Source organism: Pipistrellus kuhlii, unplaced genomic scaffold (assembly GCF_014108245.1).
Source record: "Pipistrellus kuhlii isolate mPipKuh1 unplaced genomic scaffold, mPipKuh1.p scaffold_m20_p_5, whole genome shotgun sequence".
NCBI classification, from domain to species: domain Eukaryota; kingdom Metazoa; phylum Chordata; class Mammalia; order Chiroptera; family Vespertilionidae; genus Pipistrellus; species Pipistrellus kuhlii.
Genome location: NW_023425551.1, coordinates 10460035 through 10604213, shown reverse-complemented (window position 1 = coordinate 10604213; position 144179 = coordinate 10460035). Strand labels below are relative to the sequence as shown.

The 144179-nt window shown below is 35.4% G+C and overlaps 1 protein-coding gene and 2 long non-coding RNA genes across 3 annotated transcripts in view; 2 read left to right on the top strand and 1 right to left on the bottom strand.

The window, feature by feature from the left end:
- LOC123651353 overlaps positions 1-739 on the bottom strand; it is a 19434-nt gene extending 18695 nt beyond the window's left edge. Inside the window, exon 1 of the long non-coding RNA XR_006740002.1 lies at positions 676-739. This is a non-coding gene — a long non-coding RNA (uncharacterized LOC123651353). The remainder of the gene's footprint in view (positions 1-675) is intronic.
- A 35508-nt stretch (positions 740-36247) lies between these two features.
- Positions 36248-45145, top strand: LOC118705792. The gene is made up of 3 exons (XR_004983815.1): positions 36248-36304; positions 38506-38535; positions 45079-45145. It is a non-coding gene; the product is annotated as an uncharacterized LOC118705792 (long non-coding RNA).
- Positions 45146-45807: 662 nt separating this feature from the next.
- Positions 45808-127576, top strand: LOC118705472 (triadin-like). The gene is made up of 22 exons (XM_036414272.1): positions 45808-45843; positions 48171-48198; positions 48322-48348; positions 50593-50619; positions 53505-53552; positions 59525-59572; positions 72406-72456; positions 78436-78486; positions 87173-87211; positions 95773-95799; positions 96608-96637; positions 99763-99792; positions 101478-101525; positions 103481-103528; positions 104718-104735; positions 106724-106768; positions 108689-108709; positions 111693-111719; positions 114074-114097; positions 119927-119962; positions 122282-122320; positions 125171-127576. Exons 1-22 carry the CDS (start codon positions 45808-45810, stop codon positions 125308-125310), a joined length of 888 nt encoding a protein of 295 aa, XP_036270165.1. The 3' UTR covers positions 125311-127576.
- Positions 127577-144179: the final 16603 nt, after the last annotated feature.

Below are 144179 nucleotides of genomic sequence, written 5' to 3'. Positions count from 1 at the left end.
ATAACCTTTTTCCCAGAGAAGCTGAAAGCAATACTGCTTAAATCAAGAGAATCTTTATTCAGGATTTTAAACACCATTTCCATATTTCATATGTATGAAGCTCTAAGGAATGGCAGTACATTTTAATTGGTTTATTTCTAACTCTGGAACTACCCGAATTTGACTTCTTGGCTTTCGCCTTCTGATCGGATGCCCTGACGACTTGGACAGAGTGTGAACATGTGTCTGTAGGAGTCAAGAAACGTTCTTTATAAATTATACTTCTCCACTGAAAGAAAGTGTTGTCTTTGATCTTTTCAGTTAAAAAAAAAAGCGGGGGGAGGGGGAGAGACACCAAAGGGAATGAATTAAAATTCCAGTGTTTAATAAGATGCAGTCATTAGTAGGCAGCTTAAGCATTCGCGTCAGAACTGCTCCTGAAATTTCTTCAGCATAGCAATAATCTCACACTAGTTCTGGGTAACGGAAATCTAGGGATGCTTAGCATCTGTACTTGAGAGGCAAATGCCAAAAGAGAAAAATATTTCAACTGTAAGGTGAATCATGCTACTAATTGAAGATAAAAATCAATTTCTTGCCGACATGCACCACCTCCAACCTAAGAGAACTGAGTATTCCGTTTTCTCAACTCTGACACTGCGGCAGAGCTTTGTTATTTGAAATGAGTGCACTTACCAGGAAAACGTCCAGGGATGTCCAGTTGTCCCATGGCTGTGGCTGGGCATTTGAAGTTTCATCGGCCCCCCAGAACAAGGCTACCTCAGATCTCTGAGACGGAAATCTTTCTTGAAGTCTGCAGGGATCACATACTGCTCTATGCAGTGTCTACACTCACTGCAACCTCTGGGTGCAGAAAAGGGCCTGAGCACCCTTGCTGATGCAACCACCCAGCGAGGGCAGAGGAAGTTATGTCCCCAGCACGCTGCCAGCTAAGTGTCACCGGCTCCAAATGCCTCTGACAAGAGGCAGATCTGGAAAACAGTTAACCCAAACGAGGCATCGCTAATGGCTTGGTTTATTTTTCCTAATGAAACTGGACATAGGAAAGGCAGCAAAAGTGATTCCTCAGAAAAATGTGTTGTAATTTCATGTATTACTATTTCACTTTAGACCCTCGACAATTGTTTAGCTCGGGAAGCTCAAGGTATCTTGTTATTAGCTAGCTGTAAGCAGTATTAGCGGCCTGCAGATTTATGCATTTGCTATGAACCAGGCCCTGCGCCTAGTGCTTTGTAAACATTACCTAACTTTGAGCAAGGTGTTGTTATCTTACAAATGAGGAAAACAAGGCTCAGTGAGATTAAATCACTTGCTCTAAGTCACAAAGCTATCTGGAGGCAGAATTGACGGAACAGTAATCCTTCATTCCAATCTCAGCTCTTCTCTCGCACTAAATTGTAAAGAAACTATTTTTATTTTATTTTTTATTTTTATTTTTTTAATATATTTTATTGATTTTTCCCCTCTCCTTCCCTCCCACACATCCCCTCCCTCCCCAGAGTTTTGTGTCCATTGGTTGTACTTAAATGCATGTATAAAAGTCCTTCGGTTGATCTATTATCTCTCCCAGATCTTCCTCCCCTCCCCGCTGTAATTTGACAATCTACTTGTTGATATACTGTCTCTATATCTATCTTTTGGTTCATCAGTTTATAATGTTCTTTATCATCCACAAATGAGTGAGGTCATGTGGTGTTTCTCTTTCATTGATTGGCTTATTTCACTCAGCATGATGTTCTCCAATTCCATCCAGGTTGCTGCAAATGATGAGAATTCCTTCTTTTGTATGGCAGCATAGTATTCCATTGTGTAGATAGACCATAGTTTTTGGATCCAATCATCTGCTGACGGGCACCTAGGCTCTTTCCAAATTCTGGCTATTGTAGATTGTGCTGCTATGAACATAGGGGTGCATATATCCTTTCTGATTGGTGTTTCTACTTTCTTGGGATATATTCCTAGAAGTGGGATTAGTGGGTCAAATGGGAGTTCCATTTTCAGTTTTTTGAGGAAACTCCACACTGTTCTCCACAGTGGTTGCAATAGTCTGCATTCCCACCAGCAGTGCACGAGGGTTCCTTTTTCTCCGCAACCTCGCCAATACTTGTCATTTGTTGACTTGTTGATGTTGACCATTCTGACAGGTGTGAGATGGTACCACATTGTTGTTTTGATTTGCATCTATCGGACAATTAGTGACTTTGAGCATGTTTTCATGTGCCTTTTGGCCTTCCTTCTGTCTTCTTTTGAAAATGTTCTATTTAGGTCCATTGCCCATTTTTTAATTGGATTATTCATTTTCCTTTTATTTAGTTGTATAAGCTGTTTGTAGATGTTAGAGATTAAACCTTTATCAGTGCTATCATTTGCAAATATGTTCTCCCACACAGTGGGCTTTCTTGTTGTTTTGTTGATGGTTTCTTTTGCTGTAAAAAAGCTTTTTATTTTGATGTAGTCCCATTTGTTTATTTTCTCTTTAGCTTCCATTGCCCTAGGGGTAGTATCAGTGAAGAAGTTCTTTTGGCATACGTCTGAGATTTTGCTGCCTGTGGATGCTTCTAGTATTTTTATGGTTTCCCGTCTGATGTTTAAGTCCTGTATCCATTTTGAGTTTATTTTTGTGAATGGTGTAAGTTGGTAATCTAGTTTCATTCTTTTGCAAGTGTCTGTCCAATTTTCCCAACACCATTTATTGAAGAAACTGTCTTGACTCCATTGTATATTCGTGCCTTCTTTGTCAAATATTAATTGAGCATAGTGATTTGGGTTGATATCTGGGTTCTCGATTCGATTCCATTGATCTATATGTCTGTTCTTGTGCCAGTACCAGGCTGTTTTGAGAACAGTGGCTTTGTAACATAGTTTGAAGTCTGGTATTGAGATCCCTCCTACTTTACTCTTCTTTCTCAGGATTGCTGTGGCTATTCGAGGTCTTTTATTGTTCCAAATGAACTTTTGTAGAGTTCTTTCTAGGTCAGTGAAATATGTCGTTGGTATTTTAATGGGGAGTGCATTGAACCTATAGATTGCTTTAGGAAGTATGGACATTTTGATGATGTTGATTCTACCATTCCATGAACATGGTATGTTCTTCCATCTCCTTACATCTTCCTCTATCTCTTTTAAGAAACTATTGTATTTTTAATTTCTTCTCTAGAAAAAGAAGGGGAAAAGAAGAAAGCTGAGAAGAAAGTGACTTCTGAAACAAAAAAGAAAGGTAAGAAATTTAAAAACAGTCCAATACATAAATCGATTAGTATTCATTTATAATGCTGACAAAGCTATTGTTTTTTTTTTAGGAAACAAATTCCTTAATATTTCATTTTTGTTATCAACAAACACACTTGAGACTTCTAAATATTCCAAATATAGTTGAAATTGATAAACCTTTTTAAAAGAAAATTTAAACTTAAACACATTTTTAAAACTCTTACTGATCTCCCCCACCTTCTGTTTTAGGAATAACAATTCAATTCTAATTCAGTTTTTTTACCTGATACTTTATGTAAATATGACTACTATTTAATCCATTCTGTTTAATAGAAACTGACTTTCAAAGGAGCACATTATTGACCATGTAGGGAGGATGCTGGTTGATTAGTTTGCTATGTTTTGTTCTTTTTAGATTGCTTCGGTTTGTTTTCATATAGTGCGTCTGAGGTCCCAAGTGAGCCTCAGCCATTTCTGACTTTCTGGCCTGTTTCCAGGGGCCTGGTAGCCCGGGGAACATTCAGTATATTCCTTTTTAAATTCTTTGGGGAAACTATCGAAGCATACCATATTTTTAATTAGTAATGCTTTTTAATATTTCTACTGTCATGACAGATTTTGTTGACCTTAGCAAAAATGTGCTCCCTTCCTGAAGAGAAAGCACACCAAAGACACTATTCTGTTATGAGAATGCCAGTTCATTCATATTTGACATGACTTATGGCTCTGACTTACAAGATGAATGAGATGTACCTTATCGGTAGTCATATGTGCCCCCATACATAAAAATTATACAAGAAGAGGCTTTTAATTTTCTCATTTTACTACCAGACAAAGAAGATGGCAAAAAGAAAACTGACATGAAAAAAAAAGGTATTGTACTTCCTCTGTTTCCTTCCTCATATTATGTTCAGGGATGTTTGCTTCATGATATTTGAATCTTTGGGCAAAGTAAGCAAATTGGATATAGATTCTTAAATTTATCCATGTACAGATAAAAATTACACTATACAAAGTTATACAGGCAAGGAAGACTTTATTCAAAACTATTGCCAATAGGGGCAAGAGACCAAATCTTATGCTGAACTCAATTTCACTGAAACAAAAAACAGGCGAGGTTTTGAGAGCTGAAATGGGATGGGGGTCATTGAAGGCCATCTGAGTTTGCTAATTGGCTTTGCTCAAAGTAAAAGTAAACTTCCCCTTATCTTCATGAGAGGAATGTAGTGTTACAACTAGGAGCAAAGCACCCAAAAGAGTTAGGTTCTTACCCTCCCGCAAAAACTGGGAAATAGAGGTGCTATCTTTCTTCATGATTACACTTCAGGGGAATGACTTCAGGTCCCTGAGAAACTCATTCCTGGGTGGTAAAACTGGAAAGGTGATTTTTAGGAAAGATTTATATCTCAAAGGAACAAATAAAGAATTTAAAAGTATAACTTCCCTTCATTAAGTGCTCCAACACAAGGGAGGTCAGCGGTCTAAGGTCAGGACCAAGCCTGTCTTCGGGATCGAGCTGAGGGGAACCGTAGGCCACCTCGGTGAAGACATAATGAAATTGAGAAGAGCTGCATAGAATAATGATGCCACTTAGAAAAAAATAATAAACTGAACGATAATAATGCATCCCATTAAAAAATAGGGCCATTCAACAGCTTCAGATTTTTGCTTTAAATTTAGTTCTACTTTGATTATTGTTAAAACATGAATATTTCTTCTATCCAGGTTCAATTTAAGTCTAGATAGTAAAAAAAAATAAAATAAAAAAAATAAAATGTAGTTATCTCAAGTATTATGGTTTGATGATAAGTGTTCTTACCCCAAATATTACTTCCACTAGTGTCAGTGATGCTTGAAATTCCACCATTAGAGATCTTCCATTCCTTTGAGTAATGAAGAAATTGTCCTCTATTAAAATGCAAATATCTTAGGGGGACAACAGACTAATTCCTCTCCCCGCTATTAACACTTAAAGTGAATGAGATTTCCAGATCTTCCCTGTATATTAATAAGCGGAAAACAATGCCCTAGAAAATGAGTCAGTAGGTAAGTTTTTATGAGGGTGCTGTTGAGGGAAAATTTCAAGAGAAGGCATTGTCTGGGGAGAGCAGCCAGGCTGCTGGCACTAGTGAAAAACCTTCACTTCTTAGATTGCAGTGGCATAGGTGAAGGAAAAAGCCAGGGGGAAAGGACCTTGAAAGAGGAGATTTATAAGATGCCAAACTGGACATTGGCCAGTCTATTAGTACCAAATAGGAATTTCAAAAAATCTCTGACATCATGCTAGCAGTGGGATTAAAAAACAAAACAAAACAAAATAAAAAAACACCATAAAACAATGAGTTGCATGATTGTGTGCCTCATGAAAAGCCCAGTGAGAGACAGGCAGGTGTTTTGCAGATCTGGGAGTTGATTGACATTTGCTTTGCATTTGAATTTTTATTATCAAAGATGTTATTGTAGAATCTATTGCATTCTTGAACATTTACTCATTTTGTTTTATCAAAAACGTAATTTCCCTGAAGAAAGGGAAACACAGTTCTGATTATAGGATGATGTTATAGTGGGGAGCTTTCCTCACTCCCACCGGTGCTGGTGGAAGTGTGTTTCTTGTGATGTCACGAGAAAATGTATTTTCTGAGACTCGCACAGGAGGGTGAGATATTGTAGAAAGTTTTGTTTCTGTGGAGTTTCCCAGGTCCCATTTCCCTTCATCCTGTTGGGGAAGAAGTCCAGCTGGGTCTTCACTAGGGCTGGAATGAAGCCTGTTGCCCAGAGTTGCCTTTCCATCTTGGAGCAGTGTCCAGTCCAGCATTAAGCTAGCTTGGTTTGTGTTCCCTGCTGCAGTTCATCAGTCCATTGCCTGTGGGGTCCACAAGGCCACATGGCTATGGAGAGAACACAGGTGAATGCTAGAGAGCCACAAGAGCACAAAGAGCCAAGAATTCTAAGGGCCAAAGAGTAACCCCTTTGTCTTGGGATTGTGTATTCCCAAAATTTTATGGGCTGGTAGTGGTCCCACCCTCTCTGGCCAATGATCTCTGTTCCATACTTGACTGACAGGCACCTTTCCTACCTCGTCCTAACTTACTGTGCATGTACTCATCTTCCCCTTCTCCCAGTGGTGAGCAGGGAATGGACCGGTGGTTCCCTGGGGAGTGTAAAGTTGCAGCTTCTTAGTGAAGCTGCCCAAAAGACCATGCTTATAATGTCTGGCCTCCCTTTTGCTCCTTTCCTATAATTAATAACTAGAGGCCTGTTGCACAAGATTCGTGCACTCAGGGGGTTCCCTCAGCCTGACCTGTACCCTTTCACAGTCTGGAAACCCTCAGGGGATGTCCAACTGCCGCTTAGGCCCATTCCCCGTGGTCAGAGTGTGTCATAGCGACTGGTCATTCTGCCTTTCAGTCAATTTGCATATTACCCTTTTATTATATAGGACTAGCTAATTACAACAGCACCAATGACACTGAGAGACTCATTGTTGCTTGAGTTAGTGATTCTTTGACAGTTACATGATTGAGTGCTAAGGAGAAACACAATATTTTTCTGAGACTATCATTTTTACTAAAATATTTTCACAAGAAAGTTTTAAATTGTGTGTAATATTTCAGGTATTTGTCATATGTATACACAATCTGAAAAAAAAAAACTTTTGGCAAAACTCAATGGTGTGTGTGTGGAGGGGGCTGTTGTTTTGGTTTTAGCTTTTGAGGGAAAAGGGAAAACATGTTCATATTTTGAGTGATGGGAAAATATGATATTTCTATACCCCTGTGTTATTAGCCTAGCAGTCAGGATAAAGTGAAATTGCCACTCTCCAGAGAACTGAGTATATCAGTATCACTTCCTACAAGACTAGTACACAGAGCCCTAACTGAGTGATTGTTTAACACACATGGGGAAGGGCTGCTCAGGTAGTCTTGTCCTTTTAATAGCTGGTTTTGTTTCCTTAACATTTTTACTTTTGAATACACAAAACACCAGCTCTTACAAATCAGTTCAGCTTCCTAATGGAAATATGCATAAATCATTTGTTTACAAAATCTTAGCCCCTAAATACTTAAAATTGTGAGTGTGATAGACATTTAATTAGTGCGAATTTTTAAGTTGATCTATTTTTAGGGTTTAATAATTCTACCTATATATTTTTAGTGAGAGCAATATGGTTTAAAAGAAGCCAGTTCAAAATTTGTTATGAAATTAGTAAAAATTTCTTGAAATGATGACCTGAAATCTTGTAGAGCTGGGGAACCATATATCATTTCTTTCTAAAACAGAGAAATATGGCAGAGCTTATGATGTTACTACTCTAGCCCCAAATAGTAGCAAATTTATAAGGCATACGATATGCCAGATGCTTATTTAATGTATCAATTTTATCATGATATATTAGAATAATTATATTCATATTTTATTTTATGTTCAAAAAACAAATGCATTTACTTGTTATATTATATTATTATTTTTATTACATTTATTTTTGTTATTATATAGATGTAAAGCAATCTTATATTTACATTCTATTGTCAATTTAATGAGCCTCTACTTCATGAAACTGGTAAATCACATTTTGCTAATAATGGCCTATGTTAGGGAGGGTTGGATAGTGTTTTACGAGATGTAAAATTGCCAGCCCATCAATTAATAATGGTTGAAACTGGGTAATTGGTGCATCAGGGTTTATTATAATAATCTCTTACTTTGTATATTTTTTAAATCATATGTGGTGGAAAAAGCTAACAAATAACTCTGCCACTTAAAAAACATTCTATGAAAAGAAAAAAAATGGTTATTTTACAGTGTTATGAGATGTATTTCAGCCTGAAAAGTACCATTTAAAAAAAAGCAATCAAGAAAGGAAATAAAAACTTTAAAAATACACCTCCCTCTGTGAGTAGAAGGCTTCAGTGCTAGACATACAAACCACTCTACTTAGGACAAGCATGAGGGCTTCTCTAAGGGGAACTGTTGGAAGGACTGGAATAATTAAAATGCAGGGACCGCTATATATTATTGAGCGCATGGCACTTCAATGGTCAGGAAGCTGCTTCAGTCATCAAAACTGCCAACACAGCCTCCTTTCAGCACCCACAATTTAGACACCAGAAATGTTGAGGCCAGTCTCAGAAACTTACACCAAAGTGACCTTGTTTGCCAAAGCATTTCTGTTTTTCAGTCTCCTGTAGGTGTATTTATTTGGTGAAATTAAATATGCTACAGGTGAGTTGGGAAGATGCTGGTTTTGGGCATTCCAATGTTTCCTATTAGGAGGGTAGATAGAAGTTGATAGGAGCTATCCAGGTATCTACAATAAAGATACTTTCAGAATTGTTTTAGAATATAAGCTTCATATAATAAGAGCTGGTTTTGGAAGGCCTGAATTGTAGGATAACTAAACCTGTCTTTGAGCCCCCTTCCCATCCCAAAGTTGAAAAAGATGGTGTAATAAAGCAACAGGTTAAAATTTGGCAATCAATAGCACTTTCAAGTCACACTTTGATGTAGTTTATGTTGTCCTTTAGCTGAACTATAGATAGAGGAGGCATAGATATTCTTCCTCTCTTCATTCCACTAGATGATATTGATGAATAAATATTTTTCTTAATGCTTGATGAGATTATAATAGTTAAAGATTAATAAGTTGTGTTTTCTTATAATAAATAGTTATTACCTGTGGAAATAAGGCCATATAGGCCAGCATAAGAAATAAGGCCAAAACTAAGATGATTTATTATTCTTAGACTGGGCTATTTGAGTAATAAGTCTAATGTTTTGCACTAAAATTTATTACCAACCTATATGTTTATAAGCCTATTCATTATAAAGATAACTTTAACATAGTAACTGATAGATAATGGTGTAAAATGATAATTTCATTATCACAATTTACAACATGAGTTGTAAAAATAATTATTTGAATAGAAGCATAAATTTCAAAAAGGATCCTGACAAAGCAGGCTAACTTTTCTGAGATAAACTGTTAGAAAAGGACAAGTTCACTCATTCATTTAGTCTTGCATACATTCTTGTGGAAAATATTCACTGCCTACTGTCCACCAAGCTGCTGAGTCCACAGAGGTGGATAAATGGGCAAAAGTCTTTCCTTAATGGAGCTTACGGTTACTAAGGGAGGCACTCAGTGAGGAAGTGGGCATAATGTCTGTAGATACAACTTAGGGTAAGGGCCATACAGGAAACAAATTTGGGGCAACTGTAGCAAACAATGGGCAAGTGTAGGGAACTATATAGGTAGATAAGCTTTTAGAGCAGGCATCGCTCCCTCTCATAGGCATTTAAATTAGAATGTGATGTGTCAGAGGGATGCATCCATATATGTCTGCCTCTTTGTGTGATGTGTGAATATGGTGTGTGGGTTTGTAATGTGTATAAGTGCAATTTGTATGACAGCAAGAACAAAGGATCAGGATATAGAATATGCAGGGTCATGTGCAGGTGTTTAGATTTATTAGAAGTACAATGGGAAATTCTTGAAGGATGTTAGCAGTGGATAAAAATATTCAGGTATTTGTTCAATACAAGTAATTCTCATTTGGGTTTTGGGTTAGGGCAGAAGAGAAGAGGCAAGCCAATTATAACTAAGGTACTTTATTGAGATGGGGAAGAGTTCTGGTGGAAACAATTGAGAGTTTACTTTTGAGTATGTTAAGTTTCAGGTATATGTGGTGTTTCATCTAAATTTTGTATCAGGTACTATTTTAGGTGCTTTGCAAATACACATTTATTCTATATAATAAATAGATCTATTCCTTATAATAGATCAGGAAATGAACTATTATAATCCTCACATAAAGTTGAGGGGCCTAAAATACAAAGAGTTTAAGTAACTTGCCTAAGGTCACACAGTTAGTAGCTGTTAGTCAGGGCCAGACTTTTAACCAAGACAGTGTGGCTCCACAGCCCATGCACTCTGAACAGCTAGATATATGGGTCTGGAACTCATAGGAGATTCTGAAGTAGAACTATAAATACAGTAATCCATATAGATCACAGTTAATGCCCTGAGGATGGATGCGATTACCCAGCGAGATTGTGTCAAAAGGAAAAGAGAGTAGAATTGAGTCAAGGCCTGAAGGATTTCAACATCTAGAGATTAGATATTTGGAAATAAAGCAAGACAGGCTGAAGCAATTGCCAGAGAAGTTAAAGGAAAAGCAAAAGGGTTTGGTATTAGAGACATTTCAGAAATGGATGTTTCAAGAATCAAAAAGCTATCAACTTTGTGAATGTTATCTAGAAGTTATGACATGAGGGCAAAAAAGACAAGAGCAGTTACTCTGAGGTGGCAGGTTAAAGCCAGATTGGATTGGAGATACAGAATTGGAGAGGGAAGACTGCCATTTCAGCATTCAAGCAGAAAAAGAGTTAGTATCTCTCTGGGATTTGTAGAAGTAAATCCTATAAGAAGAATGAGTATATTCAAGTTAAGGAGACTTACAAGACTATATTTTTACAAAACTAAATATCAGGCTAAATTAAACGAATGTCTGGATTTTTTTAGCTTTTTAAATTAAACATTTTATTATCATGATTTCAAATTTGTCCATTCACCAAATTAACCTGGCTGATTAGTTATTAAAAAGAAAACAAAACAATCCATCAAGAGTTGATTCCAGAAAGTGAGGTCATAGTTTATGTTCAGTGTATAGAACCTGTCTCTCCTGTCTGACTACTATAGCATAAAACATTGTTCTGACTCTAATCAGAGTGTGTTTTATTAAGGTCTGCATAAATCCAGAACCCTATATAAAGAGGAAATAAGATATATAACATACTGTATGTAGAATAATGACTAATTGCCCTCAGGATAAAGAAATATTTTGAGATATCTCATTAGAAATACTCCAATGATAATAAGCTTAAGGTAAGAAAGACAATATAATAATTAGTTATGATGCAAAAGATAGGGTAAAAAAAACTTTCAGGCAACTCAAGTGCCCAGGCTGGAAAAGAATTATGATTATGTTTTAAGAAGTTTGTCTGTTAAAAGTATTTGAAGAAGGTATGGAGGATCATACATAATGCTTACATAATTAAAATAAACTTTTTTCCCCCCCAAAAAAAGTAATTTCACTCAGGAAAAAAAAATGTAGTAATTATGTCAGTCACTGCCTCTATCTTGTTAGCTATGATTACCTCAAAATGTAAGGTCAAAAAGATGAACACATGAAAAGGCTTATGTTAAAATACAGCAGAAGCAGAGGCAGATAAAACAATTGTCCTGAAAGGCATTGTGCTGATGTAGAGGTAGCTGCATACTCAAGTTATAACACATCAGATGACAAAGAAAAAATAACACCTTGGTCCTCTGCATGTGAAACAGGTCTCTCAATAGAATCTGATGAAATTTGGGGCTGGCCCTCCCTAAAAATACGTATATTCACTAAAGTTCTATGAATGTTTACTGTTTCTTATTGTTGTTGTTCTATGCCTCCATGCAGCATGGGCTCAGTGGACATTTGTCCGTAAAATGCGGAGGCTTTTGAAATGGTGCTGCCTCGTGATACCATGACCTTTTAGGAATAGAATCCTAATCGTTTACTTTCCCCTTTCTGAGGCTACTGCCTCAAACTGTTCCCCCTTTTCAATCCTCCTTCATTCACCTTTCCGCCCTTCTTCTCATCAGCTGAATACCTTGCTTCTTAGTTCCCTTAGAAAATAAAAAGTTAGAAGACAGCTCTCAGGAGCTCTGACCACCGACTCCACTAACATTCTTCAATTGTTTCTATATCCTCTGCCTTCATGGCTGAAAACAATACAATACAATACAATACAATACAATACAATACAATACAATACAATACACTGTTTATACTTACCTAGTACACTTGTGCAAATATGCTATTCCTATCTTCTACCCAGGACTGTTTCTCCAGCAATACTGTCCTCTGCAAATTTATTTCACTTCTAGTAGTATTCCCAGCAGCATACAGTGTGCTATAATAAATTTTCTATATTTAAAAACAAAGTCCTGCTGCAAGAGTGCATCCCTCACAGGTGACTGATTCATTTCTCAGATGCGTTTTAGAGCTCAGCTCTTCATTAGCTGTGTAATCTCTTCTTCCAGCCTTTCATATGTCTGCTGTACCAGGCCTTCACCCCACACAACTCTTGTCAAGGTCACTACTGACTGCCACATTAGCAAATCCAAACGTGAATTCTTAATTCTTAAGAGCATTTGACAGCCAATCCCTTTTTTTCACTCAGACTCTTGGACAACATTTTCTGTTTTACCTCTCTATTCACTCTCTATTGGACATTTTTGCTGGTTTCCTCCATTTCATTCTGGTATTTAACAGTGTAAACACCCAGGGTTTGAGTCTATGTCTCTTTCTCTTTACTCATTTTTATATTTAAATATATTTTAGGCATTACCAAATTAATATTGTTTACAAACACACACACACACACACACACACACACACACACGCACACATCATATACCCCAGAATATATTTTCCATATTCAACTTTTTCTTCCTATCATTAAATTATCACACTTTTTTTTTAATTAGAGACAAATCTTCATAGTCAATCTTTGCTTCTTTATTTCCTCACATCATCTTCACCTTTGAAGTATGTTTAGTAGTTGATGCTTTCTTACTATCTTCAAGAACCACCCCAGATTGGGCTCTATTACCTCTTGTGTCCACAAGTAAGGTCATAATATAACTGTGATAATGACAATAGGCAAAACCCTAAAATCCCCGAAACTTTGACAAAGCTTAATTCTTGTTCATGCTACACACTGGGAAAGGGGCTCTACTCATCAATCTACTCTATTGGCTCAGGTATTCAGGCCAATAGAGACCCTACCAACCACCATCTGGTTCCACCTTTCCAGGGGCTTCCATATCACTCAGAGTAAAATCTAAGGTCTCCACGATTAAGTGAGGCTCTTAAAGAACCAATAGGAGAAGATAACCCTGTGACAGCATTTCTTGTGTGGCAAGGTCTTTAACTGAGGTTCTAACCCCATGTCCCTGACACTTCTAATTTCCATTTCCAATAGGACCTATAGTTTCAGCATTTGCGTTTTGCAAGTAAATGCAATTTTTAATTTGTGTTTCAACTAAATTTGAGCTTCACTCAAGTTTTATTGAAATGACAACTATAATCTGAGTGTGAGGTCTTTAGGTAGCAAGTGGTTTCAATAAAATCACAGACAGAAAGCTATTGTAATTAATGTATGAGTTATTCTTTCTTGTGTGTAGAGAGCCTGTAAAAAATATAATGCATATATTTAAAAAGACATACTTCAGATTTGTTATAAAATGGTTCCTATGAAAGGATCTAGCCTTGGTAAGAAGGCATGACTGTGTGGACATCAGCAGGAAAAAAATAGGCCACAATAACTATTTAGGAATGGAAAGGGAAAATAAGGCAGGAAAGAGTTAAAGACTAACTTGAAAAACAAGTTTCATTCAGTTTTATATTTTGGTAGTACTAAGAATATAGTATCCTTGTGTTCTTTTTAATCAAGTTAAGTAGATTATATAAATGTGATGAATTAAAAACTTAGATATTTTTGCCTGATGAACAATTGTAATGGCCATAGGCAGTACAAAACTTTTCCTCTGGTGCTTCTCTTTTCTTCCCATCCTGTTCATTTGGTGAACGGCTTTCCCCTTTAATTCTAATCACATGGTCAAATGAAGGTTCAAATCATCATCACTTTTGCACCCACCACTTCACTCATGAGTATGGTCACATGATCAGAGTTGGGCTGAAGCCTTGGGCTGTTTTTTTTTTTCTTTTTTTCATAAGGATCACTTTAATTCTTGATCATCTTTTATGACCAATAGGAATGCTATAAAAATCAGTTGACAAAAAAATTATCCCAAAATACATATCTTGAGTTACATCTCACATGTAGTCATTATCAATTTTCTGTTATACTTTCTCATTTCTTGAAGGCTGTACTTATTCCCTGTCCATATTTGATAGTTTTCCTTCCCTATTACCATCTACATATGGTAAATTACATGTATTTTGGAATAAAAGAGAGAAAAAGAGTGATAGTGTTGCAAAGCATATTGAGATCTTAATTTATAAAAATATATAAATATTAGAAATAATTCTTTTCATCATTAAATGTTTTTAATTAAATTTCTTGGGGTGACATTGACCAAATATATGATGATTTGCCTTTGGGTGGTGAACACACAATGCAAAATACAGATTTTATATCATAGACGTCTACACCTAAAACCTATATGATCCTATTAACCAATGTCACCCCATAGACTTTTTAAAAAGGAAAATTATCTCTTTTTCTTCTTAAGTGGTAAATTAGATATTGTGAGTCCAGGAATGCTATTGGTTATATTTACACTCTTCTTGTGACCACCAATCTTTCAATACTTGACACATGGAGGTAGGTAAAAGGATGAAGGTAGAGTATTTCAAGCCTAGGATCCAGATACCCTTGGAACCACCATCCCTCCTACCTCTTGCCATTAGGTGCATCATTTAGTTAATTCCCCTGTTTGACAAAATTAATTCATGCTTCTTGGATTATGTCATTTGTAACCTAAATGTTCATCACCAAATGAAACTGCCACACAGGTTTAGAATAGTTATAGCAATTTAAAAACAATTAAATCATGGAGGTAGATAAATCATCAAGAATTTTGTGTTTGATGAATCTCATCTAGCTGCATGAATTCTTCTAAGAAGATAATTTTTATCTCATATTTGTTCATAAATGCTTGTTATATGGTAGCCTGCTTTTGAGAGAGAAATATATACACACTTACACACAAACACACACACACACACACACACACACACGTGGGCGCACAACCCACACATGCACATGCATGCACATATTCATACTCAGAAAGGAAAGTATCTTTGTCAATTCAGTACTTACTTGCCAGAAAGAAAGAAAAAATGTTTATGTACTTTTTTGAAGTTATGACTAAATGCACGGTTGAATGTCATTTGTTTTATTTTATAAGTAAAATAAAAAACAAAACCCAAATCACCCTTTTAATTTATTCAAAGTTTAAACTTTCCTTTTTTTTAATTTTCAATTTGAAAAGATGGCATTTTATAGCTGGAATATAAATTAACAACATGCTTATCTCTCCAAACTATTAATAAACACAGTGAGTCAGCCCAAGACAAATTAGAGATAACACAACTTCCTATAATGCGGTTGCATTTATTAGCTTCTCCAGTAATTGTAGTTAGGAAAAGAAAAAGCCCAGTATCCTTTGTTACATGCTAATCTATAATTTATTCCAGTTATACCTTTTTGCTTTATTTTTCTTAACAGCCCCTTGCAATCATATATCTTCTCTATTATAATCTGCAGTATCTGTTAGAGATTTAAAACCTATAATAAGGTCATTATTAAGATAAACAGAGGATAAATTAGACGAGTTTGTAATCTAGAATTTAGCTTTAGTAGTAAGTACTTAAGACATCAAATGCTTCTTTTTTTAGGTTTAAATCTTATTACATAAACTTGCACAATTTTGTTCAAGTATGTTACTTTAAATCACTACTTGTATATATTGTGAGCAATAGGGATTTGCCCATACAATCCTCATGTAAAGATCATAGGGATTTTGTGGATTATTTTGTAAATATTCGGAGAGCCCAGTAATATGTGAGGAACATTTTAGGCCTTTGATTTATCATAATGAATTCATTAAAACTAGTAAAAAAAAAATGTAGATTTAATACTGGATTGCTTTCCCTGGGAGTTCAAGGGGTGAAATAAAAGATGTTATCATGGCTTTCTTAATTTCTATTTTTCTATCTCTCATCAGCTCACTGCTTGTTTTTAATCTTGTGTAATCTTTCTATACCTTGTAGCAAGATAACTTTTATAAGCCTCAATCTTACATTGTCTTTGCATACTGAATCCTAAGAAATAATATGTAACTCAAAATTCCTAGGGAATATTCTAATAGGTCATCATAGGTCAAACTGAGTAAGTTGTTCACTCCTATGGCTTAGTTCCTGAACCTAGAAGAACAATATATTTTAGGTGAAAAGAAAAACCTGATCAGGGGCATGAGGAATAATAAGGGGGGAAATGGGGAAGCTAGGTCTTGATTAGAAAGGCAGCTGATCATGATTGGCCTTGAGGGCACAACTAGGTAATTTACACTTAATTCCATAGTGGACAACCATGGAAGGTATAAAAGCAATGGGTTGACATGATTATGTATTTACTAGAGGCCCAATGCATGAAATTCATGAAAGAGCAGGGGAAATTAACCTGTCCATATTTTTGTCAGCAGAGAAACACAAAGAGAAATACTGATTAGCAAGCTATTTTAATAAATATTATAGAGTTTAAATCTATTAAAATAGTTCTGGTGAGAGGTTATCTAGCACCTGAAATAATGCCAGCATAAAGCAGATGCTGATTATATTCATTTAATAGAGGAAGTATTTTCAGTCAAAAGAGAAGTGTTTTCAGTTTTGTTTCCTTTAAAAAGGGCTTGCCTCCCGTCAGTGAGTTCTCCAGCACCAGGATGCCTTTCTCTTTCCACTTTCGCTCACTGTGGTCACGCTGAGAAAAACGAAATATTGTATTCCCAGTCCACTCTGCTGTATGTGGAGTCTTAATTAGCTTTTCAAACACATTGCAGATAAAACCTATTAATCCTCTGACCTTCGCTGAATTCAGAAGTTTCTGTGTTAATTGTTTTGAGAAAATAATAGACAGTTTTGCTATTAGAAAATTCCTGGCATCTCTTCCAAAAACAGTAGAACCAGGAAAAGGACTTGAGTGGATGCTTGTTCTGAGCTGTCATCCTTTACCATGATTACACGACAGGAGAGTCACCTCCATGCTTTATGAAATCATTTGTTTTATTGTAACCATAATGCTATTCTTTTTTTAAATATATTTTATTGATTTTTTTAAAGAGAGGAAGGGAGAGAGATAGAGAGCTAGGAACATCGATGAGAGAGAGACATCGACCAGCCGCCCTTGACCAGAATCGAACTCGGGACCCTTCAGTCTGCAGGCCGACGCTCTATCCACTGAGCCAAACCGGCTTCGGCACCATAATGCTATTCTTTAAAACAAACAAACACACTTCTAAGCAAAATCATCACAGGTGAAATTAAGTCATTTGAGATAGTTGTAATTTTACACATTAAAAGCACAGTGGTAAGGAACTAACATGAATAATCTACCTATCATATGCCAACCACTTTGCTTTGATATTAAATTCTTAAAACTTCAGGATTCCCCTTTAAATGAGATTTGACCATTCATGTTCATATTCATTTCTGCTTACAATGTTTCTTCACTCACTTATGTACCAAAGATAAACCCATGAAAATTACTACCCACATTTTACAAAGGAGCAAACAGGTTCACATAGTCATTTATTTTCAAGAGGAAAAGTCCCTACATTTATACAAGAAGGAATCCTTACTTGAAATCTGTTATCTCTGATTCCAAAAGCAGGGTCAGAGCTCTAGTGGTTATTAGCAACTGAGAGGTGGGGCTGCTTCATGATCACCCAAGGTCAAGATGATATGTATATCAGTTTGCTTCGGTTGTGTTGGTATAATTATTGATTGCACTTCCATCATTCTCTAAAGTAGCCAGTACAGACAATTGCACCCCATCTAGGCAGCTTTTAGAAGTATGCTTTTTCGGATATTTAGATTCTATCACTACTCAGAGATTATGATTCATTTGGCTTGGCATGTGTGTGACCCACAGAACTGCGTTTTTATTTTATTTTTTAAAAATATATTTTATTGATTTTTCACAGAGCGAAAGGGAGAGAGAGATAGAGAGTTAGAAACATCGATGAGAGAGAGTCATCGATCAGCTGCCTCTTGCCATGCCCGCAACTGAGGTACATGCCCTTAACCGGAATCGAACCCGGGACCCTTCAGTCCCCAAGCCGATGCTCTATCCATTGAGCCAAACTGGTTTCGGCTCTGGTTTACATTTTTTAAAAGAAAACGCAGTTCTGTAGCCCAAACCGGTTTCGGCTTCAGAACTGCATTTTTAAAATGATCTTGGGTGATCGCGAGGCCAGCATAGCTCAGTGGTTGAGTGTCCATCTATGAACCAGGAAGTCACGGTTCGATTCCCAGTCAAGGCCCAGGTTGCAGGCTTGATCCCAAGTGTAGGGTGTGCAGGAGGCAGCTGATCAATGGTTCTTTTTCATCATTGATGTTCCTCTCTCTCTCTCCCTCTCCCTTCTTCTCTGAAATCATTTTTTTTTTTTTAATTTAATGGTCCTTGGGTGGTTCTGTGCTGCCAGGTATATTACTCAAATTGCACTGCCTTCACAAAATACCAAAGCATGGGTGGTTTAACAACAGAAAGTTATTTCTCCCAATTCTGTTGGCTATGGGATGCAATACCAAGGCGCCCAGCACAGAGGTGTCATTCACTCTGAGGCCTTGCCTCCTGGCTTGTTGGTGGCCATCGTCTTACCATGTGCACACATGGCCTGTCCTTAGTGTGTACACACGGAGAAAGAACGCTCTCTGTACTTCATCTTACAAAAGCACTAATGCCGCAGACCAGGCTTCCACCTCCATGCCTCATCAAACCCTCATTACCTCCCAAAGGCCCATCTCCAAGGACCAACACATTGCGTGTTGGGCCTTCAAACTATGAACTGGGGTAGGGGGGGCAAGACACACACTTTCAGTGCATGGAAGGCACTCCAAAAGGCTAATAAGGGAAGTGGCCTTGAACAGTGAAAGGATTTCTCTGCGGGGAATGAGAGTGAGGTCTAATCCTGCCACTGGCGACATGACTGAGCGAGTCCCTCATGCTCCAGGCTCCTGCTTTCCCTTTACAAACCGGGGAGTTCAGTAGCCTCAGTGGTCTCTGTTGAAGCCAGTTCAGGCCTGGGGAGAGGAGACTGTGTCAGACTACATGAGAGTCCATTGACATCTCCGTGGAAATGGACGTGGATGAAGAGGTGTTCTCTTTGTTGAGCTCTGCTGTTAGAGCCGCAGTGTCGGTGACGGGAGAATGTCGGCACCATCCCTTAGGGTGGAGCAGGGAAAAAGAGAGGTTGAAAACTTGGTAGATGATCCTTCATTTCTCTCTCTAAATCTCAAAAATAAAAAAATAAAAAACTTTATAGCTGCATTTAGCAACTTTTTGATTAAATAATGTGTCTGTCAGCTGCTTAGTTTAACTATTTCCCTCCCTTCCCCCCACCCCTCCCCACACAAACACACTCAATATGTAGAACAACAGCTGAAGGCACATTGGATGATGGGAGCACAAACTGATGTTTCTGGTCTCCTTCCTACTGAGTTGCTGGGGAACAATAGTGTGAGCCTTCACCCTTCCCTGCCAGCTGGCTGGTATTCCTAAGCCAGGGAAAGGGCTGTCACACTCCCCCTCCCCATTGTGACGAGCTGTGTCTGGTAGGAATTATTACAGCATGTCCTTATTAGTGTCTGAATCCCCCCGCCGTTGTGTGCTGCACCTACCCAGTCCTGGATGAGTAATTTTACTTGTGAGAGCTAAATAAGCAAAGTGTTGAATTAGTCCTGGACAGAAATAGCCACTCTCAGAAACGTGCTTTCAGGGCTGAAGTGGTTCAGATCATCATGCCCGGTGTCTTTGCTTAACAAAGGCAGCGAGGCGGGTTATGGGTCTCCGAGGTGAACCAGAGCTATTGCTCTGAAGGAAGGAAAGTGACCCTCTGGTTAGTGCTCCTTTGTGCAGAGGGCAAAAGCTGTAATGTGAGAAACTGGAGAGGTGCAAGAGGCAGCTTGGCATGGAAAGCAGGAGGGCAGTATTTTTTCTCTGTGCCCCTTGCCAGCTGTCTTTTAGCATAGGTTGAATGCCAAGTGCTTTCATTGCCTTTGACATTGTGCATTTAAATGCCATCCCATGCAATTTACAGTATAAAAGGGCAAAGATACATGGGGGAACGAGAGAAAAAAACCTCCTTTCTTCTCATTGGTTGACCTTTCTGCTTCTGCTTTATATAGACATTAAAGGAGCCCCTATGACCATATTCCTGATCTTCAAAACAATCACAAAAATAACTTCTCATACAATGTTATTTATATACACTGTTCCTAGCCTGCATGCATTAAAATACAAAGAATAATTTGCATCCCTGGGCCTGAACTTCAAAAGTCATTCCTATCTCAGCTGAAAGTAAAATCAAATTGCATTCTGTGAGTTTGATGTTAGGTGTCAGAAGAATTAATATCAGTGAAATGTGTAAAAATAAAATGATAATTTCACATATAGAAGTTTAATCCAGTAACACTTGAATCTGAAAGATATGCTTAACATGCTTACCTCCAGTTAATTTAGGGAGTTTCAAATTTTATTACAAATTATAATGTAATAAATTTATGAAACAGGTCCAAAAGGAAATGCAAAACAGAAATAAAATGACATTGGTGCTCCTCTAGTTCTCGATGCCTGTTCATATATTCATTCATTTATTTTTAGTTCACTTATTGAGATCTAAGAGTTAGTTACTGTAAGACTAACTCTTCTAAGTGCTAAGGCATAATTGCAAAAACACCAAGTCCTGGCCTTTAAGGAACTTCACAGTCTAGTGAAAACAGACAAACAAAGAGTATGTAATATGCTATCTGGGAGTTAAAAGTGCTGCTAGGAAGAATTATGAGGATGAGGGAGTTACTATTTTATGTATGGGGGCCTGGGAAGGCCTCTGCAGAGTATCTATCTGAGGAGAGATTTGAATGAAGTGAGGGAGGGAGCTGTGCACACACCAGTGGAAAGAGTTCCATTCACAGGAAAGAGGAAATGAGAATACCCCAAAGGCCCAGGGACAGTAAAAGAAGCAGTGTGGCTGGAATGGCGTGATGGAGAAGGGAGTGGTAAGAAGTGAGGTCCCTGTGGTAAAGGGTTTTGTCCCCAGTTAGGTGGGAAGCTTTCAAGAGGTCTGAGGAAGATCAGTTTAAGACATTGCTAAGTGAAGTGATAAAAACATGTCCATGCCCTCTATTGGCTAGAAAAGTTGTTTGATTTGCCTCTTGCTCTGTCCCTTTGCCTTTAGTGGCACTGTAGTCATTGAATTTTGCATATAAAAGTCTTCTCTTCAGAAAAGGAAAAGACTACTGCCATCTGCTGGCCACACTTATGAACACCATTTTATATCTGAGCGTTATTTCCAAAACTGAAAGCATGTAGGCTTAAAGGTAATGGACCTTTCAGTAACACGCATCGTCCGGGGTAAATGTATCTATTGAGTACATATACAACCTAGAATATATTGAGAAAATTTGCTAAAATACTGACTGGTTCTCTTCTGTGTTCTGTACAATCTTTTTGTTTTAGTCCAATAAATAGTTATTTTATCCAAGTACATAATTCCATTTATATAGTGGGTATTAGATAAATTATTCAATTGAAGTAAATCTAATGTAGACTCATCAGTGAGGTACCATCTACATTTCTTAAGTGCCTGACTTCAGTCTCCTTAAATCCAGAAAAGGACCTCATTCTATTCTATTTATTGTAACAGTTATTGTGGAAATGTGGTTGTTTGACCAGCACATAGTGCTCAGCTAACAAATAAAACTGCTTGCTAATATTTAATATATGCCCCCTGGAAGTCCTCCCTCAATGATTCAGTGATGCTCAGGAAAACCATGGCAATATAGAAATTCTTACTGTCCAATCATATTTTTTCCAAGTAGTCCTAGTAATCCTATATGATAATTTCTTATGTACTTATTCTGAGTTTTAATTATGTTTAATAGGTTTCTAAAATGTTTTTAACATTCTGAATACAAAGTACCTAGAAATCTTAATACTAACTTAGTCAATATTTCAGAGAGAGTATTAGTGAAGGATTATTTATGGGTCTGGGGGGAAGTGCCAATCACAAAGACCCAGCGTGAGTTCACCCAAATTAAATCAGGTATGTGACATTAACCTGAATTCTTCATCAGATAGTAAATGGGGAGACTAGTGAATTTTGTACACTTGGTGCGTGTGTAATAAAGCATTTTTAAAGCTGTGCTGTGATACGTGATTCAAGGGGAGGGAATGGGCTGAAGACTGAGGACAAGTAGTTCACCCCTTGCACCTATATTTACGAACACTTAGTAAAGGGCAACTCTCAACTGGGCAGAGATGTCTAATGACGTGAAGAGAGCTGAGCCATTTCCTGAGAATCTCTAGATTAAGTCCTCCTTGAAGAAAATGATTGAATTGTGGGACTGTTGAGTATTTCTTTATCTTTAGAAAGCCCCTTCATGATTTATCAACGGTTTGCGACACATTTACTATCATAATAAACCAGTGCATCTTCAAAGACAGTAATATTTATAGCTATTTTACATAGAAACACATTTAAGAATGCTTGCCGGGATCTCTGTTTCCTTGCCAGCTGGCTATATCAAGCACCACTCTGGGGTTGAGTGCTTTCCTTCCAATGACCTCTTTATTCTCGCAGATTTTACTTTATTCTTTAGGCTGTGAGTCATCAATTTAATCCCACCAAAAAGAACTATAGTTACACCTAAGTCATTTGGATCAGGTACTATACTCAAAAAGTAAGTTCTCTTGATGATTTTATAATCAATATTGTCTGGTTCTTCAACAAGTTATTACTCCAGACATGATATGATGACAGAAAGTACAGGTACAGACAGGTCTCTGCACTTGAAACATTTTTGAAAAACCTTTTGTGAACAAATATAGGATGCTGTGTCTAAGCTTCAGCTCAGACGCTGCTTCCCGCCTCAGCCGGTCTGACTCTATGACCTCTGCCACAGCAGCCTGGGATGCTTATCGGATCGCCATTACCTCCACCATTGTCCTCAGCACTGAAGATGTGCTGAGCACTGTCAGACAGACTCTCATTACTCGGGTTCTAAACTTTCTAAAAAGTTTTATTCTTTAAATCAAATTCTACCATGAAATACTATTTATTATCTCTTGATTTTATATTGTTTTTATAAACCCTTTTTTCCTATGCTATTTACTATGTAATGCGATTTTTCATTCCCCAACTTCCCTCATATTTTTATATATTACTTATATATCAAGTGAATTGATATCGTGCTATGTTCGAACTCAATGATTGAACATTTTAGATTTTTTTGCATTCCAACCCACTGGAATCTGTCAAATTTTAAATGAGCTAGTTACTAATATCCCAATTATATTGTTTCTTTATTTTTTTCTTATGGTTTTTCTACATTATGAAAATAGTTTTCTTATTTTTTCTTTTTATTATTTTTTTTAATTACTGATATTATTCAACTTAAAATTCTAAAATTCTTACTACAAAATACCCATTCATGAAAGTTATTAAAGGCTACATGCCAGAATTTTGTAAGACAATGGCTACACCCTTCTAAAAACTGTTCAATTTGTTGGTAAGGGATATAGTTGATAATAAGCAGATATAAATATTAAGAGATGAAGAAAAGTATTAACAACCAAACCAGGCAACTACCCCACAATAAGTGGGGGGTTCTGAAATCTAGAAAGATTGCCCAGGTGCTAGGTGCTTGATGAGGAGGGAATGTGTAGTGTTCTCCTTTACTGCATAATGTGGGCATAGAGGCTTGTTTTAGCAAGTCTATACCTCACCCCTGTCCATTACTCTTGGTCTGCACCACCTCTGTTCTAGTTCAGGCTAATACTGAACCCAGGTTTTCATTCATATAAAGTATCAAGTTATCATTTCCATAAAAACCTCACCCATCCCTGTCTCTCTGGATAAATAGGTGTTCTGTTCCATGAGCTCCAATAACAAAGCTTGCATCCCCTGTAATGGAATATAACACACAATACTGGGTATTTCATTGTCTCTCACCAGATCTCAATTTTGTTTTCTTTTGTTTGTTTAATTATTTTTTTCTGTTTTAATTGACAGCACTAGGTACAATGCAAACAGAATATTGCCTCTGTTCAAATTAAGGTGAATTAATAAATGCTGACTCTAGCTCGAATAATTTGTTTCTCTGCTAGCATTCAAAAGTGACTAGGAAGAAAATGTACATTTGCAAGTGCCTATTATGTTCAAAGAATTGTACTCGGTACTTTACATATGTCACCTCATTTAATCCTCACAGCAATGTGAGTCTTTGTAAACCTGAGCATGCTCAAGGATATAAAACAGTAAATGACAAAACTGGGATTGAGAGCTTAACCTTTTTGAGTACAATATTTATGGTTTTTTCACCAGTACACATTGCTTTTGAGGCTCTGTGAAAACTGAATTGCTGACTACTCTCCATCTTACTGGTTAAATTAAAGAATATATAGTAGAGAGACTTGTGAACTATAAATATTCTATAAAGCTACAGTGAGCTATAGGTATTCAATACATCTATTGAATGAATAACACATGACTGTAGTATTGTTATTGTAATCAGTGTTAGAAAAAAAGCAAGAAATATTTATTCTTTCCATTCCCAAGAATAATAGTATCACCCAATATATGTTCCTCATTAATGGATGTTATATTAAATAAGAATTCTATCATCAAATATGTTTAGAAAAAATGAGCTAGCTTAGATCAGTTTTCTTAATATTGAATTTTAGTCTGGAACATGTTAAGTCATTGTAAAATCCTAGAAAAATAATATTTTGTATATACTGTTTCTCAGAATTCTTTGAACCTAAAACTCTTTTTGTGGAGAAGAGCATATTTCAAGGCTAATATACTATGGATCCCATTTTAAACTGTGATAAATCACTTGAAAAATTATTTTTCTCATCAGAGTATATTACTCTTAAAAACGCATTCTACCATGTAAATTCAAATAAGAAGTGTGGTTGGCTACTTCTGAGATTATAAAGTATGGAAATTAATTTATATAATTGGTTACAAAATAACTTATTAATATTATGTTACTTCTCTAAGACATAGATTTTTGCATTATCCTATATAATAAAAGAGTAATATACAAATCGACCATCACTCCAACACACAAGATGGCTGCCCACATGTGGTCAAAGATAACTGGCCCCCTCAAGATGGCCAGCAGGGGAGGGCAGTTAGATGGACCAGGCCAGCAGGGGAGGGCAATTAGGGGCAATTGGGTTGGCAGGGGAGCAGTTAGGCATCAATCAGGCTGGCAGGGGAATGGTTAGGAGGTGACCAGTATGGCAGGCAGAAGCAGTTAGAAGCAATAAGGAAGGCAGGCAAATGAGCAGTTGGGAGCCTGCAGTCCTGGATTGTGAGAGGGATGTCCCATATTGGAGAGGGTGCAGGCGGGGCTGAGGAGCACCACCCCTCCCTCTCGTGCCATAGTTGAAAATTTAATAGTTCTGAGGGTACATTTCAATTACTCCATTTGTTAGAAGACTAGCACCTTGCCTTTTACCAAAGTATTTGGAAAATTGTTTTCATGTATTAGCATTTACTCACTCATTCAGTAATGCTTCTGTGCCCATTACTCCAGTAATTGGATATTAACTCTCTTGTTTGCGCACATCAGTGCCGATTTTGAATATTCACGTTGAGGGGCCATCTGCTAAAGTAACCCATTATGCTTCATTGGATGGTCCTCTAAGGAAAGGGGTACATTTGCTGCAATATTTGAAAATGTGGGCTCCAAAAGCAGTGTCAACTCTCAACAACCTCACTTTGTAATTTTACTATTAAGAGAGCATCTAAGCTTCCTGTTAAATGCAAATTTGTTTAAATCTGCATGCCTGACATTGGAGACTTTTCCTAAAATGTGTACATAAGTTCCTTTAATATTGATGGAAAGGAGAAAACGAAGAAGTGAAATACGGTTATTGGGAAGTCAACCTTGTGAAGCAAATTTATTTATTCAGATCATTAGTGTGTGTGCTAATCATTAAATCATTTTGAATCATTTAAGAGCTAAGACTCAAATATGTGTTAAAGAATAGCTCATCAGTTTCTGAAATTAGGAATAAATATGGACCATCACCTATAACTCAGTCATTCAGTGACATTTTATCTTAAATGTGTAGTACATAATTCCCCACACATCCTAGGGGAAATAAATAGCAAATAAAATCCCCAATATTCTTAGAAAATTAGTGACTTGCATATGTTGGGTCACAGTTTTCCAGGGAGCTTCCGGATGTAATCTGAAACAGACCTCCATAGGAGGAAGGCAGAGAGAGACCAAGGAAAAAGATTGTGAAGATTGGTAGAGGGCAGGTTTAATGAGCAAAGGACTTTACATATGAGTCTTCTCTGGGGCAACTTGCGGGATGATTCATTTTGCATAACCACCCTCACCAAATCTCAAAAGTTTAAACAGAGGCTCTAAATGGGATTGTTCTTATACCTATTAATATTTTTCTCCATAGGATGGCAACCTGAGGCCTTCTGTTGGTCCCTTGGGGGAAATATGTTACCTCTCACATGCTCAAATTTTAATTTACACCTCCATGTGGATGACTTGAGCATCTGCATATATTTTTCCCAATATCTATTCAATATTTTATTTGAGTTTCCACCATTGTCTCAAACTCAATGTACGTTATAAACTTTAGTTAAGTTATATTAAAACAAATTTTGCTTATTAGGTCGTTAGCCTGTCCTAGTTGAATAAACACCTTTTCTTCCCTCTTTTGCACATGTCACACAAATCTAAAACTAGAGTATTTCAGTGATAATTTGTCTGGCTTCTGTGATACCAAGATAAATGCTTTCTCCTGACAATCATGGACAATTTTATCTCTTCAAAACATTGCTGTGTATCCTCCTGCTCAAAAATGCAGTGGCTTTCAATGTTCTATGAAAAAAAAAAAGCACATTTCATTTGCTCAGATTTCAAGGTTAATTATTTTGACCTTTAATTACTCTAAAAAAGTTTTTAAATGTTATTCATATTTCTCATTGGCATCAGTGAGACTCCTCTACTCCAGTCTTTTTTGAAATTGTTTTCACTGATTATTGTGATAAATCTGCATTTAATAAACATTGCTATTTTTATAAGAAATTTGTATTCTCTTTGAGGTTGACTATAACAACTTTCAGTTTTAACATCTGCAGTATAATGCAGCAAAAAAAGTATTAGTGAGTCTGAACAATTTCATGAGACTTACTACCTACTTGGTTTCAGGAATATAGCAGTGATATTTCAATCACCATTTCTCCTAATTATTATTCATTATTCATGCAAAAAAACATTCATTGGACACCTTAGAGCCAAGAACTGTATCAGAGAATAAGGATATACATATGAATATCTAGTCTCTGCTCTCAATTTTTCCTTCCATTATTCTTATTATTTTCTACTTACACTTACGCTTTGCTTATAACATGTCCAAATTGGATAATGAGATACAAAGGGGATGTGTCTTTCTTATTGTCTAGAAAAGTGTAAAACAGAATGGTAATATTCACAGACAGTGTTCTAATTGCTAGAAGAGTCCTAGCCGATTTGGCTCAGTGGATAGAGTGCTGGGCTGTGAGTTGAAGAGTCCCAGGTTTGATTTAGGTCAAGGGCATGTGCTTTGGTTTCAGGTTCTTGGGCCCTGGTCAGGGTGCATACAGAAGGCAACCAATTGATGTGTCTTTCTCAATTGATGTTGCTCTCTCTCTCTTCCTCTCCCAGGGAGAAATATCCTCAGGTGAGGATTAACAACAACAATAACAACAAAATTGTTAGAAGGTTTGGGCTGGTGTTTTTGAGGTCCAGTTTTAGGTGATGATGTTCCAACTTTAATGAGGAAACGACTCCATGTGTAAGGTGTGAGTTAAGGGGCCTACCAATAATACCTCAATTTTTAAGACTAAAATTTTAACTAGGAAATAAGGCTAATTAGTCAGATTCTGTTTTCTTATTTAAAAAAAGAAGAAGAAGAAGAAATAGCTTATTTTCTCAAATAATCTCTTGTTTCTTTATAAAACTTCTTTAAATTTTGCTTTAAGAGTCCAAATCACTTCTAACTAATAAATCACCCATATTGGGAAGTCAGTAACTTTTTCCAAATTATAACATTTATTTCATTGAAAGTGTCATTTCTCTACTTAAGTCCTAGTTGGTCTAAGGAAACATATTCTTCTATGAGAATCAGTCTAGTTTGGTGGTCAGAATGCTTGCTTCAAAAATATTATCAAATAAAAGGGAGTGGTTGTTTTATGCTATGGGAATACTATCAAGGTAAGCTACCAAAATTATAAGAAAGAAATATAGAGTGAAAGGCCAAATTATTTGTGTCTCATTCATTACTTTCCTTTTTCTTAAAGTTTCCTTCTTTTAATCATTCAAACTTTCAAGTTTAAATAACTGAAATACATTAATCTTTGGTTTTCATCTAAATTTTAAGTTGCTAAATGGTTTCATGGCATTGTTTCACTTTCTATCCAGACAGCTAGATGAGGCCATGAAGGGGAAATGCACTTCAATGTAATTTGAATATTCTCACTGAGCTTTCCCAGTCAGATTTTTTTCTTATGCTTAATTCTCTCTGAATAATATTTAAAAAGCCAACTTCATGTAGAAGCTGTAATAGTTTTTTAGATTTAATTAAAATATCAATTTTTTTCAAATTTAAAAAAATGCTTGGAATTGTTTGAATGGAAAGAAAAATCTATGTTATTAAAGATTAAGAAAAAATCAAGAGACTATTTTAACAAACATTAAAGAATATTTTTTTCCTGAATGAAACTCTAGGATGATAAAATATTAATTAAGTTAAAGGCTACTTAGATTTCAAAACAAATACATTTTTTAAGAGATGAAGATTTTGTGTGAGAGTGTGGGCGGTGGGATTCCAGCTATATTATGCTACCTATTGTAAATGATGCTTCTGGTTTATTTAGATTTTTTAACCTCAAGCAATAACAGATTATTTTGATAAATTATTCATATTTCTGCATTGTGCACCTTAGGCAATTTGCATATCTGGCAGCAAATAAGCCCTCCTTTCAAGCTCAGTCCCCTTGGTCAGACAGGATGGCCCAAGGCTGCTTCATGATTAATTTCATCTCAATAGGGTAATTATCATACTGAAATGAAGCAATGCCCCTGAGATACGCTTTCCTGGAACTACAAGTACAAGAGGCTTAGCTTAAGAGCGCTTAAGCATATAGTAACTCTTAGCTTAAATGCTAACCTCTCTCTGTTTTTGGAGTATCTACATCTAAAAATAATATTGGATTTTGTAAAACTAGAAAACAATAATTTAGAGCTTGATTTAGCAGCTCTTTGGATGGCAAGGTTGTATACATTTTGAGGGTTCAAGGAGGTTTTGTATTGCTGGCTGAACTATGGCAAGTTTAGCTGCTGAACCAATAAATATTAATTTCTCTTCTAGATTTTAAAAACTCATTCATCTTTTCTATGTTTAGATTTCTGACCTAAGAACAGTCTAACTGCCTTGTACTGTTGCAGAATTAGTAAGAGATGGCTTTTAAAAAATGTTTCTATTTTTTTAATTGGAAAATGATTATAAACTAGATTAGTCCACATCCCACCCTTAAATAGAACTTCTATATTTCCTAATCAATGCAAATTAGTTGGAAATGTGTTTGAAATACAAAATTCTTCAAAAATTCTCAAATGCAATTAGGGTTCCATGGCATTCTAGTGAAAATCAAGTTCTGAAATTCAAGATTAAAACTCTGCATAATACATGATCAGTGATCAAAGAGAAAAGGAGAGTTTGAATTAGTTTTGTATTATCTTAAAAATGAAAGAAAAATTTCTAAATTTAATGTCTCATTTCAAACTGGCCATTTGAATTTATTATCACTTTATAATTAGGTTTTTATGGCATAAGTTTCTCACATGTTTATCAAAGAGAATTTCCCGAGCATTTTGCTAGATGTTAGTGTTGTAAATTTGAATAAATAACAGTAATGAACCCAGGGAGTTTATGAATTAGTAGAAGTTATAGTAGCATAAGTAAATAATTAAAATATGATTTTACATTGAAATAGAAATCAGTACTGCAGAGTCCAGTGGGCTTGGTATTGTGAAATGATAATGGATATTGTTTCATTAGAAGCCATCACCTACTTGACCACCTGCTAGTTTTCATTCACCTACCTCTGTCAGATTTTTCTCTCTAATGGACTCCTTTAGCTGCGGGGCATCATTCTTATTTATTTTTCTGTTATTTGCTGAAGGAAAGATACAAATGTTATTCAAGGATTGTTCATTGTTACTTTTGCAAATGATCTCTCCAAACTTACTAAAAAAATAAAAATAAATAAGTGCAGTAATTTACTTTTGGGAGAAGTAGGAGATTACTTAGAAAATATTGAAAATGTAAGTATGATTCTGTACAATACTATTATTCATCTGCTATCCATTTTCCCAAAACCAATACTGTGCTCCCAGTGTAGCAGTCCATTTGCTGTTGAAGTTATGTGAAATCTACATTTGAAAACTCAAACAATTTAGACTTCACATGAAAAGTATAAACAGAGTCTAATAAATGAAAAGTTAAGATAGCAAATGAATATTTAAAGCTCTATGCAGAAAAATTGATTCTGGAACAAAATATTTGCAGGCTCGATTTTGTAAATGAAACTGTTCCATGCCTATGAAATCAAGAGACTGAACCATTTGGTTTATATGATTCACCACAGTTTGTTTATATTATATAAATACAACATAGTTCAAGAAACTAGAAATACTAACTTCTCTGATAGTTTCCTGACTACATGAATTATGCTGACATTTTAATCTAGGTCCAACCTGTTTCTAATTTTGCAGGTGAAAATATATATCAACTTTAGAATTATTATAGTTTTGTTGAATTTATTTGGCACCCTATGTTTTTATTTAAATCACTGCATTTTATTTAAAATATAACTATAAAAATTAGCAAATGAAAACTTGGACAAAAGATAAAAATCATTTGATATAATAACATTTTCATTTGGGATACATGCAGTGCAGGTTGTGAGTAATGCAGAGTAAGTAAGACTAGACATCACTTGACACATGTTGAATGGGTATTGATAGCATGTAGCTTATTATTACTTTCTTCTTTATTTATATATTAGGGGCTCTGTGCACAAATTCGTGCACCTTGAAAGGAACTGTAGGCCAGGAGACTGCGGTAGGCACAGGGGCAGGTCTCAGCCCATCCTCTGAGTTCCTGCCCGGCTTCTCCTGCCACGTCCTGGTCCCCTCTCTGCTGGTAGCCCTGCTCCCACTACCACTGCTCCCACATACTAATGGCATCAGCCCCTCTTGCACCTACTGATGGCATGGAGCAGTTGGGGCCGGTGCCAGCAGCAGTTGCAAGCAGGACTGGTGCGATCAGAGGGTATGAGTAACGGCTCCAGTGCCAGCTGTGGGTGCAAGCAGGGCCATCACTGGCAGTGGGTGTGAGAGGCAGCTGCTGGCCCCAATTGCCGCTCAGGAGCAGAGGAGGTGGAGAAACCCTGAGGGGTGATTGAGGCTGGCAGCCGCCACTTGCACCACTGGTGGCGCAAAGTGATCTGGGCCAGTACTGGCAGTGGGTACAAGCAGGGCGGGTGTGACAGCAGGTGCAAGCCCTAGAGGGACTGTGGCATGTAGGAGCAAAGAATTTTCAGAAACTACCCAGAGGCTCATTCTGATTACAGTGACTGGCACCTCACCTGCTCCACCATCCCGTTTATCATTGCAAAAAAAAAAAATTAAGATACTTAAGAGTAAACTTAATTAAGGAGGTAAAAGACTTGTACTCAAAAAACTATAGAACATTTTAAAAAGAAATAGAGGAAGACATAAACAAATGGAAGAATATATCTTGTTCATGGATTGGTAAAATCAACTTCATTTAAATGTCTATTCTACCCAAGACAACATATAGATTTAATGCAATTACCATTAAAATACCAATGGCATATTTCACAGACCTAGAACAAACTCTCCAAAAAATTCATATGGAATCAAAAAAATATCCCAAATAGCTATAGCAATCTTGAGAAAGAAGAACAAAGTTGGAGGGATCACAATACCAGATATCAAGCTATATTACAGACACTCTTCTCAAAACTGCCTGGTACTGGCACAAGAACAGACATGTAGACCAATGGAACAAAACAGAGAACCCAGAAATTGACCCAAGCCCTTATGCTCAATTAATATCTGACCAACAGACAGGAGCATACAATGGAATCAAGACAGTCTCTTCAATAAATGATGTTGGGAAAATTGGACATATATATGCAAAAAAATAAAACTAGACCACAAACTTATACCATACACAAAAATAAACTCAAGATGGATAAAGGACTTACATGTAAGATGGGAAACCATGAAATTTTTAGATGAATACATAGGCAGCAAAATATCATACATAAGTTGTAGCAATATCTACAAATATAGCTTCTAGGGCAATGGAAACTAAGGAGAAAATAAGCAAATGGTGCTACATCAAAATAAAAAGTTTCTGCACAGCAAAAGAAACCATCAACAAAACAAGAAATTTCAAGGCATGGGAGAACATATTTGCCAATGTTATGTCCGATAAGGGCCTAATCTCCAAAATTTATAGGGAACTCATACATCTTAACAAAAGAAAGATAAACAATCCAATCAAAAAATGGGCAAAGGACTTAAACAGACACTTTTTGAAAGTGGACATACAGAAGGCCAAGAGGCATATGAAAACATGCTCAAAGTCACTAATCAAGAGATGCAAATCAAAATGACAATGAGATACCTTCTCACACCTGTCAGAATGGCTATCATCAACAAATTGACAAAGGACAAGTACTGGCGAGGATGTGGACAAAAAGGAACCCTCATACACTGCTGGTGGGAATGCAGACTGGTGCAGCCACTGTGGAGAATAGTATGGAGTTTCCTCAAAAAACTAAAGATGGAACTCCCATTTGACCCAGTGATCCCACTTCTAGGAATATATCCCAAGAAATTAGAAACACCAATCAGAAAGGATATATGCAACCCTATGTCCATAGCAGCACAATTTACACTAGCTAAGATTTGGAAACAAACTAAGTGCCCATCAGCAGATGAATGAATTAAAAAAACTGAGTTATATCTACACAATGGAATATTATGCTGCTGTAAAAAAGAACTCTTACCATTCACAACAGCATGGATGGAATTGGAGAGCATTATGCTAAGTGAAATAAGCTAGTCAGAGAAAGATAAACATCTCATGATCTCACTCATTTGTGGAATATAATGAACAACATAAACTGAACAAAAATAGATCCAGAGACAGAGAAGCATTGAAAAATCCATCAAACTTCAGAGGGAAGGCAGGAGAGGGTGTGGGGATTGGGGGAGTGGGGTGTAGGAGATCAACCAAAGGACTTGTATGTATGCATATAAGCATAACCAATGGACACAGACACTAGGGGAATGAGGGCATGTTCTGGGGAGTGGGGGGTAGGGGTGGTCAGGGAGAGGTCAATGGGGGCGGGGGAAAGGAGAAGATATATGTAATACTATATGTAATACTCTAAACAATAAAGAATCATTTTTAAAAAATCATTTGGTTTTAAATTGTTCATTTCTATTAAGAAATGTAATAGGCCATGTAAAATGCCATTGTGAATTAATATAAATTGACTTAAAAGCTTCAGATCAGAGAAAGGATAAATGAAATTTTGAGGGACAAATAACATCTTACTGCTATGATCCTGAGATTTATCTCCATTAAATTCATTCCTTTGTATGGACATTATCTATAGAATCAACCCTTTAAAATAGCACCATTTACCTGGAACAGTGTGCATTAGTGGATTGGTGGGGTGTTTTTGTTTTGTTTTATTTTTGTTTTTGTCAGTTTGTTTTTGTTTGGAGAACTGGAATCTAAGCCATAGCAGATAGAATAATAGAATAGTCCACATACTCACTCAATGTGCACACAGCTAAAGGGATACAGATGAGAATAGTGAAGTTCTGACTCTGCTGAGAGATGACTCATCTGTCATCTGTCCAGATACTAAAATAGGGAATGCTGATCAGTCAAGGGCATGATCTGAATCCTGATCACTGAGGGAGAAAGCAACTGACAGAGAAACCAAATGATTAATGTAAGATGACCTTAAAAAAAGCTTTCTATAATTCACAATTGTGTGTACTGGGAGGTCCAATAGAATCTTAGGTGTGGAGGAATCAGTTAGGATGAGTGATCTAAAAAGACATTAAAGAAAAATAAAAGATAGGAGGAAAACAAAGTGTAAAAATTCTATGGCACTTTATTGATTTTTAATTATAAAATATTTTTTTAAATAAAGAAGTACCCTACATTTTTCTGATATATTGAGATATTAAGGAGTAAAACACCTGAATAGTTTAGGGCAGTATTGATGATATTTTAGATCTATACTTTACTCCACTTTTTTATTCACCAATTATTTATTAAGTGCCTACTAAGTGCTAGCTATGTACCTGTAAGGTTAAAGCAATGCTTAGATTAATTGTGAAATTAATATCTATAGGTAAATATTGACTAATTATTGAGACCATCTATTAGGTGTGACAAATGAAACACTAGAATGATAGTTGACATGGAATTTTCCTCCAGAAAAAAATTAATAATAAAGAGATCATAGATAAAATGGATTCTAAAAACAATTTTGGCAAAATACATTTTTTCTGGGAAATAAACATAGTTATAGTAGAAATCATATATGTGAATCTAATAATATTTTTATATAAAAACTAAATAAAAATTAGCATTTTCATAATCATAGTTGACACAAACAAAGAATTCTCTCACCAACAACAATAAAGAATGATTCCAAATTGAAACTCTTAGGCCAAAAAGAACATAGAATCTTTTCTTATGATTTTTTGCAAAATTATTTTGATGAGATCTTGTTATTTTATAACTTTAATTAGATTGTAATACAGGGTTTGGCAAGAGCATGTTTACAGTGTGAGTATGTGAAACACAGACTTTATTCTTGTATTATTATTTACTAGAGGCCCAATGCACAAAATGTGTGCATGGCTAGGGTCCCTAGGCCTAGCCAGCAATCAGGGCCAGCCAGGGCCTTCCTTCCCCAGCTGCTAGCTACCAGTTACCAGCTGCCAGTCAGGACCTTCCTCCATTCCACACCACCCCCTGGTGGTCAGTGCATGTTATAGTGAGCAATGGAACTCCTGATCTCCTGGTCAAACTCCTGAAGGGACACTTTGCATATTAGCCTTTTATATAGAGAGATTATTGTTTTGTTTTTTCCATACAAACAACTATAAACCTATTTTGCTCCACCTTGTATTAAACTAAATAAAATCAATATTTGATGACAAATAAGATTGAATATATGTGTATCAACTGCTACATTTATACCTAGCCAGAACATACACATAATAGCTCCTCAATAAGTATGTGATGAATGAATAAGTCAAGGTCAATATCTAAGACAAATGACCAAATGTTCCTTCTCTATTAAATATTAATTCAATTATTGAAAACATAAGAAAGACAATCAGGAATCACTACTTAATGAAGTGTGAAATAAGCCATTGCTTTTTGAAGTCTTTATTTCCCATTTTCTTGTTTATGAAAATTAAGTGCTTGTCAACTGTTGTTTGTATTCTGTTTCTTTAAAGAGAAAATTTTGAACAAAAGGGGGAGAAATGAAAAAGCTAAGACAAGAGGGAAGAAAGATATAAAAATGAATTTGCCCATTCTCTTACAATACATTGTTGCCCCAGGCCACATAGTAGTAGAGGGGATGGCATCTTAAGTCAAAGACTCAAGCTGGAAATTGGTTTAAGTGCTTTATTTTCTTATTAGTCTCTCAGGAGCCTTCATGAAGCCACTTGATGCCTAAATGTTTCATGCATCTCAAAGGGTTTATAATACAAAAATAATTTACAAAGAAGTGATTTTTGAATTTAGATGCTAAACAAATGCAAGGTGTTCCATGGTCAGTTAACAGGGAAGTGAAAAACTTTGAGGAAGCTTTATTTTATGCTTTTCTTTGGTTCAGTAATTTTATTTTTGCCTCAGTAAACTTAAGAATCAGTGATCCTACTAATAATTGTGTCCAGTTCTTAACAATTCTGAGTGCTAAGGGAGATATTTTCAATTTTTTATTTTGTAATTTTCCCTCTATAAAATTTTGTTATATTTATTTCTGACAGTACTTCCTGTTAACTAATCTACCCCTTCTCTTTCTAAGACCCTGGGAAAGCCCCTGAAACCAAACAAGGGACTATAAAAGTTGCAGCACAAGGTAAGCAATAAAGCACTTTAAAGTAAAGTGCTTTTTTTTTTTTTCCACTCACATACCATTTTATTGACAGAAGCAAAACCTGTTTATTGCCAAACAGCACCATCTGCTGGGTTCTTATAGAAAACATTGCATTGTTACATGAAGGCACACTCTTCAAGTATTTATTTAGTAACTGGAGAAAGCATGACTAAGACAAACGCCAAATTTGCAGAGGAACCACTGAAGGGCCCAGGAATTGATATCTTGGCTCCAAGTTTCAGTCATTGAGCTTTTACTTATATTTTCAAAAATGAACCATAGGTAGATGATAGATAGATAGATAGATAGATAGATAGATAGATAGATAGATAGATGGATGATAGATAGATAGATGATATATAGAGATTTATAAATGATATACAGTGTCCAGTGTTTTCAAATATACTTTCTAATTTGTGTCATATTAGAAAAATCTGTCAGAATTTTTTTTTAAAATTAATATTACTTCATCTATATTCCAAGACTGCAAAATCAGATTCTAGATATGATTACAAAAAATCATCCTAGTTTTTATGAGCCACCTGAGAAAATCCATTTACAAGTATATTTGAGGTATAAGAGTGGTGTTTTTAAAGAGACCTTCAGGAAAATATTGATTCTTCAATTCAGCAGTTTTGTTTGGGAAAAGTACTTCTTTAAAATAATTTTGTTATATTTTTTAGCTATCATCTACAGTCACATTCTTTGAAAAAGCTATTCTAACTCCAGGGTCCCAACTCAAGAGAATGGAATACAATGAATTGCTCAAACCAAGAATAGTAATATTATGCAAGTACAAGGATGGGTACAAATGTCAACCTTTGTCATCTTTGAAAACTACAGAACACACCTAGGGAAAATAGGGAAAATGTTTACTGGAGAAAAATCTTTATTTTTCTCTCCTTTGCTGCATTACACAATGTCGAACATTTAAGGAAATACATTTAGGTGATGGCACATTCGTTTCTGGGCAGAAGACCCTCGTAACAGACTGCTGACCAGATGACGTGATTGCGTCTGGCCAAAATTTTACTGTTATGTTTAATCCTGGGCCCAACTATATACAAAACCACCCCAGTAAATATTGGCAAAATGAGCTGGCTAATTGCCACTTGATACAACATGTTTTTATAAGCAATCTATAATAATAAAATCATGATATGCTAATTAGACCAGACATCATTCTGGATGAAGCTAGGGCTGAGAGGAAAGCCCTGGTCCTGGGTGCCAAAGTGAAGCTGATGCTGGCAGGCATGAGAAGGAAGGCTTACTCTTGCACAAATTTGTTCATTGGGCCTCTAGTATGTGATAAAAAGGTTGAGAGCAAAGGTGTCGGATTTGTGTCCTTTTGGTGATCAGGTTGTTCAAGAATCAGGTTGTCCTGATTCTTCTTTACAGGAGTTCTGATAGAGAGTGTAGCAAATGTTATGAAAGGTAGAAAGGCAGGGCAAATATTATCACTGTTGTGTTTTATATTCATGAAAATGCAGCTCAGAGTGCATTCCTCAAGCAAGTGACCACTAGTTCAAGGGAGCATTGCAGTTAAGGTGTATAGTTCTTATAAAAAGCACAACCACCTGTCTGCACTGAGGCTTCCGAGGGTCACAGTGGAAATGGAACTATAGCTTGAGGCAGGAAGTTAGTGTTATTTCAGTCTCATCATAGAGGAGCTCAAGGGGGAGAAATTGAAGAGATAATCTGGAAACTGATTTCAGATTTGAGTTTGGACCCTAGGCTCTTCACTTTTATATTTCAACTACATCGGGGACAAGGCAGGATCAACTTATTTTTTTCAGAATAAATAATTTATTATCGAATGAATAGTAACTTAGAGTTTCAAAAGCTTATTACATTAGTCCCTTTTAAGAAAATTAGATGAAAGTGTTGATTAAGCACAGTGTAGAGGCAAGGGGTAGGGTTAAACACCTACTTATTAATTTGACTTGACTTCTTACCTATGTGACAATATATTTTATATTAATTTTTGCTTTATGTTTTTGTCTCAATTAAAAAAAACCACCACCATATAACATAAAATGTTAAGGTTATTTTCTTATTTCAGATCTGTATGGGTTAAATCCATTGAATTTATGAATATGTGGAATACATTCTCTTATTCCCAGGAATATTCTGAGGAATGGTCATTTAATATGTTTAACATTATTTTCTTTCTATTATTTCAGCAGCAGCTAAAAAGGATGAAAAGAAGGAAGGTATGTTTTATGAAAAGTTCCACTCTGCCTTTTGTGTGAACAGTTTAACAGTTTAGGCTCTGGGGTGAGCTAGTATAAAGATACTATAAGGAGGATGTTGGTGAGGTAGGGGGTAGGTGGCCAATGTGATTCAACAGCCTGTGTCTGCTGATGGTTGCTTATTGAAGTTAAGTTTCTTACCCTCCCACAGAGATGGGGATAGAGGAGCACTAACTCCTTTGATTATTACATTTCAAGGGGATGTGTCATAGGTCTTGAGCAAGATATTTCTGGTTGTAGAAGATTTATATTTCAAAGGGACGGAGAAAGAATTTATAATGCAAGCTTTCTAAAGTAAATGCGCTAACAAAAGGGAGGTCTGGGGCCTATAGTCAAGAAGAAGCCCATTTTAGTTTAGTCAAGCTAATGGAAATGTTAAGGTCATCTCAGCCACTGGGATTCTATTTAGAGAGATGTTTCTAATGCACCCCGACAGCACTTAGACAAGGTCTCTGGTTATCACCACTGTTTATAAATCTAAGCTTATTTTCTCAGTAAAAATAACCTGTAGATATAAGCAATCATTTTTAACTTTGAAAATGACAACTATATTCTAGCTAGAGGCCCAGGGCACAAAAATTTGTGCACTTGGGGGAGGGGAGTGTCCCTCAGCCTGCATCCTCTTGTAGTCTGGGAACCCTGGGGGAATGTCTACATGCCCACTTACGCCTGCTCCCCAGGGGATCGGGCCCAAGTTGGCAGTCAGACATCCCTTTGGAGCCCAGGAGCCCTTGGGGGATATCTAACTGTGACTTAGGCCCACTCCCCATCAGTTAGACATCCTTAGCCATCAGCCCAGCTTGTGGCTAAACGATGCTACCCCTATGGGAGTGCACTGACCACCAGGGGGAAGCTCCTTCCTTGAGCATCTGCCCCCTGGTGGTCAGTGCATATCATAACAACCAGTTGTTCCACCCTTAGGGTAAATTTGCATATTACCCTTTTATTATACAGAATTAGTGTTTAGATAATCTGAGAAAAATAAGAAAGCAAGTATTATATTTATATTTAGTGACATTAGAGTTTTATAAAATCATAATGGCTTAGGAGTCACATTCTATTTCTGTTAAACATGGATCTAAGAGTCAATAGTCATGGGAGGGAGAAAATATTTTAGTTGATCATCATTTGTTTAAAGAGAACAAAACCATCTAGAAAATATTTTAGTTGATCATCATTTGTTTAAAGAGAACAAAACCTAATAAAAGGGTAATATGCTAATTAGACTGGGAGACTTCCAGGAGACCTTCCGGATGTCTTTCTGGACAAAGCCATGGTTGCAGGGCCAAGGCAGAGGCTGTTAGGGACATTCAGGCCAAGAGGGGAGGGCAGTTGGGAGTGATCAGGCCAGCAGTGGCGGAAGGGGGGGATGTTGGGATTGCCACAGGCAGTGGGGAAGGACAGTTGGGGTGAGCAGGCTGGCAGGTGGGGTGTTTATGGGTGATCAGGCCACAAGGGAGTCACAGTTGGGGGTGGTCAGGCTATCAGGCAGAGTGGTTAGGGGAGATCAAGCAGGCAGGCAGGTGAGTGGTTAGGAGCTAGCAGTCCTGGATTGCAAGAGGGATGTTCACTGACAGTTTAGGCCCGATCCCCCAAGGGTCCCAGATTGGAGAGGGTGCAGACTGTGCTGAGGGGCACAACCCCCATGCACGAATTTCATGCATTGGGCCGCTAGTTTATAATAATAAAAGCCAATATGCTAATTAGACTGGACATTCTTCCAGAGGACCTTCTAGATGAAGCGGGGCCTGTGAGAGAACACCGGGTCCTGCGTGCCAGAGGGAAGCCGGTGCCAGCAGCCGGGGGACCAAAAGCCTACTCTTGCACAAATTTTGTGCATTGGGCCTCTAGTGATATCATAATAAGGTTAACTAAGACACAGTAAGGTGTTTGTTATCCAGAGATTGAAATCAGTATTAATTCCCCCATAAACACATAGCAAATATTTCAGTGTATTTTGGAAATGATATAATTTATATGATGACTTGTGGTGAGTGTTCAGAGACATTACAAGGAAAAAGAAGCAGTAAGTTCCTGCCACAGTTTTGGACACACAGTAAATCCTCAAATATGTTCATCTTTCATCCATCACTTTTTATTAGGAATAAAAAAGAATTTACCTTTTTATTTAACTAAAAGAGTAATATTAATAGTTAGTTTGTTATTCATTGGCATTCAAACATGTATTTAAAAATTTTGGGGCATATAAAACCATAGTCAAAGTACAATTGCATAGTTTTAATCTTTTTATATATATTTCTCAATGTTATGCTCAATGTTTCTTGTTATATTTTTTCTGGATTATATACATTTTTTTATTTTTTAGAAATTGTCCATGTGCAATATGCAATATTTGGAAGAGTTTGGGAATATTTGCCTGTAGAGATTCATGTAATCCAGTAAAACATATAAAACATATATCCTTGAATATGTATTAATATTATCATTTAAGAAATGATTATATTTGAGAAAAAAATTTCTATCTATAATAATTTTTATTGTTCCCAATATATAATAGGAGAATAGGCTTAATGTTCAGCTACTCTAGGCAGTCATTGGATTTTGTTTCGTGTGCAGAGAGGAAAGCTATATAGACATCAGCTTCTCGGTTCCTATTTCTTTCTATCATCTCAGTAAAGATCACAGATATATTTCCCACAGGGACAGGGAACATATGTCTGTTCAAATGAGGCACATTTATAACAAATACGAGATACAATTTGGATTTTCAACATTACACAAAGCTTATTTTACACAAAGTTTATTTCTAGTCACATTCAGACTTTTTGGACATTCTTCAAAGATACTAATTACTGACAACTTTCCTGGAGAAAGAGAAAACGAGAAGGATTTTAGGAATTGATTTAGAATGCTCTTGAGAAGTTCTTTTGCTGGTGAATTTTAAAATACAGAAACAAACGTGCATAGCAACTTTCTTAATATCAAAGGCAGTCTCTGCATTGGGCCGCAAAGGGTTTCTTGCATTAGTGAACTCTGAAAAATTTGAGTTTCATGTGCAGATTTTACCCCAAGCCTGGCTCATTGCAGAAACCTTGGCTCCATGAGCTTTTCCCATCCATGTTCCTGTTTTTGGGAATTTGGGCCTCAGAAAAACCATATCTTAGCCTGAGTGGAATGGCATTATTGAATAAATGTTCAACTGAGGTCCTGCTTTGACAAGCCTGTCTCTACCGAGGTTTCCCCTGGATACCACCCCTTCTCCCCATTCAGACACTTCCCTCATCATCAATTAGCAAACCTTCTGCCTTACTCTCTGTTAGGCTCTCGACGTCGGCCCCAATAAAATTGTGTTTTTCTCTCTAAAATGTGCTTATTCTCTATCACCTCTTATGTAATGGTCCTGCTGTCTTTATAGACGCCGAGACTCAAATTCTGGCGTAAGAGTTAACCTCTGTTTTACCTTTGCCTCTGACAATTAGTCCTCAGAATTTTTAAATGGCCTGAACTCTCCTATGTTTAATCCTTCCTAAAATAATTAGGAAAGCTAATCTTTACTCACAACCTCCAGCCCTCTAACGGTGACCTCTCACTGATATTAGACTTCTCATGTGAACCAAGGAAATGATGCCTGAAATTAGAGGTTCTCAATGTGTGGTCAAGGACTTCGGAGGGTCACTGAGACCCTCTCAGTGTATCTGCAAAGTTAAAACTATTTTTATGAAAATCATGAAGTCATCATTTCCCTTTTACATTTCATCCTCCCATGAGTGTGCACTGGAGTGTGCCAGAGATTACATAATGTGTGATATTGCAAGAGATTCAATATAAAAGCAGTTATGTAAATCCAACTGACTTCTCAGCAAGCCACATATTAATGAGAGTTGCAAAATTATGAAGCAAAGTCACTCATCTCATTATTTTTTTACAGAAGATAGTCTAAAGGCTTTAACCTACAATTAAACTCCCAATTAAACTCCCTACAGTCTGCCTCTTGACCTCCTGTCATGCACACATCTAGGCAAAGGCAAAGCCAAGGCCTAAATAGTTCTACCTGTGAAGATACAGTGAGCCCTTCTGAGACTGAGAAGATCATGGTCAGCCAAAGCAAGAGTAGTCAAAGTGCCAGATATTCATGGTCCTTGTTCCACACACCAAACGGGATGATACCTAAAGAAAAGAGGCTACATAATGCAACACAAACCAGGAACCCTTCACTGCAGAGGAGGCAATTCCATATTACTGCCAAATGGTTTTAAGGTCTGCTGCTCTGTTACAAACAGATCTAGAAAGGAGAACCCATGAGGTGATGAGAAGAAAACTCTCATGCCAGTCTCCCAGGAGAGATAGGGAGACATGTGGGAGATGGCCTCACAGCAGCTCCTCATAGCATCCTCCCTTAATTCTGATTGACTTTAAGGCTTTTGAGTAAAGGGACCATGTTTAATTCACTTTTATCCCCTACAGAGACTAAAACATTTCCTCACTTCACACGTCACTCAACAAAGATTCATTCTGTGAGTGAAGCAATAATGTAGGACTCAAGATAAATATAATAGCCAAAAGAATTATGAGTAGGCACTTAATTTTCATATCCAGGCAAAGAAAATTCCTTTTTATTATTGGGAGTTATTGTCCAGTGAGCATTTCAGGGCTGGAAAATTATAGTCAATTGTTGGCAATTTCATCTCTGATGTATTTGATCACTAGCTTTTATTTGGGTTGCACTAGCAGATCTCAGTAGATCTCATCCAGTGAACTTCAGCTTCTTGATGAATTCCCACACAGGTTATCTTCTTAAAAGATACAGCTCCACTGAGAACTAGCCAGATTAGATTTATTGTTTCCCATAACCGAAACAAGAGGAAGTAGAGTAAAATGCAAAAATTCATGTGAGAATTAGTCTCAAGTTACAGGGTTTCAGAACTGGAGGAATCATGCTGAAAAACAATGCAAAATATCTGGTTTTGGAATTGGACACATATGTCAGTTGGGTAAGTTTCACAGAGTAGACGGGAACTACATTACCAACATTATTAGACTACCCTTCAATGTCAGTTGGTATTTCACTTCCTTCTGGCATCACTTATCAAACATAATAGACCATACCTGGTACATTACTAAAGTTGAGTAAGTGATGAATTGGACAGATTGCAAACACATCACTACTTTTGAATAACAGCTGCTGCAGGCCTCGATGTTCTTAATAAAAGGCTTATTCAGATTGTTGGGCAGATGGTTTTTAAGGAAGTGTAGTCACCAAGTAAGCCTTTATGATATTTTTTAGCTGTTTTGGCAGAGTGCTGAGAGGGCATAATGAAGTTTAATAGCTTGAGTATTAAAGGCTAGTACTTATAGCTCTTCAAAGTCAGAATGTGATCTTTCAATTGCAAGCATTATATTTTTTTTTGGTTGCTTGAGTATTTTACTTGTGTAAGTCTGCTGCTCTGTTGTCTCCAAAAGATGATTTTTTAATGGCATCACTTTAAGTTAATTTAACTGTTCTTACATGCAAATATAGCAAACTTTTTAAAGATCTAGTTCGATAGATCATGGCTTGTTATTTTTTACATTTCAACTTTATGAAATATTTTTTTATCTCAATAAGTGTTATACTCTATCTGACCCTGAACTGCATATTTTTTCTTTCATTTTAGTACAATTGCTATTTAGTACAATATATTATCAATTCTTATTAGTAGGAAGTAAACAAATTTAAAACAACAAATATTTACAGATGTGCATATTGTAGTTAGCTTTCCACACCTATCTCATGCCAGCATCTATTTGGAGAATGGGGCTTTTGGAAATAACCTGTCCTAATCTGCCACATTTATTCTCTGTTTCAACATTCTTCCCAAGCTTTATTCTATTGTGTTCCTAAATAATGATGGGTTCCTCATGATCTGCTTGTGTTTTCCATGTTGGCAGCATTCAGGGCTCAAAAGATACTCAGTGAGGATCACATGACCTCTTGGGCAAGCAGAAATCCTGCTCCATTATACAGGGGCCAAACACATTGAAAAGTTATGATGGCCATTGAACTATCATCCACTTCAGACTTGCAGCTGCTGTGCTATAGAAATCCATGTCTTTAAACAGAAGTAGGCACTATATATTGTTAATATATAGTTAGGTATATGACAAAGATGATATTCATCATGTTCTTATATAAAATTATCTAATATGATATTTTTCTATATGTTTAAAGTACCCACTTGATCAGAATAATTATTCATGAAGGAAAAGAATGGGAAAGTGCTTGCAAAGCACTTGTGTTTTAGACAGCACATTTAGCCTAATCCCGTGGTCAGCAAACTTTATTTTTTTATATTTTATACTTTAAAAAGTTTCTCACTTCCTATCTCATTCTCAGACTCAACCTCTTCAAATATTTCTCTTTAAGCCCTAAGTTCTAAAAATATATCATGTAACCAATCTATTTTGTTGAAAATGATTTCAAGGTGAATGAACATTTTGTTGTGAGCTAATCAGTTGTTGATTGAACTTATCTGCTTTATCAATAATTTATCTTTGTGTTTTCAGATTCCAAGAAAACAAAAACATCTGCACAAGGTATTGGAAATGTTTTCTGATTCTGTCTTATATTTGATAAACTCCCAAAAAGCCTTATTCTTTAAAAGATTAATGTAGAATTTTATGTAACCTATACATAAGGGAAAGAGGAGAGAGGAAAAATATTGAGTTGAAAAAAAAGAAAGAAGAAGAAAAAAAGAGTTGAGTCTTTTCTGATAATACTGCTCTGAGAAATATTTGGCAGTAATAAAAAAAATAAAATTGTATATGTTTACCTTTTACAGTAATTGTTTTCAAAGATATATTTGCTTGACAAAAAAAATTTGAACAATGCTTAGTACCAAGCTTTTATTTCACTGGAAAGTACAAATTCAATTAATCTTTGATACACCAGCATTAAATAGGAAACTAAATAGTTGTTTTGTGTTGAACAGAATCATAACTCATAGCAAGTACACCAGTTTCTTCTGTATTTATTCATATGTGTTTTTGTGTTCACATGTATTTATGAATACTGCAAGGTATAAATTATTTAAAGTGGTTAGATATTTGATCCTAGCTTAATTCATTGTCGAAGAGTATATTACAAATTAAGTAAAAACCTATAATAAGCAGCAATACCTCAGAGCAGCACTCATTGTGAAATTTAAGGGAAGAGGATGAGGGAGGAGATGATAACATTATAGTCTAGTCATTGTGTCTGAGAAGTGAACCTTATCTTTAAAGTTTTTAAGAGCAATGGTTTTCTTTCAACAGAACAACCCAAGGGAAAAAGTAAGGAAATGCATGAAAATACATTTGGTTGTTTTTCTCTGAACTACTATAACTACCTGCTGACACATGTAGAGTTGCCATTTTCAGTTTCCCCTTTCTACATTTTATCCATGTGAATTATTTTTTTAATATATTTTTATTGACTTTCCACAGAGAGGAAGGAAGAGGGATAGAGAGCTAGAAATGTCAATGAGAGAGAAACATTGACCAGCTGCCTCCTGCACATCCCCTGCAGGGGATGCACCCGCAACCAAGGTACATGCCCTTGACTGGAATCGAACCTGGGACCTTTCAGTCCACTGACTGACGCTCTACCACTGAGCCAAACCGGTTTCGGCTATTGTTGTTTGTTTGTTTGTTTGTTTATTTTAATTGATTTTACACAGAGAGTAATTGAGAGGGACAGAGAGTTAGAAACATCGATGAGAGAGAATCATCAATCAGCTGCCTCCTGCACACCCCCGACTGGGGATATGCCCACAACCAAGGTACATGCCCATGACTGGAATCAAACCCGGGGCCTTTCAGTCCGCAGGCTGACGCTCTATCCACTGAGCCAAACCGGTCCTGGCTATTTGTTGTTTTTTTATCAAGATGAAAAAATACACAACCTGGAATTGGGGAGGGACAGTGTGAATGGCAAGGCATGCTATATTCATAGAGTCCCTTTTTAAACTCATGAAATCATCTAATAATGTTATCCATAGCCTCTAACCTACACTACAACTGCATCCATTAACCATAACTGTGGGTGTAATTTAGTCCCTATAATCTGGTTAGTTCTGACCTTAGCAAAGACTGAATAGAAAATTCTTTTACAGACTAGTTTTACAACTTCTCTTCTATTTATTTCTTCTCGTAATCCAAAATACCTTGGCATGTTTTCATGATTTATAACACTTTGTCCATAACATGAATTTTCCTCCAAGTGCTATTCTGGGCTCTGTGGAATGCCATTGCTTGGGATCCATATCTTAGGCAGCACTTGTAGTTGCCTTAACACACAGTACTAAAGCTATTTGCTAACAATTCAGTAAAGCCTTGAGGCCATGTCCTTTGCAAACATACACTCTCCTCTAACAGGACATAATTAAGAAATAGAAATAACCTAGCCTTGACCATATTGAATTAGCATTAGAAATCATCACATTCCTAGGTTTATAAAGATTTTAAAGACCCCAATAATATGAAAGGCATGTTTTAAAATGTACACCAATTTTTTTTTTAATATATATGCATGACTTGGTTCTGCAAAAGGTCAGGACGCTGAGAAAGTCTCTGTCATAAAAATGCTCGCAAATATCCTGTGGAGAAAACCATGAAATTATACTATGGCTCAGCCAGGGGGAGCAATCTCTCTGTAAAGAAGGTTGTGATTTATGTGTGTGCAAAGCGGCTGAGGAGCGCTGGCACAGAAATACAGAAACCCCTCTATAAACCATTGCACCAACAGGAAATGAGATATAACTGGGGATTTAAAAAATGGTATTAAATTATGCATATTTATATATTTTTATATATATGGTTATATATACATATATATATATACATATTCTTAAAGTCCTCATTTCTTCGCAGTCTATATGATTTAAAACTTCCTGCAGATTTGCTGAGGATCCTTGGCCATCTCCATTCAGGGCATTGATGTAAATAAATAGAGAAGCCTTCTTAGAAGTTCATTTACATCTCAACTGCTTTCCTCTTTGGAAGAACTATGGATTTTGAATTGGACAGTAATAAGGAAAAGAAAAAGATCTTTTCTCTAAACAACTCTTAATTCTTTTCAAATTAACATATTTGTTCTGGTTTATCATCAAAACATATCTTTATTATTGTTATTGTTACATTTTTAAATTTGTTTGATTTAGGGTGTTGTCTTTAAGATTAATCAATTATACATCTCCAATCCTATATTCTTATTTTGTTCCTACTTTTCCAGTTAACACAGCTTAAGAGGCTGTATTTTGTCTTAGTTTAAAAATAAATCGTCATGGTAGGGGACACAAAGTGAAGAACACATGAGAACCTCCTGTACATATTTTTGTAAATTCCTGTGACTTAGAATTTTTTCAAAAAAAAACAAAAGAAGAAAGAAAAGAACTCAAAAATATTTTCATGCTGTTCTGTGACAGAACTCTGTTAAGGGAAATAGAAGGAAATACTTGTTCTGAATATATAATATTAGTTTTTTACAGAAGTTATTGCTTGCCACAGTCCTGCATAGCACATATACGTTTCTTTGTGTTAAAACAATTAAGTTTGGACACACAAAATTGTAACAATAATAATAATAATAATAATAATAATAATAATATGTTTCAGAACAGGAAAAGAAAGAAAAACATACCGAACCAGGTAACTGTTTTCAATTGCCTCTATCTTTCTAATTTCAAGATATTATTTCATTTGCAGTTAAATACTGATTTGTGATCTAATAACATGAAATGTTGACTTTTTTTCTTGTCTTGTTTGATATAGCAAAGCCACCAAAGAAGGAACATTCAGGTGAGTCAGGCCAGAGTTGTTGGGTTCTTTCTACCAGATGCCCAGTGTTTATTAATGCTGCAGCTCAGACGGGTGGGGAGGGCCATGACAGGAGAGGGCAGGAAATTCTTCCATCTCACTTCCCACCACCCCGACTTCTTCACATAGAGTTAACACTACCAAAGGTTTTAGACAATGAAAAGCAAATATTCCATGACACTCTTGCTACTCAATGTATGCTGTGAACCAGCAGCATCAGAACCACAAGCAAAGCAGAATCCTGGTCCCCCTCCAGGCTACTCAATTAGAATCTGCGACCTCCTAAGATCCCCAGTGTCTGAGAAGCACTGTTTACAGTATAATATTAAAAAAAATTTTTTTGAAAATAAAATAAGATCAAATGCTGTTTGTAATTGTGTCTGGTAATGCTTTGCTTTTAAAATATGAAATATTCAATGCAACTGGTGTAGCTCAGGGGTTGAGCATCAACCTATGAACCAGGAGGTCTCAGTTCAATTCTCAAGCCAGGGTTGCAGGCTCGATCCCCAGTATAGGGCGTGCAGGAGGCAGCCAATCAATGACTCTCTCTCATCATTGATGTTTCTATCTCTCTCTTATCCTCTCCCTTACTTTATGAAGTAAATAAAATATTTTTTAAAATATATGAAATATTTCATGTAAGCATATATTCTCTCCCTATTCCAAATGTTAGTTAATGGCATTGCTTAAGTACTCTGGCATTTCAATGAGAGGAGAGTAGATTTTTCCCTGAATGTATTTATAGTCTAATAGTAGAAAATTGAATTGTGAATCAGACAACCAAAAAAATAAACATAAAAACAAACAAAAACTAAAAATGCAATTAGTATAGATATCAAATGGTTTTCTAAAAAGTTTTAGCATTGAATTTGCCCTACTAGTGGTTTCAATGAAAATATATGCAAATTTCTGAAAAATTTTATTGACCTCATTTTAAAACATAACCTGTTGATTTTGCCTGGCAAACTTCTACTCAAGGAACTTCACTGATTTTTCTTGAGTCTACTAGTCACTCCTGCTATTTTATTGCATTTCAATTAAAATAGCATTCACTTAATATTATGTAAATAACCATGCAAATATAGTTTAGTTATATTCTTACCTGTTTCATAGACTACAAGCTGCCACAGGTTTGAAATCATATTTCTTAATCTTCTTGAACTTCATAATATTCCTCAGACAACCCAAATCCATTTATGTGTCTCTCCAACTAATTCTCATAGTATCGTTTTCTTTCTTTTGTAAAAACACTTAATATACTTATATAATCATGTTACCTTTTATTTTTTTTTTCACTTTAACTATAATTTAAAGGTTAAGGATTGCCTTTTTATATTCGATATCTCAATTCCCAGAGTACTCATTCTGAAGTCAGCATATAGTGGACACTTGATAATGGTTGATTGAATGGAAAGGGAAATATCAAGTAGGAAAAGTACATTTATTTAAAGCATTTAAATATGAGTGACTTTCAAATAATTTACCATATGAAATAATTACACATTTAACCACTTCATATAAACATTGGTATTACTTATTCTTTCAAAGGGAATATTTTTGTTTATCTCACAGAAAACAGACTATTTGTTTAAGGGTAACATTTCCACAAGTGGGCCATAACACATATTCTCACTTATTCACCCATACGCATAAAGCTAAAACAAAGCACCAACACAGAAGCATAGAGAAGCAATAGAATGACTATGATTATAATCAGTTTTAAGAATTTTAATAGCTAAACATTATTGTCTCATACTGAACTTGACAAAATACAATTATTTAAATTCTTTAAAATCATTACCTGCTCAGTCTAGGCGTTCACGATAATGTAGAAGCTTAACAATAATTAGCTTTATTTTAAAATTTTAAACCATTGGATAATTTATCAATTCAATTCATTTTTTATACCGTTTTATAGACTTCAAGAAAAATGCACTGGCTTGTCTATGAAAACAATAAGATTCTTAGATATTTTAGAATGGAAAACAGAATGAATAAGTTATGAATGAGCATTCTATGTTGGGAGAAGGAATTAAATTTGAAAAAAGAATTATGGTCTGTGGCATATATTTAAATAAAGTACATCAAAGAAATGACACAATATTGCATTTTCTCCTCAAACCTCTTTTCATTAGCTTCAATTTAAAAAATGAAAATAACCTTAAAAATATGTTAAAGACAGATAGTTGTGTAATTAATGTAGAAATTATTTCTTGTCTTTATCAGCTCCAACTGAAAAAGAAGTAAAAGCAAGTATGTTGAATAAAACATTAAAAAATAAGCTTATTTTAGCAGCTTACTCATTTAAGTTTTCTGTCATAAGATAATGCTAATGCTGATTTTTAAAGCTGGCTTACCAAATATTTCTTGCTATGTCCATTTAATTTGTTGAAATAACATGCATAAACAGTTAACTTTATATTTTCCATAAATTCATTCTTATTAAAATGTCTCTTAGATTTTCATTTGTAAATGTTAATTTGTCCAGATCAGTGTTTCCCAAACTTTTGACATATGTGTACCCCTTCTATAATTTTCGTAATGCTGAGTATGTGATGCACGGTGCAGTGCATATCCCCACCAAACTCCGGTGCAACGCGTACCCCCACCAAACGCGTACCACACTTTGGGAAACACTGGTCCAGATCATAATCCCTTTTTGTATTTTTGTTTCCCCTTTCTGCAGAATGTTAATTGATCTCTTCAGCCTCTTGAACACATCAGACTTAATATTTCTAACAATTAATTACTTAATCAAACCAGTAGGCAATGTAATTTGTCTACCAGTGAAGTCATTTTGTCTTTAATAAAATGAAGCCCTCCAAATTTTATTAATTACTACTGTTGTAATATCATAGTTTTCCTTTTAATGTCTGTATCCTCACATTGTAAATATTGACTGAAAACTATAACATACTATGGCATCTGCTTCAATAGTAGCAAATAGTTTTGGGAGAAATGCTAATTATTTTGTCAGTATTTCTTAATTCAATACCGTAACTAACAGACTGTTATTAATAAAAATAATTTTGGCATAATTGCATATTAGCATAAACAATGGAAGCAAGACACTGATGTGGGGGGAGGGCATGAATGGGAGAGGGGTGGGGGCAATGGGGAGATATGGACACATAATGTAATGCCTTAATCAGTAAAAAAATTGGAATATAATAATTTTAGAAAAAATATACTTTTAGATTCTCTAAGCTTTTTGTATAAGAATTTATAGTTAAACCTGGATTGTATCATAATGTGTTTATATATTTTTGTTTTCAGTAGCTCCATCAGTACTAAAAATAGTACTAAATAGTACTAAAAATAGTACTGATACATAAAACAAATTCATTTTTTAATTTAGTGCTGGGTTTTTGAGATACTATATGATTTATGAATCTATTTTAAAAATTACACATAGAAGTGTTCATATAGTCATAATAAACTTTAAAAGAGAAGGTTTATATGAACTTTAAGTTCTATTTATATTTCATGAAAAATTTTAGTTAATATAAATCTGATTGGAACTTTATATTATGAAGTCTTTAGGATGTTAATATTTGGTCTATAGAAATGCATTACCAGAAATATATATAAAATAGAACTGATAACTTTGCGATTTTAGTAGAAAACTTTAGATTGATTACTCTGAAATGAACATTTTCTTCATAAAAATCATAACATGTAGATAAAAATATTCATTTGCAATAAAAAAACATTATAAGTTAAGTTCTGCTATCTATGAAGCACACTATCAGATCAAGTTTTGAAGATATCAGCATCATTTCCACAAAATTAAATTACCAAATCATCTTCAACCCAATATAAAAGTTGCAAAATAATTCATATTTAACTCCTTATATTGTTGAGAGATTTGGTCTTTACATGGGTATTATCACTCAAGATAAAAATTAATTAGGGATAATTTATAATTTTTTCATTATTTACTAACAATGTAACCAGCCATTTCCTCTCTGGGAAAAACATTTGTTTGGCCTTAAAACCATATTATGGAATTTTTATTTTTACATGCTGCTATATACAATAGGTTGTGTGTAAAGTTAATGACTAAGGTAAAAATTGCATATCATTACAAATACTTTTAAAGTTTCTTAAATCACCTATGTATTATGGTGTACATAGTTTTGTGTATACAACTTTAACATTCAAGATATTAATGTCATCATCTTAAATTATGAAAGAAATTGAGAAAGTGCGATACATAGTTTAGTGAACATAAAGTGTGTATGTGATGCATTTCCATGGTATTGAATTTTAAAAGATAGGTAAGATTGACTGGGTTAGAGCAAGTGCATGGAAAGAGTATGAGGTCATATATTATTAGCCCTCACTTCAATGGAATAACTAGAATGGTGATTGAGTTTGTGGTGTGAAATTGTTTAGGCCCTGAGGAAGCCAAAATCAGTGTAGGGAAAATACTGAAGAACACAGACAAGCTTGAGATCTATTATTTTCCTTTGGGTGACAGAAAACTTCAACTTTAATTAGCCTTGATCTGAGGTCCAACATTTTGTACTGGCGCCAGCATTTTAGATTATGTCTAAAAGGCAACTTTCCTATCTTCCACACTAGATATTCAGAGAAGCTCCAAGGAAGTATTTTGGCCTTTTTTATCCTATTTTTTTTCTCTTTCAAAGCAATCAATATTCAAATAAATGTTGTATTATAGTATGGCTAATCTCTCATAATGCAAAGCTAATTGATTGATGTCAAATACTTCTTGATATACCATAATTAAAGGCCACATAAAGAAGGCCTTTCAAGTCCTCTTTCCTATAACTCATATTATTTTAGATGTAATTTAAACTAATAAATTAGTGTTCCAGTGTATTTTGTGGAATAAGCTACCTGCTTTTATGGTCACTGCTTATATAAGCTAAAATTTTGATATAGCATTGTGAAATCCTGGAAGAAAGGGTCTGTATTGCTACTTAAAGAAGTTCACAAGTTTATAAAAATACACGTGCTTCATAGTCTGACTTCCTCTGTTGCCTCTTTGCTCTTGGGTGCCACATACATTTTATCTTTTGGACAGTTTAGCCTTGTCTGATTTACAATACTGTAACTATCCACCTGACATCTCTGAGGTGTATTTCTCATTCTTTAATATCTGAATTTTGCAGAAACTGATCGAGCCAAGGAAGAGGCTGGTGCTGCCTCCACTAAAAAAGGTGAATGCAACTTAAAGAAAAAGGTGTCATGACTAAAACTTATTTCTGCACAGGTTTCTAACTTAATGTTTTATTTAGTGCTTATTAAAGAGCTCTCTATATTGATTTCACTATTTCTTGATGTGGAAACAAACTCACTTTGCACAAGATTTATAGTGTCTATATTAACAAGGTTTTGTCTTCCGTGTTCTGAAGCCAATAGTTTCATTCCTTGGGGCCATCAACTAAAACTAGTAATTGCAGCTCAATTTCAAGTTAATTTCTGAAAAATTGAAGAAATGTAGCCGTTCAAGTTCAGTGGGATCCCAATCACCTGGAGAGAGCATTCAACTATAAAATACTGCCTGAGGTGGTTAGAGCCCCAACAAATGAAAGTTTGACTTACATGAACAACAGACATTTTGGGGAAGAATACTATCAGATTTTAAAATGTGTTCCTTGCAATGCTCACTTGGAAACACTTTGATTTAAGAAAGATATTGGAAAGTTTGCAATTTAAGTTTTCAAATGAATTTCTCTTGTCAGTGTCCCTTCTCATTTCCCATTAGATTGTGGCTTCTGTCCCTACTGTGTCATTAATGCTCTTACTGATGCTGATGGTTATCATTACCAAACCAATAAAACCATTCTAGTGCTCACATGACTAGATTTTTCAGTTACACTTAACATTTTGTTTTTTCTCTCCCTTTTGGGGTATCACACCAACATAGTCTGAGTTCTCCTAATATTCCCTGATATTTTTGTCTGACTTCTTTCTGTTTTGCCCTTTTCTACACCTTAATCATTGATGCTTCCAGATTCCATTATTAATCCTCTGGATTTCTCATTCTACAACCTCTCTTTGTTAAATATGCCCCCTCTCAAGGTTGAGGGAAACTCTGTTACCAATTCTACATTGTCATTTCATGACTTCATGAAAATGCTTTTCCAAGAAAATTTCAGCTTATATGTCCAAATGCCCAATAAATAGCTTTAAATTCAACCTTTTAAAATATATTTTATTGATTTTAGAGAGAGACAGATAAAAACATCAATGATGAGAGAGAATCATCACTTTCCTCATGTCCTTTTCCTCACCCCACTGGACTGAGCCCCCAACCAGAGCATGTGCCCTGATCAGGGATTGAACCATGACCTGGTTTATAGGTCAATGCTCAACCACTGAGCCACATCAACCAGGCAAATACAACCTTTCTTAACCAAATGCCTCATTTTATTTTATTTTTCCATCACCATTAACCCCCTTTATGCCCCGTTCCACTTCCACCCAATCCCCACCCCCTCCCTTAATCTGCTGTCCTTATCCATGAGCTCTCTCTCTTTTCTTTTATTCTCTCTTTCCTTTCCTTTCCTTTCCTTTTTTTCTTTTTTCTTTTCTGTTCAATCCATTCAGTATCTGTCTTCTCACTATCTATGAATCTATCTCTATTTTGTTTGGTAGTTCAGTTACTTCATTCAATTCCACATATGAGTGAAAACATATGGTACTTGTCTTTTCCTTGACTGGCTGATTTCACTTAGCATAATGCTCTCCCATAAGTGAGTGGATAAACTAATTTTCTCTTCTCAATTTGGAATTCATTATCACTGGTGAAACCACAATCCATTCTCCACCTTTGGAAATCTGGGGGTGACTCATTTTCATTTTTCTTTCCTTCACTTAATATTCAAAGAATCTTCAAGTTCTGCTGATTTTATTCCCAAAATATTCCTTGAATATATTTCCTTCTATTCATAACCATTCCTTTAATCTGCATTCAAATATTCATTGTCTTATGTTTAACCATTACAACAATTTCACCACATTCCTCATCTCCTTATTTTTATTTCAGTAATATTCATCTTACCAGAACTCCCAGTACAATAAAAGTAAATTATCAAAGTCTTAAAACAGACTAAATCACTCTTAATTTAAAACACTCCCCCTACCTGGTTTGGCTCATTAGATAGAGCATTGGTGTACGGACTGAAGGGTTCCAGGTTCAATTCCAGTCAAGGGCACATACCCGGGCAGCTTGCTGGCTCAATCCCCAGTAGGGAATGTGCAAGAGGCAGCCAATCAATGATTCTCTCTTCATTGATGCTACATTCTCACTCTCCCTCTCCCTTTCTCTCCTACATCAATAAAAATATTTTTAAAGAGAGAAAAAATATCTAAACAACAAAATCTCTCTTTTCCACAGTTGTTCATAAAATAAAGTTCAAGCTTGTTAAAATGATGTAAGAGTCTCTCAAGATCTGTTGCTTAGATCACTTTTAAACTTCCTCTGATGGAGCAGGACTTGCTTCAGTGGGGCTTTGGTGCTCACTGAGTTTGCTCCTTGAGTGTGTCACTTATGGATGTGAAGAGTTGTAATCTGGTATGGTCTGACACTGACCACTGGGTACACTGGCTCTTGGGGCTCCAGGGAGGTGTAAAGTCAGCCACTGCCTGGGGCCATCCAGCAGGAGCTACAGAGAGATCTGCAGATTCCTCCTCTTTGTATCAGTTTGGAGGTGCCCAGACTAGGTCCGGTTGTGAAGCAAGGCAGGCTGCTGCTGATGTAGGTCTTGGACCTTTTATTGATAGGTTTGGGGCTCCCTGACCCCGTTGAAGCTTGTTTGACAGGATTTTAGCTTGAGCAAGGACAGGCCATTCACATGCAAAAGCCATTGTACACAGCTTGGATGGGGTTATAAATTAGGTGGAGTGGGGTCTCAAGGAATCACCAGGTTGGAAAAAACAGAAATGTCTGCAAGTCAGCCCCTGTGATGGGTAGGTCCCCAGCATGGGAATAATGACCGCTGCTAGCACTTCTGTCTGTAAGAAAGCCATACCCAAGTTTCTGCCTCGATTGCAGACAGTCTAATTTATCCTCGGATTCCCCAGAGCCTCACCCTGGTGCTGGAGCTCAGAGGAAGCAGGAGCTTGTAAATTTAGTTCATGGTACTGGCTTTTTAAAAGGAGCAGCTGGGTCTCCCGCAGCCTGTGTGTCACTGAGTCTTAATCTGCACTGGTTTTTATAGCTGTAGTTCTTACTGCCATAGGGTCTTCTTTTCCCAGCTCTGGAACCCCTGGTGTGGGGCTGGGAACCCTTGCTCCTCCCAGGTGGCCTCTGCAGAGACCATCTTCCTCCTGATTAAAAAAACAGCCATATGGATGCCGGGCCAACCCATTCTGTGCCTCCACACCTCCTACTAGTCTTAGTGTGCTTTCTTCTTTACTTGTCACCATCTCGGTTCTCTCCATTTCTTTTTTGGAAAATTTTTAAAAATAAATTTGAAAAATTTTAATTAAACTGATATTTTGAATCCATAATTATAATTCTGCAAAGAAAATTTTAGCCCAATGGTTTCAGTGGTGGATTCTTTCAAATGTTTAAGGAAATATTAACAATCTACACCAAACTTTCCAGATATAGAAAATAAGAAACATTTACTCATTCAAGCCTTAATATTAAAACCTAACAAACTGAAAAAGAAACAAAATATAAAGACTAACTTATTTTGTGAATATGAAGGCATAGACTTGAGCAGATCAAGTCTGATAATATATGTGCAAGATAAAATGCAAGCAAGTTGGTTTATTTTAGGAATGGAATTTATTTATTTATTATTTTTAAAATATATTTTTATTGATTTCTGAGAGGAAGATAGAGCGAGAAAGAAATATCAATGATGAGAATCATTGATTTGTTGCCTCCTGCATGCCCCACACTGAGGACTGAGCCTCTAACCCAGGCATGTGCCCTGACTGGGAATTGAACCATGATCTGCTGGTTCATAGATGAAGCTCAACCACAGGGCCATGCTGGGCAGGTTTCAGGAATGCAACTTAAAAAAAAAAAAAATCAATGTAATTAACCAGAATAATAAAATCATAGTAGATGCATTTGACACAATTCATCACTAGAGTAGAAAGAAGCTTCCTTAATCTGTTAAGATATATTAAAATATATATATATATATATATATATATATATATATATATATATCATACCCACTGGAGAAAAGTGGAAAGGTTTTCTCCTAAGAATTAGAACAAGACAAAGGTGTATGCTATCACCACTATTACAAATTGTACTGGCTATTGCAGCAGTGCAATAGATGAGAAAAAGGAATAATAGGTACAAGAATAGAAAAGTAAGAATAAAACTCATTACTCACAGATGAAATTATCTACTTGAAAAATTCAAAAGAATGTGCAGATGAACTATTATTAAATTTTTGAAAAGATCATGGCCACTTACATTGTAGACATCTTTATTGTTCTGATTGTTTCTTCAGAATGCTTTTTAAAATGTTCTCAATATCCTGTACTTGATTAAGAAAGTTAAATCTTTAGCTTACCTGGATTCCAGTTGTTTTGTCAAGAATATTCCATAGGTTATACTATATATATATATATATATATATATATATATATCACAGTTCATTTCATTAGGAAGCAAATAATATGTCCTATCATGAATAAACTAGAGACCCAGTGCATGAAATTCATGCATGGGGGGTGGGGGGGAGTGTCCCTGCACCCTCTTGCAACATGGGACCCCTCAGAGGATGTCCAGCGGTCGGTTTAGTCCCTATCCAGGTATTCAGGATATGGCCGAAACTGGCAGTTCAACATCCTTTTCACAATCTGGAACCACAGGCTTCTACCCACTTGCCTTCCTGCATGCATGATTGTCCCTAACCACTTGCCTGCCTGCCTGATCACCCCTAACCACCTCTGCCTCATCCCTGGATACCTCGACTTTGTCCAGAAAATCGCTCTGCTGTCTGGTCTAATTGGCATATTACACTTTTATTATTATAGACTAGAGGCCCGGTGCATGAAATTTGTGCACTGGGGGGGGTGGGGAGGGGGTTCCCTTAGCCCAGCCTGCACCCTCTCACAGCCCAGGACCCCTCAGGGGATGTCCTAAGCCATCAGTCAGACATCCTTAGTGCTGCTGCAGAGGTCAGAGAGGCTTCCGCTACTGCCACTGCGCTCGCCAGCTGTGAGCCTGGCTCAAGGCTTCTGGCTGTGATGCTCCCCCTGTGAGAGTGCACTGACCACTAGGGGGCAGTTCCTGCATTGAGCACCTGCCCCCTGGTGGTCAGTGTGCATCATAGCGACCGGTCATCCCTCCATTTGGTCTATTTGCATATCGGCTTTTTATTATATAGGATGGTTCCAAGTATCATCAATGAGTTATACTGGTGACAAGCACATTTCTTTATTTCAAAATTGCATATTTCCCCTTTGCCACTCTGTGTGGTAATACTTGGCTGTAATGACAATATTCAGTTCCTCACTCATCTTTCATCTAAAAATTGGTACTATCTTCTGAAGATTTTTACTTGAATCAATTATTTCAGTGTGGTACACTGATTTTGTGTGAATCATTTTTACTATTTTTACTTATAAAAAAGTAAATAGTGAATACTCTACTGAGACCAACAGGTCTCAGAGAAAGCATAGTTCAGAGGATATAGCACCTACATGGCAATCTTATTTCTCTTTTGGTTCCTTGCAAGTTCAGTTAAGGTTTAAATAAATCTCAAGGATGACTACACTGTCTTACCAGTTGATGCAGCTCTATTACGCTTGAATTTAAAGACACATCTAATTGACATTTTTAAGATGCTAAATAACTCCAGCAATAACCTTGAATGTAAGTTAATAGCTCATTGTCCTGTCAAGTGGAATTCTTTGTAGAGCATGTTTAGTGTTTATCAAAGCTGAGTATAAAAGAATAGTCAGAAAAAGTCAAGTGATTTTTCTCCTCTAATTCTACAAGATTAGATTTAATATAGGTTTCAATTGGATTATTGGGAAATAAGAAATGTTGAAAAAGCTTTGAAAACTAGCATGTTTTGGAGAAATAGTTGGCACTGAATAGGTAAAAATATTTTGTTGTTGTTGTTTTTGTTTGTTTGTTTGTTTTATTTTTTTCAGAAGCAGCATTTCTATCAGGAACTTTTATTTAAACTTTATCTCTGCTTTGCAGGTGTCCCTGGAAAGAAGGAAGAGAAAACAACGAAGGCAGTGGAGCAAGGTAAAAAAAAATGAAGGAGGTTGACATTATCTTCTTTAGAGAGACAACAACATGAGGAGGAAAGCCCTGGATGCAGACAGGCGGAAGATAATAAGCTTTAAATCTATTGCTCCCTCTCACTGTCCTCCATGTTTTTCTGTGCCAGGGAGAACGTGAGGCAGCGATCTGGGTTTTGCTCTTTTGTATAATTAAACTTGGAATATAAGTTCAGAACAGGGAAACTCTGCAGACTGCTTAATTACATCAGGAAAAACACTGACGATTGTTGTGAATAAGGAAATGATCCTCTGGGGAAACTGGGAGACATTTTCCAGTTTGATTTGCGGTTTTAACAACACCTGACCAAAACCAGTTCAAAGAATAAATATGAAACAATTCCATTTATGCAAAAACAATTTCTACTGCTTAAAGAACATGTAACAGTTAAAACAAAGATAAAAAAGCAGCAATAGAAATAAGTTGAGTTTCTATTATGACTTCAGCTACTGATTTCCCCAAGAAGTTTGAATTTTTAATTTTACCTGTCATAATATTATAAATAATGCATTTTAATTTTTGTTTATACAGCTAAATAATACATATGTCACTCCAGAATATGCTTGAGAAAAATACTATAGCAGAGTTAAAACATTTAAAATGATGTTAGGTCTTTTTGTTAGAAATCAGAGTTCTACTAATTCTAATAGTTGCCCCGACTCAAATTTTATATGTTATAATATCATATTATTTATTATTTACTATAATTAACAAATAAAATCATAACTATCAATAATTTTGTTAAGAGTAAAGTAAAATAATTTATCCTCTTAAATTTGAGATGCAGTTAAATTTCTAATATCAGAAATTTACTATTTTATATACAAATATATTCTAATATTCTTCAATTCCTCACATTTTAGACAAATAAACTAAGGTTAAGGATTCAGTTAAGACAATTATTCAAGGATTTATGTCTTTGGTCTTTTTTAAATAAAAATAACATTAGGGAAATGTTTTCAAATTAATTTGGCTTCTGAAAACTACCAGGAATGTGAGAGAATGTTTCTGTCAACTGCTTTTTGAAGTATTTTAGTCTCTGAAATATAAAGTGGAGGAGTATGAGTACTAATTTCAACTTGTTCACTTAGACAAGGTTCTGAAGCATAAACTTTCTCTTTAAAAATGATGTTCATTATATCTGACCTGCTTACCTGGCAAGATGCAAAGCCCAAATAAGGAAACATCCATTAAAGGATTTGAAAAGTTATAAATTCCTAGGTAAACATTCAGTATTTGCTTAAGTATATATTTTTTATAATATCAGCTTTAATGTGGGTGAGATCAGCTATCAAATTGCCTTCATTAAGCTGCATACATTTTGCCTATATAGTGTAAAGGCTTTGATTACTTGTCTTTTATGACTTTTAAAGATTTCTTTGATAGCCAAGGCATATTAAGAGAAGGAGAAGGTTGACTAAAATAAAAAATGGCTATACTATAATAGTACCTGATAGCTAACTGATTTAAGCACAGGCTGTTTATTTCTTCTAATTAAGTTAGTGTCATTTTCATTAATTCTAGCATGTTTTCTCAAGTTGATAGGAGACTGAAAATGGCTTTTAGAGATTTAATGAACTTACTCATTCATACGATTTCATAATTCACATTTTAAATAACAATACCTTTTATCTTATGAAGACCTTAAGTTCTTTACTATGTGAAAAGTCTAAGAGGTTATTTCAATGGCTTTTTATATTGATTAAGTAAATCATTTCAGTTTTTTAAATATTATCAAGCAATGGTTTCATGTTATTCAACTATAAAAATCATAAGTAGAGTATCTGAATAACTTGCATACTTTTTAATAGGATATCTATGACTAGCAATAAGTATGAAATATATATATTTGTGATTTTAATAAAGCAGGGAGTTTATATGAGAATAAATCAATGACATTCTATAGATTTCATAAATATTCTGATATTTATTCATAAGATGGTGCTTTCAGACTGTTGTGTACTTTTTATCCTTGTGTAGTTTTCAACTATCTTCCTACGTATGCATAATCTCAAACTAGTTCTCAATGCAGTGAAGTGCTATTGATTCACTAAAGAGTTACTTTACTTCATTTAAGTGTGAACTTATGGATTTGTGCAAGGGAAAAACTATATGGTTTTCATAATTCTTTATGGATGTCAACTGCATTTTTTGATCTGTGTAAAATTGTGCACATTGAACTTCTGCACTTAGTCTGCATTATAATTGGAAAAACTTGTGAAAATATTGATTAAATGAAACTTGATAGGAAATTCAGATAGTGAAAGAGGAAACACACTTTAATGTTAATGTAACTTAGCAAATTAGACATTATGTCATATAAGAGGTAGAAATTTGATTAGTATAATTTCTGCAAAAGTAAAAAAAAAACTTTTATCTTTAACTCATGATGAATCATTTTTAGTTACTTTTCTCATAAAGATCAGACATTGATGAGAATAGAGTTTTGAGTATTAAGAAACTCTAAGTTCCTTCACCTTAAAGGGGAACACCAAAATAGTCACACACATCCACCTTATTTCTTTTTGTTTCTCCTTGTTTGGAAAGCAATTACCTAGAAGCATCAGGAGAAGCAAATGTTTTCCACAATAAATGCTACTATCCTTTTAGTAAGAACTAAGGACTGCCAAAGATAAAACATTTCAACACATGTTACTGTATGAGGATTCAACATTATATATTTGTATATCTACAAAGAGTACATCACATTTATTAAGCTCAGTTTATTATTTAATTTCTTATACTTAATGTAAATTTGATATTTCTTTTCAAAATCAACTTACCCTCCTAAATCTCTCTTTTTCAATCTCACTTTTTCTGAGGGAAAAAAAATCTTTAATAATATTTGCTAGTTCCTAGCCAGAGTAGCAAAACAATCACTCTAAAGAAGTGGCTTGCTATTTAATGGGGCAAGGAAGGAGACCTGTCAAGATAATTAACTTTAAAAGATTGGAGTCCCAGAGTCTCTTTGCTTTTAATGTTTTCCTTCCAATTGACTTATGTTCAACAGTGAAAAGGTGAAGTAAATAGTAATGAATTAAATCACTCTCAAATCATCTTTCCTTTTCTTTTATTCATGCCTGCATATGGCATCACTTTAGGTCTTCTATGAGAATCTGTTCTAAGAGCCTGTAACAGTGCTGGCATGTTTAATAGTTGTTGGATGAATGAGAGTGGAATTGTTGAAGGAAGAAATATTAGGTAATCCAGACTATAGTGAACTGTGCCTCTATAAATACTGTGCACTTAGAATGTGTTAATAAATCAAAATGTGATTTCTAATATTTTAGAAACCAGAAGACAAATGATGGGATCCTTCAACTACTCCCATTTGAAAGTGGAAATAGTAGAGAAAAATTAATATATATGCATTGTTAATTACATTATTGATTTGATAATTTTTGTAGATAGTTCTCTTACATAAATAAAACTGTATGTGCAGTTATAATCTGGTTAAAGATATAGAAAATATTAAATTTTAGTAATTGCAATTATTATAAACTATTTTTTGAAGCTGAAAGTGGAAGAGAAAATAAAACAATTGCCCAATGAAGGTAATATATGAGTCTAAATATTGAAACATTATGAAACTGAGCCTAGATTATCTCTTATTCCTTCCAAAACTCAAAATTATCTAGTCAGCTGAGGTTTTAAGTAGTATGTTTCTTATAGCAGAATATAGAAGCTTTTTGCTTCGTTAAGGAAAGACTGGTCTAGGAAGACTTTCATTTCTAAGATGTTAGGGAAAAACACAGTTTATAAACTTGAATTCTTATCGATACTTCATTATCCCAAAACTAAACTGAAACTTTTATTACAGAAATATTAAGTATAGTTTTCATCCTCTTAATTAAAAATCACTTCAAATTCAATTAAGTGGAAGCATGACAAAAATGTTTATGAAAAAAGAAAAACATTAATAGAATTGAGGGCCTGTTAACACCCCCTAAAAATAAATTTAAACAAATTAGTAATCATTTTGTAAGGGATAAAATTGGAGAATGTGGATCATAAATGTATCAAATTCAGTGATTTCCTGTAATAAAAACATCAGTTTTGCTTTAAATTAAGAAATGTCTCAAAATGCATTAATTTGCTAATTTGTGTCCCTCTAAAGAGTTTCTGTCTTTCTTTGCCTCTGATGCTATTTTGTAAGCAACAGTACCTTCAATAATTGTATTAGTGTTTTAAATTGTCACAGCAGCAGGTGAAACTCAAATGCTATTCTATGACTTGTAAATTTGTTCTCATCCACCTTGCCAGATTCTTTTATTCTTTGTATCTGTACGGGTCTATGTAGAATCTGTGATGTGTACCTATTGCAATTTTAGCTCATACTTTCAAGTGAGTGTTAATATCTAAGAGTAATGATTTCCCTGAGAGAAACTTACTTATTTAAATGCTGAATGTTCTTATTTCATGGTGTGTCAACATTATTTTTTTAAAATTATAATTATTATCAATGGAGTAAAACTGAAACATCTAGTTAACACAAGTTGTATTAAATTATTTGCTTGATATGTGATTATAAAATAACCTATTTGCACATGTGGACTAAGTCATGCTGTTGACTCTCAATAAATGTTAAATGATTACAATTTACTATTGATTCCTGTGAATTCCAGCCTTCTTAACAATCGTTTGCACATTAGTTGTTTAATATTTATTGAGCGCTCACAACAGACTAGGCGCTGGGGAATGGGTGTGAAGAGCACGGAGTGAGCTTCAGAGAAATGATCTACATAAGGAGCCCATGCAACACCTGGACACACGAGTGTACTCTGCTTATTTATATGTTGTTTTTTACTTTTTTTTCTTTTAAGGTATTACATATATGTCCTTATCGCCCCATTACCCACACACCTCCATCCTCCACTCATGCCCTCACCCCCCTATTGTTTGTGTCCATTGGTTAGGCTTATATGCATGTATATAAGTCCTTTGGTTGACCTCTGTCTTCAAGAGAACCTTTGCAGACTCCACCGCCTCACTTGATCACGTAACACATTTCACTTCTTCCTCTTATTTTATGTAATACTTTTAGAATGTTCTCACAGTTATTTATCTCATGCATGGGAAATGTCTTCCTAGTCCTCTCTTCCTCACTATCTTTCTCTCCCCCCACCCCCACACCCATCCCAACAGAGACAGGTCTAAATGCTATCTATCACAGCAGAGCAACATAGTAAAAAAAAAAAAAAAAAGTTTGTGTTGTTAGATTGATGTGCAGTATGCTGCCTCCCGCTATGCAACATTTGGTTCATGTGATTCAAACATTTATAGGTAGGAATGTCATTCAATGCTAAAGAGAATTTCAGCCCAGTAAAAGAGCAATGTATGCCAATGATGTTGATAAGATTTTGAAGCAATGCAATGAGATCTACAATCATACTATACCATTATTCAAAAGTTTAAAAAGTTCATTGTTACTAATGATCCATTTTCTCTAATAAGCTAATATGTAACTTGATCACTTTCATTTTATGCAAGATATAAGCAAATACAGGTCACACACAGAGATCATTGTAATACCCAAAACCTTGTTTCCATAAAATTATTCTGTCTTTTAATTATCAAGAAAATGAATAACTACTCTGTTTAATGTGATCTATTTTTCCTCTTTTTTTTTTTTTTTTTTTTTCCTTAGAGATTCTGGGCATTTTATAGGGGAAAAAAAAAAAAAAAGCCACACTAAATCTGTAAGATTACCCCAGGAACCTCACCCTGCACTTCATACTGGGATCACTTTTCTTACCATTAAATTTACCTTACTAACTCTCAGGTCAGAGGAACCAATTGGCATATGGGCTAACTCAAGCATTCTTATATTTCTGGAACAGACAGCAGGCCTCGGAGCAATGTGCCACTCATACTCTGCTTGCCTTCTATCACTTCTGGGATTCATCAAAGTAGTTTCTTAATGGAAAGTTTATTCATCTTTAAGGTTCTTAAAAGCAACAAACTTTCTTTATATCAAATGTGCTTTGTTGCTTCACCTGTCTTATAATTCTGAAGCTGTCTTGATTTAATTTCTAAAATTCTTCATGTAAAGCTAGTAGAATGCAATTATAAACCACTTCTAATTGTCAATATGACGAAAGTTGTCATGTGATCTTCACACTTCTTTGGCAATACCTTAAATAATTTAATAATTTTCAAACAATGAAAATTGTATATTCTTGGTTATTATCTACATCTTAATATTAGGTGATAGCTCTTTAACACATACTTAAATCTGTAATAGGGCATTTACATTCTCAACATAATGAAAATTCACTTATAATTCTTACTTCTCTTTCTGTAAATTTTGATCCGCTATCACCAGAATTTGAAATGTGAATATAATTTTCAATTATGTGATATAGATATTTGAAGATTAAAATGTTTTTCTTTAGAGAAGAAATCAACTTTACACTACATTACATAAAAGACTGTGGAAACGCATTTTAGTGTTTATCATCTAACTCACCAAGAAAACATCTCACAAATTCAAGATGAAGGTGTTAATTATGCCTTTTTTCTATATTATTACTTTCATCCCTGTTATTATCCTGAAGTCATATTTAAAATGTTCAATAGAAACTGCATTATAAGCTGCTAGGTTAGAAAACTGAGTAGCCAGAACAAAGATTGTTTTTCATGAAAAATTTTTATTGATATTTCCCTGTCACTTGATTTTCTTTAAATTGATTTTTCTTTAAATTGATTTCCTACTAAAGGCCTATTTAGGAAAAAAAAGATTTGGCCTACATTATATTGAATAAAACTAATTAAAATTAATATTGATGTCATATTCTGGAGCAAATTACTGGAGTTTAACCTCCATTCTTTGCAGAAATCATTGAAATCACCAGCCCTACATTTAAAAAAGCATGACTGCATTCTTACTGTTGTAAAACACATATACATACACAATTTGTAGGCGAGATAATTTCACAAATAAACATGAAAATTTTATCAACATACATAAAATGTAAGTATGCCTTATTGACTATTACTTCCCCAATTTTTTCATAGAATGATGTATATGCTAATTAAAAAGCAATTCTTTAAAAAAAAATGAAAATTCAATTCATATATTTTCTTAGAATTACAAAATGGCAAAGTGTAAATTTAAAAATCTCTTGTTCATTATAATTTGCAAAGTCTAGATTTAATTTCAGTTGATTTATATGTGAGAAAAAGAAATAGTGGGTCAGACAACCTATACAAAGCATCTCTATTCTTATCAAGAGTCTTAGCAATGAAAATTCTAGTGAACACTTTTTAACTTGCAATTAGCATTTGTGTTGTTGGTCCTTGAACAAGAAATAACTAATGAAAGCCAATAGTGATTAGAAATATTAACTTGCTTGAACCATAGAGTATAAAGTTTTTTTCAAATAAAACTTAGGGTGTGATCTAGTCCTTTCAGGAAATTATTCTGTGAAATTAGGCTCATTTCTTGCACAGTAAAGCCTCTTTTATAAACCAAATTTATTCTACTAAGGAATCTCTAAAGGACTTTCGCATCTTAATATTGTCCAATTCTCATTTGTAATAAGTGTCTCCATGCCTGCAACATTTCAACTTTGCCTCAAAAACTGAAGAATATACTTATTTTTCTGACTGCAAGTACAATCTGTACAAAAATATAAGCAGGAAAGTAAGATTCAGATTCTAAAATAAAAATATTTTAAAATATTATTTAAGTCTACTTAATTATAATATTTAAAGCATTTTCTTAAATTTCAAAAAGCACATTTCTGGAATAAAGCATATTATTGGATGTCCATTTACATGACATGAAAATACTCTAAATAGTAATTCAATTATAAGAATCAGTAATAATGACACACAATATATAGAACTTATACCCATGACACCCACACAGAAATAAACTATAAAAATAAAATAAGATATTATCTTTGGAAGCAGGAGAATGTGATAACACTTCTGTGAGGGGCTGGTAGTTTCAATTTTGGACTATGTCCAAACAAAAGGACAATGAATTTGTATGTATTGTCAGCCAATTCAGTATGCATCATATTCCCTTATGAGCCAACTTTTCTTAACACAATGACAGAAAAAAAAATTACCTTTAGAGTCTAAGGACTACTTGTCATTGGAAGAATATAAATTTGAAAACATAGGCCCTAGCCTGTGTGGCTCAGTTGGGAGTGAGGTTAGAGGTCCATTTCCCATCAGGGTGCCTAGAAGAGGCAACCCATGTGTGTTTCTCCCTTACATTGATGGCGCTCTCTTCAGGTTCCCTCACCACTGATCTCACTGTGACATGACAGCCTTGGCTCCCTGCTCTCCCATTTTGTGTACTCAGCAACCCAGCCACATGAATTCCACACTCCGTGGTTTGCTTTTATAGTTTCTAATATTGGAGATGTCTTTTCAATTCTTCTTTGATGGAAAATTTTATATCCAGTTTCAGAATACAACAGAAGTGCTTCTGTGAGGTCTTTTCTCACCCCAACAGGCAGCATTTGTCAATCCTTCTGCTATGGCCCCAGAGCCCTGGGCTTCTGTCTCGATCTTTGTTCTTAACCTGTCGATGCAGATGCACTCCAGCCAAGACTGAACTTCATGCAACCATCTTGGTCTTCCAGCTCCAAGCACAAATGAGACACTGAATGTTTATTGAATAGATCGGTTTGTCTTCTTAAAAGATGGGGAGAACACTATTTTATTTTGGTTTTGTTTTAGAATAGTTAACAGTATTTTTTACAAATATAGCTCATATTTATCATACATATATATTCTTGTAAACGAGAGGTAACAGCATCTTTTAGAAACTGGTTTCCTGAGTGGTAGGCACCTGAAATACTGTATAAAAGGGTCTTGTGTGGTGTCCTGGTCTCCCTGCTGCTAGTTGGGTTCTGTTTTGTGGGACTAGGAATGGTGCTGGCAGGACAGCTCAGTGGCTGGGAGCGGTTTCGGCCTCCTGAGTGTCTCTACTTTCCTCCTCTGCTTGTGCTCCTGTCTGATCAGGCTGGAGACCACAACAAAAAGATACATAGTTTTTCTTTTCTTTTTTTTAAATCTTTCTTATTTTTCCTCTGCAAGGTATTGTTACTGTGTTTTCTGAATTGATTTTTGCTGCAATAGACCCTCTTGTTTCAGTCACAGCAAGAAAGCCTCAAAGAGAAAGCCCCTCTGCAAAGAAGTAGAAAACAAAAGGTGGGGGAGGGGGTAGAGGGGTTTTATTGTTGTTTTTAAAAAGGACTAAAGATGAACATTGAAAAATGAGGAGACGATGTCCACCCTTTTCACATGGCAAAGCCCTCCAGTATTTCCGCCTCTGGTTTTTGTTTTAAATTCCTGTTTCTCTTCTGGATACTTCTCTCCATCCTCATGCTCTTTGTGTTTTGTTGTGTTTTTTGTTTTTGTTTAACTTTGTGTCACCACCTCAGTTTGCCCTCATGTCCCTTACACACAAGCATATTCCTTCAGCAGAGCCAAGAGGTGGTAGATGACCTGCCTGCTCCCCCACCGTCCCAGAGTCTCTGCCTTACCAAGTGGCTCGTTTTGGAGACATTGGTATAGAGGACAGGGAAGCCGAACACCCTTTCTGTTTCAGTGCAATGCCAGATGTTTTCTTTCTTATTCATGAAGATGGGGAAATGGTGGTCTTTGCCCTGCTTCGTGGAGTTCGACCTTGTGGTAATGGTGCTCACTGTGCCGAATGTAGCTATTCTGCCATGCCACAGACACTCCTGAGGCTCCAGCTTATCGTTCACAGTGGATGCCAACGGCCTGTTCCTACTGGGGAGGTTCGCCCGGAAATAGCGGGCCCTGTGTACAGCTGATGCTTTCTTGGCATCAGTAATTACTCTGTTTTGTTGACAGAGTGTTAGCTTTTGTCTTACTCCAGTCAAAACCTTTCTGAGAGTCTCAGAATTCAAATTACTTTTACATCTACTTTTCCATCAGAAAGTTGAAGGTACTGTTAGAAAAACTGCTAAAAAAAAAAAAAAGTTCACAGAAACCAAAAATATTAGCAACTCAAACAATGTATAAAAAATTACACATCCTGACCAAGTGGGGTTAATTTTAATTATGCAAGGTTGGTTCAACATTTGAAAAAAAATTGAATGTAATCTATCACATCAACAAGCTAAGGAAGAAACACAGAAAAACTATGAAAGCTATGTCAGTAGATATAGAATATTATTTGACAAAATCCAACATCCATTCATGATAAAATCGTTTAGCAAACTAGGAATAGAGAGGATCTTTCTCAACTTGACAAAGAACATCTATAATAAAATCTACAACTAACATCATAGTTAATCAAGAGAAATAGCTTCTCTACTAAGACAAAGAACAAGGCAAGAGTATCTCTTCTAATCCCATTTAATCATCATTGTACTGGAAGAACAGGTTAACACAAGAAAATAAAAGTTATATCAATTGTGAAGGAAGAAATAAAACTGTCTTTGTTCACAAATGATGTGATTGTCTATGTAAAAAAATCTTAAGGAATCAAGAAACGCCTAGAACTAATCAGTGTTTATAGCAAGGTTGTAAGATACAAGGTTAATATGCAAAAGCCAATTGCTTTGCTGTATGCCAGCAATGAAAAATTGGAATGAACAAAATTAAAATTATAATACAATTTACATTAACACCAAGAGAAGGAAATATTTATATATAAACCTAACAAAATATGTATACATCTACATGAAGAAAACTATAAAACTCTGGTGAAAAAATAAAAGAATTGAATAATTGAGAAATATTCCATGTTCTTGGGTAGGTAGACTCAAAATTGTTTATTTTATTTTATTGTTTAAAGTATTACATATAGTAGTATATATATCTCCTTTTTTTTCAATTGTTAAGATGTCATTTCTTCCCAAATTGATTTGTAGATTCAATACAATCACAATAAAAATCCCAGTGAATATTAGAAAACTGATATTGTGAATATCAACAAACATATCAACAAACTGAGTTTAAGTTTTTATGAAAAAATAAAAGACTCAAACAGCCAAGACAATATTAAAGAAGAAAAATAAAGTCAGAAAACTGATACTGCTAGACTTCAAGACTTCAAAGCTATGCCAATCAACACAATCAAAACAGTGTTATATTGTATTGTAAAAGAATCTCTTATATAAAAGGCCCATGGCCATCATGCCATAACACCGTCATGACCAAATAAGCAGTGGCTCTCACAGTGGGCGCAAGCTACTAGTGATGGTGGGCAGGGAAGCAATTGTGGGTGCTGGCCCTCTAGTAGACAAATAAATAGACCAATGGGTCAGAACAAATAGCTCAGAAATAGATCCATAAAATATAGTCAATTTATTTTTGACAGAAGAGCAAAAGCAATTGAATGGAGAAAGAATAGTCTTATCAACAAGTGGTACTAAATCAAGTGGACATCAACAAGCAAAAATAATAATGATAATAAAAGAATCTGGACTCAGACCCTGCATTTTCCTCAAAAAATTAACTCAACGTGCGTCATAGACATAATTTAATCCTAAAGCTATTAAACTTCCAGAAGATAGCATAACAGAAAATCTAGGTGGCCTTGGGTTTGGCAATGACTTTTTGGATACAACACCAAAGGCACAATCTCACATGATTGCAGTAAATGTTGGCTTGAGCTGTAGTCATCAAAGCAACCAACTTCTAGATGTCCAGGTTGGCTCACCTAGATGGCTGGCAGTTGATGCTAGCTCTTAGCTGGAAGTTCGGCTTGGGCTGTTGACTGGTCTTCCTATCTGTATCCTTTGCTGCATGATGGTGTCTGTTAAAGTACTTATACTCCACCAGCTTCCTAGGAACTAGTGTTCCCAGAGGAACAGGTAGGAGCTGAATGGCCTTCCCTGCCTTTTTAACCTAGGAAGTCACACAGCATCACTTGCCCTACAGTCTGTTGTCTAGTGACTCACAAAACCGAATGGACAGACTGCCCAGCCCATACCTCCTTATTCTCTCTTCCGTCCTTCTAAAATGTGTCTTCTTGCCGAAACTGGTTTGGCTCAATGGATAGAGCGTTGGCTTGGGGACTGAAAGGTCCCGGGTTCGATTCCGGTCAAGGACATGTACCTTGGTTGCAGGCATATCCCCAGTAGGGGGTGTGCAAGAGGCAGCTGATTGATGACTCTCTCTCATCGATGTTTCTAACTATCTCTCTCCCTTCCTCTCTGTACAAAATCAATAAAATATATTTTAAAAAAATAATAATAAAATAAAATGTGTCTTCTTTTGCACTCCATCTCTGTTGGTCTAATTCCTTTCTATATTTCAAGGTCTGCCTCAGTACCACTGGCCAAAGACTTTCTGATCCCAATCAGTCAGCTATCAGAGCCAGTAGCTTTGTGGTTGAGTTGAGAGAGACATCAGTCTAAATCCCAGGTCTCCTATTTAACAGCTACACAACCTGGAAGAGTTATTAATTCCTTTATGTGAAAATCAAGAATAATGTCAGGATCTGCCTACCTTACAGGGTTGTTGTAAATGTTGCATGACAAAACAATAGAGAACATTTTATTTAATGCAGAGGAAATAGACAATGTTAGCTATTATTGTTACCTACCTTCTTTCCCGAAAGCCCATAGCATTTTATTTATACCTTTTTTGTGTCTATCACAATTTGTCCTTCGTGATAATAATTCATGGGCTTATTTTTTATGAGCAACCAGTTCTAGTATAATATATATCTATATTTTGAATATCAGCTCAGAGCCTCTTTGATTTTTTAGGCCTCAATAAGCAAAACACATCAAGAAACTTACAATTTTATCTCTATTATTCCTTGTAACATTTTCTTTTCATGATTCTTCTTGCAGAAATTAGAAAAGAAAAATCTGAGAAGACTTCTTCAGTTCTGAAAGATAAAGGTAATAGATTCAATGTAACATAACACTAGAAATTTATTAGCAAAAATATTTGAATGGGCCCATAATACATTAGACATCATCTTTGCAGATGTGGGAGACAAAATTATATAGGTCACCCCAATATATTTAAAATTTTGTATTTATTTAGCTGTCCCTCAAATACTTTCCTATAGTTCACCATGACCTAAAAAGTGTTATGAAAAATTAAGGAAAAAGGAGAGAGATGGGATTTTTCTTAAAGAATAAAAAGGTTTTTTAAAAAAATTAGAAGGGAAGTAAAGAATTCAGAAAGGACTTAGCTTTATGTGCTCTGGTTCTCTCCTTTCTGTCCACTCATAAAATATATATGTGGTGCACAATCCTTCCACGCACTTGCTAACCATTGGAGAAATAAAGCTAGAAATAGGGAGAAAATTTGGAGAATTGGAGTTGTAAGTTCTGCTATTTCAAAGTTTCTCTTTGTTGTGTTCTGTCTGCTTCAGTCTTGTCAGGCTCCGTATTGCTACAAAAAGGCATGATGTTCTCATTTAAATTTTGAGGTTTCCTCTTCTGAATGGACTGACTTTCCTCTCTGTCCGTCTAAGAATAATGTCTATATAAACCATCAATTTTTATCAATGTTCACTGAAACCTCTCCCCTGAATTCATACACTTATGTAAAATCTTATTTATCTAATTAGTTAATTGAAATGCCACTTACTTAAGCATCAAGACCTATGTTAGTCATCTTATTTTTATGTGAACTAATCAGTACCACATTCAATAATTATTTTTTGTAAATCTAGTACACAGAAGTCAGAACATATACTCCCTAGATACTGGGATTACCGTATTTTCCGGCGTATAAGACGACCCCCAAATTTTACAGTTAAAACATAGATTTAGGCCTATATTCGCTGTATAAGACTACCCCCCAACTTCAAAGAAAATACTTTGCCGTCAAGATCTGCAGGTAATTTTTGTGCAATTTTGGTCTTTTGCCCCCGATTTTCGGTTGACTTTTTTTTCGTTTCAAAGGTCATCTTATACACCGGAAAATACTGTATAAGAAAAACAGTCTGTGTCCTTTTGATATTTATAGTATTAATGACATAATTTATTAAAATTATAAGAATCATAGAGTAAATATGCAATGTTCTGTAAAAGAGTGTAATAAAGATTCTAATTAAGTCTGGGGACTCGGAAAAGGCTTTCCTAAAGGAGTTATATTAAAGTCAAGTGAGGAGGATGAGAGTTAGCCAGGCAAAAAAAAAAAGGGGAGGGGGGAATCGTTTGGGAGAAGTACGGAGCCGGGCCTCTGCTCTTTGCCAGGCGCGGGAAAATCTGCTTTACACATTTTGTTTCAGCAAGTTGTGCTGCATATCTCAAATGTTATAAATGTGAAAGCTGAGCCATAGATCAAGTAAGTTACTCAGGTACACTGTGAAGTGAGAGCAAAGGCAAGAATGAAAGTCAAGTGTATTGGATTTTTAAAGTCCATCTTTTAATTTTTACACAAATACTGCTTGCTCCTTAAAAGGAGCAAGTGTTCTTATACTTTTTTATTCTTCAAAGAACCTTTGCTTTGAATGTAGAGCTCATTACATAACTTTGAAAATCTATTTGATATAGACACATTTGATATAGTCACATTGACTATGCAGTATAAAAAAATAGCCTTAGAACTTTTGCTATTGGGGTGAGCCCTCTTAATCATCACAGAGGAGTTTATTTTTCTTTAGTGGTTATTTGTACTTTGTAAGGGACTCTTCCTCCTTCTCTCTCATTTTATCTGACAATTAATAAGAACATTGTCCTTGATTGTGTGTGAGAACTAAAGGTTCATTGAAACATACTACCAGAAAAAAATATATATATATATATATTTTTTCAAATATAAACCTCCCTTCTTTCCACTATAGTATAATTGCTATTCAATATAAAAGCATCTAAAAAAAAAACTTGGGGCATAAATTTAAAAACTAACTTTCAGGCAACTATGATTTTCAAAAATCTAAATTGCTACTTAAAGACTCCACTTGTGCCGAAACCTAAACTAGTTGGAAATGGCAGTTGTAAAACTCTATCCTGGTAAACATTATTTGAGGAATTTAAATCCACACTGACCACTTTATTACTAAGTAGGCTTCTGTAATTTCTATAATTATTGTATTGAACATAGGTAATTGTAGGTAATTTCTTAGTGAACACTATTTTCCCCCTCAGTGTTAAATCCTCTACTATTTGCAAGTTCTCTCCACAGTCAAGAGAAATCATGTATATAAAGTTTTACTGAATATGATTATTGATTTAAAGCTATTTAAAATATACCTGTTTTATTCAAACTGCATTAATGCCCTCAAATATTTAAGGTAGATGTTATTTTAGAATACATTTATTTCCTGTTTCTTATATTTTCTGAATATTATTTATTATTACAATTTTTATTGTAGGATTACCTATCAGATTTCAGGAACTTTAAAAACCTCTGCAGTGTTCTTGTTTCTGAAGCAGTCTTAGAAGTCTGCTGCTGAGCTGTAGCAGAATCAGAATGCAGCAATTCCGTTCACTAAAAAGCCACTTACTGCATTGGAGTCATCATATATTGGGAGTTATTTATATTCTGCAGCTAAGTGGTTGCCTAAGTTTGCCAGGCTCTCAGAGATTCCACATTGTGCAACATTAGAACCCGCATTGAAGCAATGGTCCAATTCTAAAACCAGGATTATTACACAAAAATCATTTGGGACCAGGGATGTGATAACCATGAGTAAATTAGGCATTTAAAGAAACATCATTAGGTTTGTGTCTTTATTTAAAGTGATGCAGAGAAGGTCTAGGGATGATTGTTTGAGAGAGAGAGGAGAAAAAAAAAACAAGAGAAAGATGTCTTGTTGGCTTTTGCTGCTGGTTCAGCTACTGACTTTACTGGTTGGGGGACTCGGATAAGTTCTTGCAATACATTTACAAGGACAGAGTCCTGTTTAGGTGGCTGTGACCATTCAGAAACCAGACAATCCTGCTAGTCACCCCTGATATTGGTTATGTTCCTTCTGAGATCTACCCCTATATTATATCACCACTTGCTTCTTGCAGCTGGTCTGATTTATCAGAGGATCCAAGAAGCATCGATGGTCCCAGGAACTGCAACACAAACCCAGAAAAGGCATCAAAGAGATGAATCAAATTCCTCCTTTATTAATAATACAATAGTAGCAACACTTAGGTTCCTCTGGCATTGGATTACTATGATAGACACTGGAACTATTGTCCAGTCTTGTGACACAGGCCTGTGTATGTTTGGATCTAATACCAGTGGATGCTCAGCAATGCTTATCTTTGTAACATTCTGATGTTCAAGACCATGCACCTGATGATCCCCCAACTTTTATTTGTCAGCAATGTTCCTTTCCCTGGCCACTCCCACTAATCAATCAAAAAGAATGGGCAAAGCTGTCTGAGGACTTTGACACTGATCCCCAACAATCTATATTTCACTCTAGTTCATTACCCTCTGACTCTCTGGGGGCAGTATAGGGAATTGAAAAATCTGAAACCATCTTTTTATTCCTTTGTGAACATTTCTCCATCACAACCTCCTTGCCCAGATTATTTGAGAGTTGCACTTTATATCACAGCACATTTAAATATGTTCCAGTGTGGCTCAGTGGATTGAGTGTCCCCCCATGAACCAAAAGGTCCCAGGTTCGACTCCCCATCAGGCCACATACCTGGGTTTCAGGCTAGATCCCTAGTTGGGGGCATGCAGGAGGCAGCCAATCCATGTGTCTCTCTCATCAATGTTTCTACCGTGTTTCCCAGAAAATAAGACCTAGTGCATGGAAAGATAAGACATCCCCTGAAAATAAGACCTAGCGCAACTTTGGGAGGAAAAATTAATATAAGACACTGTCTTATTTTCGGGGAAACAGGGTATCTCCCTTCCCCTCACTTGGTTGGCTAATTAGAGACTGCTCAGATCTGCCTGTGGACATGCTAAATCAGGTCAAAATGCCTTGAAGTCAAAAAGGAGACTGAGAGAGTCAGTTCAGGAGATGGCCCAGCCTGGAAGCAGATGCCATCTTCCTACTAGCAAACCTGGAAATAAAAGTCACTTCTATTTTCTGAAACTTTTGCCAAGTTTAAGGCGATGGGTTTATGACCTTCAAATACCCTGTAAAAGTACAGCTGTTATTTTACCCCTTCTTTCTTTCTCCAGAAAATCAAATCTTCATAAGTCTTGCATTTCATAATGATGTTCATCTCACAATAACATACAAGTCTTGAATTTTATAACTGTGTTCATCTCACAACACAACACTCACTCATTTATATAAACACTAAAGGCCCGGTGCATGGTTTTGTGCACTGGTGGGGTCCCTTGTCCCTCACAATCTAGGACCCCCCAAGGAATGTTGGACTGCCACTTTCAGCCCGATTCCCACAGGCCAGGCTGAGGGACCCCAGTGGTGCACTAATCTATGCACTGGGCCTCTAGTATGCATATAAGATTTTTGGTTAATCTCTTCCTTCCCTTCCCCTCCCCACTTCCCTCTGAGAGTCATCAGTCTGTTCCATGTTTCCATGCCTGCGCATTGAGTGTTTGCCTGCTAGTGGTCAGTGCACATCCTAGCTAACAATCAAATGGTAGAATGGTCACCTAGGCTTTTATATACATAGATGCTTAATATTGAATCCTGAACTTTCAGAGATTGCCCTCCCCCACCCCACTGGGAATCTGTCCCAACCACCACTTCTCATTTCACAATACATTATTAATTCTTTTGGTTTAGCTGGGAAATTTAAAAGCAGTAAATGACCCCCAGTGACTTGGACAAAAAATATTAATAAAGCTTCTTTTTGTGTTTAACCAATCCATAGCTCTTGATTTCATCTTTGTATGCTAGACTATAAGGAGAAACAGCCTTATTTATACTTTGCACAATAAATAGCAACATAAACATTTTTTCCATCAAAGCCATTTTAAAAAATTGTACAAACATGAATACTTAAAGCTGTAGCTTATCTACCAAGAAAATCTTGCTTTGAGGGACACAGCCCTTTCAATAGAACCCTTAAATTCATTCTTGACACCATCCAAGATCACCTGGACTCAATTAATTCAAAGTGACTGAGTGGCACATCCGTACAGGTACTACCCCCTATTCCAGAATTCCCACCCAAAATCGTAAGATTAGAATGGAAAAAAGGGCTGAAGGTATATATTTTTTCTTCCTTTCTTTCCCACTGTATTAGAAACTACTTTTGTCAATAAAATGGATACTGAGAGGCCAAAAAAATAGGCTTATGTTTTTTCTATAGGTTGTTGAGGATGGATAATGTTCTTTAAGATATTGCCCACATATATGTCTGGAACCCACTGTATGATCCGAATTACTTTGTTTTTGAACATGGTAGAATAAATAAAATTATATTTTATTTACTTTAATCAAGGACCAGGTTTTTAAGATGTTGGAAGTTTATAGAATAATCTCTCATATTTTATTTTAGTCTTATTCTTGAAATTTATTTGACTTGAATCTGATGACTAAAACATCACATTTACATGATATATGCAGCTTTTCATTTGATTGTTTGTTTATTTTAACAAAAACACAAACAAACATAGCCTGATAAAAATATACTATTAGAGTGCTAATTATAACAGAGGAGAATTTGGATGCTGAAGCTATGTGTTTTTAAAAATTATAAATGAAATAATTTCTAATCCATCCAAATGCTTACTCTCTTAATGAACAAATAGATTATAACTCATTCAAAATTTTATACTTACTTTAAACAAAAATAATCAAGGAGTGACTTGTTGTACTCTATACTGTTGTATCTTTGTGTCTGTATGATTAAAATAATTTTTTAAGAAAACATTATGTTATTGCCATACAGTTCAATTTAATGATAGCTCACTGAATTCATCATCTATGTGTTCTCAATTATTTTTTTTATCTTGGCTGAAAATAAATGCTCAATGTTTCTTTCCAGAGCCTATTAAGGGGAAAGAAGTGAAGTTGGCAGCTTCCCTAAAGGAAAAAGGTAAAATTGTATAATGAAATATGAAAACACATTGACCTGCCCATTGAATATTCAGTTACTTACAACACAGTAATATATCATTTATTTTTAATGCTCTCAAACTATAGCTTTCATATGCCTGTGTATGTTTTGGAGTGAAGAACAAAAGACTTATTTCCTATCATAAAATTCTAAACTGTACTATGAAATAACAAAGGGAAGAGTAACTATGTCAGAAATATTGAAAAGCTTTTAAAAATGCATATGCTCTTCTGATTTTATGTCTCTGGTTGAATATCAACCTTTTATAATCCCAAGATGACTCTTATTAGAAATAGCCATGGAAACCAAGGGTTTAATATAAAAAGTAATATTTAAAATTTCTCAGTGATATCTTGCCATTCTTTAAATTCAAATAGAGTAAAATCATACATTTTATGGCTCGAAAAAACTTAGAGATAAACTGTATTCCAATATTCTCATCTTATAAATACATAAAATGAATAGTAAAGAAGCTTTTAAAGTTATTGTAATTTCCAGCAGAGGCAACATTAGAATTCTGATCTTCTAAATCAAGCACTGCTCTCTTGAATCTTATTGCATCCCTTGTCTCCCCATTATAATAGTCTCTGAGTAATGTGGATCTGATATGCCATCCATCAAGTTATGTCCCCTAAAACTTAAGTAAATATGCTAAGTCCAATGTCATACAATTGGTTTCAGATTAATCCCAGTGCATTCTATGGGCACATACTCAGAACTGCCTAATCGTCCTTGTTGTCAGAGTGAACATATTTGTGAACCGATGAAACCATAAAATGCACCATATTGAATGTCAAAAATAGAACCTGTTTCTACATTTACTCTAAAAAGAAGTCTGTGTGAATTCCTGTTGCTTCACAAGCCTGGCTGGGAGCTTCCTGGACCAGAAATGAAATTGGCCCTCTGTAACTGGAGGGCCTGAGAAACTGAAGAAAGGCAGACCACTCCAGATCAGTAGGTGGCAGGTTTAGTAAATAAGAGAACTCACTTAAAAGGCTTGTCTTGGCTGACCACAGAACAAGTAGATTTCCCCACCAGCCTGCCAGAATATTAAAAGTCTATATAGAGGCCTGAACTAGGCTCAGTCATGTACACAAGAAGCCTTAACAGGGTTTAGTCACATGCACAGCAGACCTTCGCAAGCTTTAATCATAAACCCAGTTCAGAATGTCTCATCAGTGCATTGTTATTCTAAGGCTGTGTCCTTGGACGCTCCTAGCTGGGGGAAGGCAAGTCAGGAGCACATTCCTAAGCATAGGAGAGAATGAGGAGTTTCCGGTTGTCCTGGGGAAGCTCCAGGGTCAAACCAGTGGTAACATCTTGATGACTTTTCCCTACACTAACACACAGGGACTTAGTGATAAAAATTGCAACTTATTGGCATTGTTTTATTAGACTTCTTGTAAACCTGCATAAACATGTTGGAGTTTCAAGAGATATGAGGGAAATGAGAAAGCTGACAGGGAATCAGCCAGAGAAATGAAGGATGTATGGAGAGTCCCCATTAGTTCATGTAGCAATGTGTGAAAGCCATACCCTGAAGTCTTATTTTCCTAACTTTGCAGTTAATTTTGAGTTACACAAAAGTGCCACTTAATGATGTACAACATGAAATTTTTTTCTCAGCCCACATATGTGCTTGAATTTTTAAGAAGCAACATGCACTCCAAACATACTAAGACATTTTTATTTTTTATTTTTGTTGATAGTATTACAGATGTCTCCCATTTACATCTAATATTTTATTTTCAGTTACTTACAACACAGTAATATATTATTTATTTTTAATGCACTCAAACATTAATTTTTTGTCATATTTAAAACTTTACTTTTACATATACCAATGATAATCAGTTTTTTGTTGCTATGGGCAATTTTATGTTATCCTGTTATGTGAATTAGGATGTTTTGCCTTACAAAGGGATTATTACATGTTGTGTTAAATCTCCAATAGGTAGAGAAATGTTGCTATAGTATTCAAAGAATTAATTAATGGTGAAGACGATACATGAATTTATTTTGAAGAAACTTTAAATTACTTTAATAGGATCTAATTGTTGATTGGAATGGATGTTTACACAGCAATCTAAATTGAAATCATTTGATACCATTAACTAATTTAATCAGACTATGAAGTTATTATCCCTTTGCCATTCTAAGACAGAAGTATAAAATATAAGGAACAGCCCATTCTCCCAGATCTTACCCCCATGTCTTCATCCCCCCATTGCCTGTGTCCATGGGCTATGCATATCCTATACAATAAAAACCTAATATGCTAAAAAAAAAAATATATATATATATATATATATATATATATATATATATATATATGTAAATAAGAGAACTCACTTAAAAGGCTTGTCTTGGCCTTATATATATATATATATATATATATATATATATATATATATATATGGAACAGATATGAATATGATAAACATCCACATTTTTCATTAGGAAGTTTAGTTTAAAAAATTCCCCAGCAGAAATGCACCCAGGCATATGTCCTGATTGGGAATCCAACTGTGGCTTCCTGGTTCATAGGTCGATGTTCAACCACTGAGCTACACCAGTTGGGCAAAGATAAATAAAATTAAATTAAAAAAGAAAGTAGTGATACTTGCCAAGTGCTATGAGAGGGGTAAATGGAGAGCTGTTCAATTGATAGAAAGTTTCTATTATTCAATATAAAGTTCTAGAATTTGTTGTACATTATTGTGCTTAAAGATACAAATAATGTACATCTAAACATTTTTATGAGAGTGGATCTCATGTATTTTTTCACCACATTAAAAAATGATCTGGTTAATTAAACAGTCTTTTAAATAAAAATAAAAATAAACCTTAAATTTTTACATTTTTGTATGAAATTGTGGGTTCAAATATCTATAGTGCATTGAATAAAAGTAGACAAATATTCAAATTTATGTTTTTAAATCTGGTTATACACTAACGTCTCATATTGAGTTAAAATAAGAAATTTTAGTCAGGTCCCATAACCAAAAAAACCTCATTCAGTAATTATGTGGTAGGGAAAGAAATGGCTTTTCAATGTCTCATTCTGCAGGGAAAATAGAACTATGTATTCATGCTTTGATGCCTCATCTTTTCTCTGAATCCTTAGAATGAAAGATAAAATATAGATGGATATGTTAAAATGACATAGGTAGTGCAAACAAAGGGAACATATACAGTATATGTGTGTATATATTAAAAACAGAAAAGAAACACAAAGCAATTAGCCAGAATGAAGCTGCATGGATGCTGGGCTGTACGTGTTTAAGCAGCAGAGCTTGTAAGGAGTTTAGTTAAGACAATAATGCACATTCCAATAAGCAGAGATTTTAAGCAAGTCTCAATGCAATTAATCACGCACTGAAGTGGAGCTCCCATTCAAGAAAAGATACTAAACAAGTTACTGCCAGCAATTCTCAGGGCTACAGTGACCTGGGAAACTGCATACACAAGGAGAATTGGAGGAAACAGGCTCAACTGCTCATCTGGGCCCTGAGAAAAGTCCCTGCTGGGTGGGTGACTGTTCAGGAATATCCCCACTTACACTGAGGAGACAACTTGAGTGACCAAAGTAAAAACTGGTCCAGAGGTCAAGAGGGAGGATGGGGTGAGGTAAAGGAACAGCACAATCATAATTCAGTGGAAAGAGAGAACAAAAAGAAAAAGCAACAACCAGGATAATACAACCCACAGGTAAAATATCACCCCAAATTCTAAATCGTATGAGAAAAATTAATGTCTGAACTTAACCAATGTTCCTATGCTGCTATACAGAGTGATCACAAATATTCTGGTGTCCAATGATTGACATGAGAGCAATCAAGGTTTTGGTTTCTAAAGCATTTCAGTTTTAATGTTACATAGTGTTTTGATTTTCTAAACTAATATTACAGAGATTTAGTTTGTCTTTCGTAACTGAGAATTCCTATAAGCAAATGCAGTTAATTTATATGTATTTATTTACCATTCTGAATATTTTACATTTTCCTAAAAACATTGAAAAACACATTTATCATCTTTGATGATGACATTCTCATCCTCTAAGAAATAGTCAGATTTGCCACATTGTTTTTAAATTCTAATACTTTATCTAGAATACTTGATTTAAGAATCAACATCGTTTTTTTTAAGTTTTGTATAACTTTTCTGGAGTTTTTTTTATGTATATGCCCAGTTTCTAGTTATTTGACATGATCTAATTCTGCTTTGAGGTATTTTAAGGAGGAAATATTATGACTGTCATGTTAACAATGGAGAAATTGATGCCCAAAGATGAAATGATTATCCAAGTATCTGTGCTTGATTACATACTTAGTATCAGATTTAAAAGTACCAAAAATAATCTTATTTTCCTTTTTTCTTTAGTACTATAATATATTAGCAAAACTTACCCTAACATCAAATGATTTTTTCATAATAATTTTATTATATTTGATAGGAATGAAGGAAAGTTACAGATAATTTGCCAATGAAAAAGATTAGCATTCAAAAGCATACAATGTTCGTACGTGCCTTTACAAATCCATGGTTACCTATTTCCTAAAAGAATTGTTAAAGTGAAAATTGTATCAGTAACAGCAGCCCTTTCCTTCTAAGCAGCAACTTACAGCCTAAAACTTTTTTGTGTGTCCTTCATGCCAAAATGCAAAGTTGACAGTATAAAAAGGGTTTCTGTGTTGGTAAGAAGAGTAGTTCAGCCTGCCAGAATTTTCTCTACAGTTATTCGCTTTACAAAATTAATGTACCCATGCACTAAGGATTTTTATTTCTGTTCTCCAAAAAAAAGGAAAATGATAATATATGCACAACTATATGTATTTGAAATATATGGACAGTGATAAGTACAAAGACCCAATTTCCCTTCCTTGGTATCCTTTCCAGATAAGCTCTCATTTAAAAAAGAGAGAGTTGAGTGGGAAAATGAGCTATTGGCACCTGGATGTCCACTTTCCTTATCACCCCAAGCTACCTTGTGGAACTGTTCTCATATGCTTCTCTTCTTACAGGGATTTTTTTTTTTAATGTTGTAAAAAGCATTTCTATTGTTTCTATTCACTTAAAAAATGTAAATGTATTACTTGTCATGTAAATTCTCCTATTATTTTTATATTTTTGAACCAGATATAGGGTTATCCTTACTTAAACCTATGACCCTTTATTAATTTAATAGATTATTTTCACTTCAAGTTAAAAAAAAAAATGAGTGTTGATGTGCAGGGCAAGGAGTAAGAATCTACTCCGTGTTAAAGAGTGCCTCTCCCTCATTAAGGACAAATACAAAGAAAGTGTGCTTACTAACCTTGGCAAATGATTTTTGCACAGCTTCCTGAACCCATTGAATGGGTTAAAGTCAACTGGCTCATTATCTGAAATATGCCCAACCAGCTATCTACCTTCTTCAAACAACATCACAGGAGCTTGTGCTGACTGACGATTCTTTGTGCAACCTACAATATGTTCAACCTCCTCCAATTATTTCTTACTTATTTCCATGGGTGCTCTTCATGTTGGATGCTCCAGGGAAGAAGAGAATAATGAGGCACAGGTAGCGATTCATAAAAGAAAGAGTAGATAAAGGCGAGTGACATTCTCAGAACCATGGTACCTTGTATTTAGCATATGCAAAAAAACAAAGGATCACGGAAATGAAACGATGGCAGAACAGGGCAGGGAAAGTGTATGTATGCATTTATTCTGTGCTCAAAGAGAGCATGCCCTCTGGCTCATTTGGTGTTTTTATTGTCCACTCAGCAGACTTTCCTTGGGAGTCTCACACTCCTACGGGAATCTTGCCAAGGAAGGACTGCAGAATCAGGACTTGGTCATAAAGACTGAGTCACAAACGAAGCTCTTGCATTACAGTCCAAAGGCATTTTAGAACCACAGCAATAGAAGCTTATACAGCATAATTATTTTTCCTTGTTGATCTAATGAGAATCAGAGATGAGAGACAGAGACAGAACCAGAACACACGTGTGGGGAGTGTTTGCTCACATGCATATGTGTTATGGAAAAAGCACTGAGCTCTAGCTTCTGCTTTATAATAACCAGCTACAAACCAGTTAATTCACCTAGCTACTCTGAATATTTGTATCTGAACTTATATTGATAGTCCCAACAATAACTATAAAAACCTGAAAATAATGTACAGCAATGTTGAATGTCTGGTGGGTAAGTTCTAATGCACTTTTCCACTTGTGTAAGGTTTTACTCTTAATGGAACAGGAATTTCACCTGACATTTTGGTCTAAACCACCTAAATGTGAAGCTTTTGAATTTGATTTTCCTGGCATTTGAAACCACAATTTAAATTGTTTTGCATCAATAACAAGTTTAAGTATTGGTAGAATATTCTGTGGGTATTTTAGTTACTAAGACTCCAAAGATAAACAAGACAAAAATCCTATTTTCCCTAATCTCTCAGGACTTGGAAAAAGAGCTAGGGAAGAGGAAAAGCTAAGTGGCCCCCCACATTGCTTTAGACCAAGCATACCGGATTTTTTATCCAATAAGTGGATATCTATTATTTATATACTAGTGGCCCAGTGCACAAATTTGTGCATGGATGGGCTCCCTCAGCCTGACCAGCAATTGGGGCCAATCAGGTCCATCAGCAGTGGGGGAGGAACCATGGAAGGTTGGCTAGCTGTGGGAGCATACTGACCCCCAGAGGTCAACTCCTGCATTGAGTGTCTGCTGCCTGGTGGGCAGTGCATCAGATAGCAACTGGTTGTAAAAGTCACTTAGGCTTTTATACATATAAATCAGTACATGAATGTTCATAAATTACTTATGAAATTATTTAATCTAATATTAGCCACAGATACACTAGATAGTCATCATTGTTCCCATGTCATAAGGTGGAAAATTAAAATTTAGACTTTCAAATCCCTCACATTAGAACATTTAGCTAATGAATAAAGGAAATACATTTTGGACTGAGGGATATTTTGTTGGGATGGTTTGTGTCTGTTTTTCTCCAACTGCAGTGCAAAAACAAACAACACACCTCCTTAATTTGGATAAGGTTACTTAATCACATAAAAATACCATCACCCTGCTCCTTTAGTATGCATGGAAGGATCCCTCAGTTTATACATAAAGATGATACTGATTTAGAAACCCAAGTAGGAAGAAGGGAAGCATAGGAATGCATAATGATTCAAAAACACATGAACATGGTTTTAGAAGGGAAGGAATATTAAATAGTCCACTCTTACTCAAGCACAAGCGTGCTGAAATTTGGGTCAGCCTGTTGTACTTGATAACAGAGTGTTGATGACATTGAACTATCGTTAATGAAGCACCCTCCTGAGGCTCATCAGCAATATACTTTTCAGATAAAGTCAACAGCTCAGAAAAGTCAGTGCTGCGTGCAAAAGGTCAGGGCACATTCCTGGGTTGTGGGCTCTATCCCCAAGATGGGGCATGCAGGAGGCAGCCAATCAATGATTCTCTCTCATCGGTGATGTTTCCATCTCTCTCTTCCTCTCTGAAACCAATAAAATATATTTTTAAAAAATAAAGAAAGTAATACAATAAAAACACAAGAGGTACATATGCCAGAGAGTATTGAAGTGCAATAATGGCACTAATGCCACTTTCTGCAGGGTGCACATTGAAAGGAGTAGGTGTGAATGGCTATGTAATTCTCTATTACATGAAATTCTGAAGTTAAACTAATTACAGTGTTTTATTTTTGTAACTCCAGAAAATGAGACTCTACTAGGCTAAAACCCAAATCCCTGAATCACAGTCTATACTCAGTAAATATCCCAACTATGAAATCAGTTTTTCTGCTATTTGATGGGAAGAAATTTTATAATGTACCAGAACCCTTCCATTAATCAAAACATTTTTTTTTTTTTGGTCAAAATAGAATTATAAGGCCCAGGCAAGCTATGAAATAAGAGGAAGGATTAGAAAACATAGAAATATAGTCATCTATCACATTGGTTGGCATGGTGTCATGAGCATTATCTGTATAGATTATAAAATTATGCACTTATCTATATTGATATTAAATTAAAATGCAGAATTTCTAGATAAAAAATTATTCTTAGAACAGAATTTCTAGATTTTAAAAATCACTTAGTACTTAAAAAGTACTTCATTTTATTAATTTTATATCATTATACTCAATGTAAGCCAATTTATTTTATAAAATTAATAATAACAAATATTAATAGAAACAATAGTAATTATACCAGTTTGAAATAATAAAATAAACCACCAGGTGGAGCTCCATGAATTTGAAAATAGAAAATTGATTAAATTAAGAAAAGTTATATTTTTTTCCTGCGTAGTTTTTATTAATTTTCTTAATTGAAATACATAGATAGCTTATGAAGAATAAGGAACAGGCTCATTAAAGACAAGATATCAAATTACTTGATTAGTATGAAACTTTTGGGAAATGGCTTTAAAATCAAAGTCCTTTTGTTTAAGTTACTTTATAATTTAGTAAAAATACACATTAATTCTATATTGATGGAACTATGTAAATGTAATTGAAATTGAGAACAGATGAAAAAAATCTATAAAATCTACTTATTAAACTGCTTAGTACTATTTTTATAGAATGCCTTTTTTTTCCCCTTATTTGTTTATTTGTATGTGTGTGTGTGTGTGTTATATTTTATCCCAGATCCTGAAACTAAAAAAGATGAAAAACCATCAAAAGCAGGTAAGGACACTATGTAAGCTTTACAAGATTAGGAATAAGGCTGGTTTTATAATTAGAGAAAGCTCTGAGAAACCTAAAACATTGAAAAAATACTGGTGTACCCTCGCGTACATTTTAAATGTAATCAGCAATAAGCTGCTATGTAGGTTAAATTAAAATATATGCTATGTTTTCTGCTGGTGGATTTTGGATAAGTTTATCAATGTGCTGGAACTGTTAGCATATGGTGTTCCTTATTTATCTACTGGGGATAATATAAATTCAGAGGCTCTAGCCAGATCATGGCAAATGCCTAAAACTTAGGATTGATCAAACCTTATAAAAATCCTTTATATTCAATTATTTTTACCACAAAAATAGTAGTTTCAAATTGTTTAACCTAAAAGATTCAGCCATTTATTTTCCATCAATTAAGTATGCAGGTTTTTGAAAAGGTAATTCTTTGCCTATTGATCATTCCTTTGAAAATTGGAATACTTTTTTTTTTTTAAAGATTTTCTAAAACAGGCTCTGTGAGGAAGTCAAGAGATTAGCTGGGTACTCTTAAGACAGGTGTTAAAGTCAGAAGAAAAAACATCATAATATAGGAAAATGCAGAAAAAGGAGACTAAAAATATTATGAAAATGTTCAATTAATTGAAATCTTTCTAGGGTTAACACTATTCCAAATGTTTTATATCTTTATAAAGATACTTATGTCTATATCTATACATGTAAGGGAAAGCTATGTCTCTATCTTTCTATATAGTAAAGTGATATTACATACATGTAGACATTGTTAATATCGGTCTTAAAATATTTGCATATACTCATTTCCACAAATTTTAACCTATATTTAAGTGACTCTTATTTCATCTTTCCATGTATATATTATTAAATATTTACCTGGATTATTACTATCACTTCTCTTCAATGTACTGCCAACATAGCAAAGGGAATTGTATTTCCTTATTTTGAGTGAATAAACAATCATTTTAAGTGACTTTACATCATTTGAAAGCATACATTTTATGAAAAATAAATGGAAAAATCAGCAATTTTAAACTGTAAAAATAATGCATGATAGAGATAAAATGACATATTGAGGCTTTACATCAAAGTTACAATTGAGCTTTAGATACATCTGCAGAAATGGGAAAACTACATAGAAAAGCTTGTTCCATTCTTGGCACACTTACTGGGCTCAGTAAAGGTTTGCTGGTCAGATAAGAGATGAGTTATGTTGCTCCTTACAGTAAGCATATCCTTGTGAATGCTTTATTTTACCTCTGGTATACAATGAAAAAAGTGACACGTGCTATAAATTTTTTACTATTAATTTACATTAAATATTTATGTATATTTTGAGATTATAATGATCTTTAGCTTCCTAGAGAAAAGTCAGCATTAATAAAACATTTTATTACAAGATATAATCAATCAACAATTTATTGAAAACATATATTATGCTAATATCACTGCTATATGTCTAGAATTGTGCTTAGTATTATAAAATTTGCAAAGAAGTTATAAGAGATGGTTTCCATTCAAGAGAGTATAATCAAGGACATAGACATGAACTACTAAAAGATGTCTGCAAGGTAATTCATTATATTAGAATTCTAGAAAGGAGCCATTCTTATGTTTGTGGCAATCAGTGAAAACTGCAAGGAGAAGAAGGATTTAAGGAGTATGTAAGAGCAACTCAATCAGGGAGATCATTATGAAGAGTGATGCTGTAGACTAGAAAGACATTCATTTGCCTCCCTTTGAAAGGAATGGGGCTTTCCGTACATTACTTAACATTTCTGAACTTCAGGTTTCTCATTTATTGTATGAAGATCATCATATTCATCAAGTAGGGTTGTTACAAGAAATAGAGTTGATACCTGCCATTTGGTTCAAGTCAGCTTCTTGGGAAAGATAAAGAAGCGGTGAAGGGAAGGGTGTCGCCTGGAAGATCAGGAAGTGCAGGGTATCAGCATCCCAATGCTGAACACTTGGGAGAAAAAGTGGAAAAGCCAGCAGTAACAATGGTGCAGAAAGGGCAAGAGACATGGTGACCGAGATAAAGCCATTATATTTGACAAAAATGTGTTTTTTGGTGACCGTTTGGGAGCATTTCCAGTAGAGTGGTGGAAGTAGAAACCAGTTTGTAGAAATTAACAAGAGCGTTTACTCATCATCAGCAGAAACTAACTTGTTCAGGAGTTTCTTGTTAAAGGAAGGCAACATATCCTATCCCAGCAAGTAAAACCAATGAGAGATGTTTGCTGCTTCCATGGCTGTGACAGGGCGATGTCCAGGGAGAGGAGGAGCAAGGAATCCAGAGGGAGATATTAATTAGGAGAGAGTGTTGGGATACACATTATAGATGGAGGGAATTAGCTTAATTATGATGAAGAAAAATTTCCCCGGAGCTTTGAAGGCATAATGAGAGGGTGGGTTAAATTAAAGAGGAGTGTATCATAGGAGATTCCTGCTGAGTGGTCTTTTCTTCTAAATTCTTTTCTGCATGTAAATCCACACTGTTAAAAATAAAACAACTAAAGGTGACTATGTTTTTAAATACTGGAGCAACATTACGATAATTATTCATTTTTGACAGAATATTAGCCACTAAATTCCTGTGTGTGTGTGTGTGTGTGTGTGTGTGTGTGTGTGTGTTTACACCCCCAACCCCCAAAGAAAATGATAAGTAGGATATGCATTTCATTATGTAATTGGAGAATAGCTAAGTGTTCTTTTTGGGAAGCAAATGACTTTAATTATAAGCAGTACTATAATTTAAAACAAAAATAGGCACAGTAAGTAATAAGCAATAATTTGTTTTTTATTTATAAAAAATTAATAATTATTAACTTTTCAGAGTTCTATACTTGCCTTTCTAACTGCCTAGTCAACATCTTCACAAGGTTAAATGCCAACACCTCACTTTGTTTAAAATTGAACTCAACATCTCTTCCACTGTTTTTGTTTGTTGGTTTGTTTTTCCTTTTGCTCCTTATCTCAAAAAATAGAATTCATGACTCAACATTCAGTTATATTGACTTAAACTTCTGAGTCATTCACAGCTTTTCCTTCTCTTTCACAACCCAGGAACCAAGTAGGTGCCAAGTATGTGTCTCCCAAATTTGTTCTCTCCTTTTATTTTCTCTCTTGTAAAATAACTCCCAAGCTTACCAAGGAAGAAGAAGCTGGTTGAAGTGTCAAATTTAGCACAAATTTACAGAAAGATTAAGACTGAAAAGTATTCATCGGAATGTATAATGCGGAGTCATTGATGATCTTATGAGCAGTTTAATGAAGCTTAGTGGCTGGAAGATCCATTTCGTTTTATGGTTGCTATAGTTGGAGGTATTTGATTGGAGCTCAGGAATTGGGGCCAGAAAATAAACCTTATATACTTCACATACACTGGAGACTATTTTAAATCTTTTCTGAAAAAGAAAAGAAAACGCATTTAGTTAGGAAAAAAGCTTGGCAGAGTAAAGAGAGAGGGAGAAGTGTCATTCCCCAGTTCTCGGCCTCCTCATGAAACTGTAGGTTGAATGATTTCTAGTCTGTCAAATGGAGACATAACAGCAATTGTTTTTACCAGTTTACAGAGTTACAGTATCTCTAACAGGCAACATACATGGGAAAGTGCTAAAAACATAGGCATACACTAATTCCATTTTAAAGACATGATAGATAAGGGATTTATGTTTTTAGCACCTAAAATTATTTCAGTCTGTTTAATTGTCACAGTGAGCAAAACATTTCCTTTCTTAAAAAAGATCTTCTTGTTTGTTATTCCAGTTGACTTGAGTAATATTTCTCCAGTGGTTCATATGATACTATTTAATCTTGAACTAAGCCCTTCCTTTAAGAACTACATAATCTTATATAGTTCAACTATGAATATATAGTTTTTATTTCTTACAGTAAAAGGGAGGAAGGTTCTATGTATAAGTAAGCTATTTCTTACGCTTGTAATTTGCAAATTGTTTTGCACAGAAGACTAGTTATATAATTGCAACATGAAAGATTCTAAGGTTACATAAGTTTGGGAAAAGCTCTTGGAATTCATCACATATGTGACACATTTGGGAAGTTTGAGAGTAAAAAAAAAACAGCTAAACATTTTTTTACTCCATATGTCTTAAAGTTATTCAACTATGATATATTATTTCTTTTGTAATATAATAGCAGTGTTCAGTTGAACACCCAGAGAAATTGTCTTACATTTACTTAAAAGATCTTGGGAAGCAGTGAGCCAAGATAATAGAGTTTAAAAAAAAACTAGTGACATCTTTTTAAAAAGTCTAAATGAGAATGACAGGAAATAATGTTCAATTGTGTTGCAATTAGAACAATGAAGTTATGCTAGGCGTTGCTTTCTCAAAATTTCATTTCATTTCCCCCCCATAGAAACAAACAAAAAAAATCCCTAGAAAATTCTACCATAAATTCTTAGGGGAGAAGATGTTCATTCTTTTTCAGGTTTAAAGAAAGTATTAAAATTATGCTGACATGGAAAATTGATTAATTGCTAGCAAGTAGCAATGGTGATAAAGACTTCATAAGTATCCCCATAGACAACCATGTATACAAATAAGACACAGGTTAATAACCATGTGTATCACAGACTAATGTTTACTAAATAATGGAGCTAGAAACTGAGGAGGAAATGAAGTACAAGTGGAAAAGTGCAGGTACTCCAGATTCATTAAGGACATGTAATCAGCAGGACTCTGGTAGATGGCAGAGCATGGAGAATACTGTGGGCTGACGACCAGCCTCTTTGTTGGAACCGTAGGTGGACTGAGATAACATTTAGCACAGGGAATGTTTTTGGAGAAAAGAATAGTAGTAGGTCATGGGTTAAATTTGGAATTTATGAAGTTTAAATTTCCTATGGTATATTTATTTTCCTATAGAAAATTAAATATATAAGTAAATAGTGAGATAAGCCAAAATTGGTTTGGCTCAGTGGATAGAGCATTGACCTGTGGACTGAAGAGTCCCAGATTTAATTCTGATCAAGGGCATATACCTTGTTTGTGGGCACATCCCCAGTAGAGGGTGTGCAAGAGGCAACTGATTAAAGTTTCTCTCTCATTGATGTTTCTAACTCTCTGTCCCTCTCTCTTCCTCTCTGTAAAAAATCAATAAAATATATATATTTTTTAAAAATAGTGAGATAAACCTATATATCTCTTCATATTCCATTCTTCCCCAACTTTTCAAAGGATATATGTGATATCTGGAACTCATGTCCTGTCCTATGCTTTATGAAGGAGAAGCACAGCCTTTCAACCAAATCTAATTATTATGACTGTTACCAGAATTAAATTCGTCCATAGCAATTGTTTCAATTAGTAGGTCAACCTTATAGGCTAACTACTCTTGAGGGACTGAAGTGCTTAGCATAACTAAGTGCTTAGTAAATGCTTGTTGAATAAATAATTGAATAGTTTAATAATCACAATGCTATATCAAGTTCTATATAAAAAGGGGCTTTAAAGCAATGGGTCAGATTAACCTCCTCTATTTTTCTGTTGGTTCACTATTAAAATCTTTCAGTCTTGCCCAGCTGGTGTGGCTCAGTGGTTGAGCATCAATCTATGAGCCAGGGGGTCACAGTTTGATACCTGGTCAGGGCACATGCCCGGGTTACGGGCTCGATCCCCAGTGTGGGGTGTGCAGGAGGCAGCTGGTCAATGATTCCCTCTCATCATGATGTTTCTATCTCTCTCTCCCTTTCCCTTCCTCTCTTAAATCTATTTCAATAATAATAAAAGCATAATATGCTAATTAGTCCAGACAGCCGAACAACCTTATGGACGTCCTGCCCTCTTGCATGAATTTCATGCTTCTGGCCTCTAGTATCTACACGAAATCTTTCAGTATCTCTTAGCTGACTATGGTAAAAACAAACATTTACTGTTATAACAGTTTCATGTACATCATTTGTAATCCATTTGAACATCAAAGGGTAGGACCCAAAAGATCCCTCACCAATTCGAGCACCCTATAAAAGTCCTTCTCATATTTTTTGCCTCTTCCAAATGGTTTACTTGCCATTTGAGACAAAAGGTAAAATAATTGCATCAGAGAAATTGTTAGAACAGAATGGTCAAAGGATGCTTGAATAACAACTAAAACAATTCCAATGTAATTTATTAGCGTTCAGCTTCAATAAATTTAACAAAATATTTGGTGACTAGAAAACTTACCACAATACAAAGCCGATGAGGATGAAAAAGAATCCTTTCCTGTATAGAAGTTTCACTGGGTTTATGTTTGTAGGAGGCCACATTAGCCTCAGACCTCAATACAAATAGACCTTAAAGAGCGTCCCCAAAATGATCTGATCATTCTGCCGAGTATGATTGCTTTTAAAATTAAAGAAAAACATGAACAATGCTTTTACTTCTTATCTACTAGACAGCATTTCTATCTTAACACAAAATAAAAAGTTTTCCAGAAATTTAATTCTAATTGTCAGAGGTACATTTTGCTTACTAAATGGCTTTCAGAATAGTAAGGGGTAATTTGCAAGCATTAATTTAATTTCTTTCCCCTTATTTTCAGCACTACATAGATAATGCTAAACTTCACATAATTTTTATTAAATCTCTAAAATTATATTTCTGAATATTAGATAACACCACATTATTGTTTTTAGACAAGTGACTTTACACTGTTCATTTGATAAATGAGACTGTCCCTAAATGAGAATACCTCTGTAGAAAAAAAGAAGAAAAAGAAACATTTGTTTACATAAATTCATATACAGATCAAAAAGCATTTCTTTTGAAGTATTATAACACATTCTATATATTTCTATTTCTTCCATTTTAATTAAAATATTAGAAAAACTCATAAAATATGTAGCTGAATAATGATGGCATCTAGAAAAATGCAATAAGAATTTGGAACTGATTCAAGCATCCTATAAAAGTCCTTATCATATTTTTTGCCTCCTCCAAATGGTTGCTTAGTACTACATAATACAAAGTTTAGACATTAATCTTCAAGTCAATTTAAAAGGTAAAGTGCCTGTTAGGTTTTTTCTGGCTAAGGTGTATAGTTACAGCACAGCCAACATCTGCTCTGTACTAAATAGATATATTATATTTGGAACATAAGGCCATAAAAACAAGGTTTATTAATCTGTCTTTGGACTTAAACATGCCCCCACAGCAGAATATTTATCTAGAGTTTGGTAAAGCAAATTACTAAAGAGCAATAAAGCCAAAAAGAATCCTGCAACATTTCAGATTGATTCCTATTTAAATGTTGTTTCCCTAATAAATTATTTACTACTTAGTATTAAATTAATATTTAACATAAATACATAATTTTAGACCTGGATGAGATTTTAGAAATAATTTAATCTAACTTCCTCCATTTCTTTTCTTTCATCACATATATGTGTGTGTGTGTGTGTGTGTGTGTGTGTGTGTGTGTGATTGTGTCTTATAAAGTGATCACCCCAATAAGTCTAGTACCCACTTGGCACTTACATGATTATTACAATATTGATTATTCTTTCCCAAGGCTGTTTTTATAACTGCCAATGGTATACCTTAATCCCTCTGCTTACATATGGTGTTTGTAAGTTGGGGAGAACTGGTGATGAGAGAGAACTGATAGATGGTGGGAATAGAAGCTAGAATATAGTAGATTAATAATTAAATGGGAGTAAAGAGATGAACAAAAAGCAATTTTAAGATACTGAGTTGAGCAGTGACGGGATGGCAAATATAAAACAATACAAAATCAAAGGAAGATTGTGTGTGTGTGTGTGTGTGTGTGTGTGTGTGTATGTTTTATTGTCACAACTTTGTTGACATTTAAAAAAATTAAAACTGATTATGGATAGTGCAATGGTTGGCAAACAATGGCCTATGCACTGGCCACCAGTTTCTGTAAATAAAGTTTTATTGTAACACAGCCATATCTATTCAGTAACATATTGCTTATGACTGCTTCCATGCTACAACAGCAGAGATGAATAGTTGCAACTGAGATCGTAAGGCCCCAAATACAAAAATATATACTGTCGGACTTTTCACAATAAATTTGCCAATCCCTGCACTAGGGCTCCTCATGCCATAAAAGCAAATGATATTTCTAGTCATAAGAATCCCAAATTCAGTAGCAATTATTTTTCAACGTATTATACTGGGACAGATAACATAGATAATATTAATAGAATTTTTAAAAAATTGTCTTAGGTATTTTTTATCTTGAATAATTAAGGGTTAAAAATAACGTCTCAAAAATTGTCTTACCTTAATATAAAATTAAAATTTTACATTGCACATGTAACAAATTATTTTTTAATTGTGAAATGAAATTAAGCTAAGAGTTTTATTTTTTAAATGATTTTTTAAAATAGTAACTTGGCATGAACATTAAATTACATAGCCTATAAATTTTCAATAAAGAAGAATAGCTGGGGTCTTGAATAACAACAAAATTTTGATTTTTTGTTTAATTTTCAAATGTATAGTGTTCCATCATATTCAGTGACTATTCAGTAAGAATTGAGTGACTCGGTCTTTAATGTTTGTTTTAACTTTGTCCAGGCAAAGAAGTCAAGCCTAGGCCTCCACGTATGTTACGTGCATGACTAAATAGTAACTGACTAACTAAATCTTAAACGCATGCTTTTAGTCATCTTCTGATTCCATTGTTGACTATTTTGCTTAAATCCAAAACGTAATTATTTTGTGAAGAAAATGTGCCTATTATCCTGAGTGTTCTTCTGAGAATATGCTATTCTAAAATTCTCCTTCATCACTTATTCACTGGAGGTAAAACCAGTACCCTAATTGACCTCATTAAAAGTTTTAGTTTACATTTTATTTTTTTCTCAAAAAAAAAAACCTCTTGTGATTGATAATGAAAAACCTTTATTTGTGTTTGTGTTAATTTGCTATTATTATAAGAAAAAATGAAATTAATATGGCCTACTAAAAAACTGAATAATATGTAAATGAAATAGGGTGGACAAAAGTAGGCTTACAGTTGTGAGAACACAACAATTTATTCATTATTTTTAATTTATTATTATTCTTTTTTAAAATATATTTTATTGATTTTTTACAGAGAGGAAGAGAGAGGGATAGAGAGGTAGAAACATCGATGAGAGAGAATCATCGATCAGCTGACTCTTGTACACCCCCTTCGGGGGATGTAACCACAACCAAGGTATATACCCTTGACCGGAATCGAACCTGGGACCTTTCAGTCCGCAGGCCAATGCTCTATCCACTGAGCCAAACCGGTTTCAGCTTTAATTTATTATTGTATTATTTCCCATATGAACAACTATAAACCTACTTTTGCCCACCCCTGTATGCATGAGCACAGAAAATATTTTATATAATCATCATTATTACTGTACATTTATATTTTAAGAGCCACAAGTAAAAAAAGAAGGGAAGCCAGGTATGTATATTTTATGTAGAAATCCATACTTGCATTCTATGTTTATAATGAATAGCATAGCATGTTTTTGCAAATGTTGTGTCCTATGGTAAATATTATACCAACGTTTTATCTTTGACAAACATTTTAAAATGAAACAAACATAATACTTGTTTCTAGAGAGAAAAAGAAAACTCCTGAGAAATGTATATGGTTCAGGAATAAACAAAAAAAAAAACAAAAAAGAAAAAAAAAACAACCACAGTTGACTAATTGGGTTCAATCCTACACAACCACTATTTTTGCTGATTTTATGTGCTGACATAGGCATCATAAATATTTCATCAGAAACACAGCTGCTCTCACTCTCCTCCTCCTGGGGGCTCCTGAGTGAGATAAACATTTCTGAGGGCTGTAGCGGGCAGCAGAAACCATTTTAAATGAACAAAGGGAATTCCGATCCTCATAACAGTTAAAATTTTGGTTCAAGTTTATAACTGGATTAGGGTTATATGGCTGCTATAATAAAATATACAGACTAGGTGGCTCAGAACAATAGAAGCTTATTTTCTCATAGTTTAGAAGCTAGAAGTCTGAAATCAAGGTGTCAACAGGACCATGTTTTAATTGAAACCTGTAGGAAGAATCAGACCTTGCATCTTCTGGCTTCTGGTGGTTGCCAACAATCCTTGGTGTTCCTTGGCTTGTAGAAGAAGCATCACTCCCATCTCAGCTTCTGTCACCACTTGGACATCATCTCTTTGTGTTTCTATCTTTGTCCCTTTTCTTCTCTTCTGATGACACCAGTCACACCCCACTCCCATATGAGAAACTCTTAATTCATTATATTTACAATGACCCTACTTCCAAATAAGGTCACATTCTGAAGTAGTGGGTATTAGGATTCCAGCATATTTTTTGAGAGACACAATTCAATGCATAGAAGTTTGCTCACTGCCCTCCCCAAACGTATGCCCTTCACATGCAAAATACATGCATCCCATTCCACAATTCTTAAGTCTCATCCATTTTAGCATCAACTCTAAGTCCAAAATTTCATCAATTCAAAGTCCCAAGTCTCATTATGTAAACCAGTTATGCCTGAAACTTGGGGTATGATTCTTCCTGCAGACAATTCCTCTCTGTATGTGAACCTTTAAAGCCAGAAAACAAATTACTGCCTCCAAAATAAAACAGTAGGACAGGAATAGGATAGACATTTCCATTTCTAAAGGGAGAAATTGGAAAGAAAAAAAAAAGGGAGTCATGGGTTCCAAGTAAATTCAAAACATAGCAGGAAAAATTCCATTGGATTTCAAAGCCTAAGAAAATCCTCTTTGGCTCATTACTCTCTCCCCTGGGCTGGGTGAGGAGGGGCTCTGCCCTCTTGTGCCACCTACGTGGCAGGCTGCCCTTGCTGCATGGGGGTGTTCCATCTGCCCAGGCTTGAATCCATTATTCTGCCCTTCAAGTTGTTATCCCTTTCTTTCACCCTATTTCTGTCCCTTTATATTCATGCTGTGTTGCCTCTGCATGTAATATTCTCACAAACATGACCAGTCTTGCTTTTAGTTAATGGGGGATGGAAGGGAGGGTCCATTCCATTGGACAGGAAGGCCCTCCACAGATCTTTCCTGGATCACCACTTTGCTATCGCTGCCTTCTGCTGAGATGGCGGGTTGGATCCATGAGTCACACATTTATTCTTTACCCATTTTAGCAAAATGTTGTCCATCCACACCCATGGCCCTGTCCCCCATGTACGCTATTTAGATAGGTTGAAAATTGTCCAGATCTTCAAATGCTAGTTCTTTTTGCTTAACAGTTCCTTCCTCAACCTATCTTCCCTTTCACATTTTATTCTAAGCAGCAAGGAGAAATCAGGCTTACTGTTTCACACTTTGCTTGGAACCTTCCTCAACTAAATATCCATGTTCTTCATTTACAAATTCTACCTTCCAGCCAACAGAAGAACACAATTCAGGCAAGTTTTTTGCCACCAACATCACCCTCCCTCCAGTATTCACTAACACGTTCCTCATTTCCTTCTGAGATCTCAGCAGAAGTAAATTTCACATTCTTATTTCTAATAATATTCTGTTCATGATGACATATGTCTTCTCAAAGCAACAGAGGCTTGCTTTATAGCTCCGCGCCCACCCCCCCCCTCCCCCGCCCCAACTCTTTCTGAGTCCCCAGCAGAATAGACGTTGACCTCAATATATCTGGCTTTTTCTATCAAGTGCCTCAAAAATTGTCAAGCCTCAACCCATTACCCAACTTCAAAGCTACTTCTGTATTTATAGGGACTTGTGACCCCACTTCTCGGTACTAAAATCATGTTTCTTTGGAAGGCTGGAATAAAGTACCACAAACTGCATAGGTTAAAACAATGAAAATTTATTCTCACATAGTTCTAGAGGCCACAAGTCCAAAATCAAAATGTCAACAGAATCACCTTTTTTAAAGGCTTACCGAGGAGAATCTTTGCCAGAAACCCTCACTGTTCCCTGGCTTGTAGAAGCATCACTCCAATCTCTGCCTCCATCAGCACTTAGACATCTCCTTTCTGTGTGTTTCTATCCCTGTTTCTCTTTTCTTTTTTTCTTTTTAAGGACATCAGTCAGATTGGGTTAACGGTCCATGCTTCTCCACTATGACTTTGTTTTACCTAAACTAATCACATCTGCAACAATCCTATTTCCAGATAAGATCCTGTTCTGGGGAACTAGGGTTAGAACCTCAACATATCTTTTGACAGGACACAATTCAAGCCATAATATTATTTGTGTAGACTTCTTAATCACATAAGTACCCAATTATATCTATTTCAAAAAGACTCTTCCAACTCTCTAATCATTTATCTTATGCTGCCACTGGAACTAGTCTTCACAACAATCATCTTGAGAAAACAAAATTCACCTTAAAATCAATTAGCAGTAGCAACAACTTAGTATATGACATGATTCTAACTTCTGGGTGTTTAATAGTCTAGCATTGAGAACCTATCATGAAACTGGAATAATTTTTAGAACGATTTTGCTTTTTCAATTATGGTAAACAAAATAATTTTCCAAAAATGAATTTGTTCTCTAGTTTGTTTTTTCAATTTTTTTTTTAATTTCTGCATTTTGTTTTTCCTTCAGAGCCACAAGTGAAAAAGGAGACAAAACCAGGTAACATTTTTTATTGTATAATTGATAGAGTCGCTTCATTTTAGAACTACAAGAGGCTTATCACCCACCAGTGGAGATTTATACAGTCTCTCTGATCCTCATTTTTTTTCTGCTCCATTGATCAATATGGTTTTATAGTACTAGATTAGTTGAGAATGGGGATATCCCATTGAAAATAAATATAAAAAATATGGCTTTAAATGTGTTTCAGCAGAGACTCCAGTTTTTAGGAGATATTTTTGGGGGGGTTCTTCAAAACCAAGTATGATAATGTTTAATTTGTGGGCTTTTTCTGATAACACACCAGACTCATAAGATTTCGAAGTTGAAGACTACTGAGATTTAAAGGGAAATAGCACAATAATTATTATTATATAAATATTATTACATATATTATCATTATTAAATATTTCCTACGAGTCAAGGAATAGCATATAATTTTTATATTCATCGTATAACTGTGAGAGACATGAAACATGACAATCACTGCTCATATTTGTTATCTGTGGAAACAGTTAATTAGTAGACCAAGTTCAGAAATTGTTATTCTTCCCAGATTTTCAAGTTAATAAATGTTGAATTTAGGATTCTGCCCATGTTTGGTTTACTCAAAATCACAGAAAGAGATTGTCTCAGACTGACAATCATTTTATTAGAAGTATCAATAACATTGATATAAAATCAGGGTGACCTTTCCAAGTTTACATTGATATTTAGTGTTATGTCCTAGCTCTGGTACCAACTAGCCATTTACCTGAGGCACATTACAAAAACCCTCAGGCTCTATGGAAGTGATTTCTTCATTATAAAAAAAAAATACGCAGCAGGATTTTTTAATATCAACAAATTCAAGAATCCAAGTATTTCTGTCTCTTTGTCTCTCTGTCTCTCTCTCTCTCTCTCCCTCTCTCTCATACACAATACTATTATTACCCATTTAATTCTTACCAGCTCTTACCTAGCAACTCATTATAAGCTTGAATCTAGTTGCTCTTATAAACAACATATATTTAATGTAACAAGGCTTATAGATGCCGAGCTATTGTATTCTAATTTATTTTTCTTACTACATTTATTATGCAGATTAATATGTATTACCAGATAGAAATATTTTGCATATTCTCTCTCCCTCTCTTTTTTAAAACCAGAAGCTTAAAGCCATTTAAAACTTCTAGTTAGGCCTAATACCATTTAAAATTTTTATTTATTATTGTTAACTAATGTAGTTTTGCATTTAATATTATTTATTTTTATAAATAAGAGTTTTTTAGCTTTATCTGAAAAAGCTTAAATACACAGTGTATATATATATGAATTTTATCTATAATACTCTTATAGAATCTTTTATAAGACTTTTTTAAAACATGTTTAATAACATATATTTTCACATTACTTCACTTTACCATTGTATTCTATTCCAACCATTGCCTAAGCTCTCTGTTTTAATATTGATGCTTTATTACGGCCTGATCTTTGGGTATTACGGATGCTTAAGTGTAAATAGTAATTCTTGGTATATGGCTTTTTAAAAGCTAAAATCTTTAAGGTTTTCATGTAAACTAGAATGAAAATGTAGGAAGAGTTTTTCTCCATGGGTACAGTTGTTTAAGTCACAGAAAAAAATTCACTGTATGTTGGTTTATAAAGTTAACCACCTGAAAATATTTTCTTTTAATTATTTTTAGAACAAGCCATCGTGAAACCAGAAAAGACTGTTTCTCATGGTAAAGCAGGTATTTTGCAGGTGGTGTTTGCAGTATCAAATTGTTTTCACTCTAGCAGAATGAAGAGCTGAGCGTCCATTCTAAAGTGATTAGATAGGATCCAGGTTTCAGGCCATCCAGATTCTGGAACATTCCATTTTAGTCATCATCACAATGTGTTTTGTAATGAAGACTTAACGGTCCCTGCTAATCTTCCTTATCATCAGAGAATTAGCTAAGCACCAATACACCATAGCCAGCGCTCAAGTGAATGGGCTTTAGACATTATATTACTACTTCCGTCTGGGGCAAGACATCCTTAGGAAATGTTTGCAGTTCAGATTGGCTTTTTTAAATGTGATCATCTCAGACTCCAAAGTAAGAAAAGGAAATTGACATTTCTCCCTTATTCCTTTCCTCCTTCCTTCCTTACTCCACCTTTGTCTTCCTTCCTTTCTTTTTATTTCTGGTTTCACATTTTGGACAAAGTAGATCCAAACTGTTCTGCTCAGAAAGATAAATATAGCAGTTACCAAGATAAGTTTATTAATTAGTTCTTGCTTAAGAATAGAAACTTTGTTTTAATTTAAGCTAATTAAATAATTTCATCTTGAGGCAGCCCTAAGCTGCTATTCTGTAGAATTTTTTGCTTCTTTCCATGCTAAAATATTTACCAAGTGTTATGAATAGTGTGTGTCCAGAAACTTTTAAAAGTCAAAAACATACTTTCTCCAAACATATCCTAGGAAACCTTTTGCTTACATTTTTCAGATTTTACTTTAAAGCATTATTTACAATGAGTTTGAATTAGAATGCTTTTATTTGCTTATGTTTATGAAAATATGAGACATCAACAACAGAACCCATAGGAATAAAAAAAACAGGACTGGAGTGTGGGAAGGAGAGGATAGCTTTGTATAACAATGTAAGCAAAACCTTAGAAACAATTTTTAAACAATAATGAAAATCTGTTATTTTCTTCGCTGTTTCTGAGGTCAGTCATTTTGTGTTATTACAGAGAGAATGGGAGATTTTAGGCTTTGAGTGAACAAGTGCATTATCCTCTAGCTCACCCCTTTTATTTCAGTATCAACAATGATACCCTTTAAGTTCTGTTTCCCAATAGCGCTTCCCCCTGTGGATATTTGACCAGCTGATTGGCCCCCATGTCAAATACTTGAAAAGTTTAATTTTTTATAAAATCCTTGTAATAATCACTCTACTTTGACCCAAATATTTAACTATGTTGATAAAAACAGAGAGAACAGAAGAATTCCTATAAATATACCACTTTTGTCCGGTCCCAGCTCTACACCATTAAAAACAAAACAAAAAACAAAACCTTGAGTTTCCTAGCTAAACCTCGATTCCCAGGGAGGCCTCTTGCCTGACAAAGATAAAAATTGCTTCTTTCTATTCCAGTTCAATGAAAAGGGGATACATGATTTATAAAACAATACATTTTGGCCGAGACCGGTTTGGCTCAATGGATAGAGCGTAGGCTTGGGGACTGAAGGATCCCGGGTTCGATTCCGGTCAAGGGCATGTACCTTGGTTGTGGGCATATCCCCAGTAGGGGGTATGCAAGAGGCAGCTGATCGATGACTCTCTCTCATCGATGTTTCTAACTCTCTATCTCTCTCCCTTCCTCTCTGTACAAAATCAATAAAATATAAAAAAACAATACATTTTGTAGACAAATACAGTGAAGTACAGTAAAGACAAGGAATAAGGAGAGTGAGCGCAGGTGGAGGGATGATTTAAATAGGAAAATTCGTGGCGAGATAGAGGCAAAGGACATCCGCAAGTGGACAAGTTTTCTTTGTGCTTTCATCCAACTTAAATAAAAGACACCACTTTCTGATTTGTTAAGGAGACAGCTATGTTTTTCTCAGTATAGGTGTTATTTCAAAGAGAATACAAAATATCAAGGTTGAAGTATGTCATTATTTGTACTGACACATTTAAAATTTTTCCCATCACAGAAGAAAAAGGTGTCAAGCAGGTAAAGGCCACCACAGTAGAAAAAACAGGTAAATATATATTTTATATTTTTCTTCTTTACCAGTTTTTTGTTATATGAGTATACACACACACACACACACACACACATCTTTACTGAATTTTGTATGCTTTCATTGCCATAAATTCTAAGATTCTAAATTCTTGTAAATAACTAAAGTTATACTCAATAAAAATTAACTCTGGAAAACTGGAATAACAATCTTATTTTTTAAAATGTTATTGACCTAAGTTTACAAATAATTCTTGAATAAATCCATGCAATGCATTGATTGTTGTGTATTAGTGAGTGTTTAACCACATTTCAAACCACTCAAACCACAGTCTTCAAACCACATTTTCTCAATTATAAAGACAAAAATAATTGTCTGTTATTTATGCACTATATAGAATAATTTCCTCTCATGAGAGCTCCACAGAAAGCTAGATGGTTGTATAACCTTTAAAACCTGCCCTAAACAATGATAAGCAGAATATATAACATTAAAGGAAAGACTGTCCATCTTTTATATTTCATGTGAGAAAAATAAAGAGCACACAATTTTGCAGTTATAGAAGTCTTTTCTGTAAAGATGAACAAAACTGAGTCTTCAGTCCTATTGATAACTTGAAACATGGAATCTCCTCCATTTGATTTCAAAACAGAAATCCTACACATCACTAGAGTCCCATCTCTTATTAAAAACAATTCCAAAGGAAAAAGTCTGTGAAGTAATTTCTTTTCAACTGAGATAATTATGATAATAAAGATTTAAATACAGCCTCTCAGAGAAAACATAATGGAACTGAGAAAAGAACTATTATACTAAGAGAAATTACAGGCTATTATCTCATGAAATAAATGCACAAGGCCACTTCATATTCCTCTTATGACAGTTTTACTCTATTCAGATCATTGCCTAAGCTCATCACTTCAGTTAATGTGCCCCTAGTTTTCACTGAAAGGTGTTAATATGCCTCCTGAGTATCTTATTTAGTTACTGGTATATGGTATTTGGGGGTTAAAAAGAAAGTAGCCCAATGCATGGATTGTTTTAAATTTTACACACATTTTGTGTGTCTTAGTTTTTTTTATTAGCAGGGCAAATAGATTAAATTTAAGAAGAAAATCTAAAAACTAAGAAAATATAATGCTAAAGAATTATTTTTCCATGGTTTATACTCATCAATATGGCATTTATTTTTCTCTGTTCTCCACAGTTAAGCCTAAATCAGCAAGTAAGAGATGAAAAGAATAAAGCCTGAAAAGTCTTGCTTATTTCAAGTTTAACCATGTGATTTTTAAAAAAATATTTTTAACGTTGCCTCCGACTAAAACACCTGTATAGGTGACAAATTAATGTACTTGCTATGGCTTTGATTTAACATCCTTCCCTTTCACTACTAATTAATAGTTTATTATGCAGAAGAAATATCTGGAAATTTTATTGATATTATTAAGATAAAATAGAGATTCCATATCAGCTATAAAATAATACTAAGAAGTTAAGATAGATGAGCACCTTTCAAACATACAAAATAAATAACAAAAAAATAGGAACTGCTATATAATTGTCAGTATTATGAACCACATAAAGTTATAATTTGTTTGTTTTAAGAAGCATTCATTATATCGTAGGTATTCATTAGTATTTAGAAATTCATAAGATTATAAACATTTTGTGATTTATTAAAACCATGGAATTTTCTCATAAGTGATCAGTGATCAGTAATTTTATTGCTCAGAAGTGATACAGAGATTAATTCAGCTGTAGGAGTTTAAAAGCTGACTATTGGACTCAGGAAGGCGTAAACATTTGCCTATTGTTACAAAAATCATAAATAAGTCCAAGATTGTATCAAATTGTGATGAAGGTTCTTGAATTATATATGTTTGTGAAACAGAAGCTTGGGTGAAGGCATAAATTAGTCAAATATTCTCTAGCTCCTGTGTGAAAATGGATCAACAAGGTCCAAAGATGAGTTTGGTGAAGCCCATTAGGAGGTTGTATAAATTGTTCAGGAGATATGCTACAAACATATAGAGCCTAAATATTCCCATCCTGGAACCTCTTACATTTTGAAAGAACATTTTATAGTATTATTACTATAATTTCTTATGCTATTGTGTTGTTATTAGTATAGGAGTCTTGAATATTAACTTCTTAATTTTCTTTTATTTTGCATGCTTATTTACTATTAATATTTATGCAAACTAAGTTCCTTGAAGCTCATTCTTGAATTCTGCCAATCCCTAATTTACATATACCCAGTTTAATCTTATGACAGTGTGGGTCCCACATCTCCTCACTTCCTTCACTGTTGGTGAATCCATGTCGGGGATAAATAGCAATACATTTAGAGAGTCTCCAAACTCAGGAGTGAGATAAGCAAAGAATGGGTAAATATCGATAATATCTGATGAAGACTAGCCCTGGAGGTGATTAGAAAAAAAGAATTAAAAAGAATTAACGTTTGGCAATGGTCTCTATTTCTGAATATTCTGTTTTATTCAAAATACCCTACCCTACATGGCTTTGTTTGGAATTCTACTTTTGATGTAAGAGAGAGAGACCTCTTTTTTCCTTTTATTCGAATATTTTTCAGAGGACGAAGAAGGATATTAGTTACACACTTTGATTCAGTTTGTCATGTCCTAGATGTAGTTTACATTTATCTGTGAGAATTCTAGCTGGACCTGTGAAGAAAGTGTGTGGTCCAGGAAAATACAAATACAAACGTGGTACTTTCTGAAACAGGGCAGGTCTAGGTCAACATTTCTACAAGAAACATATGTCCAGTGCCAAATTGCTTCTGACCCAGCGAAAAGGGAGCTAGAAGGAGTCAGAGAGGTAAAAAGGGAGTTTGTAATATGCCAAGAGCAAATGTCATCTACTTTAAAGTGTCCCCAAGGAATGCCTCAACCTTCAGCAAAGAAAGAAAAATCCTCTTGTTCCCCTTTGTCATAGTCTATCTTCTTTTTATACCATCTGGCCCCAAGAGGCTAGTATCTTTGCAACTGTCTTTCAGGATGCCCTGAGAATGAACCTGACCTTGTTTTTAATGTGTTTCCATGGCAATATGCTTTCTGTGTTCCAAGTTACATGCAAATGACTTTTGGGGCATGTTTCCCATGTCAATGATAGCCTGCAAATATACAAATAAGAAAAGCTTGCTGCACAAACAATCCACTAATTATCAGTTAATTTTTATTTCTTTCTCTCTAGAAAAAGCTGAACATCAAGAAAAAGAATCTCCACATATAAAAACAGGTGTTTTTGTCTTTTGGTTTACATTGTTTTAATTCATTGCTTTTATTAAATTTGAAAATTAAAGCAAAGTATAAAATGCTTTTTATTTTATTTTCTGGGAGTGCTTAACCTTCTAGTTTTGTGGTAAAATCTAGTTTATCTGACATGGAGCTATGGTATTGACAAACATTTTTACTAAACTTATAACTAATATATATGAATTGGCAAACATGCTATTATAATACAGCACTACTAATACAATAGTATTTTCTTTCATATTCACAAGACCCTTTCAATATTACTTTACTGTTGTCAATATTAATATCATTTATCATATTGATGACATTGATTTACTATAGTATTATAAAATATCCTATAAAATTGCACATACTTCACTGAAAACAAATTATGAATTTCAACAAGACATATTTTCTTTAAATATAAATTATACCATTCTATCATAGCTTGATTATTTTAAGAATATTATTTTTTTAAATATATAATATTTGGCATGTTTCAAACACCAAGGCAAATAGAAGATTGAGAAAATATCTCTCCCTCTTCTTTTTCCCCCCTATTATACCAGTTCCCATTCACAAAATATCTTCTAGTAATATAAAATAGGTGATCACTGTTTTTTCTTAATGTATTCTTCTAGCAATATATACATACACATCATATTTACAAATAATAAATATTCCCACTTTTTATACAAATCGTAGCATAGTATAAATTGTATAAATTATCTTTTTCTGAGATTTTTCTAATCATGAGTGTATTTTGAAGATATTTTTATATCAGTAGATAAAAATCCATCTCATTAATAATATTACCTTATACAGTTGTACACACACACTTTACTTAACTAGTCTCTGACTGATATATAATTGAGTAGTCTAACAAGCTTTCTTTAATGATTTACAGTAATAAATACATCTACTTGTCTAGTTTTGTGAGTTTATCTTTGGTGTAAAATTTCTTAAAGTAACTTTTTTTTAGTAAAGTGGTATATTCAATGTAATTTATATAGATTTTTTCATTGTTCTTTAAAAAAGTTATATCAATCGTATTGCCTAGTGTTAATGAATTAGTTGGCCTAATTTTAAAACCTTCAAGTTCTTCACAATCATGAACAAATGTTGGCTACTTTTTAATGAATAAATAGATCTTGATATATAAGACTGAATAATTAAAGCTTTTGATTAATAACTTCAAAAGACAAGCTATATTGGAGAAAGGGGTGAAGCTTTGCATTTTTCATCTACCTCTTATTTATTCTTCCTACAATTTTATAAAGTCAGCATTTTTATTTAAAAACTATATTGGAAGAGTTTAAATCGTTTATATTAATTAATATGTATTTTGTAAAGGCAATGATAAAAGAAGTACTTTATGCCATTCAGAAACAGGAATTCAGATTACCATGAGCATTCATCTTGTATCAAACCAAAGATGAGGTTTTACCAAAATAAAAAAGAGTCCATGGCTCTTGCTGGTTTAGCTCAGTGGTTAGAGCATTGGACTGCAGACTGAAGGTTCCTGGGTTTGATTCAAATCAAGGGCACCTTCCAGGTTGCAAGCTTGAAGCCCACTGGGGGTCATGCAGGAGGCAGCCTATCAATGATTCTTTCTCATCATTGATGTTTCTATTTCTCCATCTTTCTCTCTCTTTTCTCTCAAATCAATAAAAATATACTTTTAAAAAAATAAGAGACCATGAAGAATCTATATTTTTCAGCTTTACAACTTCTTGTTTGGGGAATTCACTGGAAATATTAATTACAAATTCTTAAAAATGCATTATTTATTGCTCATTTTAATTGTAAGTTTAGCCTTTGTCTATTTTACCTTGAACAAACAGAAATAGGAAACAAAACTGGCTGATATTTTTTCTACAGATAGAAAATTATCACTAATTTTCTTTTATTTTTTACTTTTTAGACAAACCAAAACCAACTCTAAGTAAGTGTACCATTTTAGAATTTTAAGAACTTGCAATTACTTTGAATATGTAACTTATTTGAGTTGTACATGCAGTCAAAAAGTATATTATGGCATTAACAATATAAGTTATTTTGATTGAGAAATAATATTGTATGTATTATATTTATTAACCCTTGAACATGTATTTATTGAGCACTTATTAGATGTATTATACCATATCAGTATACCATAAAGAGTGCCTAAAAAGATTTGTTTTCATACTGAGAGGAGTTAGAAATAGGGTAGGCATATAGAGTATGGGGTGAAAGGACGAAGGAAATATGCACGTGACAGTTGGAGCCAGCTAAAACTATTACAGGATTCCAGGCCAGACAAAGAGGGAAACAGACAGGAAAGTTAAAACAAGGCCGAACAGTGTGGGCAATCTGCAGCCAGCTTGTAACTGACAAACCATTATCTTCCCCAGGCACGGACACCCAGGCAAATAAGTTAAAAACCTCCCTAATGAGAGAATGCAGGAAGGTCAGGGGGAATGGAGAAAGGAAATAGGGCCATTTTACTCCCAACAGAGAAGCCCACTAAGCAAGATTAGGTTGGCAGGTGCCTCTCATGAATTCTGGGAAGGACACAACAAAGTAAAAAAAAAAAAAAAAAAAAAGGACCTTGAGAATGAATCTGCACCCAAATAACCAGCAGAGGAATTTTTAAGCCTCTAAACAGGAGGGTGTATAATGCCTCAGACCTCCCTCCCAACCTGCTCTTCAGATTAGCTGAGAGCTTGTCTGTGCTTCATAAGCCAGATGTATGGGTTTGCTTGCTTTGCTTTTGCTTTTTTTTTTTTTCAATAAAGATATATGCTTTAATTGTTTTTAATAACTTGGCTTTGCACAGTACAGTCAAAGTCTCTTGCTTAAATTCATTTATATGGGAAGACAAGAATTGAGGTTGGGAACAGCCCTCTCCCATTGGCTCAGGGGGCTGTCCTGTCCAGTGACACCTCTCTGGTGTTGTTGAGAGGTGCCTATGATAATATCTGTGAAATTAAGACATTTACCATGATAACTAATACCTGTGCAGGAAAAAGTGGTTACATCTCTTTTTTATATACTTTCAGTTGTTTGTTAGGATGTATTGAGGAAACAATGTGGAGTTCTCTCTGCTGATTACCACTGGGTTAAGAAAAATGCTGAACTCATTATCTGTCTTCAATTATTTAATTTTAACACATTAGCTTTTATTTTCTTTTTCTTTTTTCAAATTTGAAAGGTAAGTTGTTTTTAATATTTCAGAATTATTGTTTTATTTTGGTTTCAAACAATAATAAAAACACAACCATTTATGAAATCTTTAAAACGTATGAATGTCATGCAATCTTATAAAAATGAAATGTTTATTTCATACTGTGAAATTGTGACCCAGACGTTACCCTGGGGTAAAAATATGTGAATTTCAATCAAGAGTGTATCTAGAAGTTATATCTAAAGTTTTTAAGTGACTAGGACTAACAACAACTTGAATGTTATGAAATATTCTTACAAATACAGCTACAATTTTCTTCTGAATTGACTCTATGCAAAACATTGAATGTTGCTTTTGAGTTGGAGAAAACCTCTAGTCTAGTTTGTGTTATTGCTACTAATGTGAAGAATATAATAATAATTGAAGTTTGAAAGTCAAAACTAGAATGCTAATATGAAATATAATCATTTGTAAATACTGTTTTATTTATGAAACTATTTTCTATCCTCATTATTATAAAATATTTAATCATTTCTTCTTGAATTTTAAAAATAGATTCAAAATTGATAATAAATTATCAGGTTTACAGAAAGTGTTATCACTTCAGCTGATTTGTAAGGAAAGATCTTTTGAAAAACCTGACATAATATTTTTCAAGTATTAGTCTATAAATTTGCATAAGAAACAAAATGAAAGACTGATCTGTATTATAATAAGCTAAGGAAAACTAGCATTTTATATTTTGTCTCATTACTTCAATTGTAGTCACATAAGTTGATTTTATTTCTGTGATATTTTCCAACCTCATCCCACCATCCCACCCATTGCACTTTGTAAATATTATACATGAAGTTGCTTTATAAATATATTCAATGAATGTGTGCTTACATGGATATATGAAAATCAAGTTAAAAGTTGATGTAATGGAGATTTATAATTTGTAATTGTTTATAATTAAGTCATTTAAACCAAAGGACTTATAATAAACTAGAGACCACGATGCACAAAATTCATGCATAGGGTGGGGTGTCCCTCAGCCTGGCCTGCGCCCTCTCACAATCCAGGACCCCTCGGGGAGGGTCCCTAGGCCTGGCTGGTGATCAGGGCTTATCAGGGCTTTCCTTCCCCTCTGCTGCCACTGTTTGCCATCTATGCAACGCTGCCCACCCCTCCATTCTCACCACTGGTTACCTCCCCCTGCAAGCAACAAGCATGGGGTATGATCACTTGGCTGGCCTGAGCCTCCCTCTGAGGGGCGATCACTGGCCAGCCCCACAGAAGGAGGCTCTGCACATCCATCACAGCGCCACCAGCCAGTGGCCTTGGCTTCCCTCTGTGGGGCAATCATGCAGCAATGGCGCGGCCCCCTGACCAATTGCATCACACTCACCTTGGCTGGCCTGGCACCAGTGCGTATCATAGCATGGTCATCCAGGTTATCCAGATGTCCATCCTGCTGTTCGGTCATTTGGTCGATTTGCATATTACACTTTTATTGTTATAGATTAATTCTACCACATGTGAAGAGACTAAGATTGTTCAAAAAGTGGTTCTATTTCCAAAATAGATTTCTAGTTACAGTTTCTAGAAATATTAGTTAACAGTGTATTACTTTGCCATTTTGAGTATATGCCTCTATTGCCCTTACTGTTAGAAATTAATCAGCAATATCTGCAGTTGATGCTCAATTGGTACTTAAATTAAAAAAAAAAAGTATTATTTCTTTTTCTTCCCTTTTATCCTATTGTATTCTTTTCTGAAGAGGAAACATCAGAAGTCAGAGAAGCAGGTAAATATTTATTTTTCCATGGAAGATAACAGATTTGTAGAAATAGTATCTAAATTTGAATCTCTAGCTAACTGTGAAACATTTGGAAAAATTCCTTAACTGTTCAGATTCCCAGTTTTCTCATCTAAAGAATAGGCATAACAGCAAAAGCTTGTTGTAAGTATTAAATGAAATAACATGTGTAACATTTCCATTACATACTTGGTTGGCACTCATTAAGTATTGGTTTCCATCTCACTCCTGTCTGATTGAACAAGTCTTCTCATTCATAGTAAAACATAGATCTCTATCTAGTGTGTTTGGATGGAGTGGCAGGTGGGGTCTTATTTTTTCACTGGTTCTCTGTTGCTGGTGTTGTAGAATGTGTACCTGAAATGGCAGCATGTTTTAGACATATAACTCAGACATAAAATTATTAATAATTTAGACATATAATTATCAGTAATATGAAGGGGTAAAATTAGAATAAGAGAGCAAAACAAATTTGTAGAAAGATATAGGAGTACAATTTGCATATTGGAACTTTTCCCAAAATGTGAATATATTTTAAGATAATCGGCAAGAAGAATGAGAAGAAACGAATTATTTAAAAAAACAAAAATATAGCCATATCCTTTCCTATTATAAGTTCATTTAAACCTTAGTACAGGACCAATTATCATGCCCAGTTAGTTGAAAGGTGATGAAGTGTGATGAAAATAAGTCTAATGTCTCAGAGTGTTTACATGGTAGATTCAGGATTTGGTTCTAAGTCAATAAGATGCCAGAGACTTAACGGTTAAGCCTCCCCAATCATATTTTACTCTCCTATTACACTGTGACAATAAAAGGGGAGCTTTGTATCAATTAGAGCAGCCTAAAGATAAAATGGATCTCACATTATTCCCAAGGAGATGGTCCATTAAAGCTATGATTCAAGGGCTGAGCAAAGGACCCAGACATTGGAGGGGTACTCCTTTCTGACTTCGTTCTGAGTGCATCATTTCTAAGATCCTTATATTAGGAATACACATGGTAGAAAAGAATTGTTACATTAGAAAGCACAAGCCCAGTTAGTTGAGAGTATAATAATTTTTCTATTCATTCCTTCATTCAACAGAGAGTTTTTATATCTCGATAATGATTGATTCCTTTCTAAGTTCCCTTCTTTTTAGCCAAACCTAGTATTTTTAAGGAAAAAATAATAATAACATGTTAGCCTTACAGAAGTATTTTCCTGCATTATTTTATTTATTTTTCTATTTATATATGAGGTGTATTGCTATAATAGCACTGAAAACATAGGATCCAAGTGAAGTGTTTTTAAAAACACTTTCTCTTGGCATTAACTTAATTTTTATAAATTTGTAATTCTTAGAAACTTCAGAATTAAGTCTATATTAGAAACTCTACAAGGCTTGCCTAGCCAGGGTGGTCCAGTGGGTGAGCGTCGACCTATGAACCAGAAGGTCAATATTTAATTCCTGGTCAGGGCACGTGCCCAGATTGCAGCTGGATCCTCATTTGGGGGTATGCAGGAGGCAGCTGATCAATAATTATCTCTCATCACCGATGTTTCTATCTCTCAAGCCCTCTCCTTCCTTCTCTGAAATCAATAAAATATATATTTAAAAAGAAATTCTACAAGTCTCAAAGTAAATTCCATAATGCCGATTCCTTTAAAAATGAATATTTATAAGCCTCGTATTTTAAATTAGACTAATGTTGGTAGAATACAGGTATTACCAATCCTCTTCTTTTACAAGAATTTAGAATGTCTGCTATAATATTTGAGACTATCATCTCACTGTATATTTTTGTCCTACTTATATACAATTTAACGGAAAACCCTATTATTTTGAAAAATTATTATATCATTGAAACTAATAAGTAGATAGTTATGAAAAATTAAACTGACTTTGCATATTGGTTTTAAGATTTGATTTTACAGTCCAATTGGTAGTTATTTGTCTTTATTCACTTTTGAAAGGAAAATAATTTTCAATGATATATTTTTATAAAATTTGGAAACTTAAAAGCAAATATTTAGATTAATTATATCATCCAAAGTAATTTTTTCAAATCAGGCATAATTATAGTTGAGCCAAAACACTTAATTTTAAAAAGATTCTGCTGATTTTAGAGGAGTGTTTAAAAAGCATAAATATGTTGTGACACCTACAATGATTAATAGCTTTTTTAATTTCTCACATAAAAGCAATTAAGAGATTCACAGATCTTTGTTCGCAGGCAATAGAGTTATATTTCTTCATTAGCAATAAGGAGAAAGTAAAAAGATATTAGAAACTTTCATATGGTTCATTGATATATAATTTATTTGCATTAACTTGTTTCCTTTTCATTTTGTTTTTTAGCAGAAAAGCCTGCAAGAGTATCAAGTAAGTACCGCTTCTATTGATGAAAAATTCTCTTTGGTACACAGCATAAATTTCAAACTGAAATTCATAATATATTTATATTCTCAATGTATTTCAAATTTGAATCCTTTTATATTGAAACCTCTGACAAGAATTTGTTAACTTTTAATTTTACTTATGCTGAAACTTAAAAACACACATAAAACTACATCATTTGAAATGACAGCTTATAACAGAAATACTTTATCATGTTCTTGAGTCTGAAGATTAATGACCTGCATTCAAATAAATAAATGTTTGCAGTGGTTGAAGTAGAATGAAAGAAAATAATCTTGCTTCTGTTTTAAACCTTTCATCATTAAAAATTTGCTATACAGCATGGGAGGTCAAGTAATTATGGTTCAGTTTTGTTGTTTCCTAGTCTTCATGAACTGAAGTATAATTGCATACCTGAGAATAACATAAGAATGGATCTAATCTTGTATAGCACAAACATACATAGCTTCAAAACACACTCTCAAATATTAAGATAAAGATAGGGGTCTTAATGTTTAGGATATAACTCAACATTTTTCTATAACTTCCCAAAACTTCAGGAAATAATCATTTTTCCCGTTTTTTTATTAATGATGATATCACATAATTGTCCTCATCCCCCCAATCCCATCCCAAAACCCTCCCTACATATGCCCTCACCTCCCCCACCCCCCGCCCTCCCGATTGTCCATGGCCACTGGCCAGGCCCATATGCATGCACACAAGTCCTTTGGTTGATCTCTTCCCCTTTACCCCCATCCTCCCCTATTTTCTCTCTGAGGTTTGAAAGTCTGTTCGCTGCTTCTCTTTCTCTGAGTCTGTTTTTGTTCATCTCTCTATGTTGTTCATCATTTCCTCTAGATGTGTGAGATCTTGTGATCTAAGAAATACCCTTGTAAGAACCTAAACTGAGAAAAGCCATAATGGTTATGCTGAGAGGCAGATGAATCAGTCTGTAGTCATTTTACTTCCATTTTAAGAAATAAAAGATTTCTTAATCCAGATTAAGAAAAACAAATCATTTTAAGTCAGTATTATTTAATGCAATATGTGAGCCAACTAAAATTTTCTAGATGACACATTAAGAGTAAAAAAAATTAAGTTTAATCATGTTATTTAACTCTATACATACAAATACCAAGCCCGCAGGTATCAATATAAACATGTTTTGAATTATGTGTGTATTTTATATTTACAGAACCTTTCAGTTTCTACTGGTCTCATTTCAATTCCCCAAAGCTACATATATCATTAAAAATGCTTTTTCTGCAAAAGATAAAAATCCATATGGACTTGCTTTAGGAATTTTAAGAAGGATAATAATTAAAAGGATACAAACTTGTCTCACTAATGCAAGGGCAAACCTTAGAGTTTATCCTCAGTAAAGCCCTCTGAAACTACCCTCCACCACACCTTTCCCCTACAGCCAAACTAGTCAGGGCAGACTTCAAGAAGGAAGCAATTCTAGAATTTGTACCTTGAACTGTGGTTAGGGTTGTTTACTGGAAAAAAGATAAATTTAGCACAGACCTCATTGTTATTTTTCTGAACCCTCTTTTCAACATACTATACATGTATAATTTGGAGGGTTAGACTTCTTAATTATTTTGGGGGTCATTTATTTGTCTCTTACTAAAGGAAATTTACGAAATAGCTCTCGCTTTGAAGCCATTGATCCCCTCTACCCAGCGATACTCTAGTGCCTGCATTTCTTGTGTATGTGTTTGTTTGTTTGTTTGTTTGTTTTTGAAGGACTAGGTCCTCTACCAACAACGGGTTATTTGGGTCAGGAAGGGGGAGTACTGATATGTGGAAATGACTAGTGTAATTATTAATCTTTGGATACCAGCGCTGTGTCTTCAATCATTTCAACATTGTGTCCTCATTCATTTATCGGTAATGTTAAGTTGTTCTGACATTGCCATTGAGACAATTGTGTCTTATCTTCAGAGTGAGTGACAGAACAGATACTCAGGAAGGACTGCACACATTTATTAAATACCACTGCTTCACTGTGTGCAGTATCCCTAAGGTGAATGGTCTCTGCATACTTTATTATTCCCTGGGGTCGATTTCAAGAATTCTGTGGATATTGCTCAGTGGGCCAGTTAATTTTCTTTAGAATTCCTGATTATTTTAAATCTTAGCATGCATAGATGACTTCCTTAACTAATAGCTAAAATAATCTGGCTGTCAACTGCAGCTTTGAACTACTGTGGATCCTTAGGACTTCTTGGAAAAGAGAAAACACGTAAACTCTTAGAATGTAAAATCTCATACTATTTACACATAATCCAGCAAATTAGTTGAGAAAATCATTTGGAGTTGTTGGTATTTCTGCAAAGACAAAGAGATGCAGGGAATTAAAGAAAGAGGAATGACGGAGAATACAAACTTTATGCTAGTACTGTTTTGTCTGTGCATCAGAACTCCAGATGTTTACCTATGAGTATTTCTTGAAACTCTGCACAAATTTGAATAGGCTGCTAATGGAAATAAATATAGAGCAACTTGTGGTACATGCACATGCATTATTTAGGAAGTTTTTATTTATTTTTTCATGTTTGTTAAGAATATTCTGAGCAGTCTGAGCTTTACACAGAACATTTTATCTTAAAAATAAAATAATAATAGAATTAACAGTCTATGCCACCAATGTGCATTCTTTAAAATGTTCCTTCTCTACACACTACAATTTCTTTTAAATTTTTCCATTATTTTACCTCACATTATCCTCCCATGTTAAGAATCACATTTTTTTCTTGACTTTAGTCCTTGCCTCCCCTAATCCTTGCTCCTCAATCATGTACCTTAAGCTATTACTCTAAGAAATCCTCCTTCTTTTTTGCCTACAAATATCTTCAGATCACTTTCACATGTAAAATTTTTGGACCCTTTTTGCTTCCTGAAGCTATTGTGCTGTTGCTCTCTGCTTTCACCTGCAATCACAACTCTGAAACAAGTCTCCTCCAGCCTTTACCGCCTCTTCAGACTTCAACTCTGTGCAACCAGAACATTGTGCCCTGACACTCTCCTCCAACAGGGCACTTCAAACTCAGCCAGACCTCTGAAGCACAAAACGTAGTTACCCTTTCTCACTTCTCCTCCATTTGCAATCACTAGGATGTGCTAAACGATGCTTGTCTCCCATACTTTTTGAATTGTTTCCCTCTCTTGATTCTCATAACGTAGGTAATTGTTGTGGTGGTTGTTGTTTTCAGTATTAGGATTCTGCTACTCCCTCCCCCTCACCCCCTACAAGGCTGAGTCCTTCCATTCTCAGCTCTCTTTCCTACCCTTTTGCACTTCCTCAGTGTGCTCATCCAAACTTGCTATCTACCCCTTTGTGGATAAGACCTCAAATTGTTCTGAAGCCTACCTTCTCAATAATATCTCTCATTCTTCCTTTTCATTTCTATTGATAAGGTTTTCCAATATTTCAAACTATTCCAATATTTCAAATTATTATATAATAAATGCTCAATATTTATTCTTGGTGAATTTAGAATACATTTTACATTTTTTACCTGAGGGTCTATACAGCCTTTATGATCCAGACTTAAACCAAATTTTAAATATTTTTTTCTATAATCATTTTCTATACTATCACTTTAAACCCAATTTAAATTTCCATGTTCTCAGCATTCCTGCATCCAAAACTTTGGTCCTGTTATTCTGTTTTACTGGAATATTCTTCCCACCTCTAATTAAATGAACTTTCAAGTCCATCTCCAATGGTATAGATTCCAGAAACACTTACTTGATCTCCATAGGAGGAAGTGACCATTCCTCTCTGAAAATATTTCTCATTTACTAGTATTTTGTCAATTGTCACGTACTACCTTGAAGTCTATAGAATCTTATAGTTGTTTGAATATGTGCCCATTTTCTTTACTTGACTACCAATTACTTTCAGGTACTATTCTGGTTCTTTTTTGTTCTTTCAGGGCACATAGCAAAGTGCTTTGCATATAGAGTTAGAATAGTTTAGTTAAAATCACAAAAGTCTAAAAATTGAGGAAAATTCGCTTCCTATCTCCTAGTGCTTTTTAAAATGTGTTGCTTGAAAGAAAATTATTTTAACCTCATTGTTTTCTCAAAAAAAAAAAAAAATGGAGATTATTTTACCTGCTTTACAGGTCTATTGTGAGACGTAAGTAGAAACATATGTAAAATACCCAAATACCCAAAAGAGTACATGATGCTCTGTCTAACCGGTTTGGCTCAGTGGATAGAGCTTCGGCCTGCAAACTGAAAGGTCCCAGGTTCGATTCCAGTCCAGGACATGTACCTTGGTTGAGGGCATATCCCCAGTAGGGGGTGTGCAGGAGTCAATTGATCAATGTTTCTCTCTCATGGGTGTTTCTAACTCTCTATCCCTCTCCCTTCCTTTCTGTAAAAAAAATCAATAACATATATTTTAAAAAAAAGAAAGAAAAGAGAGAGAGAGTACATGGCCCAGAAAGAGAGCACATGTAACTCTTATAGCTAAAAAGTAACTGTTTCTTATATGAGCAAATTACAGGAAAACTCCAGGGTAATTTTCACTTTGACTATACAACTAGAATTTGGGATACAGAAGAAGCTAAGGTTTTTATTCTCCACATTTATTTCCCCGGGGGTAACAAATAGATCCAGAGGGTAGGTGTCTTAGTTTTAGGTGTGCTATAATCTATAAAATAGTGTACATTTATTGTGTACAAGGACCTTGTGTCATTTTAATTCTGTAAATATCTCCCATAAACATTACCAGATTTTTATTTCACAGTTAAAATATTATTGGACTTATCTAACATTATTCTTTAAATACAGGTATCAGTTCTTTCAAAATACCCTATAACCATTTATACTGTACTTTTACTTATATCTGTCGATTGGACAGTTTAAGACCATGGGAATTTAATCCAATGTTTAGGTGAGTTAAGCCTGCATTTAAACCTTTTAGAAAACTAATCAGGTTAAAACTCCACTAATTTTCTATAAATAAAAAGGCTAGTAATTATGTTTCTACTTCCTATTTTTTCCTTTTACATAATAAAATTTCTTACAAAAAGTCACCTTTCTTTCCCATTTGAGACAATTTGCATAATGACCTATTTTACCTCTTTTATATTTATTTGTGAACTGCTGGTATGCAAAACATGAGTAAATAATACAAAATTGACCTTCTTTCAGCTCGTTACAACTGCTAAAAGTTGATATGAAAATTTAAAGATCATTTAATTATATGGCATTAGAATTATCTGTGCCAAAATTATTTCCACATTATTCTATTAGGTACTTTTAAGTAGAATACACAAAAACCAAGCAATATAAATAATGCATCTTAAGATTCATTCTCTATATATTTTGGCTTTAGTTCAACATCTAATGTCTTTTAATTGCCTTTACAATTATCAAACATCAGTTTGTTAGTAAAATATATGGATGGATATTTTCCTCTTGATCTACATTGTGTATGAGGATTCATTTACCTCAAACTTTCTAGATTCCAAAGGTGATTGTGATTTTGAAAGACAATTTAGGAGCCAGAGGAGGAGGGGCCCATTTGGGAGGGTCCCTGCAGGCCCTCCTTGCTTTGGCCAGCTTTGGCTGCTGCTGCCCATATCCTGGCATCATGGCATTCGTTTCTCCCCAGTTCTCTGAGTCGGAGAAGTTGCCTTATTTCTCTAGAAGCTCTTGTTTGTAGAGATAACTAGATGCTGAGTTTATAAGTTAAGAGATCCTGTGACTCTTAAAACCCGTTAAATACAATACTTTCCCTTTGGGAAATCCAGAAAATAAACTAATTTTTGTTTGTTTACTTCCTAGAAGATTCTAAAGATGTCCCAGCTCCAAAGAAAGCTGAAGGTGAGTTTATTATCTTAAGTTCACTTATGAACTTTTTCTCAAGACCATAATATTTCAACTGCCTATTTTATTTAATTATTTTTGCCCTCGCCCTTAATTTTTTTCTAAGCAATGTTTATATGGTAGATGTGTATTTTCAAAAAACATTTTTTCCTATTATTTGTGAGAGAGAATCTTTCTAGTTGGACACTGACTTATTTACAAGTAATTATTAGATGCAAGAGCAATATTTCCAAATTATCATCTAACCAAGAATTAAGGGGATCTTAGCAAGGAAAAGCACATAAATGTTGAAATCTTAGCTTAACATATTTTTATTAAGAAAAATTAAGATAACTTGCCTATACTAGCAGCAATAGCATAAAGAAAAAAGAAAGGAAAGGAAAGGAAGGGGAAGGGGAAGGGGAAGGGGAAGGGGAAGGAGAAGGAGAGGGGAGGGGAGGGGAGGGGAGGGGAGGGGAGGGGAGGGGAGGAGAGGAGAGGAGAGGGGAGGGGAGGAAAGGAAAGGAAGGTCTCAAACCTTAGAAAAATCTGGTACAACGAGATGCATGATCCTGAGCAAGTCTTCTCAGGACTAAAGTTTATCTTTATTGCAAGGGTTTCAAATAATTTGATGCATTTTTCCCCCTGAAGGGTTTCTTGACTTCTTTTTTTATTTATTTTTATTAAATTATTATCTGTGTACATATGCCATTGCCCCCCCAACATGTCCTCCCTCCCTTTTCTTTCTTTCTTTTTTCTTTCTTTTTTTCTTTCTTTTTTTTTTCTTTCTTTCTTTCTTTCTTTCTTTCTTTCTTTCTTTCTTATTTATTTTTATTAAACTTTATTAAAGTTTCCTGGCTTCTTGATTTGGCTTGTTATAGAACAGATATTTTCTCTTCTACTTCTTTAAACTTGCCTCTGGACAATAAGAGTTTGCCTAAGAGTTGTTCTTACCATGAAAATGTAAGTTCTGTGGCAGTGCCCAGAATTAACAGTGTAGAAAATAATGCCTTGAGAAAAATCACAGAGAATTAGATATCCTGAGTCTTTTGAAAACTGATTTTTACTTGTCTTAAGATACATTTTTGAGTACTGAATTTTTAGATTTTTTTAAACAAATCAATTATTAAGAACAACCCAATATGTTTTTGACTTCTAAACCATTACTTCTTGAACTATTTTCTATATGAATCACTTAACAATCTTGTCAAAATGAAGTAAATCTGGGTTGGTGCCTAAGAACTATCTTTATATCCATTTCCCAAATAATGGGGCAAGTACTGGTACACAGATCGTACTTTGAAAAGGAAGGTTCTTGAGCTCATTTAGAATTTGATAAAACCTAAAACCTAACTTTTGATGAAACATACACATTCACACATATACTCACACCTTAACATTTTAAGGGTTTTACAGGAACCCCACCTCCAAAGCCCATCTATGGAGACCAGTTAAGAACTTCTAACCTGGAGAAAGGGGTTCAAATGAATGGCTTAAAATTACCCATCACAAGGAAAACACATGGTGCATGTCGCAACAGCAAAAGAAGCCCCTGTGTCAGAGAAGAAAAGGAAAGAACCCAGAGACAGGCCTGCTGCTATTATTTTCCGGCAAGGATGATCACTGAAAACTTACGTCCTTCCCAAATTTAGAATTATTTTCACTGAAATTGTCATAGCCAGATTCTACCTTGACCATATTATTTTAACACTGAGCATCAATGTTTTCTTTTAAGAATGTAATGTGTGTCTGCTAACCCTCACCCACCAAAATCCAACACATCAGGAGGTTTATTCTTTGTGTTTTGGATGTTGTGGTTATCAATCTTTCCCCAAGGACATTTTTTTCCATTGATTTTTAGAGAGAGGGAAGGGCGAGGGAAAGACACAGAGAGAGAGAGAGAAACATCTATGTGAGAGAGACACATCAATTGGTTGTCTCTGACGGACCAGGGGCAGGGGAATGAGCCTGCAAAGGAGGTATGTGCCCTTGACTAGAACAGAGACTGTGACCCTGTGATCTGCAGGCCAATGCTCTATCCACTGAGCCAAACTGGCTAGGGCAGGAAGTTTCTTACCTGAACAATTGCCTGTGGCATGCTACATTCTTTTCCTTCATCAGCTCCTCTTCTACTGCTGGCTCTTACCTATTAAATTTTATAGTGAAAGATTGCACAGAATCTGAATAAGAACCTAGAGTGTATTGTAAGAAGGACAAGTAATTACAGTTCCTTTCATACCATGTACCTGTTTAGACATTTTTAGAACCCTACTTATTTGTTGTATAACAGCTGTGAACGTAAAAGTGATTTATGTTCTTATTTTTTGTATCCTCTAGAAGAAGCTGAAGATGTGTCTTCCACAAAGAAGCAAAGAAGTAAGTTTATAATTAAATTAAAACTGTTATGTGGATCTGTGGTAAAGATGGGACATATAAATTAAAACTAAATTCTTTGAAGACAGATGTGAGAACAAAAAGGTTTTTAGTACATGAAGAATAACATTAGTGTGGATCATTTATACTTCAAATAGTAGCTCATTACTTTTTGTGTCAGGCAAAATGCACATATTTGGAAGAATTACAAAATAATGACTAACATGGCATTTGTCACCAACCATTGTCTACAGCTCTGATCCTGAGCACTTAGGCTGAGTCTGTGCTTGGATATGTTACTATCTGGTTAATAAAAAAAAAGACAGCTGGAGTAATAAGCTGAACATTTTTATATATAAAAAAATGTAGTTATAAGTCATTAATGGAAAGGTTTTGTTTTTTTTTCTAGGTAGATGGTAGGCTCTTAATATTCAGTTTTGGAGATCGTTGATTTTAGAATGCAATCAATATTCATGTGCAGTTACAAAATTCAGTGCCCATGATCCTCATTATTCCTCTCCTTCCAAATTAGACATTTTTTCTTCAGTTAGTAAAGCAATACCATCTGAATAGCAATTTGGATTCATATAGGCATTAAAATTGTTGCTGAGCAGAATAAAAGAAGCAATTTTTAAAATAGGTATAACTGGAATTTATTCTACATAATGTTTTTAAAGTAAAGAATAGACATTTCCCTAGGAAATGATGTCAATGTGCTCTGGGTCTACAATGCTTCTTAAATGTATTTCTGCAGGAAATTATAAAAATGCCCTCTGCGTTAGCAAATGCCTCCTACTCTGTGTTAGTATGTAATTCATCAAACAAATCTTAAATGCCTACTGTGTTCCAAACTCTGTTTAGCTATTAGAGATGCTCATTATAACCCCTCAAATGATGAGGACATGAGAAATACAAGAAAACAAGCAACTCTAATATGTTTAGATATTTTTGCAAAATCCATAAATTCAATCTGGGCACGTTTCTGATTTATACAGCAACACTTTCCTAATTGTTTATCTACTGGTTACAATTTGTGGCTACATCACATAAACACTTAAAATCTCTTATTTCATAAATAAATTTCAAAATATAATTCAATAAAGTAGGTGGATGGTGTCAATGTTAATTTCCTGGTTGGGATACTGCACTGTAATTTTTCAAAGATGTTACCATTGGGGGAATCTGGGTAAAGGATACATGGGATCCCTCTGCATTATTTTTAATTTTTATTTCAAAGTAAAAGTTTAATGAAAAATAAATAAATAAATAATTCAATATTTTAGTAAAATGATATTACATATTTTAATTCAATTGGCAGACTTACCATAGCAAAATAGTATTTTCTATTTTTAACTTACTATAAAGTAGTCCTGTAGTCTGATACTCATACAACTTATATAAGCTCTAAAATTTGCAGCTATAGTGACCTGTTGGTTTTTTTTTTTTAATGTATTTTTATTGATTTCAGAGAGAGAGGGAGAGGGAGAGAGAGCTAGAAACTTCAACAATGAGAGACAATCATCGATTGGCTGCCTCTTGCAAGTCCCACACTGGGAATCAAGCCTGCAACCTGGGCATGTGCCCTGACCAGGAATCTAACCATGGCCTCCTGGTCATAGATTGATGCTCAACCACTGAGCCACACTGGCCAGGTTACAGTGATGTTTTCATAAATAGCCTATTCAACTATGATTAAATAATCGTGGTAGAATAGAACCTTACCTCTGATAAGGTTCATCTGTAAGGTGGGCTGTCTTTGATGGACTCTTCTACTTTTAGCAATAATACTCGCATTTGTCCTTAACACAGGCCTAGCTGTCATGCCATCCCTCTCAGAAGCCTGTCTCTCTCCCAAGTTGCAACAACCTTGGGGGAGGGGACAAGGTATGATACTGCACCTGTTTGGTACTAGAACAAAAAAGAAACAGGCTTTTTTTTTCCTTCCAAGATTTCTCCAAACTCTTTGCATTATTGAAAACCCAGGATTGAAGCCAGTTGACACCAATCCCTGAATAATAATCTCTTAAATAATCTCTTGTTGCCTCCCTCCACTTTTTGTTTTTTCAACTCAGGCTTTTATTTATTCTTTATTTGCTTTATTTGGCCAGCTTCCTGGTATTCCCCATACTACTAGCTTGCATTGTCATTCTCTTCCCTGGCCATCTGCAAAAAAGTCTGTCTTTGGGTGTCAGCCTGCAAATGGACAGGATGGAAAACACTGGAGAGTCTGCAGGTGTGCATGACTGTAAAGAGAGGCCATCTCTGAACAAGCCGCTGCCTGGGTTCCCCAGCCTCCTGGGCCCGAGCTCAGGCTTGTATCTGCACCACCTCACTCGGCTGCTTTCTGCTCTGACAACAGAGCTGCTACCTGGAGGCATTGCCTAATGAGTACAGGCAAGTGGAATATCTAACATTGGGAACCACAAGGCTCTCTGTGGTGTTATTAAAACACTTTTTAAAAGCCAGTTACTTTGCATATTGATGAGCTCCTGTTTTGAAACCTACATCACAATCTTTCTGAATGCTGTACACATCAGTCTATGAAGTAAGCACTTGGACGTTTATGCTAGATCATTTTTATTATCCATTCAATAAGGGCTTATTGTGTGCCAGGAAGTATTTCAAGTGCTTCGTGTATATTACTTATTCATTTCCACATATTTCTGGGAGGTTTTTGCTGCTGTCTCAACTGGACACCTGAGGAATCCAAGACACCAAGTTTTGGTAACTTGCCAGTCATGGTCAAGGCTGCCTGACTCCACAGCCCATGTCCACACTCACTGTGGTACAGTGCCTTGTTGTGCTCACCTTCGTTCTGCTGGTTTGAACTAATTATCCTGCTCTGTTCCTCAGGCCCCATCAGCTTCTTCCAGTGCGTGTACCTGAATGGCTACAATGGCTATGGATTTCAGTTTCCGGTCACTCCTGCCCAGCGCCCTGCCGAGAGCGCTGCGCCTCCGGGTTCTCCGGCACAGAAGCCACAAGGACAGTAGGCCCGTGCGGGGCCAGTACAAGCGCTTTAAGACTGAGAATAGCATCTTCCATTTGTCCACACTGGCACAGGCGACCGCAATAAAGGAATCCGGGGAATTTCTTTGAAACTATTTTACTGTTCCGCCTGGTGTAGAAAAATCAGTGGGTGAGAGGGTTGAATAATCAGCACACAGGGTGAAATCTGGCACTCAAGAATCTGCCATTCGTGTTTCTTGTTGGCCTAGGTGCTTATATGTTTCTACTTTCTACTTCCATCACCCCGGGTTGTTCACAAATTAATTTAAGGTTTACTTAATAATGGTCTTTGAAATGTAATTGACACCATTAAAAAATGAAATTCCTGACTTCGGTTAGGCAGGTATTTTTAAGTGAAAACACAGACTATGCTTTAAGTTTAAGGAGTACAGGAACTTATATAAAAGCTACTCCTTTGCATCATGGGTATTGAAACTCAATTTACCAAGAAGTTGATGTGTAATAATTTTACTGTATTTATGTCCGTTTCTATTTTAGTTGTAACTATGCTCTAAGACCGGGTGACAGTTACACCAAAGAATACTATCAGTTTCTTATGATGCTCTTTTTGAGCTCAGAATGTCTCTGAAATTTAGACATGACAAGAAGAAATAGAAATGTTTGATAAATCTTTATCTCTAAGATTGTAATTAGGACATTCTTTATCTTGAATTGTATTTAGGACATTCACTCTAGTGGAAATACAGGCAGGTCTGGTAAATGATTTGTGTAAAATACAAGCAAATGAGATGTAGAATTTTCAGATTTCTCCAGAATGTGCTCTAATGAAAGTAGCACCTGGGTGAAATTTTACATCAATCGCTGCATTTGGATGACAGATGCAAAAGTCTTTTCATTGTACTTTAATAGGATCCTTCTGTGGATTAAATAGCTTTCCTTTCTCCAAAAGGAAAACTATGAATGCCATCAAAGTTGAAGGAATACATTTTATACATAAGTGCCTCATGAGATGTCTTACTTGCTTTTTCGGGAATTGGTTATCAGTACCCATGAAATGAATGACAGTCTTTAACTCACTTGACGACACATCATTGGGCATGACTGTTGTGGCTTTGCCATCTTTTGTCTCCCAGTGAAATACACAGTTGTGTTCTTTATCACATCTTTCTAATAATTATAGAAGTCATGCTACTGTGATCTTCTCATGTTTACAGTTGCAACTCAACTTATGGCAAATTAACTCAGGAAATAAATTGAGTTATTTTTTTCTAGCATTCTACTTACCTTATGGTGAGGGAGCCAGAGCCGATACTAGCCAAATGATTTCTTTTCAAGGACTGCAACTAAGTTCTTTAATTCCAAGATTTAGAATACCATCTTACCTAAATATCATTAGGCTAGGACATCAATAACACCTTCACTATTAATAATGGATTTTCAGTGACTTTTGTGAAAGAAGTTGGTCTTGGCCACATGTTGGTGGACCTAACTCACACCACAAAAGCTAATTACAACGAACCAAGATTAATGACACTCCTTACGGGGGCCTGGAAAGGTATACTGTCAGGACTGACCAGATGGTACCAGCTCACAAAGCCCCTACATGTAGCAATAAACACTTGTGGTAGGACAATGCATAGAGTTTATTGCTCAACTGCTCCTCCAGCTTCTCTGATTTAGTGAGTAAAGGAAATAGCAAATATGATAGTTTAGTTTAGTTTATAGAACATAATGATTTGTTCATTAGTTCTTATTTTCAATGACTATTTTTTTATTGAGTACTTAGTCTCTCGAGCACTGGGCTGTATAAGAAAAATATCAGATATAAATTCTGTTACCGGTGTTATCCTGACACAATGTGTGAACTTGGAATATTTATGAAGCACACTATTCTTGTCTTCCAATGTGTAAAGTAAGGATTTCAGGACAACCAACCTGATACACAGATGTACTGTGGACACTGATAAAATATCTTATAATGAATATGACATCAAAATTTATTCTTAAAATAATATTTTGGATGTTTTTCCCTTTGAGTGAAATGAGCTTTTCTACATTATACAATAGTATTGTTTCTTTCACTTTCATTATGAGAACTATTTGATAAAAGTAAAATATTATAACTTATTGTAACTAGAATTTAGACAAACCCATTATGATTAATTGTTAATAATAATTGTTAAGGCTTATCTGCTTAGAGTTACAATGATGATAGCACTTGAAAAATATTCACTAAATTCTCATCTGTTTGTATGGTCACACCCAATAAACTGTCATTGGTTCTTTCAAGTTCGTGGTTTACATTTTTTTAAAGAAAAAGATAAATGGTTGGTCAAAACACTCATAATTCATGTCATGTTGCTCAGGAATATGTAAGCATTTAATAATTGTATTAGTTATATTCACTTATCAAGACAGAAGGGGCTGGGAGTGAAGACAGGGGAGGATTTGATCAGCTATCCACAAGTGTTTGTTGGATCAGAATCCAAACATGACCATAGGCCAGCATCTCCAGGCTGCAGAAGGCTGTGAGTATAAGTACAATATATAGTACCCTTCCTGGATACACATAGTGAAGAAAACAGCTAACATCACACTGACTTATGATGCAACATAAGCCTGGGCTTCCTGAGCATCAACATAGAGTGGTGGTTCTTAGCCAATGAGAGAGCAACTGAGAGTCCCTCCTCCTGGACCCTCCCAGGGCCTATCACTGTTTTGGCTTCAACTGTCTATTGATCAACACTGAACAAAGTTCTTCCGGAAGTCACAGAACACATTTTTATTCAAAAAGTGTCCTTATTTTATTAAGTATATAATGCATAGCTCTCCGTGTGTGTGTGTGTGTGTGTGTGTGTGTGTGTGTGTGTTTCATGTCTCTTCCATCTCACTTGATCAATGTCTTCCTGCTTTTCTATCCCCTGCCAGCATTTGCTCTAATGACCTGATGTATCATTTATTCACACTGAGGGTGTAATTGTTGAATCTGCCTTCTCTTGATCACTGGTTTGGCAGCCAGGTAGGATTGCCTGATGTGAAAAACCAAAGTAGGGTGGAGACAGAGCAACAAAAACACATTCTTATTGGGCCTTAAAAATTGTTTCTCAAAAGATTAAGTAGTTCAAAATATATTCCTTTAATTACTTCCTACTTAGATTTTAACTTTTTTAAAATATATTTTATTGATTTCTTACAGAGAGGAAGAGAGAGGGACAGAGAGCCAGAAACATCGATGAGAGAGAATCATTGATCGGCTGCCTCTTACACGCCCCCTACTGGGGATATGCCCGCAACCAAGGTACATGCCCTTGACCGGAATCGAACCTGGGACCTTTCAGTCCGCAGACTGACGCTCTACCACTGAGCCAAACCGGTTTAGGCTAGACTTTAACTTTTATACCACTGTAGAGTAAACTGTCTTAGGTTTAGGCTAGAGACAGTAACCCCAGTCAGTTCAAGAATTCCCTGAAAAAATCAATCCATGCCCATTCATCTCTGTTTTGCACCTTAACTTGCTTTTTCTTTTCACTTTTTCAGATGCTACATTCTCTTGTCTCTGCTGCCCTTTCTAAGAAACAGGTGCCAAGAAGAAGCATTTTCTTACTGGTGTTTCTTTAAAGAAAATGTGATTTAATCAGCATGTGTAATTTTCGGCTCCCCTGTAATTTATTGCCTCTGCTGCCTCCTAAAAACACCTCCCCACCATTTAGTTCAATTTCTACAAAGCTATGAGGAAACTCCACTATGCTAGTGATGAGACAGATAAGTGGTTTACATAAATTAAATTAGCAAACACATCCAATTACTTGCAAGCATTCTGAACTTAACCAGAAAAATCATTACCAGCACAGAAGAGATAGTAAGTCCAAGTTGTTTTGGTTTTATTTTTTGATTTGTTTTGTTTGTTATTGTTGGTGGAAGTTTTTTTTAACCTTTCTTTGCCAAAGGCATAATGGCTGACTGGTTAATGGCAAAATTGAATGCTAGCATAATAAAAGAGTTTGTGATTCAGCCTGTTCTCAGTGAGAATGCTCCAAAGTTATAGCCCTGGCTGTTGGCTTTAACTATGAGAATTATGTCTCAAAATTGATGCCTTATTGCACTTACCTATAAAAGCCAAGCATTGGCTCTCTTTATCAAGATATCATTACATATTTCCTATATTTTTTACATTGTCCATGGAATACAATTCAGAGAGCATCTATATAATAAAAACCTAATATGCTAAGTCTCCGGTTGTCTGGTTGTCCATTCAACCAATCAAAGTGTAATATGCTAATGATATGCTAAGGCCTCTCAACCGCTCATTATGACTGCACTGACCACCAGGGGGCAGACAGATGACTGGTTGACCAGTTGCTGTGATATGCACTGACCACCAATGAGCAGATGCTCTGGCTCTGTCTAGGAGGTTAGCTTGCTGCTGGGGTCCAGCCAATTGGGACTGAATGAGATGGGCCGGACACACCCTAGACCCCTCTTATAGTCCCTCCCTGGTTGGCCAATTTCCTGTGTGCATCAGTAGGGTGACTCAGCCTAGCCTGTACCCTCTCCCAATCCAAGCTGAGGGACTCCCCCTAAATGCACAAATTTCGTGCACCAGGCCTCTAGTACACTATAATGTTGTTCTTCCAATAAGAATCTTAGGCAACAATTGTACATCAATTAATTTTACAAACATTTGATGAACATAAGTTGTATGCTAGGGGCTGAGGATACCCCAGTGAGTAAGCTGAAATTTTTCTATCAAGCACCTGAAGTCAAGGAGAAAAGAGAGATGGTAAACACATGTAAAACAGTGATATACAGCCTATAAAATGGTCACACACACACTCTGTAGTGGCAGCCTAGGGAAGTGTGCTAAATTTTAACCTATGTGTATAATAGGAAAGATTGTAAAGATTTAAAGAATGACATCATGATGGTAAGCTAGAAGGCAAGGCATTTGAAGGCAATTCTAGAGAAAGAAAAAAGTTTCAGCAAAGGCCTTGTCCAATGACATTTTTTTTTTAAATCTTTATTGTTGAGAATATTACAGGTGCTTCCCCTTTTTTTTTGCCCCATTGTCCCCCTCCACCCAGTTCCCATCCTCCTCCAGGCTTTCACCACCCTACTGTCTATGTCCATAGGTAAGATATTTGGTTAATCTCTTCCTGCCCTGCCCTGCCCCTCCCCTCTGAGATTCATCAGTCTGTTCCATGTTCCCATGCCTCTGGTTCTGTTTTATTCACCAGGTTATTTTGTTCATTAGATTTCTTATTCATTTATTTTGATTTTTATATTTGATTGTTGATAGATATGTATTTGTTGCCATTTTATTGTTCATATTTTTGTCTCTTCTCCTTTTCTTCCTCCTCATACTCATCCTTTTCTTCCTCCTTCTTCTTCAATAATACCTTTCAGCATTTCATATAATACTGGTTTGGTGAAGAACTCCCTTAGCTTTTTCTTGTTTGTGAAGTTCTTTATCTGACCCTCAATTCTAAATAAGAGCTTTGCTGGATAGAGTAATCTTGGTTGTAGGTCATCACTTTGAATATTTCTTGCCACTCCCTTCTGGCCTGCACAGTTTCTGTTGAGAAATCAGCTGACAGTCATACAGGCACTCCCTTGTAGGTAATGAACCGTTTTTTTCTCTTGCTGATTTTAAGATTCTCTCTTTGTATTTAATCCTTGTCATTTTAATTATGATGTGTCTTGGTGTGGGCCTCTTTGGGTTCTTATTCTTTAGGACTCTCTGTGCTTTCTGGACTTGTAAGTCTATTTCTTTCACCAGATAGGGGAAGTTTTCTGCTATTATTTCTTCAAATAGGTTTTTAATATTTTAGTCTCTCTCTTCCCCTCCTGGCACCCCCATAATGCCAATATTGGTACACTTGTTCAACAGGATCCTTACACTTTCTTCATATTTTTGGATTCTTTTTTTCTTTTTGCTTTTCTGATTGGATGATTTTTGCTCCCTCATATTTCAAATCATTGATTTGATTCTCAGAATCCTCTACTGTTGAATCCCTGTAAATTATTCTTTATTTCAGTTACTGTATGCTTAATTTCTTACTGGTCCTTTTGTATGTCTTTGATATTCTTACTAAGATCCTTGAAAGTCTCATGAAAATCCTTGAGTAACCTTATAACCATGGTTTTGAACTCTGTATCCAGTAGTTTGATTGCTTCTATTTCTTTCATTTGTGACAGGTTTATTTGTCTCTGCTTTGGGCTGCTTCCCTCTGTTTATTTCTACATATTAATTAGAGCTACTATGTCTCCTGGAATTGGTAGGTGACCTCGTGTAGTAGGTGTCTTATAGGGCCCAGTGGCTCAGCCTCCCCAGTCTCCTGAGCTGGGCACTCTAGGTTTCCTCCACAATGTAACTTGTGTGCACAGTCTTGTAGTTGAGCCTTGATTGCTGTTGGTGTCTCTGGGAAGAGTTGACCTCCAGGCCAATTGGCTGTGAGGACGAGCTGCAGCTACAGTGGGAGAGCTGCTGTGGAGGAGATGAGGCCCAGCTGTGAAGCAAAACCTGGTGCTAGAGCTGGGTCTTGGGCCTTTTATTGATAGGTTTGGGGCATGCTGTTGTCACCAGCTGAAGCCTGTTTGAGAGATTTTTAGGAAAGTCTGAAGCCTGAGCCAAAACAAGCCATTCATTTGGAAAATCTGCTGCAAACAGCTTGGGTGAGGTGAGGTCTCAGGGAATCCCCAGGGCAGAGAAAACAGTGTAGGCCATGCTGATATGGCTGCCAGTCAGCCCTACAACAGAGGAGATCCCAGCACAGGAACAATGACCCCTGCAAGCACCACTGTTTGAGAGAAAGCTGCCCCCGAGTCCCTGCTGTGATGCCAGACAATCCAGTTCCTCCCTGTACGTGAATGAGTCGCCTGGCCTTGGAGCTCCGAAGAAGCAGAACCAGGTAAGTTTGTGCGCCAGCCCTTTGAGAGGAACATCTAGAGTTCCAGCAGCTTTTGTGTCACTCAGCCAAAATCCCTGCTGGCTTTTACAAAATCCCTGCTGAAGTTTCAGGGGTTTCACTTCCCAGCTCTGGAAGCCTGGGGTCTGGTGTGGGGCTGAGACCCCTTGTTCCTCATGGCAACCTCTGCAGAGGCGATCTTCCTCTGGACTGAAAAAAAGGCCGCACATGGGTGTTGGCCCAGCTCGTTCCTCGCCTCTGCCTCTCCTGTCTCAAGGTTCTTTCTTCCCTACTTCTCCAGTTGCAGGGCTTCCTTTCATGCAGTTCTGAATGATGGCAATGATGGCGGTTCTGTATTGTAGTTGTAATTTTGATGTGGTTGTGGGAGGCGGCAAGCACAGAGGTTTCCCTAGGCCGCCACCTCAGTTCTCCCCAATAATGTTTGTAAGGAACAGTAAGGAGCAGTGTGGGGAGTAAGTCGAGGGGGGAGGGGGGAAATGGAAAGCATGAAGCAGTCAATCAGAGATGCTGCCAAGGTGTCTGCTTGGGAGACTGAGTATGAAATCCCCTGCAGAGAAAATATTGGTTGCCATCTAAATTTCAGAAAAAGACTTCTTAGTATCATTCCCAGGAACCTGATATTCGCTGTTAAACTCTTAATCGTTTATTTGAAGAAATGAGTGACTGATAAAAGGTAAAAGTGCTACCTTAGCCATTTAGATTTGCATTTTTTTAAAAAAAAAAAACCTATCACTGAAGTTTTTTTTTTAATGAAATAAAAATTTTTTAACAGCTTCATTGTGACATCATTGACAGACAATAAACTACACATATATAAAATACATAATTTGATAAATGTTGACACATATATATCTGTGAAATCATCCTCACTGTCCATCCTTACTGAGGATGATATAGTCAATAGCCTGCACCTCACAAAATTCCTTCTGCCTCTTTCCACCCCAACTCCCAGGCAGCCACCATTAAAAAGCCAATACAGATTTAGGACAGTTAGTGATATTGTATGCAGTTTCCTCTTTGCTTCTTTAACCATGTCAAGTAGATTAGTCTCCATAACTGAATATCTGTCAATATTATAGAATACGTGAGGCAAACGTGATAACCACTACACTATGTGGTAAATATTACAGAACATTTGTGTCATAGGGCATTGGTTGGCAAACCGCAGCTCCCGAGACACATGCGGCTCTTTGGCCCCTTGAGTGTGGCTCTTCCACAAAATATCACATGCGGGCTAGCACATACAGTGCAATTAAAACTTCATGGTCCATGCACAGAAGTCGGTTTTCGGCCTGGGCCAGTCAATTTTGAAGAATTGGCGTTAGAACACTCAAGGAGCCAAAGAGCTGCACGTGGCTCGCGAGCTGCAGTTTGCAGACCACTGAAATAGGGTAACTTTATTTTGAAGTGGTAATGCTGCTTTTCTGGACCAGTGAAGAAATGTTGGTTTTGAGGAGCTCCTGATGCAAAAATCTCCACAAAAAAAAAGCTTAGGACAGAAACCTGAAGTCAGGAACTAGTTTTTACTTTAGCCAAGGAGAGCTAAATTTGATACATAATGAGGCTCTACTTTTCATCCATCTCAATGAAAATAATCCTTGGAGATGACTGGTGGTAGACAGTTAGATATGCAGGAACAGAGCAAAGAAGATGGGCCAGCTACAGAAGGTCAAGCAGGAGGAAAGCCCTGGACTATTGTAGGGTGGGACTTCACCCCCAAGGTGACCTTTCCTCTCCTAGCATGACCCTCTGACCTTCCCTCCCTAGAGTTAACGTCTAGGCCTCAGTTGTATTTCAGCTTCAGGCCTAGAAAAGCAGTAAAAACAGATAAACAACTCCAAGGTTGATCGCAGGACCAGCTGCATGGAATAATGACCTGCTGCTCCTTGGTGATGACCACTCAGTGGAGTCCATGGCCTGAAAGAACACACCTGGAAAGCCTCTGAATAGACTATTGAGAGCTTCCCTTGGCCTCCCCTAAAATCTTATGAGCTTTAATCCTTGGGAAAGAAAATTTCTGAGAGCACCTGGAGCCTTTGCCTTCCCTCTTCCCACCTTCCCGGGAAAGTTACCATTACCCTCCTCACTCTCAAAATCCAAGGGTCCTTCCTTTACTTCTGTAACTCATTTTCTCAGCTCATTTCTTCTAGGAATTACTTGTACCTCTGTGGTTTTATTAAAAAAAAAAAAAAAAAAAAAAAAAAAAAAATCTTGAGGTTGCCAAAACCAGTTTGGCTCAGTGGATAGAGCGTCGGTCTGTGGACTGAAAGGTCCCGGGTTCGATTCCGGTCAAGGGCATGTATTATACATTGGTTGCAGGCACATCCTCAGTGGGGGTTGTGCAGGAGGCAGCTGGTTGATGTTTCTCTCGTCATCAATGTTTTTAGCTCTATAACCCTCTCCCTTTCTCTCTGTAAAAAATCAATAATATATATATATATATATATATACATTTTTTTTTTTTTTTTTTAAAGAAGAAGAAAGAAAAAGGTCCCAGGTTCGATTCCAGTCAGGGGCATGTAACTTGGCTGCAGGCACATCCATTCGTGCACAAGTAGGGTCCCTAACCTGGCTGGCAATCAGGGCTGATTGGGGCCTTCCACTGCAGCTGGAGTCCCCAAGCTGCTGGCTGCTGGCTGGGGCTTTCCTTTGTTCTGCACCACCCCCTGGTGTTCAGTACATGTCATAGTAAGAGATCGAACTCCCTGTCTTCCTGTCAAACTCCCAAGGGGACAATTTGTAAATTAGATTTTTATATATATAGAATTTGCAGATTACTAGTATATAACTGGCAAACTAGAAGTAATCTATTTGAACATTAATGCAAACAATATAATAATGCAAAAAGATGCAGAAAATAATAACATACCAGTGTCAATAGTCTTCATAGATAAAACAATAAATTCCATTTACAAAACTAACCACAAAGACTAAATATCTAGAAGTCAATGTGAAAATCCTCAGTGAGGAAATCTAAAACATCCTGAAGATACAAAAACTGGTTTGAGTAAATGGAAGGACATCTCTTGTTTTAGAAAAGACATATAAAAAAGATGTTCATTTTCCTCGTTAATATATACACATTTAATATGGTGCCAAAAAATCATATTTTCCCTGGGAGCTAAATAGTCTGTATTCCAGCTGGGGGGTGCGGTGGGGGGATGTGCTAGAATACTCAGGGAAGCCCTGGAAGGGGATGGGAGGGAGACAAAGACCAATAAAAGGGCACCAGCCCTACCAAATCCTAAAACAAACACTAAAGCCTCAAAAATAAATTTATATGGTTCTACCCCAGTTGCCCTATATTCCTCTAGAATGAGGAGTGATCAGAAGTAAGGGGGCAATTTTAAAGCTACAGGAACTGCATTTCTTTACTATGATTTTTTCCTTCAACCTAGCTTTTTCCAATCTTATATATAGCCATGACGCACTGCATGTCCACTCCCTTAATCATTAAGCCCTTAGTACATTAGGTTCTGGTCAGTGGTCAAACTGTCTTAAGAAAAAGAAAGCCTCAGGTCTATTGATCAAGAGAACAGTGTTTTTAGGTCAAACTAAAGATAACATCTTGACTTCAGATGTGGTTCACGCAAGGCCTATGAAAAGGGAATGACCTTATCTACCACACCCTCATGGAACTGGACAGAGTAGTGCCATGGCTTATCTCGGGACCTGATAAAATAACTTCCAATGTTTGTAAGAACTAATTGCCATTCAGTATGCAATACTATGTGTACTTTCATTTTCCATCTGTCTAAAAAGAAATATCTCAGATTCCCTGGGCCTTTTGTTCCTGAAGATCCTAGACAGCCTATTGCTTAAAGTTTCCAAAATAAATTATTCATAAACTGATAAAATCACTGAAAATTAAAGAACTGAACATAAGCCATTATTTTCAATGGTATGTGCAGGAGAAATCCAAAGGGGAAACTATCTAAAAAGTTTAAGGATAATAGCCATCAATATGAGTAATCTCTCATATTTTATGAAAAGCATGCTATTAATTCATTTTCTTTCATTTCTTTCAGAAATGACTTTTAGTTTTTATTGTATAAGTCTTTCACCTCCTTGGTTAATTCAAAAGTACTTTATTCTTTTTAATGCTATTGTAAGTAAAATTGGTCTTTTTCCCTTTTCAGATTATTTGTTATTAGTATTGAGTATTGCAACTGATTTTTGTGTGTTGACTTTATATCCTGTACTGTGCTGAATTCCAACAGATATTTTAAATTCAGAATTTAAATCCAACATTTTTCACTAACACTGTTTGCTAATGTGTTTGTGAAAAATTAGATCAAAATCACTGACCTTGGTTATAGATTGTGAATGAATCTAAAACAGTAATTTGAGTGTTATTAGAGGAATGTACTATGTAATTTTACCATTATTCCTCCTATTAGCAGACAATTAACACTCTATGTAATTGCACTGTTCAATCAGGTCAATTGAATGAAATGGCAATGGAAAGGAAATGTGAATACAGACAACTGAAGTTCTTGTTAAAGACTCACACATTAGTTCTGCAATTCTAATATTTGACGATAATCTAGTGTCATAATGGACCACTTAAAAGTCTGAAGAGATTGGCTCCTGGTTAAGAATTCAATTGAGTTTAACAAATAAGATATTGAGTTTAACAAATAAGATATTCTTGCAGTAAATTAGGACCTGGGTACACTAAAAATAAGACAAATACAACACCTGACCTTAGAGGCCACACAACATAAAAGCATTTATGAAATTATAGAAATGTGACGAGTGTTACACAGGGCTAAATAATAAAAGAGTGGTACTAGAGTTTGTAGAAATGATGTTTGATTTTCCCATAAAGTCAGGGAAAGCCACTTAAGCTGTGGTAAAAATTAAGTAGAATATAGAATGGGGTGTAGTGCCAACAACTTTTTTTTTTTTTTTTTTTGCAAAGACAAAACAGCGTTTAAGAAGATATCAGAAATTATACTTCAGTCATCAGTGTTTTGACTTTTTCCTTCCACATATTAATATTGCAGGTGGCTATCTTTATGGTTCAATAGCATGGGTATACTGATGATATCAGGAATTATATCTGCAGGATGAATTTTTAAATTTTTCTCTCCAGCTGCATAGTCAACTTCCTACTCAATACCTCTGTTAGGAAACCGAATAGACATTTCAATCTTAATCAGCATGTAACCAAATTCCTATTTCCTCAGCACTTTCCGTCACAATAAATGCCACCTCCATTAAATCAATTGCTCAAGATGGAGGAGGGGACAAATAAGAGAAATCATTGACTCTTCCCTTTCTTTCACACTGCATATCCAGTCCATTCTGTTTGTTCTGTCCTCAAAACATATTTTAAATCTGATGGATATTTTGCTACGCTCACCACTACCACCTTGCTATAAGCCACTATCACATCGCTTCTTAGTTAGCCCTCTATAGTCTCCTTGACCTTATTCTTGCTCCATTATCATGTGTCCTCCACAGCATTCAGAAAATCCTTTTATGTGGAAGTCATGTCTCGGGCGTCTTCAAACTATGGCCCGCGGGCCACATGCGGCCCACAGAGGAGTCTGATCCGGCCCGCCAGGTTTTTTGGGCAGTGAGCGCAGCCGAGGTGTTACAGTAGGAATTAGTAGTTCATATAGTCCGGCCCTCCAGCTCTCTGAGGGACCGTGATCTGGCCCCCACTTTAAAAAGTTTGAAGACGCCTGGCTCTAGTTCAAAATTCTACAATCCCCAATCTTTCTCTGAATAAAAGCTCTCAACCCTCTCCCCTCCAGATGTCCACATAGCCTGCCTCTTTACTTCAGGCTCTGCTCAAGTGATTATCTTCTCTGAGATACTGCCTCTTAACTCACAATCCAAAACAGCATATGCTGTCATTTCTTTTGTCCATCTCTCCTTTTTTTTTTTTTTTTACAGAGATTTTTGTCTCTTTATTAATCATTCTTTCCCTGGTACCTAAAATAGTTCCTGACATAGGTACTCATTAAATAGCTTTTATTATGAATGTGCAATAGAATATCATACCTTGAAATATCAATGTGAACAAATAAAGTCATCTAATAACAGTTTCAGCAGGTTCCTAATTATACTCCAGAAGAGAAAGAGGTACCAGAGATGCCATTTTCAGTAATTCATTAATTAGCCAATTAACCAATACCTTCATTTCTTCATTCAACAGGGATTTATAGAGGTCTATTACATGTTTGCACAAATAGGTGGTAGGATTTTAAATATTCTAATAAAGAAAATACATGGTCCTTATATCATGCAGTATAAGTCTGATAGGAAGAGGGGGGGTAACCAAACTATCACAATATTATGCAGAAAGTGCTGTGACAAAATATGTCCTGAGAGCCATGAGAAATAGTCACCTAAAGGCTACTAGGTCATCCTTCAGAGACAGAGAGACTTCATACAGGAGAGGCTTGTGTGCCACTTGTTCTTGAGAAATTTGGCTAAAATGCTCACGTCAACCTTTTTTATCAACCTTTTTTTATTAGGAAAGTTGGCACTTTAAGGACATCTCTTAAATATGAATTGAGACTGGCTGACCTTTTATTTTTTATTTTTTAAATATATATCTTATTGATGTCAGAGAGGAAGGGAGAGAGAAATAGAAACATCAATAATGAGAGAGAATCATTGATCAGCTGTCTCCTGCATGCTCCCAACTGGGGATCAAGCCCCCAACTGGGGATGGAGCCCACAACCTGGAGAATGTACCCTTGACCAGAATAGAACCGGGGACCCTTCAGTCCACAGTTCTATCCACTGAACCAAACCAGCTAGGGCTGGCTGACCTTTTTCTAAATATGGAATGATTCCAACCAGAGTGAAATGAGAAGACTTGTGAAAATAAACAGAGATGCCAAAGAGGGTAGAGAAAATTAAGAGAGAAACACAAAAACAAAATAGGCAACTACAATGATCACTGTTATCACATATTACATAGCGTTTAGTAAGAGAATTCTCCAATTAGGAAAACATACTTATTTCAGTCACTATTGATAGTTTTACAATGTGCATCACTTAATTACATACTTCTATTAAAAAAAACAAAACAAACAAACAAACAAAAAAACCCTGTCATTGTAAGACAATCTTCAGTTATAAAATATATGTAGATGAGTCCTTTAGCTGGGAGACAGGGAAAAGCCTCCTTTTTATAGCTATTCCACAGAATCTAATGCTTTTCTCTTTTTCTAGTCAACATATTCAAAGATCCTTAACAATATCACTCCCTTATGTGATTGAATAAAATATGATAGCAATTTGACTGTTCCAGCTTCTTGCTTTCCCTGTTCTGTGTAATCTTTTAAAAAACTAACTTCTTCAGACAGCTCTGCTAGAAGGCATAGAAACCGAAGTAAATGAAGTGGATAGAAAACTTACAGATATAAAAAGCTTTGACATTTTGCAAAGATATTGAAAATTTAGCTGCTGAATTTTTATGTGCAACAAAATAGGTTTAGTCTAGGTGAGGATAAGGAAAGGGCTTCACATGGAGAGAGAGAGAAGAGAAGAGAGATGGGAGATCACCCATTTTCTGGACTATTTTTTTTTCTGATGTAAAATGTATTTCTACTGTTTATTCTACTATCACCTAACTTCACATGTATCTAACCTGTGGAAAATTGATAGCCTCTGCTTGTCTTCATTTCTCTTTTGACTTATTTTTAATATTGTTATTTATTACTCTGAATATGAGTGTGAACTTGATAATGAAGAAGAAAAATCCATGATGACAAAGTTGTTTTTGAAAAGAATTATTTGAAAGTTAATGGTGAATTTTTTGTTTTTTCAGATAATTTAAGAAATTTAGAAATCTAACAAAAATAATTATCAGCACAAATTCCCCCCAAAGCGTTTCAACAAATATGTATTCACTTTCCCACATACAAAAGAAAACGAAAACTTGTTCAAAAACAAGACCTTAGCTAAAAATGCACGTGGCGCTAGCACACAGGCTTCTAAATTGTCAGAGCAATGGCTTTATCTCCCTGACCATTAACTTATTAGAAGCAACAAAATATTTAAGAAAGACAACTTGATGAGGACAGGTATGTCATCTCGGTTTGACAGCACTTCACTTAATAATTTCTATTCCTAAGGTATGTGTAGGCAACTTGTATAGCTTTCAAAAGATATTAACACATACGCAGTAAATTCTCACTTTAAATGGAAATAAAAATCCTGTTCAGTTGACATTCAGGGACATGATGCCTGTGTACCAATGAGCTATTTGATTTTGAAGATTTCTCTTTATACAGGATGTTTATCACAAACGTTTTGATGGTTCAGGGTGTTCTGTAATTTATAAATCTCCCATTTATTATAGATGACTTGTTACATTCTCTTTCTTAGACTTTATTCATTCCATGGAGCTTTGGCCTCTAAAGTGGGCTAACATAATAGCTAAAGTGTTGTCTCTCGCCCTAAGGCCATATTAATGCACCTTCTTCTTTGGAACATGTCTCTGGTTAGAATTTAAAAGCAAACAATAAAAATGTTTTGTATGTCAGTTGGAGAGCTCATATTTGCTTTAAGCCTGGGATGACTATATAACTTAATATTTAATCTGGAACCTTTTAAGGGTAATAGGAGACATTATTAATAATTTGCTGGGACAATAAAAATAAGCCAGAAATTTTCTTAAAAAAAAAAAAAAAAAAAAAGAAGAAGAAACTGTTGTCCACTAATGAGACTTACATGTATGGCTCACAAATTTAGGAGAGTATCCAATAGCAAAATTTTATTTAGTTTTTCTGTAAGAATGTACTATATAGTAACTTAGATGTTTTGTTGGCTTAATATATGCTATCATGTATTATGCCACTTATAAACACTTTGCTATGACCATTAATCAATGAAAAAAAATGAGTGAATTAAGTCTGCTGAATTTATTCAGGCTCAGCCTCAAATTGTACTAGTCACTGTATGTAAGGTCTGTCACTGAGCATGGGTGCTACTAACAATAATAATTAATATTACCACTAAGTATAGTAGTTATTGAGGAAGTAAATGTCTAGAGCACATGTGTCAAACACAAGGCCCGCGGGCCAAATCCGTCCCGCCAGGCCTTGCAATGTGGCCCGCACCGCGCTGTCATCACTGCACTCCACTGCGTTTCCATCACAATGACAGTTTATGACTGTTCAGTAAACCATTCGGCCCGCGATTTAGGCTGGATTTTAGATTTTGGCCCCTTCTCTGATTGAGTTCGACACCCCTAGTCTAGAGCATAGTGCTAACTATGCTGCATATATTATCTCATTGTATCCAAAACTCTGAAAGAAAGCTATTATCATACCCATTTTATAGATGAGAAAACTGAGGCCTAACAAGGTTTTACACTTCCTCAGGGTCCAAAGCTTAACATTTCACATTTATTCATTTTAGTACAAGTCCTTCGGATTTTAAAGTCTCAGTTAATCATTTTTTTTCTAGCCTTAGCTTTCATACTTATAAGATAAATAAAAATGGATGGGAGTACACAATCTCTAAGCCCTTCAAGATTAGAATTTGATTGTTTTCTTTTCATTGTATCATAAGACAACACAACATCGTTGATCCAAACATTAAATAATATAGAAAATAAATCTCAACCACTTCCTTTTAATGACACAAAAACGGACTTAAAAGTTCCCAGGAAGGTTTGATTTTGGATATAGTCAATATTATGAAATGTTTCATTCGGCAAACTAACAGTTTAGACAGATGCTATCTGTAAAAAGAGCAAGCAGGTAATTTAATTTAGAATGTACAGGGATAAACATTATTTTAATGCATAGACATAGTTAGTGCGCTATGGCTTCCTTAAGAATTGCTTTGAGCTGACTTTGTTTTTAAAATGATAATATTCTCTGTCATTTTAAATTATTTTAGGAGCATATTTTATGAAGAATAAAACAAATCATTATACTTTTATTATTCAGCTGGTATTTTTTATCTTTGTCTGCCTAAAATAAGATTAACAGGGCTATCTATTTTTCCTACTTTCTATTGTCATTTTATTCAATATTACATCTAGAAACTTCCTTACTTTATAGTTTCATTATTTTTACATAGTTTTATGTAACTTAATTTCTTTATCAAACCTTTGCTCATTGACCACTCTATGCAAGGCACTCTTTTAGATGTTGGGAAACAGCAATAAGTAAAACAAAGAGAGGGGGGAAAATCAGCCTTAATGGAATTTACATTCTCATTCTAACTAATAAATGCTCATTTTTAATAATAATTAGATATACAATTTATTAACCAGTATTACCTTCTCCATAGAATCTTTCTTGAAAAAACTGGATCATACTTATTTCAATTCTTCGAAACATTCACACATAATTTGAATTATTGAGTAGAATATTTAAATATGCTGGTTTTACATTTTTCTCAACTAGAAGTGTTAACTTCCCAGCCAAATAAACTTCATCTACAGCCAAATAAACCACATCATCATCATGTACAGCATTAATGTTCCTGTTATCCATTGTTGCAAAACAAATCACCTCAAGATCAATGACATAAAAAGCATTATTTTATTACAGTCAGACCTGTGGGTCGGTGTTTCAGACAGGGGAGAGTACAGATGGCTGTCTCTCTGTGCTCCACAAGGCCTTGATCTTCAGCGGCTTAGAGCTAGTAGCGTCTTCATGCTACATCTTATACTTGGGCTGACACGACCTAAAGTCTGGGCCTCACTAGGGTTGGTGACTGGGGCTCCAAGCTGTTCCCTTTTCATGTGCTTGGGTTTCTCATAACATGGGAGCCAGGTTCTGAAGGAGAGCACCTGAGTTCTAAGCAAATGTTCTAAGAGAAACGGATGGAATCTGCCTTGTCTTTTCTGACCTTGACTCATTAGTCACAGAGCACCTCTTCCCTTGTACTCCGCTGGTCAGACAGCAGCCAGAGCCTGTCCATATTCCAGAGCAGGAGAAATGCCCTCCCCTACTGAAAGGGAAATGTCAAGTTCACGTTTCACAAAAGCATGTGAGGTGTGCGAATTTGTAGCCATATTTGGAAAATGCGATTTGTCACAATTATATATTCTCTTTCTTGCCCCAACTATTTCTCACAGATCCTTTAGTTGCTCCACTACCATATTCCTCGTGTAAGAGTCTCCTGGGCTCACCCAGTAGGCATGACTTTCCCTTTTTCTTCTAATCTTTTTCTTAGCAGTGTACTGTGTAAACCATTTTAACTGCTAAGCCTAAGTCATTCTTAGTTTTCTTTACTCTTATAGTTATGAATCCTTATCCCATTTCTGTTTCAATTTTGCAGCATTGGAAAAAAAAAAAGAATCTAGCTAAAGTAGTGAACATTATCATATTCACTGATGGGAAAGGAGGAAAGAGGAAGAAGCAGAGTGATCAAAGATCAAATCTTAGACACTGAGAACTTTTTGATGGGATCTTATTAGCCAATGGCTGATAATATCACTGTCTCTCAGTTATAAGACTAATAACTTTCATTAACAACAAGAGTTTAAGGACTCCTGGTGCTACTGAGGTAGTCAGTACTTCTAACTTGCTGGCCAAAAAGTGTCCAGACTTTGACTTAACTGCTTATGAATCTCTAAGTCTTTTTCTGACCTTCAGCAGATGGCTTCTTGAAACACAGCATGATCCCTTGGACACTAACCATGGTTAGGGACTTAACACCTCAGTCACAGTCACTGACTAACCTGCCACATGTTAATTCTAAAGCCAGCAATGATGCCTACCTTTCTGCTTTGAATTCCAACAATAATTTTAAGAGCAGGTATTTACTTGCAAAGTCATATATGAATATTTTTCTGAATCTGAGCCTATTCATCCTTACACAAATCAATAATCTGTCATGCCACAGGCCAAATTCAACACTATTATTTGTGGAATTCAGTCCAGTATTGGTAATAATTAGCCATTTTCAGTGGTTCTCAATTCAAATTTTGAATCCCACAACAGAGCAAAATCCCTGGAGTTGACATTGACCTGTAA

Coding starts and splice junctions, on each gene's coding strand:
- LOC118705472 (XM_036414272.1), top strand. CDS start 45,808: ATGGTTTTCTTTCAACAGAACAACCCAAGGGAAAAA. Junction 50,620..53,504: donor TGAAAAAGAAGTAAAAGCAA/GTATGTTGAATA, acceptor TGAATTTTGCAG/AAACTGATCGAGCCAAGGAA. Junction 95,800..96,607: donor AGTCAAGCCTAGGCCTCCAC/GTATGTTACGTG, acceptor TTATATTTTAAG/AGCCACAAGTAAAAAAAGAA.